General features: G+C 32.8%; 2 protein-coding genes and 1 long non-coding RNA gene across 3 annotated transcripts; all 3 read right to left on the bottom strand.

The window, feature by feature from the left end:
- Positions 1-14,225: 14,225 nt before the first annotated feature.
- On the bottom strand, positions 14,226-58,883 carry LOC127730294 (uncharacterized). The gene is made up of 4 exons (XM_052238618.1): positions 58,770-58,883; positions 46,269-46,397; positions 20,263-20,478; positions 14,226-18,447 (listed from the first exon to the last, which is right to left on the bottom strand). The coding sequence occupies exons 2-4, from the start codon at positions 46,378-46,380 to the stop codon at positions 16,511-16,513; spliced, it is 2,265 nt and encodes a 754-aa protein (XP_052094578.1). The 5' UTR covers positions 46,381-46,397; positions 58,770-58,883; the 3' UTR covers positions 14,226-16,510.
- Positions 58,884-69,178: 10,295 nt separating this feature from the next.
- LOC127730297 (uncharacterized) lies at positions 69,179-73,296 on the bottom strand. The gene is made up of 3 exons (XR_007995020.1): positions 73,024-73,296; positions 71,947-72,079; positions 69,179-69,414 (listed from the first exon to the last, which is right to left on the bottom strand). It is a non-coding gene; the product is annotated as an uncharacterized LOC127730297 (long non-coding RNA).
- Positions 73,297-74,425: 1,129 nt separating this feature from the next.
- Positions 74,426-108,401, bottom strand: LOC127727677 (nose resistant to fluoxetine protein 6-like). The gene is made up of 11 exons (XM_052234792.1): positions 107,990-108,401; positions 105,638-105,718; positions 99,561-99,728; positions 97,327-97,423; positions 96,531-96,623; positions 94,965-95,130; positions 83,371-83,450; positions 80,392-80,512; positions 77,894-78,080; positions 75,772-75,914; positions 74,426-74,569 (listed from the first exon to the last, which is right to left on the bottom strand). The coding sequence occupies exons 1-11, from the start codon at positions 108,399-108,401 to the stop codon at positions 74,447-74,449; spliced, it is 1,671 nt and encodes a 556-aa protein (XP_052090752.1). The 3' UTR covers positions 74,426-74,446.
- Positions 108,402-116,758: the final 8,357 nt, after the last annotated feature.

Below are 116,758 nucleotides of genomic sequence, written 5' to 3'. Positions count from 1 at the left end.
TGAATAAAGTGTTGATAAAATGAGATTATGAAAAGAAAAATATCTGGCGATAGTCAATCAACATCTTTCACATAATCCAATTAAGAAGCATTTGAATATTAACATAAATTGAAAAAAAATAAGGGCGAGAAATTACCAAATTACAGCAAACAAATAGAAATGAATAATAGAAGAAAAGAGACAGGAACAAGAAACAAAATATAAACAATTTCACTAGCCAAGATTGGAGACGTCTTCTGGCAAAGAGAACATTGCTAAATTTTAAGAAAAAGAAGAAACAAATAATACACAAAAAGTAAAAGAAAATTAAGAAAAAAAGACATCGCAGGTTATTAGTATCGACAGTCAATGTGATGTGTTGGAAGCACGCTCGTCTTAGAGCAAAGAGGTAGCCTCAGATTTTTCCTGCATTTGTTTCACTCATACATTGTAGTATAAAACTCAGTTTTAAAGTTTCAAAACATTTTAAATTTTGAAAATGAAAAACGCTAAATAATAAACAACACAGATTTTAAATCATGTTACAAGACATCAAATTGTTATTCCGATCTAAACATCACTGTTTGGGACAATTTTTACACAAAATTAAAAATGTTGCATGTGTTTCAAATATTGTTGTAATTCTTTGAAAATTTGAATATCAAAGTTTGCATTTATTAATGCCTACCCCGGCTTGAAAAAATTAAAATGTATAGTGAAGCAACTTCGAAAATCTCTGCAAAATGAATACTTTTTAGAAGAATGTAAATTCAACGGTCACTTTAAACAGCATTTTCACATATGTAAGTAAAAAGCTTGAAACGTTCTTTAGAACAACGTCAAAATCGTCGTTTTATTGGGAACGTCATGTAACGCCGAGTGGTACCAATACCGTGCGCAACGTCATCATCTAATCGTTTGCTTAAAAATCGTAAAAAAAAACAACATTGGTGGTAACTATGTTTATCTTTTTGGACAATTATGCCTCCCCCTTTCCTTAAACTCTGGATCTGTCTCTCCTTTTTTATATATGTATACAAAAGATCTCGTTTAATCCAAAGAGAACGTGTGAATAACGGTTTATTCGAACACACATTACACTCTGGGATTAACTTCACTGATTGCCGCACTAGAAAGGACGCATTACATATACCAGTTCTATTGCGCTTTGTATATTTCTATGCTTTATAGTCCCACACATTGTTATCATATATTAGTATGTATAACTTTTCATTCGATCACGTCTGTTAATATCATTGTATATGCAATAATCTGCAATAGGTTTTTATCATTTATTGTTTATGAGTTTGTGCCAAGAAAGGTATTTGATTCATGAATGAAACACTTACATGTACGTATCCCAAGTGAAATAACCATAGCCAAAATATGTAAATGGTATGGACACTTTGCCATACATAACTTTAGGTAGTAGGATCCAAATGTTCAAGTTGGATGCATTCACCCTATATGTGGCTACAACATTGTCAAGTCCGACCTGGGACGTCAAAGGCGGGGATTGACCACGTTGCGACCTGACGTCTCTTTTGAAAGTACATAATAATAATAATAATAATAATAATATCTTTATTTAGAGAGAGTAACTCATTTGGATTACATGTGACCTTTAAAATATTTAAACCGATAATCAAATCAGTTTAGAACTGAATAGTTTGCTTAAAAGTGACCTAGTGACCCGAGGCAATTTTTAATCGTGACCTTGTGATCTAAAGTGGTATTGGAGCACAGTCACTTTTCTCCTTTTATTCATACAATATTGTATGTTCGACTCGTCATGTTCTACTTTCTTTTTTAAACTTACGGTACCGAATATTGTGTTTTGTTATTCGCCATTTATCAGACGCGTGTTACTAGGTATAGTATCTACCACATTTTCAAAAGATAAGCTACGAAGTACATACAGCATCTCCATACAGTTGAAGTCGATGGTACCTGTTGTAAGTAGTTTAAAAGGTTAATATGAATTGAACTTGTATTAAACGAGATTATGTCTTGCCTGATTTGCAACAAAATGAAAGAAGAAGAATGTCATCATGGTCATGGACTGCCATAATAAAAAATCTTTGAAACTTAAAAACAAAGAAGAAACGAATACAAACTAGAATATGTTATAGTGACGAATTAGAAATGGACATATTGTGTAGACACCTATCTATTGTTGAAATTATACTATATGTTGCCTTCTAGATGTCCTTAGTTTGTTCTTGTCGTTTGGTTACTGTCTTATTGACGTGTAACCTACATTTCATACAGTTTTAGTTCCGTTGAGTGTACTTTGAATCGGTGCATGAAAAATTATAACTAAACTGGTTATTGTGTATAGATTAATTGTCTTTCTTTCCCTCAATAATTCTAGGAAGATGAACCAAAGAGAGATGTACACAGACACTTGTTTCTATCAGTATATAATACATATGAATAGTCGACCTTCCCATGCGGAGATGTACCTAAATTAAAAATATTAATATGTAAACAGAAAATAATGTTACACTTTTCAATCTTTAACATGTTTAACTTCCCCTCCCTCCATTTTTTTTTTACTGTATTAATTTTAAAGACATGTCGCTTCGAAACAAAATCTGATTGATCTGTAGCTTATCCCCCAAACCTGCTTTGATACAAACTTGAATATGTTCCTCATTAAATTCTATCCCAAAACTTAAAAGGCATACATATCTAAATAGTCGTAATTAATTCCATTGAGCACGAAACTATAATCCAAATCAGATTTTATTTATTTGGATATTCTAAAATACATTTCTTTTTCGGCAGAAATTACAAAAAAAAAATTATTATCTGGTTTAACTGGGAAACACTGATTTCAGATGTACATTGTACTCAAAAAATTATAAAATATTTTATGTCCCACCCTTTATGTGGAAAACATATGTTTTAGCATAAAATCGTGATGATTTAAATAAATTAGATGTTTTTGATGGTCTTTTGGATTCTGTTGACAGTTTTGACTTTTCTACTCTAATTAAATGGTCGTTTGGTGGATCTGAATGCGAATTTTCTACTCTTTACACTACACCTCCACACAATCTTACCAAACAAAAGTTTTCTTATTTAATTAAATGGTCGTTTGGTAAATCTGAATGCAAATATATTTGCTGCAATTCATTTAAAGCCTTCTTCTCTAATGTGAAAGGTAAATATACTAGATATACTTACCGGAGGTGGGATGAGATGATTGAAGCTGTTAATTTCCCCTTGATAATATTTATTTACGTTTTGGCAACAAAGTTTATCGACAGGTTGTATGTATTCCAATGGACACTAATTGCGCCCCTTTAATAGCAGACTTGTTTTTGTACTGTTATGAATCATAGTTTATGACCACACTAAGTAAAGACCCGTCAAAATTGCATTTAACTGATAAATTCAACAACACTTACCTTTATCTTGATGATATTTTTTCGTTAAAAAATCAAGAATTTTCTAAATATACTGCGATATGGGCTTTGCTTATTGTTGAATGCCGTACGGTGACCTATAGTTGTTAATTACTATGTCATTTGGTCACTTGTGGAGAGTTGCCTCATTGGCAATCATATCACATCTTCTTTTTTATATTCGCTACATGTACACTCGGTGATATTTTTTAAATTTTATATGGAATTACACTCCTTTCAAAATCGAGGGTCCGCCCCTAAAGGTAAGAGTACTTTTGAACTGTGCAGTATATCTGAGGTAGTAAATGCACACCTTTGCTGTGCATTATCCAGATTATAGCACAGTAAGAACAAAGAGATTTTACTCATGTCATGTGTTAAGTATCCATAGGACAGTATGACTCGCTTAAAATATCAAATTTTCATGTTCATTGAATCGCAAATTAAGGTTCAAATTCCTAATTTGGCATACATTTCAAAAAGAACATGTGTATAGTTTTAAGTTGACATGAACACAACTTCGTTGTAAATTAATCTATCTTAACAAACAGAATAAACCTAGTATTGGACGGACGGACTGACGGACGGCAGCACAGACCAGAAAAGATTATGCCCCACTACCGTAGGCGGTACATAAAAATCCTAGTCACAAAGGTAAGAATGGCCAATTTTGTCAGTTGAGGCTGATATTCAGACGATCCCCATTAACATCTATGGATTATGCATGCTGGGACATAATACAGTTCAAGTTCAAAAGCTTTATTTATAGACGACTATTTATATACAGAAAACATAAGCTCTATTGAGCTTTTATATCGTCTTATTACAAGCAAAACATTTAAACTGTGACAAGCATGTTTAAAATGAAGCAAGTATACAACAATGACACACAAGAGCTACACAAGTCAAAGAAAATAATAACATGAAGCATACATATACGAGTAGTATATAGCCATGGTTTATATACGCTACTTCAAATTCCTGGGAGCGGGAGAAAACTCAGGTAAATCAAAAACTTGTTAAAATTATCACAATAAGATTAAGATGTCGTAAAAGATTAACATGATTAAGTTGTAAAATGAAGATAATTTATAATTAAAAAAAAATTAATTAATAATAATAAATCAAAATACTGAAATTAATTAACAAAAAAACCCCGTTAAATTAAAGAAAGGCTATAGTTTAAAAATGGAAGTTGGAGAAGGAAAAAATTATCTAGTTGTTATTGTAAACAATATTGTATTGTATCAAACAACATATAAACAATACAAATTAGACAATATAGTAACAAAGGATTGGAAAGCCAGTGAGTTATCACTTCAACAAATTCCTTTCCTCGTAAATTATTTTTCTAAAAAGAGGGAGAAAAAAATAGTACAATTAATTGATAAAAAGTGAAAATTAAAAGAAAAGATAAAGTTAATAACTAAGGAGGAATGAAAAACCATGGACGGAAACGTGCAGTTTCCAAAGAACAAGAACAAATAACTGATATTTCTGGAGCGCAACGATTCAGTTGTAACGATTTGAAATACAAATCAAATGATACGAACAGTTATTTATTATCCACTTCAAACTCGGATGTATTTCAAAATTGTCTAAGGGAGTAAAAAGATTGAAGTCCGGGAATTAAAAGGATGAATGTGTTACTGACAAGAATGATGATAAGTCATAATTTGAAGAAAAAAAAACATGAGAAAATGAAAGAATAAACGAGTGTTCATATATTACGGTATTTAAATAGCATTAAGCATCCACTCACATCCGAATGAAGACTTGAAAGGTTAAAAAAACCCAAACAAATAAAAACAAACAAACAAACAAACAAACAAAGACACACACCACAGAGTTAACTAAACAATTCAAGATTACCAAAGGAGGTGAATTTTCAAAACAAGGAAAAACTAAATAAATTAAAACAAAACATATCCGCTGCATAGAATTGATGGATATCTCACCTATCACGGTCTAATGAGAAAACATCTAGAAGAATGCGGGAAGCAATACCTACATCGAAACGATGGATGAATTTTACCTATTCGTATCAAGCGAAGATCCTCTATCTCTTTTTGAAAATAACAACGGTGGTGCGTTTAGACTTCAGCTTGATAAACGCTATATAATGGATGGAGAATGGGAATGTGCACTGCTGGAGTTATGATGCGTACCACAATTTGAAACATCAACGAGACGGGTTTACTTTTGCTTGGACTTCGTAGACCACACGTACGTCAGGGGAACGACTCTGCCCATACTTCAATCGACAGGGGTCTTGAACGAAGACATCGCTGACTTCCCGTCGTCTTCAGGATGGAGTTATGGTTCGTACCACAATTTGAAGCAGATTTCAGGATGAAAATATGGCCATGAGGTTTCTGTCGTTAGCATCCAGGTTGTCCGATGAAAAGTCATTCAAAACATCTGCCACAGTTTTTTTTGTCTGTTTGTTTGTTTGTTTGTTTGTTTGTTTGTTTGTTTGTTTTTATTTGTTTGTTTTTTTTAACCTTTCAAGTCTTCTTTCGGATGTGAGTAGATGCTTAATGCTATTTAAATACCGTAATATATGAACACTCGATTATTCTATCATTATCTCATGTTTTTTTCTTCTTCAAATTATGACTTATCATCATTCTTGTCAGTAACATATTAATCCTCTTAATTCCCGGACTGCAATCTTTTTAATCCCCTAGACAATTTTGAAATACATCCGAGTTTGAAGTGGATAATAAATAACTGTTCGTATCATCAAATCGTTAAAACTGAATCGTTGCGCTCCAGAAATATCAGTTATTTGTTCTTGTTCTTTGGAAACTGCACGTTTCCGTCCATGGTTTTTTTCCTTCCTCCTTAGTTTTTAACTTTATCTTTTCTTTTAATTTTCACTTTTTATCAATTAATTGTACTATTTGTTTCTCTCTCTTTTTTAGAAAAATAATTCACAATTACTAGAGGAAAGGAATTTGTTGAAGTGATAACTCACTGGTTTTCCAATCCTTTGTTACTATATTGTCTAATTTGTATTGTTTATATGTTGTTTGATACAATAAAATATTGTTTACAATAACAACTAGATAATTTTTTCCTTCTCCAACTTTCATTTTTAAACTATAGCCTTTCTTTTAATTTTACGCTTTTTTTTTGTTAATAAATTTCAGTACTTTGATTTTTTTTTTTCAGTTACAAGTTGATCTTCATTTTACAACTTAATCGTTTACGACAACTTAATCTTATTGTGATAATTTTAACAAGTTTGTAATTACTCTGAGTTTTCTCCCGCTCCCAGGAATTGGAAGTAGCGTATATACCATGGCTATATACTACTTATACGATATAAAAGAAGTTAATTATGTTATACTATATAGAAATATTAAAAGTACAATAAGCAATCATTATTAAAAGCATATAAACAGTTTAAAACACATAGCACATTAAGCAGAAAAGCACTATAAATTAAAGTATTAATTATTTACAGGCCTTGCATTGGCATGAACTACTATTCCAGGTAACAATAAGTTAAGAAAGTTGGTTAAAATTATTTCTTCGCTCAAACTGGGGTAGTTTATTCCAAATGTTTGCAGCTGTGCAGCGAAAAGAATTGGTGCCATAGCTTGTTGTTCTTACCTGGGGCTGTTCAACTATATTTTTTTATTTGCAGGAATAGTTGTAATTTTTAATATTAATCAAATCATGTAAATATGATGGACTCTTAAAGGTTTCTATAGTAAGACTATTTGCATATGATTGCTTGCTGTATCGGCAAATAAAATCCCCGAAAGACCATCACATTTTACAAGAAAACCTATCAAATCTAGAAGTCTAGGCTAACAAATAGGACATGCAATTCAATGCCAAGAAATGCAATGTAATGAGTATAAAACAAAAGTCGAGCCATTTCTACCAACTGGACAATCATATTTTGGGAACAAGTAAAAACGAACCCATACTTGCGACCAACATCTCAGAAGATCTAAAATGGAACAGTCACATCAACAAAATAACCAGTAAAACAAGCTATGCCCTAGGTTTCATCAAAAGAAACTTCCGCAAAAGAGTACGAACAACTAGCATATATATTCATGGTTATATCAATCTTGGAATACGGAACTGAAATTTGATATCCGTACACTTCTAAAGAGATTGAAAAAATAGAATGAATTCAAAAACGTGCTGCCAGATTTATCAAACATGACTAGATCTCGAGAAGCAGGATGCCTCACAAACATGTTCTCACAACTTAAACTGCAACTTCTACAATACCGCAGGAAGCAACAACATCTAGTCATGGTCTACAAAGTGTTTGAGGGACTGGTTCCAGCCATACAACCAACCGATTACGTAAAACCAATCAGGAGCAATAAAAGACAGATAAAAAAAACAAAAAAAAAATGGAAACTTCATCAGCTCAAACTTTGTGGAAAGACTAGAAACAAAAAAACTCAAAGGCTTATCAAGTTATCCAGTACAACACCGACATAAAGAAATACTTGTTCTTTGCAAGAACCATGATAATTGATTGGAACCACATGGAAGATAGCACAACGTGCATAAAGACAGTAGAGGGTTTTAAAGACGCCCTCCAACAGCTGGACTAAGTCCCGCTGCTTTCCTTCCAGTACGATGAAAACCACAAACAGTTCCCGCACTGTGTAATAATACAGATACAGACAATGTAAAGATGATATCCCCGCTCAACCGATGGAACTATAGCAAAATCCGAGTTACCGTTGTAGTCAAAGTATGGAAGGGACCTGGATGAGGTTTACGGAATAGGGAATAAGGGCCAATAAGTGCAGAATAAAGGTAAAAAGTACAGAACAAAGAATAGAGAAAAAGGGTAAAAAAATTAAAGAATAAAATTTTTTTTTATCAAAACATGGGTATTTTTAGAAGAAACATAGTGGAGATTCGTTTAAAACCAATCAGTTCCATTTGTTTCACTGCTATAATTCAACACATTCTAAAAAAACTGATATATATGTCCCTTAAGGTGAAGCACACAATAGATGACACAAGAGACTTGTAAAGTAGAAATAAACGTTTGGTCGGTGGTATAGGCCACAATGGAGCTTGAAAGCCACTTTTCCAACAACAAAAAAATATCATTGAGCATCTTCGCTAGAAACAAAAATTCTTAACATCTTTATTATCAGTAATTAAAGTCGGACAAAAGGGAAACTACGATGTATCTAAACTAGGGGCTATGTGACTCAAATGTGGATACTGAAATATTCAAACATCTGTTAAGAAAGCACACATGTAAGTCTCTTTCCTCTCACAGTAGTATAACAACATTTTAATTCTCTACAATTTACACTTAGTCTTGTATTCCCCTTTCTAAACTTAAACAATTTGAAAGAATTGGTTCAACTTTGTGTCATTAAAATGAATGGCAAACGTATATACCAATATCTTAGCTTGTCTTAGAAAAAAAACAAAAAACAAACAAACCACACTGATTCTAACAAATAATACTCCGAGACTGATATCATCAAGATGCCTTATTTTTTTTTAATTGCTAACATACAATCGATATTCCTATTAAACAAACTGTGCTCCTCTTGTTTCTTTATTCATATGAGGCAGACTTCATCTTTGATAAGTTTTTTTTTCATTCGGAAACTAAGGAAGAATGAACAGCTAGCTCTATCGTTAAACATGACGTTCCGCCATATCGGTGATGTTCTCTCACTAAATGATTCAAAGTTTGGTCACTATGTTGAAACTATCTATCCCATCGAACTTAACAAAATAAAGGATAACGAAGGTACATTTCAACTGGGGCCAGTACCTGGGGCCAGTATCATGAAGCAATCTTGGTGCTTAAGATCATCTTATCTGCGAAGAGTGTATCTTGAAGTAATCTTAGAATGATTGACAGCCCTTAAAATCCACGTTGCACTCGCAGCCATAAGAGTGCTCTTTATCCTTCTTGGAACGCTCTCTTAGTGTTAATCTTATCGACTGGGTATCTCGAACGTCGATAATCAACTTACGACCGTCTTTGATTACTCTTAGCAAATTTTAAGTGTATCAGCATTTTTTTTATACTGAAAACTTAACAGAAAATTCTAATTGTGGTCAGGGGCACCCCTATCTCTCTCTTAACTGATAAAATGCCGCTTGAAATGATCTTATCTTGCATGTGCGTTCTAGAGAAAAACATAGGATATCAAAAAGGAACTTCAGAGATCGAACAAACCCATTGGATTTCCTAGACGACCGTATGATTATCCGCGATTACAGAATACTAGATAGGAAAGCTATTTTTGAAAGATACCAACTTGAATATCGGGCCCAATGCCCGTTTTGTTATGATAGCACTGAGGTATTAATCATCCGGAAGCTATTTGTCAGTCATTGGCGATGCACATGGGGTTTGTAAGATGTCTGCTCCACGGTGTCTACACCAACTATCAGCATAGTTCGCCGAAAATGCCCATCGGTTCAGAAAATTCCCAATGGGTCAAGAAGATCAGCTGTCAGTGAAAAAGGGATTTTTTTTAATATAAAACAATTACCACAGGTCTTGGGAGCCGTTGATTGTACATTAATACCAATCAAAGCTCAAAGTTTGATGAACGTGTTTACGTTTGCCGAAATGGTTATCATGCCCTGAATATCCAATGTGTTTGTGATGCAGAATATCGATTCCTTAATGAGGTAGCAAAATAGCATGTATCAACACACGATGCACAAATATGGAATACATGTTCCCTTTCAGATGCATTTGAAAGTAACATAAGAGAAAATGGCTGGCTCCTTGGCGATAGCGCGTATGGTTTAAAATCATGGCTGTTTACACCAAAACTTTTACAAGAAATAGATTCTGATAGAAAATACAACGTCAACAAGATCCGTTATTGAACACACATACGGCATCTACAAAAATGATTTTCAAATGGGTACAAAAATAAATGTGGATAGTGTTCACATGTGGACACAGATGATGCCCCCGCTTGCATATCATATAGTTATAAAGGGACATAACTGAAGAACGGTAAAAGTGACGCTACCCAAATTTGAACTTGATCTGAGTTTTGTGGTAAAAAGCATTGTGTGTAAGTCTCATATTTGGTTGAGGCTAACTTAAGTAGAGAACAGAAACTAAAAATTCAGCAATTATTCTATTTGTAAACACGCACAACTCTAGAACGGTTGTGGATAAGTTTTATAACATTTGGTTGAGACAAACTAAAAGTGTCACCACCAAATTTCGTACTTAATCTGTATTATGTAGTAATAAGCATTGTGTATAAGTTTCATAACATTTGGTTGAGGCAAACTAAAGTTAGAAAACGGAAACAAAAACAGTGTACTTGATCTTAGTTTTGTGGTAATGAATATTGTGTATAGGTTTTAGGATATTTGGTTGGGGCAAACTTAAGTTACAGAATGGAAACTAAAAATTTTGCAATCTTTCGATTTATAAAGGAACATAACTCAATAATGGTTAAAATGACACTACCCAAATTCAACTTGATCTGTGTTTTATCAGTGGAAGTCAAAATTAAACATTGCATTGTATAAAGCATTGATTGTAGTTGATTCAACTATAATCATGGACAAAGGAAGATAACTCCAATTTTAATAAATTGCTTCGCCGAGCGCAGCTGCATACGACCGCAGAGGTCCAACCCTGAACAGTTAGGGCAAAAATGGACGCAATATTCGCGCTTGATACAGATCTGAATTTGGATTGTAATTAAATATTTGACACATAAATGGTTTCTGACACAGAAAAAATGTAACTGTAGTCAAAGAACTTAGAATTGGTTATATGATTTGAATTTATATTTTGCCTATGTGCAATACACTTTGCTGTTGCGAATAGACCCCCCTCCCCTCACACAAAAAAAATAAAAAAATTACCCCCCTTTTTTTTTTGCTTTTGTGCAATACACTATGCTGTTGCCTATTAACCCCACCCTTTTCCCCCAAAAAAATTCTTTCCCTCAAGATATGGTCATAATCTAAATTCAAATTAAAAAAAAAAAGATGCAACATTTGCAGATATTTTTACTGGTCTTCCTTTATAAATATGCATTTCTTTAAACATAATTTGAAAGCAGTGTAAGGGAGGTAATCAAAGCGTTGTATTTGGATTATCTCCCTTACACTGCTTTTAAATTGTCTTAATTGTCCATTAACCATTACTTTATACATAATTTAAAAGCAGTGTAAGGGAGGTAATTCAAATGATGTATTTGAATTGCCTCCCTTACACTGCTTTAAATTATGTTTTGTACTGAAGTATTTGTCCATTAACCAGGACACCCTTGTTTTCCCCCTAATTCCTAAACGGTTTGAGCCATAACCCCCCCCCCCCCCAAGCAAATCCTAACCATCCCTTTGTGGTATGGAAACTTGTGGTATAATTTCAGAGAGATCCATACACCGTTCTATAAGTTATTGTCTGGAAACTAGAAAAATGCTTATTTTTGGCACCTTATTCCTTAACTGTTGGTACCATAACCCCAAAAATCAATCCCAACCTTCCTTTTGTGGTATTGAATCTTATGGTAAAATTTCATAGAGATCCATTCACTTTAACTAAAGTTATTGTGCGAAAACCAATGTGTCTTCGGACGACGAAGACGACGACGCCAACGTCATACCAATATACGACCGCAAAAATTTTTTTCGGTCGTAAAAAAATTACTTGATTTTAAGAAGAAAATAAAAAAATTGCAATTTTTCCATTTATAAAGGGGCATAACTCTGGAACAGTTAAAGTGACGCCACCAAAATTCAAACTTGATCTGTGTTTTGTGGTAATTAGCATTGTGTATAAGTTTCATAACATTTGGTTGAGGAAAACTTAAGTTAGAGAACTGAAACTAAAAAGGAGTAGGTCCGGTAGGGGCCGATTTTGGCCTCAAAATTCAGTTTCATCTGATGAAAGATTTTAAACACTTTTTAAACACTTGCGTGTCTACTTTAGTCGATTCAATTAGTGTATGTGCAAGATTTGAACTGATTTAGTAATTAAAGACACCCAAATTCAAGCTTAAATATGAAAAATTTATCAAATATGCCATAATGTCACTTTTCAGATGGTTTTTGTCAAAAATGAAAGTGGCAGGCATCCGTGTTCAGTCTCAACCTTTATATATGTTATGTATTATCACTAAATACAGCTCACATCTACATATTAAGAATGAACACAAATGCGGCCACTTCCATTTCAGACGGAAACCGTCTAAAAATTAACTCAAATGCTAAAATTGTGAAGTTTCAGTAATTAAGTATGACTTAATGATGCTTGTACCCGATACATGTGCATTCTATTGTCAAAAACAGCCCATCTTTATGTAACAGAAGTATTCTACTTTCAAATAAATAGCTAAAAGTTTACATTTTAATAATTTTTTAAAACTGCTATATTTTGGGGCCGAAAAGGGGTCTTACCGAGCCTACTCCTTTTGCAATTTTTCCATTTATAAAGGGACATAACTCTAGAACGGTTAAAGTGACGCCACCACAATTCAAACTTGATCTGTGTTGTGGTAATAAGCATTGTGTATAAGTTTCATAACATTTGTTTGAGGCAAACTCAAGTAAAAGAACGGAAACCAATTTTGGGACGTACGTACAGACGGACAAGGAAAAAACTTAATGCCCCACCGCTACGACGGGGGCATAAAAATGACTTTTACAACAGACTAAAATATCAATATCATACTTTCAACTGTTGTTCTCCATGACCGTTGTGTAGAAAGAAGAATTCCATTAGAAGATTCTCATTTGGACACTGAAGACTGTGACAATGAACTCAAAATGGATGAGGAATTATACGTTGACAGTGCAGATGGGCGTATTCAGAGAAACTATCTCATCGAAAATGTGTTTGTAGACATGTAAACTAGTTGTTTATTTACAAAATTAAATATTTAGTGCAATAGGTGTCAATATGATATCCACAGATAATTTTGCGAAAGATAAAAGTGTTTATTATAGTTTAAACATAAACGACTCAACATTCAAAGTTAGGTCTCTGATGTAAAAGATGGATGAATGGTTTTTAAAGTCCAGTGGAATGGTCAGATGTATATTCAGGACAAGAATATGATAATTAAAAATGAGACCCTGCTAGACAGACACGCTGAGCCGGACTAGCTCACAAGTTAACAGTTAGCAGGAAGAAATATCACCCTACCCGGACACATTATTCTTACTGTGGGGCCACAAGCTTTTGCTCTAACTCCTTAATGTTATGTGCTTAGCAGAGAAGCAGCAAAGGCCAATTTTCAAGTCTTTGGTCGCTGATGTAAAAAGGTCCCCATTTATATTATTATTTAGTTGTCAACCAAACTACAAATTTACAACATTTTGAACAAATCTACCAACCACAAATACCATGCGGTATGATTACCAATGAAACAACTCTCCGTCCAAGACCAAATAAGCAACTATATATAAAAAGGTTACAGTACAGCCTTTAATGCAGAGCCTTGGCTCAAACTGCAAAGCAAGCTATAACTTGCCCCAAAATGACCAGTGTAACAATTCAAACGATACAACCAACGGCCTGATTTATATACAAATGCAATAAATGAAAAACAAATATAAACTACAACAACAAACGACTACCACTGAATTACAGGCTTCGATGCTTATATACTGACAATTTCATGATGATTTGAAATTGAACTTATCTTCTTTTTTATATTTAAACATCTGAACAATCCTTGCATGGCAATAGTTGTACCGGCATGATAATTATCGTCAATGCCCTTGAATTCGAAAATCAATGTGGTTTCTCCTCTCACTATGGGATTCGTTAGAGCGGTTTTTGTTGAAAACTTTCTTTTGTATATTATAATGTTCAACATATTGGGATTTACTGTTATATTTTTATGTATTATCAAATTATAAAGCTACACTCGGGAGACATAATTCACTCCATTGGCTTATGTTGCAATAAATATTTAAATCTCAGAAATATATTTGATTACTTTTCTAAACATTGATTCATATGTTGGTATCAATTCTGAATGTATGTTTTTCAAACGTTCTATTAAACGCACAGAAAACTTTTACTATCGATTTTGCCGCGGATTTTAATATTCTCTTAAAAATCAAAGGCGGTTACTTCGGAAAAGTCGATAAGAGTGCTATATCTTAACTCATAGTCGTAAGTGTATACAAAGATAGCCATAATATTGTTAAAAGTAACCCACAAGGGGGTTGGCGATACGCTCTTAATTATAGCACCATCGTAACGTTCTCGTAAAGCGTTCGTTATTGAAACTTAAGATTATAGGTTTTCATGATACTGGCTCAAGTCTGCTACATATCTTGACTTACATCTAGAAATTTAAAATGAATATATATTACAAAAGGGGTGATGTCCTTTCAATGAATAATTCAAAGTTTGATGGCTATTTTGAACGCATCTATTCCATCGAATTTGAAATAAAGGATACCATATATACAGTTAAGTGTGCCTCATATCTAAAATTTACAATGACGTTTGTTTGAGAACAAAACTTTACGACAACAGGGGTGATTTCAGCTACCCAATTGTAACCATCCATTTCTATGTAGCAACATTCCAGCATCGCCTGCATATGGAGTAGACATCTCCCTTTTGATACGAGATTCCAGAGCGTACGTTTCCTATCATGATTTCCTTCAACGAAAGTTGCGTCTTTCAAGGAGGCTATGGAACAAAGGTTTCCAAGTGATATAAAGTCACCCCTTTGAAAAGTTTACGGACTCCATCACAATATGGTTCGTCGTTATGAAATATCTGTGTCACAGATGACCACGGATATGTCCATTGTCGCTACCAAAATCCCGTCCCCTTTTCCTCGATTGTGACATCGAATGTGTACTTACCATGAGCAATATGACGGGTACTGCTAAAGGAGCATCTAAGACAACCTCCGTTTTTGGTGAAGTTCGTGTTGCTCAATTTTACTTTATCTATCTTGTTTGTCTTTTCGTCGTCTTTAGTTGTTTTGACATGTCGTTGTCAGTTCCCCTTCAACTTATGAGTTTTGAATGTCCCTTTGTTATTTTCCGCTTGTTGTTTTATTTTTTAACTTCTTAACGGTGTTTGTTGAGCTCGTAAATATTGGTTACGATTCATATAAACTTATTGGTCTTAAAAAAGTTATTATCACTTGAAGTCCAACACCCTGTCAATTCTCACAATTTGGCATTGCATTGCACAATGGCATGCTTTTCTTAAACCGATTATGACGTATTTACACTTAATTCATACTAATTTATTATATTTTATTCTTGGAGAACATGGTTTATTATAGATCAGGCTTTGTTCTAGCTTTCAGTAGATGCGAGTACTCATAGATCGTTATGTTAAGCCTTTCGTCTTTTGTTATTTGTTTTTGTGCTAACTACGAACCTGACGAGTCAAGCCCTTTCCAACTGATTGTTACAGTTTGTTCATATGTTGTATTGTTACACCACTTTCCAAGGTTAGAGGGGGTAGAGCGCTTACAAATATTTTTTACCCCGCCACGTTCTTTAAGTGCGAATTCCTAAGACAATCCTGTTATCAAATGGAAGTCGTATGTTGCTGTCTACCATATTTTTGTTTCGTTTATTGGTGAAGTCGAAACCAGAGCGTCTGATTTCTCTTCTATATTGTTTCCCATTTTGTAACCCAGGATACTTTACCAGTTTACTACAAGAAGGGATTTGCTCATCGTTGAAGGTCGTACAGTGACATGCAATTGCTCACATCTTTATCCTTTAGTATAAATAGAAATTGGTTTCACACCTCCTTATTTTTATATTACTCTGTATAAGATGGTAAACGTAATGATAATAGTGTTGCATTGTTAGTTTCTCGCATTTCGTATTTTTTGTCTCCTGGCTTTTCCATAAACGCTTGCCATACACATAGAAATCAGAATTATACTTTTAAGTTCACCTGGCCTATACGTAGCGTACCTGGCTATAATCTTGAAAACCGAAATAATAAGAATGTATGCCTTGATGTGCTAAGCATACCCCCAATCGAAATTCAAAGTATCGGAACAAAGGAAGTAGGTTTCCGGCAAATTCTAAAACAGCTTACTCTTTTCACTAGTTATTCATCACTGGAGGATTCATATAACTGTATACAAAAAAGCAGTAATGCTATATATTTAGTTGTAAACAACACGTGTATTTTCAAGCCCAATTCGCAATTTTTTCGACACAAATATATCGGCACAGAGTTCTCTGTAAATATGGTATTGTTTCATATGATCATAAACAGATTTCATGGTAACACCAGCGTTTACTAGTTTATCACTTGTGACTAGTTCCTCCATTTCAACTGACCTTTTATCCTTGTAATAAAAAGTAGGATACCCTCTCAATACCATGAACACAACAACTGGTTCATATACAGCTGTGTTTGAAACAGATTTTTCTGAATCCGATGTTTCTTCATCAAGAGATGTTCGATGACATTTGAAGCGTATTTCTTCTGATTCTTCAGCGTGTTTAGTTTCAATCAACATAATTTGATTACCATCCAATGATAACTCTGATGATTCATATTCATTATCAACATGGCTTTCTTGATGGTTAGTCCCATTCAGTTTGAATGTGTTGTCGTCTTCAACTACTATTTGTTGAATAGACGATTCCTGAAGCATATCATTTTGCAGTTTTCTGTCCATTTCAACAGTTTTCTCGTCCCTAACCATTATCTCCGATGAATCTTTTTCAGAACACAGATATATTTCATTGCCACTACATCTTGCAACATTTTTACGCATGTTATCATCATCATCATCATCATCATCATCATCATCATCATCATTAAAATCCTTCCGTAAACAGTCGGGAAGGTTCAAGTTTTTACATGCACTTTCAGTTGCTGCGTTGTCATTATTCGTTGTAATGCTTTCAGTATCAGCTGATTTGTAATGGTTATCATTGTTACCTTGTCGTATATTTCTATGAACTGACTGCTCATTTACAGGGCTTTCATTTACGTCATTCAATCCATGGTCAGCGTGTGCATCATCAACTGATAATACTAACAAATATTCTTTATTCACATTGGGTTCTTCTCCGGGGGGTAGGAGTGAATTAACTTCACTGACCTGGTCCTTATTTTTACAATTATCCGTAACATTTTCTTGCTCTGTTAAAAATAGATTGAAACCATTCAAATTCGGTGATGTATCAACCGAAACTTCTTTTAACTGATTTAAATCGGTTGAAATGTCTTTTGATGTGTATCTATTAGATTCATCACTCAGGGGCATGTTTTGGTAAGTTATGTTTTTATTGATGCTACAACCTCTCTGATCATCATCAGATTTGCACTTTTCAGTATGATTGATATTTATGGAAAGCCTATCCAAATTGGATTTATAAACTGCCGCATTATTTCGATGGGCGACCATTTTTACGTATGTTATTTCATTGTCAGAGTCTGATTCGTTATTTTGTGTATTGACATTTAAGACTGAATCAGAAGGGTATTCATATTTGTCATATGGCGTTTCATTGAATGAAGGTGAAACTTGGTGCCTTTGAGATTCATGATCACGACGAATCTGTTGTAAACATTCATTTTGAGCTATTTGTAAATTAATTTGCCTTTTACTATTCTCGGGTGACAACCGTTTTTCCTGTAAGATAGGAACAATACCGGGAGAACCATCCATACCGAACTGATACTTACAGTAGCATAATTCAACATTAGGGTCATCTAAACCAATATATCCATTTTCATAAAACATATCTAAGCTCCAAGCTCGAGCCTTGTTGATAACATTCATGTCTTTCTGCAATATTTTTATGTTAAAATCGGTGACCTGGTTTGGGATGCTATACGATTGTCCAAGTACACTAAATAAAGAATCATAATTAGAGTCTACGCTACACGGTATCTTAGGAGGTAAGGATTTATTATCCCTCTCTGTAAGTTCCAATATTGCAACATCAAGTTCTTCATTTGCGTATTGCATTTGTCCACGAAAATGGAAAATAAGACTATCTTCCTTGAATTTATCTGCATAGTCAAAGCATATATAAACATCTTGGCTTTCAAGATTTGATTCTTTGAATATTCCACCAAAACCTAGAAAATATGGAAAAGTTTTGTACCTACTAATTATGTATTTGTAATAAACGATAAGTTCAATCATACTATATGCATGGTAGTTCACAATTTTTTTGTAGTTTGATATCAACTGATTTTGAAAACTGCTCTATGTGTGACAAATATCATTATGTCACTAAATTCGTCTTTCTACTTATTTACCTATAACATTTTATCTATGTATCTATGCATCTGTTTATTTAAACTCAATCTATTTAGTTTTTGTTACACTAGATTACATAAGTCAAAAGTTTGATATTTGGTCCATAAGATTGGTATGAACGAGGAGAAGTTTCAATCTAAAACTCCATCGGTCTTTAATAGAATAATTTCATATTACCGACTTTTGATTCCTGATTATATAATTTTTCGACAGGTTATCTAATCTATGGTTGGACATCCGAGTACTTCGTCAAGCAAGAGCAAGTAAAGAAGTAAAATCAAGCTTTCAATCGGTACAATTTTAGGGGGAAATTGTTTTATGTTTTCTATACACGAAAAAAATAATCGGAAAACAGTAAACTTTACCCCCAAATTGCAGATTATATTTTTGATTTTACTTCTTTTGGTTGCTCTTACTTGACAGAGTACCATGATGTCCAACCCCCATAGATAAGGTAACCGGTCGAAAAATTATATAATCCGGAGTCAAAAGTCGGTAATATGAAAAGAGTCTATTGTTTCTTGATCATGACATATATGATATATCAATAGTTATATGTGTACTTTATAACAATGACCAAACAAGCAAGCAAATGCATCGTCATACAAACCTGTGTATCAAAATGCTCTAAAAAAATACCTAATTTTTCCACACGGTTCATTTTTTTGTGCGTATAAATATGTAGACATGGGAAGTATTTTGAACGATATTTTAGGTTATGTACACGATGTGACAATTACGGATATTGTGGTGCTGAAGAAAACATTGGTTCCAATGTTTCCATAAATGACATATATTAAAGCTAAATTGTACCGACTTTACAAAATTATTCAACAAGATAAATATATCACTCAATTTGATCAATGTGATCTGTCAGCTACCTTGTATTTGTTTGTACCTTCATGTATCGTTACAATAAAAGAGCCTCATTATAGTGGGACTATCTGTTTACTGTTTCAATTCTTCAAGATAAACTTTTTGGCCTGTAGGCCTAATGCACGCATGTGTTAGAGAATTCTTTTTTTGAATGCATTATGGGTAACAAAAATAATTCCTAAACCTTGGTTAAATATTTAACGAGGTGTTAAAATTAACGATGGTGGTTGATGGCGGTTAAACCAAGTTGAACCAAGTTGAACAACACCATTTTAACCATGCGTTAAGTAACGACACGTTAGGGTATTTAACGACACTTTTTAAAAACGACAAGTTGAACAACCGGCCCCAGTAAGTTAAATTGTTAATGTATGGGCTGTAAGGATTCGAAGACCGTGTTTCCATCAGAGGTAGATTTAGGAGGGCCCAGGGGACCCGGGCCCCCCATTTTGTGAGGAAAATTAGGTTGATTATTAAGGGAATCACTGAAACAATACTGGAGCGGGCCCCCTCTTAGGCAGTCAGTGGGCCCCCACTTATGAAAATTTCTGGATCCGCCACTGTCCATCATAGATTCATATGTAAAACTTTATATGGCATTTGATCTCTGGTCGAGAATCGTCTCATTTGCAATCATACCACGTCTTTTTTTATTAACTTCCCCATTTGGTCTTGATTATATCAATAACTGTGTTATTAAAACTACACTATTGCGTATCAGTATGTCTTATAGTGTACACAATAAATGAACTTACTGCATATGTCTTTCACAAAATGTAGCGAGGTCATTACATATTTCTCTCCAACTCGGAATCCGGTACCATAGGTAAGGTACCCCATAATCAGACCAACAGATTTTGTTGTCTTTTCAGCAAGTTGTATTGAGATTCTGTCCGTGTCAGCAGCTGTTGTTGTATGCAATTCAATTTTTGAAACTGGTACATCATCATCTGGCTCTTTTAATAATGCACCTACAATAGTTTGATTTATGAACGGTTGGTATATTATATTTTTGTTTACCAGGCCTAAAAGTGCCTCTACCTCTCATCTGGTTTCCATGCACAGTACTGGAATTATCATTTACTTGTTTTAAGAAACGTAGAAATAAAGTAGTTATATTCTAACTATTAGAATATCAATACTATTGTTTTTCTGGGGAAAAAAGAAATATGGTTACTAATAAATGCTCAATAATCCATGTATGCTTGTTTACCTCTGACTGAAGGAGCACATTAGTCCTCGCCATTTTCGTTCATCTTAAGTTCTTTTTGGTTAATAAGGTCAGACTTATGTTATGCACGTTCAAGACGGGAATCTGCTAATGTGGTGTAATCAAAGTGCTGGATAGCACCTCTGGAAAGTTTGCAACTGTAGATGTGTATTATTTCAAATAGGTTATAGATATGTATTATTTCAAATAGGTTATAGACGTGTATTATTTCAAATATGTATTTAATCACAGCTTTAATGATCTTTAATGTTTTAACTTAACCTTTGTCTCGTCAGCAATTATCAAAAATCACTTTTTTTCATATGTTTGTCATAGAAAATTTTGATATTTTCTATTGCAACCTTAAACTGTAGATCTAAAATAATCAAATATACAGAAAACTCTGTTAACTTCTTTATGTGCCCATGCCATGTCAAGGGCCTGTGAATTTAATATTTTTCTATTGGTTTAGGTCCTTCATATTTGTTTTTAGTAAAATGTTTTGTTACTGATTAACCCGTAAGTTTTCTTGTTTGAATAATTCCACATGTTTCATATCAGGACCCTTTATAGCTTACTATATGGTACAAGTTTTTCTAGTTGTTGACGACCGTATGGTGGCCTATAGTTGTTAATATATCTTCCTCCTTTAAACTCTTTTTGATTGTGGTTCATTTGCAAAAAATACCACATTTTTTTAAAAAATAAAACAGTTAACTTAAATCAATACAACTGTTATGAAAGTGAATTTATATTGAAGGCTGTGATCAATAAATAGAGAATGTGTCCATGACACAAATGATGCCCCCGCTAGCATTACCGTTATTAAGGGTCACAACTCAAGAACTGTAAATGTGACGCTACCAAAATTTGTACTTGATCTGAGTTTTGGGGTAATAAGCATTGTGTATACATTCTTCACATTAAGTTGAGGCAAACTTAAGTTAAAGAACGGAATCGAAAAAATCAGCAATTTTTCCATTTGTAACGGGGCACAACCCTAGAGCAGTAACTAGATGATCTAAAAAGCCTGTGTCGCTCACCTTGGTCTATGTGCATATTAAACAAAGGACACACATGGATTCATGAAAAATTTGTGTTTTGGTGGTGGTGATGTGTTTGTAGATCTTACTTCACTAAACATTCTTGCTGCTTACAATTATCTCTATCTATAATGAAAGGAAAATATTTTGTAAAAATTTACAAAAATTGACAAAATTTATGAAAATTGTTAAAATTGACTATAAAGGGCAATAACTCCTTAAGGGGTCAATTGACCATTTTGGTCATGCAGACCTTTTTGTAGATCTTACTTTGCTGTACATTATTGCTGTTAACAGTTTATCTCTATCTAGAATAATATTCAAGATAATAACCAAAAACGGCAAAATGTCCTTAAAATTACCAATTCAGGGGCAGCAACCCAACAACGGGTTGTCTGATTCCTCTGAAAATTTCAGTGCAGATAGATCTTAACCTGATTAACATATTTACGCCATTTCAGATTGCTCTAAATGCTTTGGTTTCAGAGATATAAGCCAAAACTGCATTTTATCCCTATGTACTATTTTTAGCCATGTCGGCCATCTTGGTTTGTGGGCGGGGTCATCGGACACGTTTTTGAAATTATATACCCTAATGATCATTGTGGCCAAGTTTTGATCAATTTGTCTCAGCAGTTTCAGAGGAGAAGATTTTGTAAAAGATTACAAATTTTACGAAAAATTGTAAAAAAATTGACTATAAAGGACAATAACTCCTTAAGGGGTCAACTGACAATTTTGTTCTTGCTGACTTATTTGTAGATCTTACTTTGCTGAACATTATTGCTATTTACAGTTTATCTCTATCTATAATAATATTCAAGATACCAAAAACTGCAAAATTTCCTTAAAATAACCAATTCAGGGGTAGCAACCCACCAACGGGTTGTCCGTATCGTCTGAAAATTTCAGGGCAGATAGAAATTGACCTGATAAACAATTTAACCCCCTTGTCAGATTTGCTATAAATGCTTTGGTTTCAGAGATATAAGCCAAAAAACTGCTTCGCTGAGCGCAGCTGGATACGCCCGCAGAGGTCCAACCCTGAACAGTTGAGGCAAAAATGGACACAATATTCAAGCTTGATACAGGTCTGAATTTGGATTGTAATTAAATATTTGACATATTATAGGTTTCTGAATAAATGTAGTCAAAGAACTTGAAATTGGTTATATGAATTGAATTTATATTCAATTAAAGATTTCTTGCTGTTGTGCAATACACTATGCTGTTGCGCAATACTTAGTAAATCTGTTGTCAGACTATAAACAAATAAAATTTATAAAATTCTAAAGGGAGCTTACATCAATAGATATAAACAATTCACCAAAGTTTCATAAGAATTGCTGAAAGCATTTTTGAGTTATTGTCTGAAAACTGGAAAATCCCCCCTTTTTTATTAATGAATAAAACCCCATAACTCGGAAATGTAAAATTTAAAATTTATAAAATTCTAAAGGGAGCTTACATCAATAGATATCAACAATTCATAAAAGTTTCATGAGAATTGCTGAAAGCATTTTTGAGTTATTGTCCGAAAACGGGAAAATCCCCCCTTTTTTTAATGAATAAAACCCCATAATTTGGAAACGTAAAATCTAAAATTTATAAAAAACGAAAGGGAGCTCACGTCAATAGATATAAACAATTCACCAAAGTTTTATGCAAATTGGTTAAAGCGTTTTTGAGTTAATGTCCGACATGTTGACGACGGACGGACAGACGGACGGACAGACGGACAGAGGTATACCATAATACGTCCCGTAAACGGGCGTATAAAAACTGCATTTTACTGCTATGTTATATTTTTAGCCATTTCGGCCATCTTGGTTGGCGGACCGGGTCATCGGACAAATTTGTAAAACTAAATATCCTAGTGATGATTGTGGCCAAATTTGGTTAAATTTGGCTTAGTAGTTTCAGAGGAGAAGATTTTTGTAAAAGTTAACAGACGACGGACGCCAAATGATGAGAAAAGCCAGGTGATCTAAAAGTGACTCCACCTAAATTCAAACTTGATCTTGGTTTTATGGTTAAAAGTATTGTGTATAAGTTTCATAACATTTGGTTTAGCGAACGAAAGTTAGATAACGGAAACGAAAAAATTCAGCAATTTTTACATTTGTAAAGGGACATAACTCTAGAACGGTATAACTGACGCCACCAAAATTCAAATTTGATCAGTGTTTTGTGGTAATGAGCATTGTGTGTAAGTTTCATAACATTTAATTAAGACAAACTAAAGTTAGAGAACAGAAACTAAAAATTCCAGCAACTTTTCTATTTGTAAAGGAGCATATAACTCTAGGATGGTAAAAGTGACGCCACCAAACCTTCAAACTTGACTTGTGTTTTGTGGTATTAAGCATTGCGTATAAGTTTCATACAATTTGGTTCAGGAAAACTCAAGTAAGAGAACAGAAACCAATTTTGTGATTAACGGACGTACGTACAAGTAAGGGACGTACATACTTACAGAAGAACAAGGATAAAACTCAATACGGTGGGGGCATATTAATAGCATTATGACCACAGGAATAAAAAGTTTATATACACTAGATTCATAGAGGTGCTTATAACCCTGTAACACATTTTAGTTGCTGCTGTGAAATTTGGCATTTAGGCAATAACATTTGAGATTTTTGGTTTTAAGCCATTCATTTGATATACTAGTTATCATTGCCTCTGTGTTTGGATGACACATTGTTAATTATAGGTCAATCTTAAAGAATCATACTGCCCCAGGAATAAAGTGTAAGGATAAAAAGTTCTGGATCCGCCACTGCATTGTTAAGCACTAAGAAAGTCATTTTGCTAGTACATGGACGAATGTTATTTAATCATGTTAATAATTTCTACAACACTTGTCTTGATACACTGAGCTATAATATTCTAAGAAGTAGATGCTGACTCTGTTGCTTTTCATACAAGCCTTGTCCTTGTAACAATTTGTGTACAAATGTAGTTGTTAATCGTAACACTGATGAGGAGGCTATGATAGTTGATACGAATTGTCGTTGAGTCAATGTTTTTCTGCTGTCAGTTTGATCCACTTGAGTATGCTGAACGAGTGAAGGTCCTTATATCCACATTGGAATGTGAAACAGCTAGTATTTAAATAACGGAATTAAAAGTTTTCAAATGATTTTTGGCATCGAAACCTTCCGATCGATGTTTTGACAAAAACAATGCACTTTTCTATCAAAGCCGGTATTCACCTTTACTCATCCTTGGCGTGACACATCAGCCATATACTTATCGAGTATTTTTTATTCTATCACCTGTGTATTGTTCAATCAAACCATGATCACTTGTCAATTATCCGACGGTTTGGTCAAAATATCAACTTGTTCTCGCATTTCAGTCAATCATACCGGATTCTTTCGATACACTCGGGTATTTACTTATTATCGTACGTAGTAATAAAATGCTTCGCTGGGCGCAGCTTGATACGACCGCAGAGGTCGAACCCTGAACAGTTGGGGCAAGTATGGAAACAACATTCAAGCTTGATACAACTTTGAATTTGGATTGTGATTAAATATTTGACACAGCATAGGTTTCTGACACAGAAAGAATGTGGTCTAAGAACTTGATTTTTTTTAATTTACCTATTATGTTCCAATGTGCAAAATCAAAATACATGGTTAGATTCAGCATATCAAAGAGCCCCATATATTCAATTTTTGTTAAAATCAAACAAAGTTTAATTTTGGACCCCAACTTGGACAAACTTGAAAACTGGGCCCATAATCAAAAATATAAACACATGTTTAGATTCAGCATATCAAAGAACCCCAAGAATTCAATTTTTGTTGAAATCAAACTAAGTTTAATTTTGGACCCTTTGGACCTTAATGTAGACCAATTTAAATAAAATGCTCCGCAGGGCGCAGCTTGATACAACCGCAGAGGTCGAACCCTGAACAGTTGGGGCAAGTATGGACACAACATTCAAGCTTGATACAGCTCTGAATTTGGATTGTGATTAAATATTTGACACAGCATAGGTTTCTGACACAGAAAGAATGTGGTCTAAGAACTTAAAAATTTTAAATTGGACATTCACCTATTATGGTCCAATATCCAAAATCTAAATACATGGTTAGATTCAGCATATCAAAGAACCCCAAGAATTCAATTTTTGATGAAATCAAACAAAGTTTAATTTTGGACCCTTTTGACCTCAATGTGGACAAAGTTGATAACGGGGCCCAAAAATCAAAAATCTAAATACATGGTTAGATTCAGCATATCAAAGAACCCCATATATTCAATTTTTGTTGAAATCAAACAAAGTTTAATTTTGGACCCCGATTTGGACCAACTTGAAAACTGGGCCCATAATCAAAAATCTAAATACATGTTTAGATTCAGCATATCAAAGAACCCTAAAAATTCAATTTTTGTTAAAATCAAACTAAGTTTAATCTTGGACCCTTTGGACCTTAATGGAGATCAATTTGAAAACGGAACCAAAAATTAAGAATCTAAATACACTGTTAGATTCGGCATATCAAAGAACCCCAATAATTCAATTTTTGATGAAATCAAACAAAGTTAAATTTTGGACCCTTTTGACCTCAATGTGGACCAATTTAAAAACGGGGCCCAAAATCCAAAAACTTAATACACGGTTAGATTCAGCATATTAAAGACCCCAAGAATTCAAGAATAAAACCCCATTGAAATTGATCAAGAAATAAGCAATTTATACGAAGTATCTTCTTTTGCACAATACTGTGCAATTGAATATTTCTTGCTATTGCGCAATACTGTACAATTGACAATTTCTTGCTATTGCGCAATATTGTGCTATTGAATATTTCTTGCTATTGCGCAATACTGTGCAATTGAAGATTTCTTGCTATTGCGCAATACTGTGCAATTGAAGATTTCTTGCTATTGTGCAATACTGTGCAATTGAAAATTTCTTGCTATTGCACAATACTTATTATATAATAATTTACACATCCTGTTTGGTGTGTATCTCCTACCATATCATTATAATTTGCTTTTAAATATAAATCAGAAATAACCAACTTAAAATGGAAAATTTTAAAAGAAAAAAAAAATGAAAAAAAGAAAAAAAAAGAAAAAAAAAAATCCCCCCCCCCCAAATTCTTTGAACCCCCTTATGATTCATCACCCCCAAACTCAATCCCAGCCTTCCCTTTGTGGTATGGTACCTTGCAGTACAATTTCAGAAAGATCCATACACTTGAACACAAGTTATTGTCTGGAAACTAGAAAAATGCTTATTTTTGGCCCCTTTTTGGCCCCCAATTCCTAAACGTTTCAGGCAATTACCCCCAAACTCAATTCCAGCTTTCCCTTTGTGATATGGAACCTTGTAGTACAATTTCAGAAATATCCAAACACTTACACACAAGTTATTGTCATGAAACTAGAAAAATGCTTGTTTTTTGCCCCTTTTTTGGCCCCTAATTCCTACAATTTTGAGGCAATTACCCCCAAAATCAATTACAGCCTTCCCTTTGTGATATGGAACCTTGTGGTACAATGTCAGAGAGATCCATACACTTACACACAAGTTATTGTCTGGAAGTTACAAAAATGCTTATTTTTGGCCCCTTTTTGGCCCCTAATTCCTTAACTGTTGGTACCATAACCCCCAAAATCAATCCCAACCTTCCTTTCGTGATATTGAACCTTATGGTAAAATTTCATGGAGATCCATTCACTTAAACTAAAGTTAGAGTGCGAAAACCAATGTGTCTTCGGACGACGCCGGACGACGCCAGACGACGACGACGACGACGACGACGACGACGCCAACGTCATACCAATATACGACCAAAAAAATTTTAATTTTTGCTGTCGTATAAAAACGGGACCCAAAATTAAAAATCTAAATACACGGTTAGATTTGGCATATCAAAGAACCCCAATAATTCAATTTTTGATGAAATCAAACAAAAAGTTTAATTTTGTACCCTTTTGACCTCAATATGAACCAATTTGATAGCGGGGCCCACAAATAAAGAATCTACATACATGGTTAGATTCAGCATATCAAAGAACCTAAATAATTCAATTTTTGTTGAAATCAAAAAAAAGTTTAATTTTGGACCCCAACTTGGACCAACTTGAAAACTGGGCCCATAATCAAAAATCTAAACACATGTTTAGATTCAGCATATCAAATAACCCCAAGAATTCAATTTTTGTTAAAATCAAACTAAGTTTAACTTTGGACCCTTTGGACCTTAATGTAGACCAATTTAATAAACGGGACCCAAAATTAAAAATCTAAAAACACGGTTAGATTTGGCATATCAAAGAACCCCAATAATTCAATTTTTGATGAATTCAAACAAAGTTTAATTTTGGACCCTTTTGACCTCAATATGAACCAATTTGATAGCGGGGCCCACAAATAAAAAATCTAAATACATGCTTAGATTCAGCATATCAAAGAACCCCATATATTCAATTTTTGTTGAAATCAAACAAAGTTTAATTTTGGACCCCAACTTGGACCAACTTGAAAACTGGGCCAAAAATCTAAAATCTAAATACATGTTTAGATTCAGCATATCAAAGAACCCCATATATTCATTTTTTGTTGAAATCAAACAAAGTTTAATTTAAAGACCCCAACTTGGACCAACTTGAAAACTGGGCCCAAAATCAAAAATCTAAACACATATTTAGATTCAGCATATCAAAGAACCCCAAGAATTCAATTTTTGTTAAAATCAAACTAAGTTTAATTTCGGACCCTTTGGACCTTAATGTAGACCAATTTAAAAAAACAGGACCCAAAATTAAAAATCTAAATACACGGTTAGATTTGGCATATCAAAGAACCCCAATAATTCAATTTTTAATGAAATCAAACGAAGTTTAATTTTGGACCCTTTTGGCCTCAATATGAACCAATTTGATAGCGGGACCCACAAATAAAAAATCTAAATACATGGTTAGATTCAGCATATCAAAGAACCCCAAATATTCAATTTTTGTTGAAATCAAACAAAGTTTAATTTTGGACCCCAATTTGGACTAACTTGAAAACTGGGCCAAAAATCAAAAATCTAAATACATGTTTAGATTCAGCATATCAAAGAACCCCATATATTCAATTTTTGTTAAAATCAAACAAAGTTTAATTTTGGACCCTTTGGACCTTAATGTAGACCAATTTGAAAACTGGACCCCAAAATTAAAAATCTAAATACACGGTTAAATTTGGCATAACAAACAAATAAATGTGGTCAAAGATTTTACGAATCTAATGCGCCATATTGTGCAATTAAAGATTACTTCTTGAAATTTTTCAATATTTGAAATTTGAAAAAAAAATAATATTTGAAGAATAATTCTTTTTAATTTCTGAAATCTGAAATGAGAAAAAATTGACCCCCCACAATTTCTTTTTACCCCTTCCCCCCTTTTTTCCCCCAAAATATTCTTTCCCTCAAGATATGGTCATAATCTCAATTCAAATTTCCAATGGAGTTTGCAACCATAATTACCCATTTAAATTTACCATAGTGCTAACTTAATCTATTTTATAATAGAATTTAAAATATAGTGTCAAATCTTAGATTTTTTAGATTTTTTTGTAAAAAAAAAGATGCAACATTTGCAGATATTTTTACTGTTCTTCCTTTATAAATATGCATTTCTTTAAACATAATTTAAAAGCAGTGTAAGGGAAGTAACCAAAACGTTGTATTTGGATTACTCCCTTACACTGTTTTAAATTATCTTAATTGTTCATTAACCATTACTTTATACATAATTTAAAAGCAGTGTAAGGGAGGTAATTTCAATGATGTATTTGATTTATCTCCCTTACACTGCTTTAAATTATGTTTTGTACTACAGTATTTGTCCATTAACCAGGACAACCTTGTTTTTACCCCTTTTTTGCCCCAAATTCCTAAACGGTTTGAGCCATTACCCCCAAAGCAAATCCTAACCATCCCTTTGTGGTATGGAAACTTGTAGTATAATTTCGGAGAGATCCATACACCGTTCCACAGTTATTGTCTGGAAACTAGAAAATGCTTATTTTTGGCCCCTAATTCCTGAACTGTTGGTACCATAACCCCCAAAATCAATCCCAACCTTCCTTTTGTGGTATTTAACCTTATGGTAAAATTTCAAAGAGATCCATTTACTGAAACTAAAGTTAGAGTGCGAAAACCAATGTGTCTTCGGACGACGACGACGACGACGACGACGACGACGACGCCAACGTCATACCAATATACGACCGCAAAAATTTTTTGCAGTCGTATAAAAATAGCGCGGGAAAATGTTCATTCATGAAATATTCATGAATGAAACGCTGTCTTACGTAGATTTCTTTTGATTTTCTCTTCAGCGCATGGCAGATCCGCGAAGTAGTGTTTGTGATACTCATTTTCAAAATAAAGTTAAATTCATCTGAATTGTCGGTGAACATTCATTCCTGTTTTATTCAAGCTGTAATCTTTTCAAAAGAGTAGAAACTCAAAATTTCAAAAGCATCTTCCTAGAATCAGTATTCAAACACTAGTACTACATTATCTTGGAGCAGAACATTTGCGATAGTCTGTCACCGGAAGTTTGAGGCCGACGCCTTAGGAAAGTAGCTATAGCAAGCTATAGCAAACTTTCCAAAATCGAACTCTAGTAGCTCTGATTTTTAATTCTTGAGAAAAATGCAACTGAGTATCATTGGACAGACGGACGGACAGAGGTAAAACATATCGGGTATAATGAATAATTTGATTACTGCTATCTAGAAAAGCTTTTATCTTTTGACATATGTGAAAGTAAATATTAATTCCTTTCCCAAGCATCAAACTAGAAAATAAACATGTCAGGTAGGCCCCCGCTTGCACATTTTTGAGTGAGACACTTAAGTAAAAAATTAATACTAAAGCAAACAAAGCAACACATTTTACAATGTATCAATATTCAAAAGTTGTTCAAAATTTGTTTTTTTTTCAGCATAGCTATTACCATAAAACAGTAAAATGTTTTTAAGTTTCACAAAAATATTTATTTTTATAGGGAATCGAATTCGAAGGGGTGTTTTACGTACATTTCAATTTGCATTTAAAAAAAACCTAATAAATGTACAAAGTTTGTGATATTTTTCACAAAATCTTTTTCCGAACTTGATTGATCAATTTTCACAACAAAATAATATGCACATACACTCGTGATGGCGTCTGTAAACAAAAAACTTCACTGAATTAACCACTTGGAATCCATCTTAGCTTGTAAACATCAATCCTCTATCAAGGAAAGCATGATAAGAAACCCAAGATCTGGAATATCGTTTCAAATTGAAGATATATACTCCATATGCATGCGCTGTTGTAAAGTTGTTTCATGTACATGGAAATTGAAAGTTCACAATAAGAAGCTAAAATCATCTCTTTTCGTTGTCAAGATTTGTTTTCAACTAACACTCATTGTCAATTCCTAGACGTAAGTCAAGACATGAGGCAGACGTTACTGTATCTGTGGTATCCTTCATTTCAAGTTAGACGGGATACTAGTAGATGCATTCATCAGAGAAGGTCTAAAAACAGGACACATAAAATCAGGAGAGCTATAATTTTTGATACGTTTACATCTGTAACTTTTATTTAACTCAACATGTTGTCAAAATTCAAACTATACAAAAAAGAACAGTACATTTACTGTAATTTCAGTTACATTATTTGTAAAGTTTTCAAAAATTGGAAAATAATAAGTCAAACAAATCTGTCAAGACAGTTAAATTTTAAGAAATAAAAGGAGAATTTGTCCATGGGGCACAGATGATGCCTCCACTTGCATATAACGTTATAAAGGTACATAACTCAAGAACGATAAAAGTGACGCACTCCAAATTCGAACTTTATCCATGTTGATCTGTGTTTTGTGGTAATAAACATTGTGTATAAGTTTCATAACATGATTTGGTTAAGGCAAACTAAAGTAAGAGAACTGAAACTAATTTTGGGACATACAAGTACGTACGTAAGGACCGACGGACCTACAGACGCACAAGGGAAACACGCTATGACCCTTCCGCTGCGGCGGGCATAAACAAATGGCGGGAATTTTCGTGAAAAGTTTACTTATAATTGAAATAATTTCTGAAAAATAGCTGTCTGCCATAATATTTTTGTAAGATTGTAAATTTAAGAAGCAATCTTTCCAAAAATCCTTCAACAGTTTTCGTCTTTTTACCTATGGTCTAAACCTGTTAAGAAGTTCGTTCAAAATCGAAATATAAGGCTAAATATATTCTTAAAAATGATTGTCTGGCATTTAATTATTATTTCTTTTTTAAGTTTGCTGTATAAGCTTTTTGGAAAATAACTATGAAATTCAATTAATTTATAAATCATTATCGTAATAGAAATCTGCCGAAACAGTCGACTATTACATTGAACTTTTTAATTTAAATGACAGATATTTCCAAAGAATTTATATTCATAACTAAATGCTTTTTGTGATATATATGAAACTCCCAAGGGGGACCTAAGTCCCCTGCCCGCCAACTAAATCCATTTGATAATTATACATTGTATTAGTATTTCTAATTACATGCAACAGTAAACAGAGACATATACATGTCTCTGGTGTAAACAAGTATCAAGGAAAAATAACTTTACTAGGTTGACTGGGATAATGGGGATGAAAAACATGACATTTTGACTGCAACTGGAAGATGAGGACATATCAACCTAACATGGCTTTGTATTTGTACATCCTGTACAGCCAAACAGACACCCCCTGTTGGGTAGTTATAGCCCCAAACAGAGAAACTGAAACATATTTTATATTGCTATTTTCTAGTCAAATGTATGATCCAAATTTTCAGTTGCCTCCTTACAGAAGTTATTGCCCATCAAAATGTCAATGAGGATTTTTACCAATTTATTCTATAGCAAACAAAGAAAATTTTACATAGCAAAAATGATCAGTAGAATAAAATCTACAACTAATATTAAACAATAAATTGCTTCGCTGAGCGCAGCTGGATACAACCGCAGAGGTCCAACCCTGAACAGTTGGGGCAAAAATGGACACAATATTCGTGCTTGATACAGGTCTGAATTTGGATTGTAATTCAATATTTGACACATAATAGGTTTCTGACACAGAATAACTGTAGTCAAAGAACTTAGAATTGGTTATATGATTTGATTTTATATTCAATTTTTTGCTTTTGTGCAATACACTATGCTGTTGTAAATTGACCTCCCCCCTTTTTTCAAAAAAAAAATGTTTAAGGATTTTCTTTTTGATTTCTTAAATCTTGAGAAAAAATTAAAAAAATTGCCCCCCCCCCCCCCCCAATTTTTTTTTAACCTTCCCCCCTTTTTTCCCAAAAAAAATTCTTTCCCTCAGTCATGGTCATAATTTCAATCAAATTTCCAATGGAGTTGGCAACCATAATAACCCATTTAAATATATCATAAAAGTCTGAAAATAGAAAATGACATACATAATCATAGATAAAAATAATTTACCTTAATCAGCATTTTTAAAATTATTAAAATAGTAACTTCTAAAAATGAATTGACAGCTAATCACCTCAAGACAATACAAAAATTCTTTATACCTAATTTAAAAGCAGTGTAAGGGAGGTAATTCAAAGTTGTGTTTGAATAACCTCCCTTACACTGTAATTTTACTTAAGTAATTGTCCATTAACCTTGTTTTTTCTCACTTTTTTGCCCCTAATTCCTAAACGGTTTGAGCCATAACCCCCCAAAGCCCATCCTAACCATCCCTTTGCGGTATGGAAACTTGTGGTATGATTTCAGAGAGATCCATACATTGTTCCACAAGTTATTGTCATGAAACTAAAAAAATGCTTATTTGGGCCCTTTTTGGCCCCTAATTCCTAAACTGTTGGGACCATAACCCCCAAAATCAATCCCAACCTTCCTTTTGTGGTTATAAACCTTATGTTTAAATTTCTTTTTTTTTTTCTTTTTTTTATCTAAAATCTGATTTATTGCACTATTGCTGTTATAATGAATACCATGTCTACAGCATTTGACAGGGCACCCCTGTAGGATTAGTTTTACTGAACAAACAGGGAGATTGCTCAGTACATTAATAATAATAAATTGTTAGATTTACATTCTATGTATCAATACAACAGATTACTTCAGAAATTAATTTCTGGAAAAATTACAATCGTGGACCGCTTTGACTCTGTATATATGTTAGTTGACCTGGTCATGACCTGTTGATCAACGATCATACGATGGAGGCAAGCTAACTGTAGGTATACATACTTGGTTGCGAATTGATGTGTTTATATCAGTTTAGTTATTTGTGAATATGTGATTTAAAAAAAAAGGAAGGATGCTTTTAGGATAATTGGGGTTTAATGTTTTATCACTGATCATGATCATGACGAAGTCCACAACACGTTGTCTAAAGATTAAATAATGGTGAGACACATGTATTGCTGAATAAATATAGCATATAACATATATGCATAAAATAATAATTATATGTACAAGCTTATTTCTTTCAAAATGTTACCATGTTTAACTCCTGTTAGTGTCGAAATATTTAAATAGTTCAAAAAATCTTTTTTGAACAGGGCATATACATCAAGATTTGTAGTTTTATAATTTGAAATGTGAGTACACTTGTGGATGGAAAATGTAATGAGTGTTACCAAAAGATTTATGTCATAATAATTGATGTCACAGATTTTATATCCTACTATGAGATTTCTGTAGTTTAGGATATGATGACCAATTTTAACTTTATTCAATAGTATTTTGATCTTTTCCCAAAAAGCTTCAAAGTATTGACATTCCAGAAAAAAATGTTTATAATCTTCTGTTTCATTACATAAGTCACATTTACTGTCTTCTTTTATCTTCAATTGAAAGAGCAGTTGTTTACAAGGAAGGATATGATGCAACAATTTCCATTTAAATATTTTTAATCTGTTATCTTTTAAATAAGTAAATACAAAATTTAGCATTGATTTAATTGGGATTAAAGAATCTAAATTTAGTACACGTTTCCATTTTAAGAAACCTGGAGGTATGTCTTCATTTCTACTATTAATGTGTGTGTATATCTGTTTTGTTTCCATTGCTTGTAAATTTGTTATCTTATTTTTTCTTTTGTCTTAATGCAAAGGTTAAGTTTATTTTTTACTTTTGATTTTATTGATTGATCTGATTTAAGTGTCTTGAGCCATTCATTTGGTATAGCATATTTAATTTTTGAAATTTCAAACATTAAATTGGATTTTGAGGATATTTTATTAGATATTATATTTTGAGAGATGTTACCATTCTGGTCAATAATATCATTAACATACATAATGCCTTCTTTTATCCATTTTATGAAAACTAAACACTTTCCTTGAAACTTTATCATTTTATTTCCCCATAAGACTTGTTGTCTAATGTTTTTAAAATTCATCGTGAGTTTGGTGTTATTTAAATTTTGTACTTTGAACCAGGATTTTACAATTTCTAAGTAGAATTTTGGTAAAGTTTTATGAAGGTTTTGTATGGAGTAAATGTTATCTGGATTCATGTAAAATTTATTAAAGTAAAATGTCGGAATCACTTTCCAGTTAGCAAAATTATCTGCAGTTAGTCTTTTAATCCATGCTATTTGTAGTGCAGTTATATAATTGTCTATATCTGTCATCTTAAGACCTCCATCAGTAGTATCTTTGCTTAATATGGTTCGTTTTACTTTTTCTTGTTTACCATCCCATATAAAATTATAAATAAGGGTTTTAAACTGTTGAATAAATTCATGTGGTAGGTTTGTGACGGAAGCCAAATATGTAAGGTTTGGTATAAGAAGAGATTTTACAATTGTTATTTTACCTATCATTGTAAGATTTCTTTTTTTCCAATTACTTATTAATTTGTCACATTTTTGTATTATTTTTTCAGTATTAAGCTTATCACATTCAGCTCGATTTATTCCAAAATAAACTCCTAGACTTTTTATTGGTCCTTTATTCCATTTTATGTTTTCAAACTTATCTTTACAATGTTTTAATTTTCCTAACCAAATGCCCTCTGTTTTTGATCTGTTAAGTTTTAAACCTGATAGTGTTCCAAAGATTTCAATAATATTAAGAGTGTGACGTACTTCATTTTTTGATTTTAGAAAAAGTGTTGTGTCGTCAGCTAATTGTGAGATCTTTAAACTATGTGTTTTAGTATCTAGCTTAATTTGAAAACCTTTGATGTTGGTGTCTTGTCTTATTCTGCAGGACAAAATTTCTACGGCAATAACAATAAAATGCTCCGCAGGGCGCAGCTTGATACGACCGCAGAGGTCGAACCCTGAACAGTTGGGGCAAGTATGGACACAACATTCAAGCTTGATACAGCTCTGAATTTGGATTGTGATTAAATATTTGACACAGCATAGGTTTCTGACACAGAATGAATGTGGTCTAAGAACTTAAAAATTTTAAATTGGACATTCACCTATTATGGTCAAATATCCAAAATCTAAATACATGGTTAGATTCAGCATATCAAAGAACCCCAAGAATTCAATTTTTGATGAAATCAAACAAAGTTTAATTTTGGACCCTTTTGACCTCAATGTGGACAAAGTTGATAACGGGGCCCAAAAATCAAAAATCTAAATACATGGTTAAATTCAGCATATCAAAGAACCCCATATATTCAATTTTTGTTGAAATCAAACAAAGTTTAATTTTGGACCCCGATTTGGACCAACTTGAAAACTGGGCCCATAATCAAAAATCTAAATACATGTTTAGATTCAGCATATCAAAGAACCCTAAAAATTCAATTTTTGTTAAAATCAAACTAAGTTTAATTTTGGACCCTTTGGACCTTAATGTAGACCAATTTGAAAACGGAACCAAAAATTAAGAATCTAAATACAGGGTTAAATTCGGCATATCAAAGAACCCCAATAATTCAATTTTTGATGAAATCAAACAAAGTTAAATTTTGGACCCTTTGGAACTCAATGTGGACCAATTTAAAAACGGCGCCCAAAATCCAAAAACTTAATACACGGTTAGATTCAGCATATTAAAGAACCCCAAGAATTCAAGAATAAAACCCCATTGAAATTGATCAAGAAATAAGCAATTTATACGAAGTATCTTCTTTTGCACAATACTGTGCAATTGAAGATTTCTTTCTATTGCGCAATACTGTGCAATTGAAGATTTCTTGCTATTGTGCAATACTGTGCAATTGAAAATTTCTTGCTATTGCACAATACTTATTATATAATAATTTACACATCCTGTTTGGTGTGTATCTCCTACCATATCATTATTATTTGCTTTTAAATATTAATCAGAAATAACCAACTTAAAATGGAAAATTTTAAAAGAAGAAAAAAAAGAAAAAAAGAAAAAAAAAGTAAAAAAAAATCCCCCCCAAATTTTTTGAACCCCCTTATGATTCATCACCCCCAAACTCAATCCCAGCCTTCCCTTTTTGGTATGGTACCTTGCAGTACAATTTCAGAGAGATCCATACACTTGAACACAAGTTATTGTCTGGAAACTAGAAAAATGCTTATTTTTGGCCCCCAATTCCTAAACGTTTCGGGCAATTACCCCCAAACTCAATTCCAGCTTTCCCTTTGTGATATGGAACCTTGTAGTACAATTTCAGAAATATCCAAACACTTACACACAAGTTATTGTCATGAAACTAGAAAAATGCTTGTTTTTTGCCCCTTTTTTGGCCCCTAATTCCTAAAATTTTGAGGCAATTACCCCCAAAATCAATTACAGCCTTTCCTTTGTGATATGGAACCTTGTGGTACAATGTCAGAGAGATCCATACACTTACACACACTTTATTGTCTGGAAGTTACAAAAATGCTTATTTTTGGCCCCTTTTTGGCCCCTAATTCCTTAACTGTTGGTACCATAACCCCCAAAATCAATCCCAACCTTCCTTTCGTGGTATTGAACCTTATGGTAAAATTTCATGGAGATCCATACACTTAAACTGAAGTTAGAGTGCGAAAACCAATGTGTCTTCGGACAACGCCGGACGACGCCAGACGACGACGACGACGACGCCAACGTCATACCAATATACGACCAAAAAATTTTTAATTTTTGCAGTCGTATAAAAATCAGGGAACTTAACGGGCAGCCTTGCCTAATACCACGCTTAATGTTGTATGACGATGAGACCCACCCATTGTTTAACATACAACCTTTTATATCTTTATACAGAGTTTTAATCCATTTTATAAAAAGATTTGGAAGTCCAAATTTCTTTAGTGCTTCATACATAAATGGCCATTCCAATGAGTCAAAAGCTTTGGAAAAATCTATGAAGAGCAATGCTCCTTCAATATTATAGTATTCTGCATGGTCTATTATGTCTTGAATCTGACGAATGTTGAAACCTATATACCTATTTTTTATGTAACCATTTTGGTCACTATGGATAATTTTAGTTAGTATTGGCTTAAGACGTAATGCTAAAGAATATGCCATAAGTTTTGTGTCAACATTGAGTAAAGTAATTGGTCTATAGTTGTCCAAAAGAAGAGGGTTTCCTTTTTTATATAATAAAGAAACTACCCCTATTTTTTGTGGTGTGCTCATTTCTTCTTTTTGATAGCATATGTTAAATACTTTTACAACAATTTCTTTTAAATTTGTCCAGAAGGTTCGATAAAATTCTACACTGAGCCCGTCAATACCTGGTGATTTATTTAATATCATGGATTTAATAGCTTCTGTACATTCATTTATAGTAAGCTCCCCTTCTAGATTTTGAGTTTCCTCCTGAGAAAGAGTTTTATCTACTTTTGTTTCTTTTATTTATTTTTTTATTTCATTTTCATTAGGATCTGTACTTTTATATAAGTTTTTATAAAAGTTTTTTTCTAACTTTAGAATTTCAGATGAATCTGTTATAGTTTCTCCTTTTTCATTCAAAAGGGCAGAAATATTTTTACGAGTTTGTCTGGATTTTTCAAGGCCTATAAAAAAATTTATGTTTTTTTCTCCTTCTTCTGTCCATTTTACACGCGATCTAACTGAGCTCCCTTTGCTTCATTTATGTAAAGGTTTTCTAGTTTTTTCTCAACATTGTTTATTTTATTTTGAACATTATTATTCTGGAAGTTTTCTACATTTTCATTCAATTTTTTTAATGACAGTTCTAATTTAATTATTTCATTTTTATTTTCAGCTTGTTTTTGCCTGCAGTATTTTATGGTTATGTCCCTTACTTCAGCTTTAAAAACATCCCACTTAACTTGAGGATCTACAGCCTTTGTAAGTATTTTTTGTTTGTAAGTTTGAATCAAATTATTAATGAGATTTTGATATTGTATGTCGTTCAGTATTCTATTATTAATTTTAAAGAAACCTCTGCCTCTGCTTTGTGCTTTGTGTCGTAACTTTAACGAAATTGCTTGATGATCAGTGTAAGAAATAGCAGCTGGTCTAATATCTGCTGCTGTAATATGTGGTCTTATGTCGGAGCTGATAAGAAAATAATCTATCCTGCTTGCTGTGTTAAAGTTATTTTTCCTTCTCCAGGTAAACTGTCTTTTGTTTGGGTTAACTTCTCTCCATATATCAATTAACTTATGTTTCTTTATTAACTGTTTTAAACTATTTACAGGTTTATTAAATTTTTGTGTACTCGTACTTTTTCTGTCCTTTTCAGTCAGACTTTCGTTTATATCCCCTCCAAGTATTAAAATACCTAATCTGTTATTCTCAATTAAGTTGCTTTTTTTTTTAAAGAAAGAATTTCTATTTCTTTGTATATTTGGTGCATATACATTTACAAAAGTGAAGATGTTATTATCAAGTTCTACATTAATTAAAATAAACCTACCCTCTTCATCTTTAGTTTCATTTATTATTTTGTGATTTATAATATCTTTAATTAAAATTGAAACGCCTCTAGATTGGGAATTGCCAGAGCTTTTGTATATCTTACTTTTAGTTTCACTGTTTATTGTATTTATGTTTTTATCAATGAAATGGGACTCTTGAATATACAAGATGTCACATTTTTGATTTTCACACCAGATATGTAGTCTAACTCTTTTTTCTTTTTGTCCTAACCCTTGGCAGTTCAAGGAGCAAATATTTAAATTATTACTCATCTAAATTAGAAACTATTCATGTATTAGCAAAGATTTCTACATAGATATACATCGATATCTTAACTAACTGTTCTAAGTTGTTGTATACAATACAACTAAAAGTATAATAGTAGTCATACATAAGTGTATATAATATACGTGTGTCATAAAAATATTTGTTTTTACAATAATACAGTTCTACAGTTCTCTTTGACCTTACTTTGTGCTGTAAACTTGATAGATTTAAGTATGTTTTTACTTTTTTCAAAGGTGTAGAATGTACATGTATGTGTATAGGAGATTGATTTTCAGAAATAACTTTTTCTATTTTCAGATATTTGGATTGTTCAGTAAGGATTGTTAGAGCACTCAACGACATTATAACTATGAATATTCACTTAAAGCTGTGTGTGTCATGTGTTTTAAAACAATACTGATCTGTACCTGTAGTGAATATACTGCGTCAAAAGGATTAACATAGCTAGTTATGGAGTGTTTGTGTCTGGATAATATGGTGCAAAGATATATAAATGTATTTAGTTTCGTACTTCCCGTGTGTGATGCGGTATATGGTGGTGTACTAGTTGCGTACCATATGTGCAATTTCGTAGGAATATTTAGTAGTTGATAAACTTTCCATGTATCCTTGTTTAAATTGCAGAAAAAAGAAGATTCGTTTATACAATCATTGCATAAATACGCTTTGATGATGAGCTGAATGAAACTTACGCAGCATATTGAAGTGAACAGTAGAACTAATGATCGTTTGTTTACTAGTAAATAAAAATTTTCTCTTTTCATAGGTTTATTGCTTGTTTTATAATTAGCTGGTTCTTTCAGACAAATATTTTTGTTGATGTTTTGAGAATAAAATCTCTCATACCTAAAAGTTAAATTAAACATTACACTATTTTCTATTTCTATATCGTCAATTGAGAACATATGATCCAAGGTTGTATCATATTCCTCTCTTTGATTGGTTAATATACTATTCTTATCAACACAAATACAAAATATGGAAGATAAGCCATTTTCATTTTCAATATCATCATTCGAACACATATAATCTAATATTATATCATATTCTTTTTTTTTGTTTTTTTACATAATGAGTAAAAGCAATGAAAAAGCATAAAATGAAAACACTTTTTATGTTTACCATAACATCAATCGAACACATATAATCTTTTATTGCAAAATGCTCTTTTTTTTTCTTTTTTTTTACACTATAAATCAAAACACAGAAAAAAAGTAAATATATACAAATGTTCATGAAATTAGCTATATAATTATACTATTTAATGTATATAAAGTGTATGTACATTTAGTTGTGATTGCTGATAGTTAGGGTCCCTTAGGTTTCTGAATATTTGATGTGCGTTCATGAATTTGGTCAGTTGGTGTTGTTGCTGGGCGTTTGTCTTTACGACCATCTGGTGTTCCAACATTGTCGTTCCCTTGGAAATGAAAGAATAATGTTGGTTGAGTAGGATTCTCCTCGATTGTCTTTATTCAGTTGTTGTTGACCGTCTTTTTTGCCGGACTTTTTTTTAGCTTTAGCTTTTGCTTTTGCTTTTTTAATTTCATTGTTATGTTTAGCTGCTGAATTGCCTTGGTGTTCAGGCTCATTCATATCATGAGCTGCATCACTTTTATTTGAAGCATTATAGCTGAAACTTGCGCTTGTGAGATTGAAATCTTTTAAAAAAGACGGAGACTGATTAGTGGTTCCCATATTTGTAGTGTTTGTTTGTTTATGTTTAGTTATATTCTCGTCTTCACTTGTCAAATCTTCTGATTCTGGTTCATGTATGCCATTATTGTTGACATTGACTGGCTGGTCTTGGGCGTTGTCACTTGTGGTCCCGAAATTGGGACACTCAGCTTTTTTATGTCCGGGATTATTACATGATGTACATACCCATTGATTTGGACAGTCTCTGAGCATGTGCCCAGTTTGCAGACATTTGTTACATGTGAGCTGAGAAGAATCAGTTTTCTGCTCTTTGTGTAACAAAACAGCCATATATTTACCGATTCTTAGGGTTCTAGGCAAGACTTTTTCCATAGGTTCACAGTATAGTATCCTGTCACCTGTTTGGCAATTGGTGAGTAAACTGTCAACTCTGAGTCGCTCTCTGTCTAATGTGTGGACTATTCCTCCTAGATTTTCTACCGCCCTCGTAATCTGTCCATCCTCAGCAGAGCAGGGGATGTTCTTAACTCTAACACGCCAGTGATAAGGTTTGTCGTGATCATATACCTTTGAATTAGGATTGCGTGTATAAATTTTCAAAAGTTTTTTCCTTACTACCAATCCCTCTGTTATTAAAGTGTCTCTGTCAGGTTCAGAGTCGGGATAAATGCGCCACATCCCTTTTACCCTTTGCAAACCTTTTAGGTGACTAGAATTAACAACATGATTGATAGCTTTATAAAGTTCAACATGGTTTAGAAACTGATCTTTGTTTGTTTTAACATCACCAAACAGATCTTTCTCTAGCAGGAAAATGGGTTTAACAGCACCTAGAATATCATCTGGATTCATAGGGTTTTCAACCAGATTATCGGCTATCAGACCATTTTTCACTGCGTTTTTGTATGACTCGGGTAAGTTTTTAATATGGCTGACATCAGCACTGTTGATATCCAAACTTGCCATCATCAATATGGGTTTGTGTCCGTATATTTGCAAAAATATTAAAACTAGCTAGCTTTAATTCAACTATCTACCTAGTAGGCAACTATTTAGTATACTTATACTCTGGATAACGTCTTTGATACTACTATTTGACATGGATTTGTAGGAGCAAAAAAAAATTCCGTGGAATACCTTCGGCCCCTTACGTCCTCCTCGATGTTTAAATTTCATAGATTTCTATTTACTAATACTAAAGTTATTGTCCGGAAACCAAATGTCTTCGGACATTGACGACCACGACGTGTAATCAATATACGGCCACAAATTTTTTGCAGTCCTATAAAAAGATGTGGTATAATTGCTAATTAGACAACTCTCCACAAGAGACCAAATGACACAGAAATTAACAACTATAGGTCATCGTAAGTCAATATGACCTAAATTGACAATCCACTTATACATGTAATGGTCCGGGTACACAGTTATCGTCCTTTGATTTTCGTTGTCCACGAATATAGTCCCTAGTGTGGACAGTGTGTTACTTGTCGATTTTTTTTATACCCCTTCCAAATTTATTTCTCCATGTTTTATGACTCAAATAGTAAGTAGGGGGGTGAAATGACACTGTAAAAAAATTTGGGTCATGAATTTTAAAGTAAAGTAGTGATTTGGTCCAGCTGAAAAATGTTAAAAATTAGCACTTCGGAAGCTGTCAAAAGATTTGAAGACCCCCTTAACATGAAATTGTCCATATTTTGAGTTAGAGCCGATGAAGTTTTCTATAATTTTGATATAATTTGTCCCAAAAGTAGTACAACACACTGTAAAAATATTATTGAGAAAGCGCAGGTGGGATTTTTTTAATTTTCATTTATTGTCTAAAAGAAATGCACTACAAAATAACTGTGTACTCGGACCTAAGAGGTGAAATCGGGAAATATAGAATCTGTACTTTGGCAACTTCCCTGAATGATTTGATGGTGTCAATTTATCAAATAGCATAAAACTAAAGGATTTAAACTTTTATTTGATAGAATTTCTGCAAAAATGACCAATTTTGGCATTTTATGGTCAAAATAAGCATTTCATAGCTTTTTCAATTTTGATGCATAAGTGGCATTCTGACTTTCTATCTGACAGGTTTTTATGTGTCAATATTTGTGTTTCTATGCTTCAATCCAGTTGTATTACTCATTTGTGAACTCTGAATCTACAGAAAAGAAGATTATCTCGGACAATATGTGCAAAATGTGTTGTATATATGATCCTCGTCTAACGCCCTGTTTGGATCAAGTTAAATGTGAGGAGCTTGGAACATAAAAGTTGAAGTCCATTATAAAGACCTCACTAAATTTGTATAAAAAGCACTTAACAATGTCTTTTGTACCTGTTTTATGTCACATAATATCTTTCTTTTCTTCTGTAGGATAGCAAGTGGTTCAAATATAAGCCTGTTGAGACTAAAATTGCATGCATGTTTTTCACTAAAAAGTGAAAAATCTTTGTATCAGACCATACTGTCTGCAAAAAAAGTTGAATGCAAGAGTCTTTTTGTGCTCAGATTTATTGTATCATGTCACCTGAGTATAGAAATGATAGAAAAGACACAAAATTTTATTTCCTATAGCTTCAATATGCATTTTTAAATGTAAATATGTGATACGGCTTAAATTGACCCTAAATTATTTTCAGTCTTACTTGGCCTAAGACCCTTTTAAACTAATGTGATATGTTATTTGTAAGTTTTCTTTCCATTTAAAGTACATTAAATACATATGTAAGGATTATTTATAACCAAAAAGCTTTACAAATTTAAAATTGCTGGAAAATATTACATCTTCATGTAAGGCCCCCCTTCATTGGAAAACCTCCATTTTTAGCCACAGGCTCATATAAATTTGACTTTTTAATAATTATGATAAGTCTGATAAATCAAATGAGTACTCTTTTGCTTTTAATACATAATACATTATATATTAAGGCATTTCAAAAGTATTTTTTTGCAATATTTTAATTTTTTAAGCCCCAAATGTTGATAGTTGAAAATTTTCAATTTTAACGTCTAAATTTAACACGCAAAGTTGAATATAGAATTAGTCATATTGTTTATAATATAAATCCTATTGCCATGAAACTTTGTAAGCAGTCTTATAATTTATTAAGCTTTGGTCATACCAAGTTTCATGAAGATTGGTCAACTTTTTCTACCCTATTAGGTCCGGGTACACAGTTATCGTCCTTTGATTTTCGTTGTCCACGAATATAGTCCCTAGTGTGGACAGTGTGTTACTTGTCGATTTTTTTTATACCCCTTCCAAATTTATTTCTCCATGTTTTATGACTCAAATAGTAAGTAGGGGGGTGAAATGACACTGTAAAAAAATTTGGGTCATGAATTTTAAAGTAAAGTAGTGATTTGGTCCAGCTGAAAAATGTTAAAAATTAGCACTTCGGAAGCTGTCAAAAGATTTGAAGACCCCCTTAACATGAAATTGTCCATATTTTGAGTTAGAGCCGATGAAGTTTTCTATAATTTTGATATAATTTGTCCCAAAAGTAGTACAACACACTGTAAAAATATTATTGAGAAAGCGCAGGTGGGATTTTTTTAATTTTCATTTATTGTCTAAAAGAAATGCACTACAAAATAACTGTGTACTCGGACCTAATACTATTCAATGACAATATTCACCCATTTTGCATAATTTTACTATTTTCTTGAAAAATATATTTAGTTAGGGAAGAAATCATGTAAATGGCAAAATGATCGGCAAAGAAGTCAAATTTTATAGTTTCCTTTGCGGTATGGGTTTTGCTCATTGTTGAAGGGCATATTGTGACCTACATGTATAGTTTGTTAATTTCTAAATCATTTGGTATCTGATGGAGACTTGTCTCATTGGCAATCATACAACATCTTCTTAATTTAATAAATGAAAATGGCAATTTAAGTCCTTATATAAGCTATATCCCTGAAATTTAAGTTTTACCCTTTTTGTTTTGCTATTATCTTGAAAACTATTATCAGTGATACTAAATGGAGAAAAACTCCTCCAGCAAAAATTATAAGCAAGATAAGATCTTCGAATAAGTCAACATATTAAACTGAAATTCTAAATCAACTTTTTATAGGAGATATTTTTTTGCTGTTTGGCTATTATCTTAAAATCTATAATCATATACATAGAGAAACTGTGAACAGCTGAAATGATCACAAGATAAGATCTATAGTCAAATAGGTGAACATACATTTGTAATTGATTTAAGTTGTATTAAACCTGGTCACAATATTACATAGTGTGTGACAGATGGTTGTCACTGCTAATAATTTTGATGCTGTATAATATTTTACAGGCTGTGTGATTAAGGCTCCCTGGAAGTTTTGATTTATCTATTAATCGACGTTTGACAGCCCCCTCTCCAAGAAGTCTTTGCATTGGCCTTTGCATTATACATCCATCATAAGCCATCAGGCAACATGTCATTACAATTATTTTTTTAAAGATACTGCAATTAATGCATCCAAAGATTTCAGAATTTACATTACCTAAAAAGAAAAAAACAGATGAAGAAACAATGCAAAAATTAAATCAAGAAAGAAAGAATAGCAGTCATACAATCGAAGGCAGATAAAATGGGGCATACATATTCACTCTATAAGAGACCATTTTTTAAAACATTGTTAAATGTCCTCCTTTTCTCAAAACTTTGTTTGTGCCTTCCTAGATGGACAGAGAAAGAAAGAATTTTAGAGTTAATAAGGCAGTTCACCTTTTTGTTGTATATCCAACTCTGGTTCATCTGACGGATGATATACTTTTGTCTTAGGTCTGGTATTTTTTCGCCCACAGCCACATAGTAGTTTACTTCCTTGTTTCCCCATCAAGTGTATGTACTATGCTGTAATTAAAAAGTGTTCATTAAGAGATGTACACATGTCATACATGTAAATGTAATGATGTATCTACTTTAAAATTGAGAATGGAAATGGGGAATATGTCAAAGAGACAACAACCCGACCAAAGAGCAGACAACAGCCGGAGGCCACCAATGGGTCTCCAACGCAGCGAGAAAATCACACACCAGGAGGTGGTCCTCAGCTGGCCCTTAAATAAAATGTTGTACTAGTTCAGTGAAAATGGACATCACACTAAACTCCAAAACATATAAATGAACTAAAATTAAAAAACATACAAGACTAACAAAGGCCAGAGGCTCCTGACTTGGGACAGGCGCAAAAATGTGGCAGGGTTAAACATGTTTTGTGAGATCTCAAACCTCCCCCTATACCTCTAGCCAATGTAGAATAAAGAAACACCTAGCAATACACATAGTAAAACTCAGTTTAAAAGAAGTCTGAGTACGATGTCAGAATAGGTAACAAAAGAAACTAAGCAAAATGACAATGATACATAAATGAACAAAGGACTACTAACAGTTACTGACATGCCAGCTCCAGACCTCAATTAAACTGATTGAAAGATTATGTCTTCATCATATGAAAATCAAGTACAATCCCTCCCGTTAGGGGTTTAGTATCATACCATCATAAAATATATGAGAAGAACATAACCTGTATCATGCCAACAACTGGTTTTAGAATAAATGTGTTTATTTCCGATGCAAAGACCCTATGAGTGAATCAATATTAATACCAAAATATGCAATCCTTAATGACTTGACAACAGTATCGTAACTATATCCTTTCCGAATAAGTCTGTTTATAGGTTTGGTTAGCTTTTGAGGTGAATGCTGACATTTTTGTGCTTTGTAAAGAATATTACCATAAAATATTGGATGTGAAATACCTGAACGTATAAGATGTCTGCATGTTGATTTATATTTACGAATGATGCCCTTGTACCGATGATAAAATTTGGTAAATGTTTTGACTAGTTTGTGATATCGAAAACCCTGGTGTAATAATTTTACAGTAATACATAGATTTCTTTCGTTGAAATCAAATAAGTTGTTACATACACGAGCGAATTAAACAAGTTGAGATATATAAACACCATAAGATGGCGACAAAGGAATGCCATCATCTAAAAATGGATAATTAACAATAGGAAATTAGAAATCATCTCTTTTATCATAAATTTTGGTATTAAGCTTCCCGTTAAAGACAAAGATATCAAGATCCAGGAAAGGGCAGTGTTCATTGTTAGTATTAGCTTTATCTAAAGTCAGTTCTGCAGGATAAATCTCTTTAGTGTACATGTACATACTGAAGTCGTCATGTTTAAAAACAAGTTAACTACATGTATTGCTGTGTAAATTATGTAATTAAATCTTCATCATGTAACATGTACAATGTACACCATTTGATCTTTTTTGTGAATACTAAATGTTATTGATACAAATAAAAAATAAGTACATGTACATTGAAAATGGATGTCAAAATTTTATTTTGCCATTAATGGCACATAAGTATGTTTATATGGTAATTTTTCGTTGAATTGAAAATCTGTCACTTTTAAATTAACTTGTGTACATATGTTCATTTGAAAGATTATTTCACATTTGTACAAATGACATGATGCATAGTTGTACAAATGCATTATTTAACATGTTTAAAGGATCTAATTGGGTAGGTCACATGAATCCATGTAAATTTGTACTCAACCAACTAGTATCCTATTTTTGTTCACCTGTAATTGTACCTTTACCAACTTGTACCCAATTTAGATATTATTTAATATAAAAAAATGAACAGCAATTTGTAAATTACAATGATTACAGAACAATGATGAAGGTAGAATTTTCACGATTTTATTGATAGTAGTCTGAAGCAGTTGTAATTTTTTCGAAATCAAAAGCAATTAAAGGATGTTCTACTACTCATTAGTATTTCTAACATACATGTAGATGAAATTGCATGAACACCATAAGGAGACAGTGGGTGCATGGATGTAGGGTATAAATCAACTCTGGCTACATGTACATGTATACATACATCCTCCACCATGAGAATCCACACTCAGTCAAAGTGTCACATTTGGGAATAGGACACAATAAAATTGAGAATGGAAATGGTGAATGTGTCAAAGAGACAACAACCCGACCATAGAGCAGACAACAGCCGAATGCCACCAATGGGTCTTCAATGCAGCGAGAAACTCCAGCACCCGGAGGCATCCTTCAGCTGGCCCCTAAACAAATATGTATACTAGTTCAGTGATAATGGACGTCATACTAAACTCCAAGTTATACACAAGAAACTAAAATTAAAAATGATACAAGACTAACAAAGGCAAGAGGCTCCTGACTTGGGACAGGCGCAAAAATGCGGCGGGGTTAAACATGTTTTTTGAGATCTCAACCCTCACCCTATACCTCTAGCCAATGTAGAAAAAACAAACGTACAACAGTAAGCACAGTAAAACTCAGTTTAAGAGAAGTCTGAGTCCGATGTCAGAATAGGAAACAAAAGAAAATAAACAAAATGACAATAATACATAAATAACAACAGACTACTAGCAGTTACTGACATGCCAGCTCCAGACCTCAATTAAACTGATTGAAAGATTATGTCGTCATCATATGAATATCAGGCACAATCCCTCCTGTTAGGGGTTTAGTATTATACCGTCATAAAATATATGAGAAGAACATAACCTGTGTCATGCCAAAAACTGGTTTTAGAATAAATATGTTTAATTCCAATGCAAAGACCCTATAAGTGAATCAATATTAAAGCCAAAATATGCAATCTTTAATGACCTGACAACAGTATCGTAACTATATCCCTTCTTAATAAGTCTGTTTAAAGGTTTTGTTAGCTTTTGAGGTGAATACTGACATTTTTGTGCTTTGTAAAGAATATTACCATAAAAGATTGGATGTGAAATACCCGAATGTATAAGATGTCTGCATGTTGAGTTATAATGACTACATTTATAGATCAGACCACTATTCTGGTATCCAAAGTCAAAAGACCAAATAGAATTGATGCTAATGGGTTGAGATACAGTTAGTAAAAGTATGTCTGTGATAAAATAGGGTACTAATGGTGGAGTAGGATTTGGTAAATGTATCAGTTGTGGAATGTGCACCTTGGCTGTTCCAGTTGTATTCAAATCAAATTAAATCAGTTTATTTCCTAATTAAAGGAACCATATGGGCGTATCAATTACAAACAAGAAAATAATAAAATGACAAACATATATACATTCATTTTAGACAAAACATTCATTAAAGATTATTATATGATTTATATAACATGTACATAGATAAACAATTTGTGAGAGAGCCAGCTGGGTGAAAGAAAGATGACTCCAATCTATATAATGTCACTAAAACCTGCAGTTAGGTGTGTCAATTTGGTAAATTTATTTTCCAATTATTAGTTTCAAAACTTATGTTCAAGTATTTATATACAGATGTTATACAGCTTTTCTGGACATTTGACATGATCCTTCGAAGGCTAAGCGTACCTACATCCTGTTTTATAATAAAATGTCATCAGATCGGGAATGAAACATGAAATATACACGGAAATCTGTAATTTGCGTATTTTGTGAATTCAGTGAAGAGAATGGCAAATAATATTTTTTAATTTTTATTTATTAGTTAAAAATACATTATAATAAGCATTGCATAAACAGTACTTGTAAAAGAAAACATTATAAACAAGAATGTGTCCATAGTACCAGGATGCCCCACTCGCACTATCATTTTCTATGTTCAGTGGACCGTGAAATTGGGGTCAAAACTCTAATTTGGCATTAAAAGATCATATCATAGGGAACATGTGTACTAAGTTTCAAGTTGATTGGACTTCAACTTCATCAAAAACTACCTTGACCAAAAACTTTAACCTGAAGTGACCAAAAACTTTAACCTGAAGAGGACAGACAGACAAACGGACGGATGGACGAACGGACGCACAGACCGAAAAACATAATGCCCCTCTACTATCGTAGGTGGGGCATAAAAAATAGAAATTAAATGTAAATGCACATTAAAAGAATAAAATTATACTGAATTTGAAAAAAAGATTCATCTGTAAAAACTCGAGACTCAGTGTGAAAATAATTTTCAGGTAAAATGCGAAACAGAAACCAACATTTTAAATTATCTAAAACGACTTAAAAAAATACTAGAACGGTTGTGTATAAGTTTTATAACATTTGGTTGAGACAAACTAAAGTTAGAGAACGGAAACGAAAAATTCAGCAATTTTTATGTTTATAAAGGGACATAACTCAAGAATGGTAAAAGTGGCGCCACCAAATTTCGTACTTAATCTGTATTATGTAGTAATAAGCATTGTGTATAAGTTTCATAACATTTGGTTGAGGCAAACTAAAGTTAGAAAGTGGAAACAAAAAATTTGTACTTGATCTTAGTTTTGTGGTAATGAATATTGTGTATAGGTTTCATAATGTTTGGTTGGGGCAAACTTAAGTTACAGAATGGAAACTAAAAATTTTGCAATCTTTCAATTTATAAAGGGGCATAACTCAATAATAGTTAAAGTGACACTACCCAAATTCAACTTGATCTGTGTTTTATCAGTGGAAGTCAAAATTTAACATTGCATTGTATAAAGCATTGATTGTAGTTGATTCAACTATAATCATGGACAAAGGAAGATATAACTCCAATTTTATAAATTACTTGATATTTAGAAGAAAATAAAAATTTTGCAATTTTTCCATTTATAAAGGGGCATAACTCTAGAACGGTTAAAGTGACGCCACCAAAATTCAAACTTGATCTGTGTTTTGTGGTAATAAGCATTGTGTATACGTTTCATAACATTTGGTTGAGGCAAACTTAAGTAAGAGAACGGAATCTAAAAATTTTGCAATTTTTCCATTTCTAAAGGGCATAACTTTAGAACCGTTAAAGTGACGCCACCAAAATTCTACTTGATCTGTGTTTTGTGGTAATAAGCATTGTGTATAAGTTTGATAACATTTGGTTGAGGCAAACTCAAGTTAGAGAACGGAAACCAATTTTGGGACATACGTACAGAAGGACAAGGGTAAAACTTAATGCCCCCACCGCTATTACGGGGGCATAAAAATATTTCAGGTGTTCATATATAGGTTAAAATGAACAATGTTATGTATGATGAATAAATTAATTTGAATTAATTATGTGTTATATATAATGTATAGGTAATCTATTTTATTAATATATTTATTTTAAGAACTTAAACTGTTTTTATTTTGTTTTGTTTTTCCCACTTGTTTGTAATGCCTTTTAATTTGATTATCATTTAATTTTTTTTATCATAGATTCCATCATATCAATAATTATAGTTGATATTTAAAGGAAAAATATTTAAAAGCTAACTAGGGACGTTTCTCATCCCTGTGAGTAATCAATTTATTCACTAATTGCCATAATTTCCACATTTATTTCACGTTTTCTTCCTGATCCGATGACATTTAATTGTAAAACCGGAATAGGGTACGTGTAGCCTACGAATACCAATTTGGCTACTTGTCCCTGCATGTGGGATCGTGCAGAGACTGCCTTCTTGATGCTGTTTATGAAGAACATTCCAATACAAAATGGAGCTCGTCCTTAATCACTTTCAAATTGCAATAAGTCTTTCACATCTTGGAATATATTCCAATTTACCTGAAGAGTTGAACCTGCATTCATGACGGCCAGTTTCAATTCTTAATTTATGATTACTCAATCTCAATTTTGTAAGAATTTTCCAATCATTTGTATGTGTATAGGATAAATAGTTCTCACTAACAAGAGAATTTGAATATAAAATATATACTTAAAGACCAAACAGCCTATTGTTGATGCGCATCAAGTAACGCAACTTGGTAGTGACATAAAAGCTCTATGACGTTGTTTCTAGCCATGAAAAAACGTCAAATTATAACGTCCTATTTTGCGTTTTCACGGATTCCAACATGGTGTACGCTTTTAAAACTACGTCTTCCAAGAAAAGTGGAATTAAGCGTCGCACTGATACCTAGTGGAAATTAAACACAAATGGACACAAAAGATACTACACTATCTGTAACCTTCGTTCTAATAAAAATAATAACAAAAATATAAATTTTGAAATCGGCTTTTTGCATTTGAGCCGATCTGCATTTCACTTTTTTTCTTTTACTTGCGCCGATTTTTTCTTTCATTTGCGCCGATTGTGTACAGGTAAATTATAGGTGAAAGTTATTTTTTCATTTATCATATAAACCTCTTCCGTTAGCCAGTTGTACATATGTTATGAATTGTCAATTATAACATGTATATAACTGTTGTCCCCTGCTCACAAAGGGGAGGTGGGGGTAGAATTTTGAGCAGGATAAGTCAATTTAAAAAGATATTTGTGCACTCTGTTTACATCCACTAAAATCACGGAGTAAAATTCTATTTACAGCATTTCAAAGCACCACAATAAAATCCATTAAAATGTAATACTAGTACAATGAATTATTGCCGAGAATTTATATGCCACACATCTGATATATTCCTTTCTTGTCATTTTATCTTTTCTATACTTATTATACTTGCCAATAACGAAGTCCATCTTTTCTTTCTCGTGTCAAAACGAATTTCTCGAGCAATATGACCAAAACTATCTTAAACATAAGGGAACACTATTTATATCCATATATTACCATGCAATATACATTCTAGGTTTACTACATGTACATGTATTTACTCATATAGCAAATAAAGTATCGGGGCTAGTGATAAAAAATAAAAATAAAATAGGCGCTAATGAAAGAATCAAATCGGCGCAAATTAAAGATCAAATTTTTTTTAAATCGACGAAAATCTCGTACGCCTGTGTAACTTTACACTGGTAAATTTATATGACTTACGCTTAGAATTTTAACTTAATATGTGATTTTCAAAAATGAGTTTTCAGAAGGTTAGGCCGATAAACAATACTTCCTAGAAGTTTCGATATACTGGCAACATATACATGTTGAGATTAACTTATTTCTTTAAGATTCTCGTAAAATAATGGTGATCTTGCAATGAAGTTAAATTTTATCTATACTGCTTAATTGACAAAATCTTATAGTAAAAATAAAAATGATAAAGGATCATTGTCTTTTGTCATTTGTTTCATTTCAAATTGTCTCAAGGAGAAATGATAAAGATTTTGCCTGATCTCAAAGAAGCTTAAGGCAAAAAATATAAGAAATTAATATACTCAGTGAATGTGAATTAAAATAAAAATCAATTGCTTCAAGAATAAAATCAACATAAAATTTCTCACTTTCAAAAAGCTACAATGACCGGAAAGATTGAAAACAAATTTTGATTTTCAATGCCGGCAATCTATACATACAACCTTGTCGTTGTTTTAATTTCCAAAATGAGCTATTTAGATTCATAATATTTCATCCTGTTTTGAGAAATACTTTATAGTTTTCAACGGAAAATTATTTCTTAGATTCTAAACCAATTTTTGAATTAAAAACTTATTTGTATTTTATATTTACTGTCTCGTTTATTCAAAACACGTGAAGTAGTAAATCACTACAAGCCATGAAATTGTCGAATTCCGCTCTTAAATTACATTTAACTTAGATTTTGAGATTTTTGGAACATTCAAGTCTGTTATAGTTTTTGGGTTTTTAGAGATATCATCAAAATTGGCTGCTGGAAAAAAGTGGCTGCTATCTTGATTGGCTGCTAAAAGTGGCTGCCAGCTTGAGTCTAGTAGGTAGTAATAACGGGGATCGTATTTTAAGATAGGTTGAATGGATGTAAAACGTTTTAGAATCAAAAACTTTAATTCGTATATTATACCTATAATTTTAATTTTCTTATATTTTAAATATTCAGAAATAATGAATCCACAAACTAGATGGAATAATTTGTATACGCTCGTCTTAGTCGGGACACATAATGGTATAAAGAAGTCCGTCCGTTCTAATGTCTGTCCGTCTGTCAACAGTAGCGAAAGAGTGAGCTAGGGCAAAGTTCTGTTCAAAATTGACGTGACAAAAAAACCCACACATCTAGTCTAATATAGTCAAATAGTCTGTAAGTTAGCCAGTGTCATCTTTCATATCTCTTTTTATTTTCAATGATTTTGCTAATGAGAGGGAGAGGACAAAAACGAACTTTCCTTTCTAAAGCGTCGTAAAAGGTTATATCGAACAATTTTTCATTCCGACGGATGGTGTTTCTGAAGGTTAATTTTGTGCGGCAACAACATCATGAGATCTGATACTGATACATACATGTGATCTCTTGTATTACCGGATAATATTAAAGTAGGTGAATATAGTTGTTATTCTTGATTCTTGAAAATTTAAATGTGGGTTTCAAACGTCCAATTTGCATTTTTTTTCAAACAGTACGCCAGCAAGGAAAACTTTGTCTATGACGTCAGATTCAATGTTCTGAAGAAAGACAACTCTTTTCTTCAAAACGAACGAGAAAAAAACATGAAAATTAATCATAACTTTTTTGAAAGGTCGGTGACATATACATTTTTTTGCTTTATTTTGAAGAGTACACATGGATATTTCCTTCTTGAAATTTTTATGAAAAAATCGCTGGTAGATATTTTTTAATTCTTGAAACGTTTTTCATTCTTGCGTTTCATTTTTGGCGGGAATGAAATAAATCATATTTCTTAAGATCAAAACAATAAGAGCCTTAAACCCTTGAACCTGTATTTGATAGACACAAATCTACTGTTTAATATGAAACAAGAATTATGCTTGTAGGTTTGATATAATGGGATTTTTTTGAGAGTTTAAATAACAAGCAAATATCATGTTAATATTCGGGAAAACACGAAACTGGGGTTGCTATAGCAGAGACATATATATGTCTCTGGCTATAGTGACAAAACTAAGTCGGTGACCCCCGACTTTTTTTTATCATATTTTGTTCCTCAAATCATGAAATACCTTCACACAAAATTTTAAGGAAAAATCACTGGTAGAACTGAATAGGCTGTTCGGTCTTTAATTTGCATTTATCATATAAACATGATAAACGTGATAAATAAGAAGAAATAAATATTCATCTGACATGTCCATATTCTTCAAAATAACAACTTTGTAAAAGCAATGATTTATATAGTATATAAATCCTTGGTAAAAACAACATTTTATATTGATTAGGTCAATGACATATTACAATAAAAAGATCTATGAAGATTCTGATTGATACATAAAACTCAAAAAGGCATCAGAGCAAACATTAATCATGTATAAATACAACAAATAAATAAACTTTACTTAGAGTCGACATAGTATACAAAAAGTACATAAGTAAGCTCTATTGAGCTTTTATCTGCCATGTACACAATTAATGTAGCTTTAATACACCTTATCGCTATTTGTCAGCCATTACTGGACATCACAAAGGTTCCCGTAAAATTTTGACCTCATAATACAAAATATCTGACGCCACAATGGAAAAGTGATTGTTGTATGATGTCAATACAGTTGGAAAGCAGGTCACGGTTTGACCCCAAGTCTATCAGCAACAATAGAGTCACGTGACCGTGAAAATTCAGTAAAACTACGGATGAGACAAACCTCACTTTTACTCACTAAAATACCACTGTCATGGTAAAAACTTATTGATCAAAATAATCTTGAATATACATAGTTTTATATCGTCAAAACTTACACATCAACTCAAAGTCCTTTATTCTTTATTTTATCTTCAAACTTGAAGTTTGTGTGAAAATTGTCAAGGCTCCTGATCGAAAAATCTAAATATTTTCGAGGAAACTAAAAATGATGGGCTGAATTTAAATTTAATAAAGCATCTCATTAAGACAAACACTCGATATGAATATCTAGGCAATACAGTTTTGGATACGCAAACGTCAAGTTATGTTCAACACGAAGCGGTGGTTTTTTTGCTGATTTGTGCAAGTGGTTATCTCCCCTTGATATCACCAGTCAAAAATAAAAAACCACCAAAATGAATAAAAAGGAGTTTATTTTTACAAAAATCAAGAAGAAAATAAAAGAAAGTCGATTAACAACTATGTTATTATAATATTAAGAAGAGATACTTCCCTACTTTTCAGAGAAGGATTACAGGTAAAAATTAAAAGACAAAAAAAATGGTAAAAATTAGATCTAGAAACCTAGCTGTTAAACTGATACTGTATAAATTAGCTCTGGCTGGTGAAATTTACTTTCAGTTTGCAATTTTTATAATGGGATATGGGACCACTCCTAATGAATTTTTTTTAACTACTTCTAACAATGTTTAATGCAATAAAACATACTGTATACAATTTAAATAATCTTTCTGAAAAAAAAAATAGTACTGACCATTTATATTTTATATTTTAATAAAGTGGGACCAAGAGTCAAAATTTAGTTTCTTCAAAGTAAAAAAGCCTTTTAACTCAAGCCTATGTTTCTTAGTTGAACAGTACAGTACAGCCTAGAAAATATCCTACAGAAAAAGGAAAAGTTTACCAAAAAAATGACAAAAATTTCGTTAAAAAAAAATACTTAAAATTATAAGTGAAAGTGACATAATTTTGAATTTTAAAATCATTATTATTGTAAAATTCAACTATTAGATTAGCTAGCACAGTAGCCTTTGTCCAATTTCTCAGGGTATTTTATAGATTATGAAAGTAAACTCTTTGAAAAAAAATGGGGCTTCTTCTCTTCAGGTTGCTGTATCTCATAATCTGCTGCTTTACATATTTATAAACAAAGCATTGAATATTTATCTGAATAATTGGATATTAATCTCAGAAATGAAAGTTGGTATGACAAATCTTGTGCATTTTACTTTAATAATGATCAATGATGATTAAACTTGACAAGAATTTGCCATTTGAATAAATTCAATTTTGTAAGAACACATCTCTATGAATTAATTTCTTGTTTGACTTGAAAAGCTAGTGTTTGCTCTTATTAATGTAGCTTACTTAGTAAAGAGATAATTAATAAGCAAGGTTTTTAACTTATAAAATATAAATATAATTAACTGACCTTCATTTCCTTTTTTCATGTTTTTTCCTCCAGAAATTTTCTTTGCAATGCATTTTCTATTGCTATTTTTGTGCTTTTGTTTATCCATAGGCCATCATTAATTTGTCATGTTTGCTTCCAGTATAAATGAAATTTTCTTAGACCTATACTATAGTTTCAAACGCCATAAAGAAGAACTTTGTTTGTTGTTTCACTTGTCCAATGTGTAAATTTTTACTATGCACATGACCCTGACACATATTTTGTAAACGTTATATGACGTATGTTGAAAAAGAAAACAATGTCACCGTCAATTTGTGTAGGGGATCAAAAAGGGTTTTAATTACTTTAAAATGGAGGTATCGTATGAAATTGTGAAAAACAACAATTTTTAATCACAATTTCATTCATATCTATAATAAAAATCAGTATTTTAGAGTACTTTGGAAACAGGTACAATTAAAAGAAGTTGAACTTTACTGTTTTGAAGTAGAAACGCAGCCAGAACCAGGTACAAATTGACATGACTGGTGGTCACCAAAATTGATGTATAATAGTAAAAAATGATGGCTTCAAAATTGTGTAGAAATTTAAAATAGTTTACCCGGTTTCATTTAAGATAATTACCGTTCTCTTCCGTATTTGGATACGCAAACGTCAAGTTATGAAAAATCGATGTTTTTGACAAACAAAAAAGATGGCTGAAATTTTTTAGAACGTACAGGATAAAGAAATAGCAATAACAAGCTATTTTTGATAATGTTTGTATGACGTATTGAATCTATATTGGTCGCAAAACCTACAAATTTTAAAATTAAATTATAATAAAAGCATGACAAGAAAATAAATACTTTAAACGTCAATCTTTTAGCGGATTGATTTGGCGGACTTTTTGAAGTCACGGCCGACTGTAGCGCCACCTAATTAATTCCCCCTGCTATTGTTGCTGATAGAACATGACGACAACGGACGTTTCCAAGGACTTGCTTTCCAACTGAATAGTTCAAGCGGGGCAGATTCTCGGGTCAACCGGGACAGATTTCCAAATAGTGATAACATGGTGTATCCAATACGGACTACAGTTTCTACACGAGAGTTTTAAATGATTTAAATGTATAAAATTTTAATGATGAAGAAGATATTTATTTTCTATTAAATGGGCTTACCAGAATCAGACATTATTTTAACAGAGGCATATATTGTACACTATATATCATTGATCTACATGTATCTGTTAATATTTCCCCGATATTTTTACCATGTTTGCTTAACATTGTACTGTTTCATACCTATCAAAGTATTTTCTCTTATAATCAAAATAAAACCCAAAATGGATGTTATTTGAAGAAGCACTTTAACTTACCAGTTATGATTATTTAGAGGAAAAATAATGACGAGAAAATAACTTTCTGTTTACATTTTCAGGGGAATATAAGTCAGGGGGAGGGAAACCAATGATAATATGCTGGGAAGATCTTATTCGAATCTGTTGGAACTTTACCATATCAATTGAGTAAATATCAGAGGTTATTGAAAAATAAATCGTATCTTGCCATTGGTTTAAAAACATTTACGTCAAAATGACAATAAGTTATAACATGAATATTGATATATTTGAACTCTATTATTCTAAAATTAAAAGGTCAATACAGTTTTGTTTACTAACTAACGCGTATTAATAACAGCCATGCACATGTTTAAATAGGGATCATAGTAGGCATATATGATTATAAAATGGCAACATTTAAAAAAAAGACCTTAAATTTATATGTTCATCTGTTGTGCACATATTTTTGTACAATATTAACGAATTGATGACAGGTAATTTGCATTCTAACTGCAATGATCCTTTGAACGTGTCACCAGGTCGTTGTATTTCTACTGTTCGATAGTTCTTAACTTCTGTTACTCTTGAGTCAGTGATGATTACTTCATTTTTTTCGTCTTCATCTTTTATTGACTTTTCTTCTATTAATAAAAGGATGCACTATTTATCTATTTACAACAAAAGCGGCTTGTTAGTATGTGCTTATGACAGCACCTTAGACAACAGAATATTTTATTCCAGTTTTCTTTATTTTTAGGACCACTCTGTATTTGTCAATGTGAAATCATATAATATGTACATAAAAAAACATTATTGTGACTTTTATCATTAAAATATATTATAGTTTATAGGAAAAAATCATAAGGGTTCCGCGGAACCCAGTGTCTCGCCTACTTTTGTTGTAATAGTGTTATAGTAGCAGACTCAACAAAAATGGGGAAAAATATTGATTTTTTTCCTCTAGATACTATCTTTTTATTCTGTCCAACTGAAGTGTGGTTAAAATCCAGGATGGTTTGAATCTAATAAATGTTTTAAAAACTTTAACTGCAGACTGTATGTAATGTTAACTGGAAGAAAACTAAGTCCATGTATACATAAGTAATATACGGAAAAACAGAAAATAAATTTTTATAAAATTTCCTTCTAGATACTAGCTTTTGATTATAAACAAGCTTCTATCCAAGTTTTAAAAACTTTTAACACACAGTGAATGTAATGTTAACTGGCAGAAAAATTAAGTCCATTAATAAGTAAATACGGATAAACAGGATTTTTTTTACAAAAGTTTAATTACTTCTGGATACTATCTTATGATCATAAACAAGCTTCCTTCAAAGTTTGGTAGAAATCGATGATAGTTTTAGAAAGTTATTAAAATTTTAAAAACTGTAACCACAGAGTGAATATTTGTGGACGCCGCAATGTATGATCGCTATGTCTCGCTTTTGTGACAAAAGTCGCAGTCTTGACAAAAAGAAGATGTGGAATGATTGCCAATGAGACAACTCTCCACAAGAGACCAAATGACACAGAAATTAACAACTATAGGTCACCGTACGGCATTCAACAATGAGCAAAGCCGTAAATACATATATACTAGTAGTCAGCTATAAAAGGCCCCGAAATGACAAATGCAAAACGAGAAAACTAACGGTCTAATTTATGTACAAAATAATGAACGAAAAACAAATATGTAACACAGCAACCAACGAAAACCACTGAATTACAGGCTCCTGACTTGGGACAGGCTCATACAGAATGAGGGTTAAACATGTTAGCAGGGCTTTGGTAGAATATTCCAATATAAGAACAAACCATAAAAATCAGTTAAAAAAGGCCTCAACTCATCAGATGGAATCAAAAAGAAATACATCTAACAAAAAACAGACTGTACTATCTATTATCCTTTCATTTATTTAATAAACAGGATAGATCCACCCTTTGACCACAACCTGTGATATTTTAATTCCAGGCGAGGATCCAGTCATTTTGAAAGGGGATTCCGACTGCCTGGATCTGCCGATGATTTCACGGGTTTCATTGTGTTTAGGTGTTTTTTCAATTTGAGGAAATAGGCAGTAGAATTATTTGTAGGTTTTCTTAGCGTGGATTTATATATATAGATTATAACATGGCATTTTTCATATCAGACCCCTTATCAGCCCTAGGTCATGATATCAGCCCGAGAGCCTGACCATGTCAGCAGAGGACATACAGACAAGAACTATTTAAAACTTTGAAAAATGCATTTATTGTATTTTTTTGCATTTTTTAATAATATATTTTCCTGATTCCTAATATTTTTATGCGATAACGTTACAGAAAAGCATGCGATAATAGCAGTTGATATAAACCGGAAGCAGTTGATAACAAAAGTCATATCACACGGCTAAGACAATTCTTCAAATTTAATGAATAAACATATATACAAATTAGTTTTATCATGGGGTACAATAATACCATTATTGTCTATAAGTATATGATATATATGTATATATATATATATATTTCTAACACTAAAAGCATATATATGAAACATTAAGACAAGACTATAAAATAATAATTTATAAATATTTGAAGCCAAAAACTGATCAGTAATTGATGTAAAGTAAAACTATATTTTTTTTGTAATTACTGAAAAGTAAAAATGCTAGCTATTTATGCAGCATGAACGTGCATGAACATGTATCAAAATTACCTGCAAGCAGAGCAAAAGCAGTCCGATCCACTCCAGGATTTAACTAGACTCCTAAAATTTGTGAAGCTGTTTTCAGTCCTGAAGTGGTCTGGTCAACTATTCCATAAGAAGCAGCAGGGAAGCTAAAAGATTTGTTACCACATCCGGTAGTTCTAGACGGTGGTATTTCCAGGATATGTTACTGTATCTAAAAGAATATTTAGTCAGTGTGTTTAATTTCAAGCACTGTTTACTTTAATTTGCTGGGTTATGCCAGAAAGAAATAATTTTAACAAAGATACTGTATGTGGAGAAACGCCATATACTAATAAGTTATCCAATAAAACATCATGTGGTAAACAGTCGAAAGCTTTCGATAAATCCATGAGAACTTCAGCTGTATAAATAATTTTGTCTCAGTCTTTACGCCAGTCTTTTGTATTTTTAAATTTTGGTTCATTTGTTTGTTTCGGCGTATAGTGTGGCTTCCATTTCGCTGAACTAGTATACATTATTGTAAAGTTGCCAGCTGAAGCCCGCCTCCGGGTGCGGGATTTTCTCGCTGCGTTGAAGATCCTTTGTTGGCCTTGGGCTGCTTTTTGCTCTTTGGTCGGGTTATTGTCTCTTTGACACATTCCCCGTTTCCATTCTCTATTGTAACTGCATTTCAAATAACTTTTCGGATAACTTTGAAAAATAGGAAAAACACTGACTGGTCCGTAATTTGATTGAAGTTATGGATCGTTCTTTTTATATAAGGGTGTAACTTGGGCTTCTTTCTTTGGGATTTTTTAAATTCGCAGTTATTGTTCTTTAGAAATGCACTACAAATTAATTGTTTTATCGGACCATATCATGATATTTATAGGGATGTATGGCGCTAATAAATATAATGCATTCTAAACCTTTGCATTTGTTACATTGAAAATGACCATAAAAACCTTAGCTTTTAGTATTTTGCATTACCTTTTTTTACAAAAAAGTATTAAAACGAATAAATGTATTTCAAATATTCAAGTTAAATAATAAAATTGAGAATGGAAATGGGGAATATGTCAAAGAGACAACAACCCGACCAAAGAGCAGATTGATAACAGCCGAAGGCCACCAATGGGTCTTCAACGCAGCGAGAAAATCACGCACCCGGAGGTGGTCCTCAGCTGGCCCTTAAATAAAAATGTGTACTGGTTCAGTGAAAATGGACGTCACACTAAACTCCAAAACATACAAAGGAACTAAAATTTAAAAAACATACAAGACTAACAAAGGCCAGAGGCTCCTGACTTGGGACAGGCGCAAAAATGTGGCGGGGGTAAACATGTTTTGTGAGATCTCAACCCTCCCCCTATACCTCTAGCCAATGTAGAATAAAGAAACACATAGCAATACGTACAGTAAAACTCAGTTAAAAAGAAGTCCGAGTCCGATGTCAGAATAGGTAACAAAAGAAACTAATCAAAATGACAATGATACACAAATTAACAAAGGACAACTAGCAGTTACTGACATGCCAGCTCCAGACCTCAATTAAACTGATTGAAAGATTATGTCTTCATCATATGAAAATCAGGTATAATCCCTCCCGTTAGGGGTTTAGTATCATACCATCATAAAATATATGAGAAGAACATTACCCGTATCATGCCAACAACTGGTTTTAGAATAAATGTGTTTATTTCCGATGCAAAGACCCTATGAGTGAATCAATATTAATACCAAAATATGCAATCCTTAATGACCTGACAACAGTATCGTAACTATATCCCTTCCGAATAAGTCTGTTTAAAGGTTTGGCTAGCTTTTGAGGTGAATGCCGACATTTTTGTGCTTTGTAAAGAATATTACCATAAAATATTGGATGTGAAATACTTGAACGTATAAGATGTCTGCATGTTGATTTATATTTACGAATGATGTCCTTGTACCGATGATAAAATTTAGTAAATGTTTTGACTAGTTTGTGATATCGAAAACCCTGGTGTAATAATTTTTCAGTAATACAGAGATTTCTTTCGTTGAAATCAAATACGTTGTTACATACACGAGCGAATCGAACAAGTTGAGATATATAAACACCATAAGATGGTGACAAGGGAACGTCACCATCTAAAAATGGATAATTAACAATAGGAAAGGAAAAATCATCTCTTTTATCATTAATTTTGATATTAAGCTTCCTATTAAAGAAATAGATATCAAGATCCAGGAAAGGGCAGTGTTCATTGTTAGTATTAGCTTTATTTAAAGTCAGTTTGGCAGGATAAAAACTTGTTTATCAAATTTTAATAGACTCCGAAGAGCTTGACATAATTATATTGTTTATTGAACCTGTCCATTGTGGAAGACTATGTTGGCTTCTGGATATCTTGTGATTATGTTTTTCGTTGGGTTGCTGTTGTATTGACGTACAACTGACACTGTCTATTTTTCAAATTGATAATATTCTAACAATTACAATACTGCTAAATTATGCCATGACTGAACAATATGAGGTGTCCTGTGTAGGAGATAAATTTAAAGTGTGTCCATAATACATTCAATACATTTTGAATAGGTAACAAAAGAAACTAATCAAAATGACAATGATACACAAATTAACAAAGGACAACTAGCAGTTACTGACATGCCAGCTCCAGACCTCAATTAAACTGATTGAAAGATTATGTCTTCATCATATGAAAATCAGGTATAATCCCTCCCGTTAGGGGTTTAGTATCATACCATCATAAAATATATGAGAAGAACATTACCCGTATCATGCCAACAACTGGTTTTAGAATAAATGTGTTTATTTCCAATGCAAAGACCCTATGAGTGAATCAATATTAATACCAAAATATGCAATCCTTAATGACCTGACAACAGTATCGTAACTATATCCCTTCCGAATAAGTCTGTTTAAAGGTTTGGCTAGCTTTTGAGGTGAATGCCGACATTTTTGTGCTTTGTAAAGAATATTACCATAAAATATTGGATGTGAAATACTTGAACGTATAAGATGTCTGCATGTTGATTTATATTTACGAATGATGTCCTTGTACCGATGATAAAATTTAGTAAATGTTTTGACTAGTTTGTGATATCGAAAACCCTGGTGTAATAATTTTTCAGTAATACAGAGATTTCTTTCGTTGAAATCAAATACGTTGTTACATACACGAGCGAATCGAACAAGCTGAGATATATAAACACCATAAGATGGTGACAAGGGAACGTCACCATCTAAAAATGGATAATTAACAATAGGAAAGGAAAAATCATCTCTTTTATCATTAACTTTGGTATTAAGCTTCCCATTAAAGATATAGATATCAAGATCCAGGAAAGGGCAGTGTTCATTGTTAGTATTAGCTTTATTTAAAGTCAGTTTGGCAGGATAAAAACTTGTTTATCAAATTTTAATAGACCCCGGAGAGCTTGACATAATTATATTGTTTATTGAACCTGTCCATTGTGGAAGACTATGTTGGCTTCTGGATATCTTGTGATTATGTTTTTCGTTGGGTTGCTGTTGTATTGACGTACAACTGACACTGTCTATTTTTCAAATTGATAATATTCTAACAATTACAATACTGCTAAATTATGCCATGACTGAGCAATATGAGGTGTCCTGTGTAGGAGATAAATTTAAAGTGTGTCCATAATACATTCAAATATAAATATAAGAAGATGCGGTATTGTTGCCAATGAGACACCTATCCTCCCAAGTTCAAATGAAGTGGATGTTAGCAATTATAAGCAACCGCACGGCCTTCAGCAATGAGAAAAACCCATACCGTATAGTCGCGGCTACAAAAGACCCCGACATGAAAAATATGAAACAATTCAATTGAAAAAACTAACGGCCTAATTTATAACAAAACAATTTCCGAAAAACAAATATGACAGACACGAACCAACGACAACAACTGAACCACAGGCTCCTGACTTGGGACAGGCACACAAAGAACGTGTCGGGGTTAAACATGTTTGTGAGCGCTCAACCCTCCCCTAACCCGAGACAGTGGTGTTACAGCTCAACATAAGAACAAACTATAAAAATTAGTTGAAAATGGCTTAACTCATCAGATCTATACAAAGCAGAAAAACATCTAACAAAAACACAGACCGGAAGTGGCAGGGTATTTATACATCCCTAACAACAAAAGACACAACGTACAGATCTGGGAGTACTCGCAGTTACTGACAGCTATTTCAAAGCCTATAACAACTAATAAAAGAAATCATGTATCTAAGGCTAGTATATCAATCAGTACACATCCAATAGCCAATGGATTTAGTCAATTCAACATTGATAACTCATGTCTGGTTCCCTTTCTCATTGTACTAAATGTTGAGTATGGGTTAAATTCTAAAAGAAATTTGTAAGGTTTTGTTTTTCACTGACTTCGCTGATCATGACTTCTTCGAGAAACCACGTTATTGTGAGACAGATTAGTTCTACTTTCTTTAGAGCAAAACATAATAATATTTTCTATCTAACTATATCCCTGGAAATGATATAATGTTTTTTAAGTGATCTCTACAAATCTTTGATTGTCTGATTGCAACATGGATGTCTCCCACGCAGGCAATAGTGACAGCGCAACGTTTAGCTATTCAAAGCATTTTTGTATAAATAAATGCTACACCTAAATCCTATTCCAGAAAAATATATGGTGTTTATATAATGCTGTGAAACACATTATGCTAAATTCAGACCATTTCCAAATTCCTATACGAGATTCTTAAAATTTTTAGGCCATTTTCCATTTTCTCTATCCATATTCCACCCCTCCCCTTATTATCTTTTCTTTATATTTTAGCACCCGGCCTTTATTCTCTATTCCCTAAGTACACTTTTATTCTCTATTCTTTACTATTTTGTCATTTTTTTCTTTGAATAGTGCTTAAAATGAGGCATAATTATTATTCAGTAAAATTTTAGTAACAATCAAGGTCAATAAAAAAGAATAGTATTCGAATATCACCAAAGGTCTTACACAAATGATTTAATTTTTGTTATAAATTTTGACACTGAAGTCCCATACTAGTAATATAAGCATGTTTACCGGCTTTTTCTTCCATCCGAACGTTATTTGTATACATACATAATATCAGATGAAAATTGAAAAATAAAATTGTAATCGAAAAGTTAATAAGATATGTAGTAGGATGTGACGGAGCGAAAAAGGGAGAACTGATACCAAGGGTGTAATAACAGATCACAAGTCTAATAAAAACAGACAAAACCATTGCCAAAAATAAAAAAATAACTACTAAACACTACACAGAAAATAAACAATTGAGCAACAGGAACCCCACATAAAACCGGAGGTGATCTCTGGTGCTTCGGATTGGTAACTTCAGTTCATGCTCCACTAGTGGCACACAATTAAGAAATAAAAAATAAAGACAGAAAGAAAATAATTTAAATGAATTGATTAAATGAATAACTGATAAAGCTGTCCAAAATGTTCTAGAGATAGAACTGTGAGGACCTCTGCTATGGTAGAACTGTCAGAATCCGTTCTTGGGTAGAAATTTCAAAATCAGTTCTAAGGTTCCCCATTTCCATTCTCAATTTTAAGGTTGAACAGTCCAAAACTGTTCTATGGTTAACTGTCAAAATCAGTTCTACGGTAGAACTGTCAGAACCGGTTCTCGGGTAGAACTGTCAGAATCAGTTGTAGGGTAGAACTGTTTAAAACTGTTCTAGGGTAGAGGTGTCCAAAAGTTAGAACTTCCAAATCTGTTATAGATTAGAAATTCCAAAACTGCTAAAGGTTATAACTTCCAAATCTGTTATAAGTTAAAACTTCCAAATATGTATCAGGTTAGAACCGCTCCTGTTAGAGACTGTTCTAGGGGTGCCAATTTGTCCTGACAGTTCCTGACACATTTTTAAGACAGGTTAGAACTGATCCAAACTGAAGATGCAGTCAACATAGTCACCAAACTTTGAATTATTTAATTAAAGGACATTATCTCAATAACGGAAAGTGAAGTACTTTTAATGCCAACTTCTTTTTATATTTCTTGAGAAGACTCTGTACGAAGTCTGCCTCATAAAAATGAAGGAACCAGTCGGCAAACAGATGGGCACAGTTTTTTGTCACATGAATGCCGATTGTCTTTTGTAACAAAAACGTTCTCGAATCGTAACAAATATGTTGACAATAAACAAATCAAGCATCTTGGTGATTTCAGTTTTAGTGACCTTTTTGTTTGAAGAATCAGAGTGGTTTTTTAACGGTATAATAGTTGTGAATAAGCTAAACGGAAACTATCAAAGAGCTACAATCAACACAAAATTCTAGCGGAAAAAACACATAGAAATGTGACATAAAACAATCACTGCCGCAGCTCCAGACTTGGTACATGCACATGATATCGAGCACATTTTGACCCTACTTTCCAAATCATGTGCAAAATCTACATCCTTGTTCATGTTAGGACAATTTTTTATTTCTTTTGACAAAAAACAAGTCACGGGATCATGATTAAGTTTATCATTGCTTAAACATAAATCCGGATCGTGCCCGAAACAAAAATATTCAGGTCTTTATCTCATTAAATTTTGTTTTTTATTTTGTTTTTATGCATGTGTACTTTCACTTTTATGAATTAAATATAATTCTTTCAATAAGGCTTTCAATTGGAATGAGGAATAGATATACAAAGTATAAGCACACGAAATGTTTTGTTATACTATTAGAAAAGGAGATGAACTTAGATTTGATATACTCTACCAGTTCGAATCTTAGGAATTTGTTTATACCAAAATCTGAATCACATCCTTCCTAGTGTCGGTAGTTTCAAAGTTACTCTTTTCCCGGTTTCAATTGTTGATAAAATCGAAGTTAATTAATTGGGAGTAATTTGGAGCATCAGCAGTTATACGTTGTTTGTAAGGAATCTTATGTAATTTGGTTATCCAGAATGGTGAGGGAAGACGGAGGTCTACTATTATATAACATTCCAAAGGAAAATAAAAAGACATTAAAAAATATGATTGTTCAAGATTTCTTCTTTCGTAAGTGTCGTTGTAGTGTATGTTATGTTTCCAAGTAAATTGTCAATACATATCATTCCCATACCAAGCTTAAGTTTACGATTAGTATTATAATAAATAAGTTATATACGTTAGTGTTGTTAAAATCAACAATGAACATAGTATTGTGTGGAGATGATACAAGGAAATGCTGCTAAATATAGAATAATGGCGTCTTTGTTTTTGATACCGACTTTTTATTAGCAAGAATATCAAGCGAGCCCGCGAGGACGAGCTGATATTCGAGATGATAAAGTCGGTATCAAAAAATAAAATGTCATTATTCTCTTTATCAGCAATTTGTCTTTACTGTATGTTTTTTTTATTAAGAATAGGAAACAAAATGAAACAGTTAGTAAAACTATTTTTACGCGTACAAAACGTTGTGATAGTTGGTCGGTTGTATGAAAGAAGTCGCTTGCTTTTCATTGATAAATTGACGCTGATGGACATGAGCACGCGACGTTGCTGCACTGATTCATATTGCCTAATATTTTCGAGTATCAAGTCCTGTCCATGATCTAAAAAAAATTAGGCAGTAAGTCTTTTGATGGTTCCCGAATACCACCATTTTAGAAAATTTTTGGGCAAGAACATAAATTTCTCCTCTGTTTATTTGTTATAGGTAATTCACATTAAGGATTCATAATTTGAATACGGTGTATCGGAAGTAAAGGTTGCAGTCTTGTAATTGATTGCTCCATAGGCTTACATGCAAAACAGCTGATCTTCAAAAAAATTTTATTCAAAAATGCTACATAGAAAATTTTTTTTGTGTACAGATCATGCATTTAGTAATGTTAAACTATGATTTCATGCAAAAAAAAGGGCACCTTGCCACGAAGAATAAAAAGTTAATCAACCTCGAAGTCAAAACTTCCTTTTTCTACTTTCTGTTTGCTGTTTTCATCCGACCGCACCACTTCTAGTAAACATTAGATCCTTCCACCTTCCTAATTTAATTTCTGAAAAAAGATGCAATATTTTTGTTACATTTAAATAGTACTTTCAATTCATCACAAAGTTTTAATCAAACAGTTTATAGGCAGTGCAGAAAAAAATTCAGAAAAATTGGGACTATTTTATTTAACTCCATGTTTTGACATGCACCGGAAACTGAAATTGTAATACAAGACTGGTACCTACAACCAATTCAACATTGCTCGGAAAATTACGAAAAAATTATTTAAGAAAGAAGAACCATATTCTGACTTGTATGCCAAATTATTTTTGTTTTACCATTAAATTGCAGCTTAAATTACATTTTTTAGAGTTGTACCCTTTTTTGGGATATTTAAGATTTTTTTTTTTTTTTGTATATAGGGTCAACTCTAATTTTTGCTTGTAAATTTTTTCTATTGGAGATTTTTGGCCTAATGTGTGATATATTTGTACATAATACATTGAACTTTGCAATTATTAAAGAAAAAACTGTATATTTTAATATTATGTAATTTTTATGTATTTTTAATTACTGTATTGTAAAAAAATTGCTTTTTGTCAAATAAAAGTTAGATTGTTTTCTTAGTGTTTGTTTTAATTCTTGATAATTAGGAGCCACTGTGTAGCAGAATGTGTGTAGATTCTTTTGACTGCATGATGATTTTATGGTACTTCACACCTAGGTTAGAATTGGGTCTTTACTGTCATGTGGTGGAATTCTATTGAATTGTCATTATCATCAGTAAGGTTCTAAGAGGCTGCCATATCTGGCATTTGAATGCTGTCAGTTGCATTTTTTGGGTGTTTTGACTTTTGACACAGTTGATTGATGATGTTGGAAAAGTATAAATTCAGAAGTATTTTCAAAATAGGCATCAGAGTTCAAAGATGCCATATACAAGTAAGTCCAAAAGTGTTCAGTTTAAGAAAGGTGATGATGATAGGAGACAAATTCCTGTTGTTGAGTGGGATGAAAAGACTGAAATTAGGAAGAAATATGTTAGACCAGATGCTGCCAAGACCAAAGAAGAAAGTTTGAATGACAAAGCCTTGACAATTTTGAAGGAAAATGTAACCAAGGTAGATAACTCAAAAGTTATATCTGTACTGAGACCACAGCCTGGGGAACCCAGTGTATTTGAAAGGTATACAGACAACTTAATCAGAGGAGACAAGAACACATATAGGTTTTTACATGCAGATAGAACCTGTAAACTATTCACCAGAGCCTTTCATGAACATTTGGAGCAGTCACCAGGCTGTAAGGGGAACTTTCAATTTGACTATGATGCCGAAGAGCAGAGAACCATGTGTTGGAGAGAAAAAGTGGTTTGTACCATGTGTAAATATGAGTCCTTGATGTACCCCTTGTATGAAGAGATAGGGGAGGAAGGAAAAAAGGGCAGGAAAGCAGGTGCCCCCAACAGAAGGTTGCAAATTGGACTTGCGGATACAGGTATTTCAAATACTGCATGGTGCCAATTGATGCGGACCGTTAGCCATCCAGCTCCATCGAGGACCGACATGCAGAGACAGTCCAATGAATGCGGTGAGATGTTGGTCAATATGAACAGAGAAGATATGAAACAGCAGCGACAAATTGTAAGACAAGCATTAGAGCGCTCAGGGTTCCCAACCGACACACCGATACCTGCTGAGTGTGACACTCGATACAACAATCCGTTGTTTGGATCTCGAACAAGGACTCCCTTTCAACCTGGGACACAAGCAACAACCACTATTGTTGAAAATGTGACAGCTAGGAAGAAGATCATTGCTGTACATGATGCCAATAAGCTCTGCAAAACAGCCAGTTATCTAAGGTCAACTGGAGAGAACGCAATTTGTCCTGGACACCAAGGCCACTGTTCGGCAAACCTAAAACCATGGGACTCTATTGGTAATGAGGAATTGTATGGTGAATTACTGGCAGATCAGTTAGCAGAAGATGAACAGCCTCTAGTTATTGGACAGTTAACTACAGATGGGGACAGCCATGCCTACAGAGGATTCAGCAAGAAACATAGTGAAGTTGTTAACCTGACACCAGAAAACTTGCGCGATCCAAGACACTTGGCGTCAACCCAATTGCGTAGCATTGATAAGGCAGATTTTAGTGAATTTATGTTTCCCGGAAGGACAAAAGCAGACCGTGAGAAGATTCACAGGAGATTTTCCTTGGATTTAACCAACAGGTGCACTGTGGAATATAACTTTGCTATCAAGGAGGCTGCTGGGGAATTGAATAGACTTGTAAATAGACTAAGTTATGTAGCAGATTGTATAATTGACTGTTACACAGGACATTGTGGAGATACATGCCGCGCCTATTCCTATATTTGTAAAGGGACAGAAGGTGATTTCTGGGGAAAAGAATTCTTGCCTGAACATGCCAGATGCTTATACATGACAGAGGATGATGAAAACCTGGTACGCAACTGTATGAACATTAGATTTGGGAGAAAGAACTTAGAGAAAACGCGATTCGGTACAAGTACGCAAAAATGTGAAGCTACAAACAGAGGATATAATAAGTCTAATCCTAAAGATATTACCTTCCAGAGAAATTTTCCTGCTAGAATTCACTCCACTGCACATAGAATTAATCATAGACCTGGAGAATCAGCTGTTTTAAAATGTGAAGCTCTTGGTGTACCACTTTCTCCAAATTCTCGTCCGATTCATCAACTGAAAAGGGAAGACGAAATTTATGAATACCACCAGTTGCGTAAAAAAAATCCTGTTGTTAAACATGAACGAACTGTTTCGAAACTTGAAAGATTTGAACTTTACGATGAAAAATCTGTAGAAAAGGAGACATATCAGAAAGATCTTTTGGATTCAGAAAAAACTTTAAGAAGTAAACGGAGAACTCGTGCTGATCATTCTTATACAAAGTGACATTTCTGTATTTTACTTACATACTGCAACTAAATTATGCATTCTGGGTACATTCCATGTGTCTGACAGGTTTGTGGAACTAAATTTTTACATATTTGCCTGCTATTATTTATATTGGGAGGTTCTAGAGACAAATGTTCAGGATTAATACACAAACTATTGTGACATAGGTGTGAAACATGTAAATCCGCAGCTATCTCTGTTAGGTCATTTTGTAACATAAACATAAATCTGTGAGCCAGATAAAAATTTTTTCTTCCATTTGGCCACTTTACTTTTAGACGACCATATTTTGGACCACGAGTTAAACCCCTTTCTCTTTGATTGACTGCAAATACTGTCGACCAAATTTGGCAACCCTTGGAATTTTGGACATTTTGGTCAATTTTTGAAATTAAGCCTGCTAATTGCACAACTTTCCACTGAGGATCCATTTTAAAAATACCATGAGGTAGTATAGTACCCAGAATATGTAAATCAGTTGCAGCATCCTGGGAAATTTGCATTTTTAACATGAAAAAAAATTCCAAAAATCACTACCCAGGTTGCAGTCTTGTAATTGATTGCTCCATAGGCTTACATGCAAAACAGCTGATCTTCAAAAAAATTTTATTCAAAAATGCTACATAGAAAATTTTTTTTGTGTACAGATCATGCATTTAGTAATGTTAAACTATGATTTCATGCAAAAAAAAGGGCACCTTGCCACGAAGAATAAAAAGTTAATCAACCTCGAAGTCAAAACTTCCTTTTTCTACTTTCTGTTTGCTGTTTTCATCCGACCGCACCACTTCTAGTAAACATTAGATCCTTCCACCTTCCTAATTTAATTTCTGAAAAAAGATGCAATATTTTTGTTACATTTAAATAGTACTTTCAATTCATCACAAAGTTTTAATCAAACAGTTTATAGGCAGTGCAGAAAAAAATTCAGAAAAATTGGGACTATTTTATTTAACTCCATGTTTTGACATGCACCGGAAACTGAAATTGTAATACAAGACTGGTACCTAAATGAGTGGTCAAGATGACTGCAAGTGCATAATGATGAACATATGTCAAAAATATTTAAAAATAATAATAATTCTTAGAATCATTACAAGACAGGTAAACAAGTAGAGAAAACAGTGAAAAAAGAAGGAGCATTTGGATACTACTTGAGAAGTCAAATAAATGTCTTACAGAACCATGTTGTAGATGAAAAAAAATAACATTAAACGTATTCATATTAATCAAATACCCAAAACAATGGTACCTTCAAAGCGTAGCGGGTAAAAAGTAAAATAACAAAAATACTGAACTCCAAGGGAAATCCAAAACGGAAAGTCCTCTATAAAATGGCAATATCAAAAGCTCAAACTCATCTAACGAATGGAAAACAACTGTCATATTCCTGACTTGGTACAGGCATTTCCTTATGTAGAAAATGGTGGATTAAACCTGGTTTTATAGCTCGCTAAACCTCTCACTTGTATGACAGTCGCATAGAATTCCATTATATTGACAACAATGTGTGAGCAAAACAAACAGACATAATAGATAAAAAGACAAAGATCATCAATTTTGTTGTCTCAATGAAAATCATACCATATCTCCTAATTTTTATATTCATCATGTAGGTATACTCGAGACGAAAAGTTTTCAAAAGGAAAAATGTACGTCAAAAGCCACAAATTAACGATGTCATGATTGATTAAAGGTTTGTTATAAGTATGTTTAGGAATATTAATTTCGAAAAGTAGTACATGATAAGAAATTAGAACCAGTATTGCACTATTGAACGTTTCTTGAATACAATTTTCTTTTAACGTAGACGCCCAAGCTTAAAAACTTACCAAATTAATGTAGTAATAGGTTTTCGCCATTTGTAGCCATATTACAGTGTTTCTGTGGGTTTACTGAATAGAGAATATTGAGGGAAATATAAAACAAAACCCCGAAAAATTACCTTAAAATTGAATTGAGAATAATGGGGTGATCAAAATAAAAAAAAATGGAGAAAGATGACATAAAATTAAAGAATACTGAAATGAAAACCCACTTCCAATCCCGACTCCCTTGAAAAGTAAAATTAAAAAAAACATCAAACGTATACTGAAACTGATTCATATACATTTTATTAATAAGGTACTTTCATATTCATTTTCAAAGTTCTTATTTCTTCTTGTCTTTCCTAAACACCACTTTTTCCAATCCCATCATTGGTGATTCAAATACCAGTGAGGCCACAAATGCAACTGCATAAGCCATCCCAAGATGTGCAAAAAATTCGTATATCTAGAAATAAAAGAAAACCAAACATAATTGAATGTATCAAATATGTTAAGATTTATATATATAATTTACCTTTGAAATGCATCGTTTTTAGTTTTTGCGATGGCCGTGCACTCAAGTACCATAATTTTGCGTTTGTGCACTCTAACAACCGCATACGTGTTTGTGATATATCAATGGATTTTAAAACATTTGAGATATGCTACAACAGGGATAAAGATATCATAAGATTGTCAAAACTTTGTCTTAGTTTTAAAACACATATAGGGTTTTATTGTGGAAGTATGATTCCATTTTTAAGAATTTATTCAAATGTGGAATTTCGCACCAAGCTCTGATGAACGGTTGTAACACCCATATGTAAACAATTGACCTTCTATAATTGTTATGTTTGACTGAACAGATTAATGGATAAAGGTTATAAAAGTACTGAGGTTGTTGAATAATTGTGCTACGTATTGTTGAGATTAAATTTTAAATGCGACCATATAATTTGAATCCGTGAAGACAAAAACAATTATACGCGTTTCAAATATACATTAATTTTATGAGCAAATTCTTGCCATTGCACAAAAGAATGTCTTCCTGCACTTTTTAAGCTACTCCGACGAACAGCCAGTAATGATAAATTGCAGGACGGAATGATTTCGTATCGGCAGGGTAAGGTCTTTGTGCTTGATGTCAGTAGCTGAAATCATTCTTTGATACAATATTATGTGTCATTGCTTTGCTTGGTTCTTTGTTTTACTGCCTATTATACCGTTATAGATTTAAGTGTTTGTTCGGCTTGTTTGTATTGCACGTTCTCATATGTACCTTTAATCATCCCCGACATATGTTCATGTGCAAATACCGGTCCAAAGTAATGCCAGTAGTTGTATTTTAATAATTTTGTACTTTTTAGTTGATGGCAGATCTTTGATAATATCATTTTATTGATGACTTTCATATAATTATAATTGTATGGACACGTGGTTATTGTTAAAGGCCGTATTTTGACCTCTCTGTTGTCTCTTAGTTTTATGTCATTTTGTTTTTAAAACTCTTTAACATATATCCCGCATCTTTTTTAATTCATACTAATGACGGCATATCTTGAAAAGTGCTTTGAACATATAACAATAGTGTTGACTGTTAACGAAACTGATGATTCAGCAACAGATATTGTTCAAATTGAATATCCTGTTTGGAACTATCAGCCTTACCACTTCATGATCATCCCAAAACAACAACTGTTTTCGTGATTTGTAGTAACAATACATAACAAGTGGATGTATCAGGTAGGCACAGTATGTTAGTCTAGACAAAGGTACAAATCCTTTCCAAGACAAAATTGTATTTACGAAACCTGGAATAAAGAAATGCATTGATAACTTGTGTTTTACATTCTTAAGAAAGATTCTGAAAAATATGACTTAATAGAATATATTGTACAATTTGAAGTGTTTGGCTAGACATAACAATATCTTGAAAATTAAGTGTACTGTAAAATTCTAGTGTCGTGTTTTGTTTCCTTGTTCAAATTGTTTGAAGCTAAACTTTTCTTTATTTTTGGAAAAAAAGATTTTTTTCGAACCATCTTATGACCTTCTCTATCGACCAGATGTTTACTTCTTCTTTTTTCGACTCTAACGTCCACCATGTTGTTTGTTTGCATTAAGGAACAACTAAGTTTCTTAAGATTAATCTGAACAGCTATCCGGTATGTTTCTTTTCAAAATGGGAAACCCTCATGGTTTGAAAGCCTCTTTACATGTAGTAGCATCAGATTACGTCTACGGTTCATCATTGTTTTGGGACATCAATAACTTTCTCAAATTTTCATGGAATTTTCTAAAACATAGACGGTAGCTTTTTTTAAATCAAAAGACTGTATCAGTAGCAACATTTTCTAATTTGTTTATATTGTTTTTCATTTTTCCCTATTTCACTGATAAATGGACTTATTTGTTTTGCAATTAAAGAACCTTAGTGAGCTTAGAGTCACTGGAGAAATAAAATAACTGTAAGAAAAAATATTGTATAAGAAAACAAAATTGAATTTCCTGTCGATATGCACATCTACATAGTATGTCCTTATTATCTACAAAGTTTCATGAAATTCTGTTGTGTGGTTTCAGAGGAATTGCAATGACAAACTGTTGCAGAGGTATATTGAAGCAAATAAGTTCAAAGGGGCGTAACTCCTAGAAAAAAAATTGAATCATAATTTCCTGTCGATATGCACATCTACCTAGTATGTCCTTATTATCTACAAAGTTTCATGAAATTCTGTTGTGTGGTTTCAGAGGAGTTGCGATGACAAACTGTTGCAGAGGTATATTGAAGCAAATAAGTTCAAAGGGGCGTAACTCCTAGAAAAAAAATTGAATCGTAATTTCCTGTCGATATGCACATCTACGTAGTATGTCCTTATTATCTGAAAAGGTTTCATGAAATTCTATTGTGTGGTTTGAGAGGAGTTGCGATGACAAAAGGTTGCAGTAGTATATTGGGCAAATAAGTTCAAAGGGGCGTAACTCCTGGAAAAAAAATTGAATCGTAATTTCCTGTCGATATGCACATCTACGTAGTATGTCCTTATTATCTACAAAGTTTCATGAAATTTTGTTGTGTGGTTTCAGAGGAGTTGAGATGACAAACTGTTGCAGTAGTACATTAAAGTAAACAAGTTCAAAGGGGCGTAACTCCTAGAAAAAAAATTGAATCGTAATTTCCTGTCGATATGCACAACTACATAGTATGTCCTTATTATCTAAAAAGGTTTCGTGAAATTCTATTGTGTGGTTTGAGAGGAGTTGCGATGACAAGAAACAGGACTGACGGACTGACGGAGGGACGGACAGACAGACGGACGGGTCAAAAACATTATACCCTCCGCAACTCGTTACGTGGGGTATAATTAATGTTTACATACAAGAGTTTAAAGTTTTAACGTATTGATAAATTTGTCAAACCTTCATGGTACTTTACGAAAGTTGGACAGAAGCTTCTTGGTGATAAAAATTTAAGGTAGTATCCAGAGCAACATTTTGAAAATATTGAAAAGTTTTTTCCCTCATGTTTCCGTATTTTATTGATCTTGCTCACACTGCCAGAGTATCCACGCCTGTTGTAATAAATGTTATTTTGGTCATTTTATGGTTTCAGGTGATACGAATTAATTTGTTCTTGTCCGATTGATTTGTTTAGCGACAGACTATTAGAACATCTATATTTGTTTTATTTAAGGTTTTGAATAATCCCTTGACAATTCAAACTGCTCTAAATTATTTCTGTTTTAATCAGTGACACACTTATAGTGTTAACATATACTAAGCAATATACCTCCATTTCCAGTAGCACATGCAAATATCACCCAACAGACAGCAGCACCCCACACTGTTTTGTGTAGGACATTGTACAGTGCGGCAACACCCGTGGATAGTTGATCACCATTTATATCGTCATATATACCATAAAGTACAGCTAAAGCTGACGCAGCAAACACCGCCCATATAGTTATATTTACAAACTGAAACAAAGATTGCAGTATATATAAGTATAGAGCAGTTTAGTGCAGCTTTATATGATGGTAGATAAAACTCTGCGCATGGCCCTTTTCTGTAGGTTTTATGAAATAACATTGAATGGCACCAACTTTACTGCACTAGATGCCCAATTCGACAAGTAAAATATATTCAGTGATTGTTCAAACCGTAATGCAAACGTTGACGGGTCGATGTGTAATCATAGATCTTTTTGAAAAATATACTTTATCTTTAGATGAAAACTTAAGAAGTTTAATCACAATGTAATCCCTTTATTACAATAAAAACTTTATTCTCTAACAACTTGAATAAAAAAAGACCACGAAATCTGTCAAGATTAAAAAATATGCAAATATGTTTTCTGTTTATATAAAAAGGGCATTGACTACATTGTTTAATACTTTACCTGAGGGAGTTAGAGTGGTCCTTAATTGTGCATTCTTTCTTTTTATCCCTGTTTTTATAAATACGAATAGCAATATTGATGCCTCGAGCATCACTAAAGAGACATTAATTGTATCATTTACGGTACCAATTATCGTCAAAATGCGCGTCTGATGCAGTAAAACTAGTACTGTTAATGTTGTTTGAAACAAACGATATGTGTTGAAATGATTCCAAAACAGTAATATCCTTCACATAAATGTAAATAAAAGCTTATAACTAACCAACAAGTTAACTTCGGGTTTAATTGTGTAATGGTCTTGTTTATTCGTAGTAAACTTAAAAACATGAAGTAAACGTGACTTTACTGGATAAAAAAGAGGGATGAAAGATACCAAAGGGACAGTCAAACTCATAGATCGAAAACAAAGTGACAACGCCATTGCCAAAAATAAAAAGACAAACAGACAAATAATAGTACAGATGACACAACATAGAAAACTAAAGACTTAGCAACACAAACCCCGCCAAAAACTGGGGGTGATCTCAGGTGCTCCGGAAGGGTAAGCAGATCCTGCTCCACATGTGGCACCCGTCGTGTTGCTTATGTTATTACAAATCCGGTAAATAGTCTTATTCGGTAGGTCACATTCGTGAAAAGGGAAGGGTATTGTAGTTACGACATAAGGAACATATCCGATATCATCTGTGAAACGGTTATTCCATAACGGTCAACCAACTCGTGATGGCGTCCGTAAAATTTACGAAGGGATGATTTCAACTTCACCATTTGGAACTCTTGGTTTAATAGCTTCCTTGTGAGCAGCAATCCTCCATCAAGGAAATCATGATAGGAAATACAAGCCCGGGAATATCGTATCAATTGGGAGATATATACTCCGTATACAGGCGCTGCTGGAATGTTGCTACATAGAAATGGAAAGTTCACAATTGGGAAGCTGAAATCATCTCTTTTGTCGTAAAGTTTTGTTTTCAACCGACCCTCATTGTCAATTTCTAGATGTAAGTCAAGATTTGAGGCAGACTTAACTGTATCTGTAGTATCCTTTATCTCTAGTTCGATGGGATAGATTTGTTCAACATAGTCACCAAATGTTGTATTATTTAGTGAGAGAACATCATCTATATAGCGGAACGTAAAGTTAAAGGATATTGCTAACTTTTTATCTTTCTTCCTAAGAAGTTCCTGTATGAAGTCAGCCTCATAATAATAAAGAAACAAGTCGGCAAGAAGAGGGGCACAATTGGTTCGCATTGGAATTCCGACAGTCTGTTGAAAAACGCGTCCTCCAAACGTAACAAATATGTTGTCAATCAAGAAATCAAGCATCTTGATAATGTCAGTTTCAGAAAATTTTTTGTTTGAATCAGAGTGATTCTTTACAAAGTAGGATTTATCCCTCCCCAAGACAAGACATTACTAGCAACGAGTGTTTTGGTTTTATTTCAGTATAAGTTGGTTGTTCTTTGTACACAATTACGTACATAAATAACATTCAAAGTAGACATTGCACAAAATAAATCTAACTCTGATGTTGAGTGTAGGTTATGTAAGGCTTAGCCTATCTCAATCTGTACACGCAAAATCTAGGCGCTCGTAATTCACCGATGTTCAAGTATCGTAAATCGATTAGTAAGAGACAAATCAAGGCAACACACAAAATTGAAAAGGAGCGAGACCATTCTGTACACGGACTAATCTATATTATTACAACAAATCATAAGCATTTGTTTTGTGCCATGATATCATCACCAGGATTGTAATATTTTCATATAAGCATATTATGTTAATCCTTTTTTCATTCCCTAAAATATATGCTACCATGGAAGAAGTATTACTGTTGTGGTGTAAATGAAATGTTAATTGCCTACATTCTCAAAATGTCTTACCTTATTTATTTTACATTTGCATTTCGTTGTGTAAAGAATGTAGCCTGTGTACATTCCAACCAGGTATGGTCCAATTCGACAGTATGGCATTTGATAATAAGCATCAAAATAGTCACCTCCACTGATAAAGTATACATTAAATTGGTAAATTTAGATTGCTTATTTTATCACGACATATATTTATACAAATATAACAAGGAAGCTTTAAAACCAAGAGTTCCTATTGGTGAAGTTAAAATCATTCCTTTACAAAATGTTACGGAGGTCATCACGAGTTGGTTGACCGTTATGGAATATCTGTTTTACTGATGACGACGGATATGTTCCAATTGTCGTAACCACAAACCCGTCCTCTTTTTCTCGAATGTGACCTACCGAATTAGACATATCATTTGGTTTGTACTTACACGAGCTACACTACGGTTGCCACATGTGGATCAGAATCTGCTTGTCCTTCCTGAGCACCTATGATCACCCCCGTTTTTGTGAGACTCGTGTTGCTCAGTCTTTAGTGTTCCATGTTGTTTTTTGCGTACTGTTGTTTGTCTTTTCGTTGTTTCCCGTTTGTTGTAATGGCATTTTTGTTTTAGACTTGAGAGTTTGATAATCATTTTTGTTTCTTTGGCCTCTCTTTTACAGTGTTCATTAAATATACGCATTCGGAAATAGTAACGCATTATTGAAATGTTACACTAGTAAATGAATTTTAGTCTTTATCAGCCATTTTGATCTAAACATCATCAGCAAAATTTTGAACCTGAAACTTTGAGTCTCGTAAAGAGTTTGATAATTTTTCAGATATTTTCTTATTGTTAATTCAGTACTGTTTAAACATTTGGTTTGCAGTCAGTCTATTTCTGTTCTGTCGGTTTTCAAATAATCAATTATGTGGTCGAAACAGTACTGAATTAACTGTAGTGGATAAGTTTGAAAATTGAATGAGATAAAAATTGCAATTTAAGTTCAAAAGTGATGTACTGGTGTATATACTTTGGATGTCTTAATACCATTTTTGAGTATGCATGGATTGCGAAAAGTTCTTTTGACTGAATTATAACATTTGAACTGTAGATATATGGACCATGGAGGACCAATGCATTCAAAGTATACGTTAAAAGACGTACAAAAGTCATTTTTACATGAAGGAGTTTGAGCCTTAGATTTGTTTTGGAAACGTAAAAATTGTCAGTTATACGCTTCTGTGAGACACAATGAGCAACAAAAACGATTACTAAAAAACTTTCCTACAACGAAATGGTTGATTAAATCTGAATGTGATCTCAAATTCCTGTATATTAGAAATGTGTTTAACTATACCGCTAGCAGTCAAGTCAGTAGTTCTATTCGGTCATATTTTGGGGAAATTCAATGTGGATACTTTGTTTTCTCTAATAAACGGACTGTTTCCGTTTATAAAAGATGCATCATAAATTGAAAAAGGTCATTAGTTCTTTTAACACAAGCGAAAATAATTTTTTTCTTAATATTCACCTAAATGGATTTGCACGAAGGTCCTTCTGCACAGAAATAACTGCTGTTGTTATGGCTGTTCCTACCCATAATACGAGAGTAACAATAGTCCCAGCTATTTTAGAACTGAAAATAAAGAATAAATTTTCCAAACCTTTTTAGCAATTAGTTTGACTAAATTAAGTTAATTGATATAATAACAATATCTAGAAAATGTACATATTCCTAATGTTTATTGACTTTATTATCCTCATTTTTCCTTTGTTGTCATGTTTATAACTTTTGTGGGGCAAAGTTAACGCTATGTAGAAAGTAAGATCACTTTTGTTTGCATTTCAGGTATTACGAACTATATATGTTTTAATTGAAAAAAATAAGGAATTTTGTGGTTTGTAATTTTCAGTTGATTGACAATCATCTTTATGCTTAGAATGAGTTACTAGTACATAGTTAAGGAAGCAACACTCATTCAATCATACTAGCACATTTGTTTTGTTGTAGTTATTTTCATATTGTTTGTCGGAGACAAGCACTTATTGTCTGATGTATTTTTGGTTTTAAATGATATAATTGTGTTCTAGTATTTGCAATTCATATCGTATAAGTATTGTAAAATGCCCAAAGCGGGAATCTATTTCATAACCAGGTTGTGTTTACGTACTGAGGTAATTTTCTTTAGTTTTCGATCTTAAAAGCTATGTTTCCCAACAGAGGTATGAGAAGTACGAATTAACGAAGAATCAGTTTTACGGCCACCACAACGAATTTCCTGACCAATACAATGTGTAGGTGTCTTAACTCACTTGCCACATAGTTTCGCGGTCTTAGATATTTAGATACCACCATAGTCGTCTAATCTGTTATTTTACCGATTGTGTTCTATTTACGATTGTGAAATTTTGACTGAGTGTGGATTAACATGGAAGGTGATGCATACATAGCAGGAGTCGCTTATCCTGTCGACGGACCCGATCTCGCTCCTTTAGGAGTTCATGCCATTCCCTCAGTTTTTGTTTGTTACCTTGGTTTGTCTCTTCGTTATCGATTTACCAACTTTGAACATCAATAAACTACTGTCACCTTTATTTATGTATATTTGTTTTTAAGATTTGAGTACTTTTTTATACGAGAGGTGAACTTATCGAAAACTCAATGTCACATGCTACATACTTAAGGTAAATATTTGGTTGTGTCATTGGACTGTTGACGCTATGTTTTTGAAATGAAATGGAGATTTGGGATCCACAGGTGGTCTACGATTTGCAGTTTCAATTAGTTCCTATAAACATGTGGTATACCAATAAATCCTATAAGCCCACCGAAGATTAGAGACAAACAAGATACCAATGACAGTGGTTAGTACACGATAAAAAAAAATCCATGTAAAAATGCGCGGTGGGAACAATACAGGTATTAACAAAACCGAGGAAAGGTGCGTATGATTGGAAACTATTACAGACGTTGGAAAATAAGGAAAATTAGGTGTGATATCAAATAATATGTACTTACTGATGAAGAGCAAGCAAAATAGGTGGACTTATAACATAAAACTGCATATCATTTGCCAAATACCATGCATGGCCAAAACACTGAAATGTTGAATACAATACAAATGTTTCGTCTTAACTGCATTTGCATTTAAACTACTCATATTGTGCAGTATATAAAAATTTTATAATAAGATATATTTTCAATATCAAATATTTGTAAATATATTAAGATATGTCATAAAATGTGGTATGTTATTTTATTATTCCCGTTGTTATGTCTTAAATTAAGTATCAACATGTTATGGCAGTTTTATTCGCTGTTGCATAAAAAAAGTTCCATCAATTATTATCAACAATATAAAGAAAAGAAATATTCGTTTGACCATATAGGTCAAATTTTCGAAATTGTCCGTGTTCCCGATAAATTACTTCTATGACATGAGTTTTGAACGTGATAGAACATTCCAATTTGCACATTACACCCCTCAATTTGAGAATCGACTAAGCTCTCCATCAGGATATTAATATTTAATCATTAAATCTCCATCAGGGTATTTATATTAAAAACATACTTTAGATATTGATGGAAAGGTTTTAAATAGTGGCAATAGGTTTTCTCTCCCGTTCTGTAAAACGTATCATTTAATTTATTATATGATATTTGCATTTTTTCTAAATACCCTTTCACCATCGATTTGACTAGTCTGAATATTATGTGACAATCTGGCCGATCGAAGGTGTTAGAGGTCACACAGTGTAAAGCAATACGAAATGCATGTACCAATGGTTAATGGGCTGAACAAGGTGTGTATTACATATATATATATATATATATAATTTTTGCATCTCATGTTTGCGATATTCCATCTTTTTCGCAAGTTGTTTGTGGTCTGTTTGATTACATCTAGTGATCAATTTATTTGGCAATCGCCAATGGCAGTCAGCAGGGTTTAAGAACATCATTTGTTCGACCTGTTAGTCAAATGCGTTTTGTTAAAATATACTTTTCACTTTTTTGGTCTTTTGAACAATGTTGTTTGTGCTGTTATTTGACCCATATATGCACACGTATAAAAATTGCGGTTTTTATCCAACGCAATCATAGGTTTGAACGTTGTTTTCAATTTAGACTTGTATATAGATATAGATATATATATCTTCCTTTCTTTTTAATTTTTTTTATATTTTTTTTATTTACGTTCGATAATCTACATAACTTTTAGCTGTATTAATAGTGGTAATTAATAAATTATGGTCAGACATACGGCTTGGCTGTGGATGACAATGTCTTTGTTACTAAAGATTTCTTTTAGATTCTGTTGTACCTTTTTGATTCATTTTTTTTTATTTGGCATTTTTCCTTCATAAAAGTCGCAGTATGTTTTATGATGCATACAGATAAGATATAAAGATGAGTTATTAATTTTTTTCCAAATTAGATCCCCAGGGGACATATCACAGTGTACTGTACAATTATGATTACAAATACGAGGGGTGCAGGGGCATATCCAGCCATTTCTAAAAGGGGGGTTCCAACCATTTGTGCCATTCAAATGCATTGATCGTCCGAAAAGGGGGGGGGTTCAAATCCTCGTACACCCCCATCCCCATCCCCCATGATCCGCCATTGTGGTACTGGGGTGGACACGATTCTGGAATCAAAGCCTGGGAATGAGTGGGAGTTGGAGGTAATTGAAAGTCGGGCGGGAACCAAGTGTGACGAGGGTAGTAAAAAATGGAAAATTTATGCTTCACAAAAAAAAATAGTAAGGGAGAGGCAAGTGGGAATCACCCCATGTTCATTCCCTCAATTACAAGGGCGGAAACCAGGTGAAGAGGGTAGTAAAAAAGATATAATTTATGCTTCACCGAAAAAAAAATAGTAAGGGGGAGGGAAGTAGTAATCATTCCATGTTTACCCCCTCAATTACAGGGGTCAGTGTATTAAGTCACTAAATCAATTGAAGAATTCTTTTTTTTTTGTTTCCTACAATTACATTTTTGTACTTTACCCCAGTTTAACAGTTTAATTGAAAGTAGTACTTTTTAACTCTCAACCAAACATCAGACAAACTTCAAAAATTTAAATTAATAAATTAATTGAAGATTTCAGCTTTATCTATTTTTATACGCCTGTGTTTTAAGACGGGACTAATTATGGTATACTGTTGTCTGACCGTCTGTCTGTCGTCAAGACGTCGTACAAATACTACAACCTGCTTTCACCATTTCCCATGAAACTTTGGTAAATTGTTTATATCTATTGATGTAAGCTCCCTCTCGATTTTTAGAAATTTCAGATTTAACGTTTGAGATCATAAAGGAGGGGGGGGGGGGGGGGGGGGTAAGTGAGAGATTTTGCAGTTTTCAGACTATAGCTCAAAAACACTTTCACCAATTTCTATGAAACTTTGGTGAATAGTTTAAATCTATTGATGTAAGTTCCCTTCCAATTTTTATAAACTTCAGATTTTATGTTTGGATCATTTATGGGATTTTATTCATAAAAAAAGGGGGAATTTCCAAGTATTCTGCATATAGCTCGGATTCCCTTTAACTATACTAGAAAATGCCCGCAAAATCGCGTTACTATTGGGTAGGGAGTTTACACATAACAATGGGGAGGGGTCCGGATATTTTGTGCCTGTGTTTACACATAGAAAGGGGTGAGGATCACTTCGACAAGTTCAACGCCCATTTCATTTTTGGACCGTTCTGCACCGGAGTAAAAAGGGTGGATGTCGTTTTATTTAGCAAATGATGGACTTACAATACCATACAGGAGCCTTATAGACCTAACTATCCTATTTCTATCCTTCTTCTTACTTTCACTTGGAATTCGCGGGCAGTATGTCGACTGAAGGAAATTTGGATATTTTCTCAAAAATTGGCGTTTTCAAAGACAAATTTGGGGAGTACAAAACACTACGTCATGTAAACGTCATATTACAAATATTTCCGACTTTGTATGGTTTCAGAGGAGTTCAATGAAATCGGTCTCTTTCTTTAGTAGTATAGATCTCATGTTATATAAACACGTCTCGCTTATATGAACGCTTAGTCATGTCTATCGTTATTGAATAGTGATTTGAAAATTAATCACATGTTATTTTAAAATGTAAATCCAATTGATGTAATTACAGAAACCGTCCTTTTGTTTTGTTGTAAAAATGAAACAGTACTTCTCTAAAAGCCCAGAAACCACTTTTGCAGAAAGCCGTACCTGCAATACCCTGAATCCCTGGTACATTATTAAGATATATAGTCATCACTGTAGTATATTAGTTCAAAAGAATAATTTAATTTGTAAACAATGAATTTAACTGAAAAAATTTAACTAATTGCTATCTTTATATTTGCTCTTAAAATATGCATGAAATATTTGCGACTATATCAAGAAACCAACCACCAAGATTTAATGTTTGTGTTGCAAATTATTATGCTAATTTATAAAACATAAACAACTGACTTTGAACAAACCAATGCTATTAAATGACCACTTAATCAATAGTTGGAGCACTGAGAAATCTTGCACTAGTCTATTAAAAACTGGCAAGATAAAACTAAATATATAATATTTGTGAAATACTTTCATCTAAAATTTTAACTATAATAATCATATCGATGAAAAATAAATAAAGAGCTCTCGCAAGTGAAGATAATTTTCTATTGTGATATTCTTTTGTATGCCCTCGTCGTAAAGCAGGGGCATTAAGTTTTACCCTTGTCCGTCTGTACGTCCGTCCGTCCGACTGTACGTACGTCCCAAAATTGATTTCTGTTCTGTAACTTTAGTTTGCCTTAACCAAATGTTATGAAACTTAAACAAAATGCTTATTAATACAAAACACAGACAAGTTTGAATTTGGGTAGCGTCACTTTCACCATTGTAGAGTTATGCCCCTTTACAAATGGAAACATTGCCGAATTTTTCGTTTTTGTTCTCTAACTTAAGTTTGCCTAAAGCAAATATTTGAAACTAACACACAATGTTTATTACCACAAAACACAGATCAAGCACAAATTTGGGTAGTGTCACTTTTATCGTTCTTGAGTTATGTCCCTTTATAATCTTTTATGCAAGCGGGGGCATCATCTGTGTCCCTTGGACACATTCCCTATTTATCTTATCTGGTGTCTGTTTACCCATAACTGAATGTTGTAAACCTTTGTGCATAAATATTGAGGACATATTTGAGCTTAAAGTTTTTGTTAAGTGGACTTAAGTTTTTCGCCAATAACAATTGTTTGACATGTTAAGTTTGGGGGAGTAAAAATTCAGACTTATTTTGTTGAAGTAAATAATTAAACCATTTGTGAATGAAATTGGACATGTTTGGGCGATTTGTGGTTTTAAGGACAACTTTGGGCGAAATGAACACGTCTGTGAAAGTTAGATATATGAGAAATAAATGGTCACAAAATTTGTGTCATTATTTTTTTTACAGGTAAGTCACTGATCTGATTGCCATAGGTGGTTAAAGAAAAGAATCATTCAGTCAGCAGATATATCCATTTAAATAAATTTCACCCGACCTCACGTCGCAGTTGGTAACATTGCTGCACCTCATGACAAGTCTGAAGGTTGATGGAAATAAAATCCAGGGGGTCTTTTCACAAAAAGTTACAACAAAAATTGATTGTAAGTTAAACTGAAATAGTCATGACTTACAAGTATTTTTCCTCGTAAGATTTTTTGGGACCTTCCAATTTATATTTTTGGAGCATGCAACAGGAAACACACCTATTTTTAATTGGCCTTAAATGAAACTGCACGTAATTATATATATATCAAGAATTTAACAAAAAAAGTATTGTAAACAAAAATTCCTCCTTTTTACTAATAAATTGACTAATGTTTTGGCGGTCACCATTACACATTAACACTGACAGCTGCAATTGTAGGTGAGGAACCCTTTCCCAATAGACCACTTTAGAGTTATGTACATGTCCTTCACTGGAACATTTCGTCAATTAAACACGCCTTTATGACGTCATTTACCAGATAGAGGGGACCGCCTGTATCCCTGCACTATTTAAAGTTCATCAAATGTCATCGTGCTCGTCATTGTACAGATGAACTAGAAATAATGTTTGTTTCAAAAGGTACTTAATAGCATTTCTCTAATGATAGAAGTGCTGATTATCAATTATAAGAATTCAATTTGCATAATAATTCATGCAATATAGCATTATTTTTCTATCAACCAATCGCTCAACATTGGAACGGAAGTGACGATGTAAGAGATAAATTAGTCCTGATAAAATGGGTCCGGACGGACAAATATAACTAGTATAAAAAGTCCATGGTTACAGAATTTACTGGTATATTTAGTCCGATGTCAGTAATTTATGCCCCCAGACTAATTTTCCTAGGAACTCATGTCCATGTCATCAATATTCCTAGGTAAAAACGTCCATGTCCTTTATTTTACTAGGAAAATGTGTAATGAAAGAAATCATTTACATGTAAACAATGGAATTTTTAATTCTTATGTTTTAATGTTGTTTAACAGTTGTGTGCATTAATCTTTAAAATTCATGAGCCCAGACTTATTTTCCTAGGAATTCATGTCCAGTTCACTAATATTACCAGGTAAAAACGTCCAAGTCGTTTATTTTCATAGGTAAATTTGTAATGAAAGAAATGATTTATATGTAAACAATGGCATTTTTAATTGTTATATATTTTTTAAATTGTTTAACAGTTGTGCACTAATATTTCACTATTTTATTAAAATATGAGTGTTTTTTAATACTTAAACAGACTTTTTTCCTAGGAAAATTGATATCATAGACTTTATGATGTCCATAATTACAAATGTTCCTTTCTTAATTTCAATATTGATTAATTTAAAGAATGTCTTATGAAATGAAATTTTAAAGGGACTTTTTCCATAGAACAAAAATGTGAATACGGATATATAAAAAATTCCTAGGAAAATAAGTGCCATGCAGACATTTTTTACTAGCTATGGACTCATTTTCCTAGGAAAATTTATCCTGGGACTTAAATTCCTAGTAAAATTATGGTCACAGACTTGATTACCTAGGAAAAAAAATCTGGTGGACAAATTTTTCTACCGGACCGAATTTACTGTTACAACGACACCCCTAATCTATCTCACGAATGATGTTCACTAAAACCTAAAGTTGTCTATTTGTTTTGTCTTGCTGCAAAAAAGTCTCCAAAGCTTAATCCGAGACATATAATACAATGTATTATATGTCTCTGGCTTTACTAAGATACACAAAAATGTATGCTGTTTTTTTGCATAGCCAATGACGTTAACAATTTGTTAAAGATTATAATTTATGACTCAAATATAACTTTTATTGACTAGGATTGTCAGTCTTCCAACCGATGGTTGGTCGTTCTCTACGGCTTTCTCCACTTATGAAACCAAAGTACTGAAGTATTGAACATCGGATGACCACAAGTTCTGGTGGATGGTCACAAGCACTTGTCTCAGAAAAAAATCACATCTCTATACCTGAAAGTTAGGTTAAGGTACATAGGTATATTTTGTTCTGAGACAAGTTCGTGTGTGGATGATGAATAAATGACAGGGAATTCAACCTCACCGTAATAACTATTATATTGTAGTGATATAATCATTTGTTATCAGTATACTCTGGTTTGTTGTTGTATATTATATTAATATTTGTATAACAGTTATATATAATTTTCATCCATTTGTATATTATTCTATTCTACTATTCTAATGATAGTGCAGTGCAAGTGCATGGTGTATTCTGTAATAATTCGTTTTTCTAATAGATAATTGGATTCGAGTAGGCATTCATATTTTCCAGCGTATGTTGCAAAATGTTCTTGAGATATTCTTCCGCATGCATTAACACAAATTTTCAGTATTCTTGATTTGTTATTGATATATATATTTCTCACGACAAAACATTTTTATATCATTTATCTATATTCTTAAAAATTATTTTCATGAATATTTTTTGATGAAATTAATATATAACAAGCGATAAGGAATGTTATTTTGCACTAGATAATATCCGCGTAATTATACGAAATACGTTCGGTTATCAGCCTAAAACACAAGTCACGTGGGTAGAAATGTCTATGGCAACATAACACCGGAATGCCCTCACGGTCATCCGCTGTAATAAGACCATATTTCTGTTTGTGTACATGTAGGTTACACTAATTGAAAGTCAATGATACGTGGTATGTACGTGTACTATAATACAGTTGAAGGAGCATTTGAATATCTCACACTATTGATATTAAGAGGCCTGTCCCAAAAAATCATTGGTTAGTTTTTATGCTGAATCTGATTAGTTCATTTTTAGGGGAACCAGTAATGGTAAGTCAACAATATTTGGTGTGTTGTTGTTAGAATTACAACATCTCATCCATGGGGATGAGTTGTTCAACCCCCTTAGCCATGGTTGTCATGGTCCATTGAAATTAAATCTTGGGCATGTTACAGCTTAAAATTAAAAGGTCAAACCTCAGAAAATTACAATAAGACCATCATCAACATCATCTTAAAAATAACATGTATATGTACATGCCTATTAATATTTTGGTGAAAGAAGTTCATCCTCTCGATCTACTTTGTCATATTCTTTTCATATTCATTAAAATAAATGCCAAGTGGATATAAATACATGTCCAACAGTAAGAAAACAACCCAAATGCCAAAGACAATTGAAAGACGTCTAGAGGTCAACACACAATCTCAAACAATAGACAGAATAAAAACTAAAAGTACAGCCAATTGTTGAAATGTATTATTACATGTATTTGCAAGATTTATAAATATTTTATCTTTCACAACTTTTTAAGTATTAGGTTCAACCTAACATTTTATAAACATTTGATTACATTGTGGCTAGTCTGTAAAATAGACATCAATTAGAGAAGCCAATACTACTTGGACATTAATTTGAGAACAACACAAACGATGTCTATTTCAGGGATATATAATTGGTTATACATGTATAATTGGAATCTTTTTATTATGACATCAGATTTGGATGTCGACTTCCGGAATGGAAGTTTGTTTGAGACTGGACGTCAATCTGAGTCTTTAATAGTAGTTTGATAACAGTTTAAAGTTTTAATGTTTGTTCACCTGTTTACTATGATTAGGTGGAAGTATGTTCTTATTTCAAAAAGAGGGGCACTCAGCATATATTATCAATGTGTGCATGAAGTGACAACTACTTGCTAGAAACTGAATGTTTTTACCACAACTTTGTATGTTTTAATTAGGACACGTACATATAAAAATTACATATCATTTTCAGGACTTCTGATCCATGTAGTTTGGCATGTTTGTTAGATCATAGAGGTGGTTATGAAGGGTGAATGCTGTTAAGTATAAGGTTCAACCTAACATATTTTTAAAGCATTGATTACATTGTGCTAGTCTATAAAATAGACATCAATTAGAGATCCCAATACTATTGGGACATTAATTTGAGAACAACAAAAAAGATGTCTATTTCAGGGATATATAATTGGTCATACATGTATATTTGGAATCTTATTTGTTATGACATCAGATTCGGATGTTGACTTCCGGGATGAAAGTTTGTTTGAGACTGGACGTCAATCTGAGTCTTTAATCGTAGTCTGATAACAGTTTAAAGTTTTAAAGTTTGTTCACCTGTTTACTATGATTAGGTGGAAGTATGTTCTTATTTCAAAAAGAGGGACACTCAGCATATATTATTAATGTGTGCATGAAGTGACAACTAATTGCTAGAAACTGAATGTTGTACCACAACTTTGTATGTTTTCATTGGGATACGTACATATAAAAATTACATGTCATTTTCAGGACTTCTGATCCATGTAGTTTGGCATGTTTGTTAGATCATAGAGGTGGTTATGAAGGGTGAATGTTCATGATAGGCCTCTGTAACAAAGTATATGACTAGATTGAGCTTTTTGTCTAAGTGTATTATTTAATTGCTTTGATTTGAGCTCAGTTCAATGTTATGCAAATGCATTCTTTGTGAAATAAAGATTTGACACACAACTCACATCTGCACATGATCTGCTGTAAGGTAAGATGATTAAAACTGTCAGCACAAGGAGTTTGTGAAGTAGCATCCATTCAATGTTAGTATTTAAGGGGAGATTAAAGCATTTTATTTACACTTAAACCAAACATTTTTTGTCCAGAAGCCAAATAAAGAAGCACAAATTTACCAAACAATGCTACTCGTGCTACTAGCAATATGAAGCTAGGTGGTTTAGTAACACTTTTTTTAAACATCTGTGCTGTCTGCTGATGAGTTCTGAGTGTAAATGGTCATTCACTTATACATACTGGTAATGTTGGTAAGTATAATTTTTTTGATTCTTTTGTCCGTCAGTCCTGTTCATATTTAAAAGAATTTTTATCAGTTTTTAGGAGTAATGAGCATCTGTATTGGTATCTGCCATATCTCGTATATTGTTGTTACTTAAAACCATAATATATCTTCATAGAAACAATTTCGACATTTAAACACAATCTTTTACAAATGGGAAGATCCTGAACAAATTTACAGTTTTATGTGGACAACCCAAGTAAGAAATTAACACCTCAAAGGAACATAAATAGAACCATACAAATATAACGTGCTTGCAGGTTCTCGGATACCATCTCGCATATTAAAATCACATCATGCAGAAATGAACGTTATGTGGTCCTGTTCTTATTTTGAGTTTTTGCTGCTATCCAAAATAAAAATTGTGGAACATATTTTATCGGAATCATTTGGCAATACTTGCAATCTTCTGTTTCTTTATGTTAATCTCTCCAGCATTGGAGCACACTCAGCTAGCTGTGTTCCCTTAACGAATCATTTTTAAAAATGTTAATGTATTCAAATAGAAGTTATTCCAAAGTTAAAATGTTGAATGGAAATCCCCCAATGGAACTTGCACATGCACACAATTTAATTACAGGAATGTACTTTTATATACACGAAACACTCATAGTATGTTGGCCAATTTGTAGATTTGATATTTAAAGCAATGTCTAGCTAAATAAAAAAATCTATGAACGGTTGACACTGATTTAAATTAGTGTCTGCTCCATGACAGTCTTGGGACATTAAAACTAAATATTAAATAACAGACACTGCTATTTTTAGTGTTTGGTACAGGTTGGCTGTCACTGTACACCACAATTCAACATAGAACCGTATATAAAACCCAGAGAACTCTTTATGCCAGAAAAAAGTAAAATCACAAAAATACTGAACTCCGAGGAAAATTCAAAAAGGAAAGTCCCCAAACAAAAGGCAAAATTAAAAAAACAAACACATCAAACGAATGGATAACAACTGTCATATTCCTGACTTGGTACAGGCATTTTCTTATGTAGAAAATGGTGGATTGAACCTGGTTTTATAGCTAGCTAAACCTCTCACTTGTATGACAGTCGCATCAAATTCCATTATATTGACAACGATGCGTGAACAAAACAAACAGACACAATAGGTAAAATGTCAAAAATAGGGGTACAGCAGTCAACATTGTGTTATCATTTTAATCACTATAAAAACAAACAAATGTAACGAAGAAAACACTGTCAAACATCCAAACATACTATCCACACTGATCTGTGTCCACACTTGTATCTTTAACAATATATAGGTATATTTCTATCAAAAACTAGGAGTGTTTATTTCAATATATTTCAACTAGGCCTATTGAAGGTACGGTGTAAGATAAAATGGGTATTAATGGAGGATAAGTTTTTACAACACCAATATTTTAATATATTTGACAAATTGACAACATATAGCCCTCTTTAACACATTGAAGTTTTTAAGATGATGTACGTGATATTCTGGCCTGTCTATATGAGGGTAAGCTAAATAAATGGTAACAAATCGCCTTGAGTGACATTTTATTACACTCTTATAAGATCAGTGAATGAAATTGAGTTAACAAATTGATTATGCCTTTCGTTGTTTTAGACGATATATAAACGATTTTCTAGATTGACAAAAAAAATTATTCTTGGAGATTTGGTTCATAATATCAGAAGTTGACTTGAATTTTTAGATATGTTCTACTTTCTTATCATATGATCAGTTAGACCTAGGGGATAAGACCACATACGTTTTCTTGACTTGACTTTTCTTTGTTTTTTTTCTATTTTAATCTTTGTGATCATAATTTTGTTCATTTAAGTGATGATACACTGAACATTTATCATAGTTTGTCTTCGCAAGCGGAACATATGTTCTTGTGAGCGCTTGTAGTGAACACTACATCCTCACTCAAATATACTAGATGAAGTCTCGTAGTTTTCATGTAATACCGATTAGAAAAGAAAGCAAGACAATTCTTCCGTTGACGATGGTTTAATTGTATTCACAACGTTTCTAGACTGGGACGATTTATATAGTAAGAGCTTGACACATTGTATATACTGGTCTACTGTTGAAGACCGTATGTTGACCTCTAGAAGGAGGGGATAAGACCACATACGTTTTCTTGACTTGACCTCTTTTGATTTTTGTTTGTCTTTTGGTTGCGTGTTCGTAGACCTATACCACACATCTCCATTACTTTCGTTCAACCCTACCCCATTCCATCCCATCCCATCGCACAATTAAAAAAATTACCTCTTCTGCAGCAGTCTTGAAATTATTAATGTATAATAGATTCCACCACCACGTATCTTTACAGTACTTCTTTTCGAAGCCATTTGTTAACCACATGGGTCCGCTTCCCAGATATTTAGAGATACATATCTGCACCATCATAATTAACATATATGGAGGGGTTAACCTGTTATACGGTAAAAAAAAGAATTGCTCTCTTGTTGACAACATCAGTTGATCAAATGTATGTTTTAAAAAGATTCGAGTGTAGTACATACTATGTTATTGAATTAATATATTCCAACGGTACATCGCCACGATATAGCCTTTTAATGCTGACGCGGCGAAAAGCAGTCACCAATCAATCAATCAATCACCAACAGTACATTTACCAAAAAAACATAATAACCACAATAATAATGATGGCAATAACATGACTAAATATACATACATCGAAACTACGTTTTTCAAACGTGTACGGTCACCATTACAAATTGAGTTCTAATATTTTTTAATACCTGAACGGTCGTCAGATCTGTAAATTTACCGATTGTGTCCGTTTCCCGATTGTCACATTTTGGCCGATTGGCGGATAATGCACACATATCACCCATAGTACTTAAAGAGAGGAAACGATATTTGTATATATGCACAGGAATGCCTAAGCTGAAATAAGTTTTTGACCATGAATTTCAATGTACAAATTCAGTACTGTAAACCAACTAATTTTCGCGAGTGATTTATTTTCGCGACTTTCGCGAGAAGAAAAATAACGCGAATATAAATCGTCGCAAATATGTAAAACTTGGATCTTTCCTTATTTAACTAAGTCAAGTAAATTTGAAAATAGCGAAATGGACTAGAAAGGGCTAAACGCGAAATAAAAGTTCCGCAAAAATAAGTTGGTTTACAGTATCTTCCTGGTAAGAGAAAACCTTCTTGTAATGGTGATTAATCTATCAAATTTTAAAATCAAATTCCAAGGGCCTTTCAAGTTGGAAAACGATACGATTTATTTTTACATATGCACAACTTATAGTTTTTGACAATGACTTTCAATGTACAGATTTCTGCGAGACACGCCTTGCAGTACTGGACTGGTGAGTAATCCTGTCAATTTCCTTTCCTTTGATTTACTCAAAGAAGCTTTAATGGTAGAAAGCCAAAACTATGTGTAACGGAAAGAAGGATGAACAGACGGACGAATAGACACACTTTTTACTGTAGGTCTCCTTCGATTTAGAACAAAAATTAAAATTCATTATATTTAATTAAAAATTATACAGGGTACTATGAAAGGTCGCATTTGTGCATTCATTATCAACATTCGATCACAAATTATCATATACTTTGCAAATATATAATATTCAAAAAGGGCTTCGTTCATCATTCATTCATTCATGAAATTTAATTGTATTACCTTAAAAAAAAAACAATATATGTATGTCTATATATAACATTTAAGTTTAGTGCGAAATATTAGTTAATATGCTTGGCAAACAACAATATCAGTAAATGAGTATAAACTTCCAAATGATCACATGATTTTTGTAGTTGACGGAAAAAACATTTGATGTTATTTCTTACCTCCAAAACCGATGAAAATAAAACATAAACCAATTCAGTTTGCCTTTTTGCTTCTTCAGTTGATTTAGAACTACGTATGTTAGTAAGGTACCACTAAAATAATGTAAATGTACTAAATGTAATTACAGATAATTTTCAACTAAAATGGCACATCTAAGAAAATGAAACATTCAAATTGGAATAAATATCCAAAGCTTGTGTCATTTTTATTAATGACATTCATGTCTTTTTAAAGCATGTACTGTACACTTTTTTTTATTTCTTTTTAAAAATGTTTGCAATGATTCATTTGTCGATTTACACAGATGACGACGGATATGTTCTAGTTGTCGTAACCACAATTCCGTCCTCTTTTCCTCCAATGAGACCTACCGAATTAGATTTATTACCGGGTTTGTACTTACATGAGTACACGCCGGGTGCCACTAGTGGAACAGGATCTGCTTACCCTTCCGAACACCTGAGATCACTTTCGGTTTTTGGTGGGGCTCGTGTTGCTTAGTCCTTAGTTTTCTATGTTGTATTTTGTTTACTGTTGTTTGTCCTTTGGTCGTTTTTCGTTATTTGCAATGGCATTTTCAGTTTGTTTGCGACTTATGAGATTGACTATCCCTTTGATATCTTTCGCCTCTCTTTTACATCTGGTTTGAATGATTATTAACAAACAATGTCACTTAGGTATTCAAATATTCATATTATTTTATCGGTTTGTTGTTGAAATATTTTGCTCTGTTATTGTTTCCCCATCTTATCTTATTAGTTATTTCTACATTCATTTTGGAATACCTTTTCATACCTTAAAGCGAAGAAGGTATCTACTGATACCTCAGCATTGCCAATTGCCATGAATGTTTTTCTCTTTAGCAGTGCTCCATAAAGCGTACCAATATTACCTGTAGTTGCCAAGCAATCAAAATACATCAGTATTATTACAATTAGATAAAGATGGGTAATATGATATAAATATATCATTCAAATACGAAAAGTAATAACTTCAGGATAATTTGAATTTTTTTTTATATGAAATATATAGCAGCGTTATTTTCGTGGTGTCAAACACTTTTGATCTCTGACTCTATTGTAACATTTATCACATCGGTGGTAAATTGGACGATTCCCGTGTAATTTATCTGATTTAATATACACTTGTGTAAATCTCAACAACAAAACCAAGTGGCTTTTTTTCGGTTTTAGCAAAAAGCAAAAGCGTCAATCATATGAAATATATACGTGAAGCAACTATGTTAGGCTAAAACAATTAAGATTACAACTATGATAATAATATGTATTTGCTAATTAAAACTTCTTCGTTTATGATGAGGTACATAACAAGGGAAAAAATATAACTGAAGACTATAATGGGAAATAAATATAAATAAATGGAACAACAATTTTATTTTCATCTTGAAAGTTGTTTGAAGGTCTTCAACGTTGGATTATCATTTCAAATGTCAATAAAAAGGAAAAACAGACCGTTTGTGTATTATGTTAGACGCTTTTATATGTATATATATATGCACACGTATAAAAATTGCGGTTTTTATCCAACGCAATCATAGGTTTGAACGTTGATTTCAATTTAGACTTGTATATATATATAAACAAGTCTTAACTGAAATCAACGTTCAAACCTATGATTGCGTTGTATGAAAATCGCAATTTTTATACGTATGCATGCAAAACAAATTTCTTGGTAAAGGGGTCTGAATACAGCACAGCCAACATTTTCCAAAAGACCAAAAAAGTGATAAAGTATATTTTAACAAAACGCATTTGACTAGCAGGTCGATTAAAGGATGTTCTTAAACCCTGCTGATTGCCATTGGCGATTGCCAAATAAACGGATCACAAGATGTAACAAAATAAATCTTATTATTAATTTATTACCAAACAGAAAACAATAAACTTGTGGATAAGATAGTATACCGCAAACATGAGGTGCAGAAATTTGTACACCATATCCGGATTTCGACAATTAATGTCTCTTCAGTGATGTAAGAATCGAAACGGTATTTGGAAGGCCATATAATTTACCTCAATTTAGGATATACTCTTGAATTTTGAAAGAGTCAAAATAGAATGAACGGATCATATAAACCCGAAGGCAAATATAATACAAGCCCAAACGAAAAAATATCAACAAGTCTAAATTAAAAACAACGTTCAAACATATGATTGTGTTGGATAAAAACCGCAATTTTTATACGTGTGCATGCAAAACAAATGTTTTGGTAGAGGGGTCTCAATACAGCACAAACAACAATTTTCCAAAAGACCAAATGAGTGAAAAAGTATATTTTAACAAAACGCATTTGACTAGCAGGTCGAACAACGGATGTTCTTAAACCCTGCTGACTGCCATTGGCGATTGCCAAATAAACGGATCACAAGATGTAACAAAATAGATCTTATTATTAATTTATTACCAAAAAGAAAACAATAAACTTGGGGATAAGATAGTATACCGCAAACATGAGGTGCAAAAATTTGTACACCATATCCGGAATTCAACAATTAATGTCTCTTCAGTGATGTTAGGAATCGAAACGGTATTTGGAAGGATATATAATTTACCTCAATCAAGGATAGACTCTTGAATTTTGAAAGAGTCAAAATAGGATGAACGGATCATATAAACCCGAAGGCAAATATAATACAAGCCCAAACGAAAAAATATAAACAAGTCTAAATTGAAAACAACGTTCAAACCTATGATTGCGTTGGATAAAAACCGCAATTTTTATACGTGTGCATGCAAAACAAATGTTTTGGTAGAGGGGTCTAAATACAGCACAAACAACAATTTCCAAAAGACCAAATGAGTGAAAAAGTATATTTTAACAAAACGCATTTTATTTATATATATATATACACGTCTAAACATGTGACAACTTTATGACAAACATTCTGCATCGGATAACACGTGGTTATACAGGGCTAACACCATAATATATATATATTACTCGTCTGAAATTTAGCCCAACAATGTTAGATCTTCAAATATATATATATATTCAACTAGAAACTTACCTACTGAGTACAGGCCAAATGCGTATGTGTGTCCTAGAATAACCCAACTCATGCTGATAAACCGTATACCGTTGACAGCGGTTAGCGTGCCAGAACCGTGGTTTGTACTCAATATCTTAGCTCCATTTGTGTAAACAGAAAATGACAGAAGTAACTTTCCAAGAAATCCTGAAACACAACAATGCTGAATTTATATATTTTTGTGTAAGGACGCCATAGAGCGTTGGAATCGCTAAAATGCCATTGTTGTAAGCTTAAGAATGATGGTATGCTCTAAGGTGTTTGTAATGATGTTTTAATATCATAAAGGATGATTTTTACGCTTTCTACTGGTAATAAAACGTGCAATGGTTCAGCGCTCAAACTTCCGTTGGTCTGTAACAAAAAGTCAGTCCAACGTAACTATATAATGGCGTTGACTTGCGTCCGTTTCAACTAAAAGAACGAAACCTTTTGTACTGATAACAGTTTCTAATTAAATTGAGAGTTAAGGAAAAACAAATTTCTCCAGTTCAATTTGATTCTCTATGGATGAATGATGTGATTCAGAAGTCCTTTTGTATGCTGAAGTTCGTTCTCAGCAACTCAGGTGTCAAACGAATAATATTATAATTGAATTTACTGTTTCTGTTGATGATTATCCAAACGGACGACACAGCAAATTAGAAGAAACCTACAAGACTTTCAAATTTGTACGCATCGAAATTTTGTTTAAAAATATATATCTTCGTGCAGCAAACCAGCAGAAAATAGATATTGTCCTTGCTAACAGTCCACTGGCAAAAATAACGTTTCTATTAATTTATTCATAAAGGGGAAGTTTCGTGAAGGGTGTTGTGACGGATTATGTGAAGTTGTGCGTCAGGTAGAGGTAATTATGCCACATATCCGTTTCTTATACTAAGCACTTTTTATGTGCATTGTGGTATATTATTGTTTTTGGTATAATATTGGTTTTGATGGTTATTTAGCGCTTACACGGAAAAAGGAATTAATGAAAAAAAATATTAAGATGTCAAGAAGGAAGTAATTTTCTTTTTTACACTATTCAAAAGATAATCAAACCAAAATAATGAAAAGTAGATATAACAAACTACACTGTGCATGGTTGCTTTTGGACAACAGTCATTCTGTAATATTTTATCCGTTTGTTGGGGTGAGCGAAACACAAATCAGGTCTACCAAATAAGTATAGATGACATCATTGTTACTTTTAGCGATCTTTAATAGATAGGTTGTGTATTTATATAAATTGACCGAAATGAAGTAAAAAAAAATAGTTCGTTACCATTGAAAATTAGGCTGAAATTAATTGTAACATTGAGTTTCAGTGAATTTCTTGTTCCTGTAAGTTATTGAAAAAAAAATGCGTTTTTTTTTTATTAAAATCGGGAGCAAAACTGTTTCTTTCCGAGAAAAAAACCCCTCAAAAGATGAATAGTCGGTACCTAAAGATATTATACCTGGTTTGTACTGAGTTGTGGACGGATCTTCAACTGACATGGACCTATCCGGCTCTTTAAATTGATATTTATGCTCCTGGCCAGATAAATCGCTGATTGGTCTATTTTTTTCGCCTTCGTATCCGTTATTAACATGCCCATTACCAGCTGAATCATATGTCGTGGCATGTCCATCGAAAAGATCCCAACTGTTTTTCTTTGGTTGTAGCATGTGTTGAATTATAACATCGTACATGGTTGCTATGATCACAAGTCCAACTAGTACACTTATTATAATACTATAAATGAATTGTTTCCATATTAACTTAATCATAACAAATTATTTGTATTCAATTCCTTAATGCCTACTTATAATACCAATACTTTGTCTGCAACACGTGATTGTTGAATAACCTTGGAAAGCAAAATATGTTAAACGATTGAGAGTACAACAAAAAAGATTTTATTAGAAATTCAAAAAGCTTCTCTTGTCAACTGTGTCTGAGCGAATTTGCAACTATATTTCAGTACTATATATAATACTAAACTCGTTAACTGAAAATTTACACACATTTAAATCCACTATTTTAACATGCGAATTCCAAAGACAGGTGACCACTAGGTTGCTTGTACGTACAATTGGAGACTGATAGTCCGAAAGCAGCATGAACCACTGAACTACAGGCTCTTGACTCGAGACAGGCAAATAAAGAATGTGGCGGGGTGTAAAAGATGTGTTTATGAAATATTCAGTAATACGTACGTTCACGACAAAAAGTGAAAGCCCTTGAGAGCATAAAAATCCAAAAGCCGAAACAGAACATCTTTGTCTCAGGAAATGTAAACCTTAGTTTCAACACAATTACAAAATTTAGGAGCTAGAAATCAACATTCCACATATATTAGATATCAAACATGCTTATAACAGAACACTGGCTTATGTGCTAATATCGAAGTCGATCGTCAGCGGAACTAGACTAGGTGATGGGGAATCCGGTATCGTACAAATTTCTTTGCGCACAACACGAATTTCTCAAAAGCAAAAGATATAAATCGAAACCAAATGTTTATAATTTAAAGAAAGCTCTTAGATGCTTAGTACTTAAATCCACCTCAAAGGGATTATCATTAACCTTAGTCTTATGCTTCCTCTATATTTCATAAGTTTAGTATTGTACTAAAAAATGATTTTAGTATCTTCTGTTTTTTGTTTTTGTTTTTTTTGTGCCGATTTGATGAGTCTCGCTCTTTTTGACAAAGGAGAAGGTCCGGTAAGGGCTAGTTTAGACCTAAAATTCGAAGTACATCTGATGAAAGATTTTTGACATTTTTTAAACACTTAAGCGTCTATTTCAGTCGATTCAATTAGTTCATGTAAAAGATTTAAACTGATTTGGTCATTAAAGACGCTCAAATTCAAGCTTCAATATGAAAAATCTATCAAATATGCCATAAAACGTCAATTTTTATATGGTTTTTGTCTAAAATGTGAGTAGCTGCATTCGTGTTCAGCCTCAACCTTTATATATGTTATGTATTATCATCAAATACAGCATATATTTGAATATTATGACTGAACACAAATGTGGCTACTGCCATTTTAGACAAAAACCGTCTTAAAATTTGCACAAATGCTAAAATTGTGAAGTTTTCAGTAATTTTGCATGAATTTGTGATGCTAGTACCTGATGCTGTGCATTGTATTGTGAATAACATCCCATATTTATATGACTAAAGTATTCTACTTTCTAATAAATAGCTAAAAGTTTATATTTCAACAATTTTGTAAAAATGCTATATTTTGAGGCCAAAAAGGGGCCTTACTGGGCCTTCTCCTTTCTGATTTGTTCTTATCTTATGCTGTTACATGTACACCATTGTCCCAGGTAATGGGATGGTTACGCGCTCTGAAACGGTATGGGTTTTTCTCATTGTTAAAGGCCGTTAGTGACTATACTTGTAAACATCCAGGTCATTTAGTATCGGTGATAAGTTGTCTGATAGGCAATCATACATCAGCTCCTTATTTCGCGGAAAGCACAAATTGTAATTATTATTTCAAAACAGAAAAATCTAATTAAGCATTTTAGACGTGTTGAAACTGCTGATATATTGATTTCAAAAAATATAAAAAAAAACTGAGTTAAAATGTGTAAAATTAAACTTTGAGATGTTTATGTACTTCTAAAACATACACATTTCCAAAAAAGACAAAACGTTTTGAAAAATTGCAAATACCTACAAAGCTATTCTTGCTCTAAAATCAATAGGTTGGTCAGGTTTCTTGCAATCTCCGCCAGTTGCAAATACTGTGTTATTTGACAGCCTAGGTAACACTGAAAACAAATACAAAAACTGTCCAGTGTTATTGTAAATGTATGATATTTCATTTTAGAGTGTTATTGATTATTGCTAAAACTTATAAGTATGTAAAGGACATCATTTTCTCGGAGAATCAATGTCTTCAACTAGCGGAACAATATTTCTGTTAACCGTTTCATATCGACAACCCCGTTGATGCCGCCGTAACGTAATCTTCATGCATGTGTACGGGAGGAAACATATCTGCGACACTTTTCACAAAAAATCTTACGATTAAAATTGATCGTAAGTTATACTGAAATGTTCATGACTTACGAGTATTTTTACTCGTAAGATTTTTTGTGAAAAGAGCCCCTGACTCCCGGCCAGGTCCAACCAAAGTCTTAAAAATACGTATCTAATACCAAAATGCATGTGATATTTAGGAGTAAGCAAAGTCTAGTAGGGTTGAAGTGTGAATAATATGTCGGGGTTTGGTGACATGTCTTCATGCGTACTATTACCCAGTGAACTAGCTCGTTAAAATTCGACTCAAAGTGTCGGTCTTGCACAAAGCATTTTTATAATCATATCACATGTTCACGTCTTGATGTGCATGATTTATTTGCCACTGGACGTAAAACATCAATCCACCCATCCATCCTTTCTACAGCTATTGTGTTCACCCATGTTTATATCAGGTTTATATCAGGTTTAGTGCCGCTCGTATTTTAGTTTTTTATTCTTCTTCGATGTATCTGTCTGCATGCCTCATTGCTATCTTCTTTCACTTTTATATAAAAAAAAAACAAGATGGCGGAAACGTAAGGGTAAATGCTTCGGTCAAAAACACGGGTTAATCCTCTCCCTTTTTTCATTAACGATATATAGTTATGAAAATTTGTACATATTAAAACAAACCGCATGTATGCATGCAATTCATCGATTTTTTATTCCTCATTTGCTCAATCTTTAGAAAGAAAGAATAGTTGTCTCCTGACATAAAAAAAATATATACCTACCGGAGTTTAAAAGATTTTGTATATCTGAAATGGAGCAAGTATTCGGCACACACATCCCAACTCTAAGTTCCATTCCTTTTGCTTTCGTTAACTGAAATACAATCATTTACAGTAAAGAAATGTACTGCTATGTATTATTTTCAAAAATTAGAAAAAAGAGAAATTCGTAACAGGAAGAACTTCTCCCTCTATTGTTGTGAATCTTTTAAACACATGTGCTCTATCTATGGTATGTCATCCTCTCAATTACTTCCATTTAATTTTAATACAAACTGATTGTTTGAAGGTACAATGTTTTAATATTGAAGCTGAACTGAAATTCAGTTGTCTACTAGACAAAGATGTTGCCTCCGCTTTTTGCATGATTTTAGTTCCACAAACATTCAATTTGGATTTAGGAAACATTGATGTTGAAATACAACTTGAACTGGATAAGTCTTAAAGACACATTTGAGGCCCGCCAAAAAAGGTAAAATATTCTGTCATTTATGGAAATTGAAAGTCAATCAAAATAATGAAAATATGCAGAATCTTAATATATGTTATATGCCCAGCATAATATAAAAGTGCTAGCTTGATAACTATAAAGTCAGCCGGACACACCACGTATCCTGCATAAATAATTTCACTACAAATGACAAAGTTTAACATTCTGTCATTTGTGGGAAGTTAGAAGAAAACCAAAATCCTGTGAATATGCATACCTTTTATATACGTTCATACATCTACCATAATATTTTATTTTGTAACAGTATAAAGTTCAATAAACTTATTTTAAAGAAAAACAAATGCTAGTTTGAAAACTGTAAGAGTAAATAGCCGGACAAAGCATGCGCCATGCATGCTTAACTTGCCCCAAAAAATGACAAAGTTCAACATTCTTTTGGAAATTTTAAAGAAATCAAAATCCTGATAATGATATGCACACCATTAGTATATGTACTAACAACTTACTAAATATAAAGTATACCAACTGTGCATGTATACTGACAGTTCAAACCATGCAACCCATATAGGACAGACAGATAGACGGACAGCGGTTAAAAGAAACTGTTTACAGCAAAAAACTCTTGTTGTTATTTCAAACATCAACAACGTACGCCACGTGTTTTGTATGTAATAATGAACTGTTATTCTCAGTAATCTCTTTATGTATTATAAAAAGCTGCATAACTTTGGAAAATGTAAGAATGAAAGTTAAAGTGTTTTATAATATTCTAAATATAAAAATAATTATTTACTGGATTGGAAATAGAAGAAACATAAAACTTGGCTGCACAGAATTCTCCGTGGAATTCATCAGCTGTTACACCAATGCATTCGTCATAATCACCAAGCCAGGCAAATTGTCCACCAAGTAAACCTGCAGGAGGCTTTCCCAAAGCATCCAACACTGAAAACAAACACTGTACCAAGTATATTCATATTAAATATGTATACATCAGTTTACCTCTCTTGCTAATCGTTACAGACATTTCAGGTCTGTGAACAGGTACATTTTCATATCACCTGTAACGTAATATATCATCTGTACGAACAAGTCTTTGTGCAAGTAAGTTACATATTTATAAAAACAAAACATGTGAAGAGTGATCATTTGATACATGTGGAATAATACATGCACTTGATATAAATTTTTTCTTATTATTTTTCTATTCATTTTAATATACGAGGGTTGGATTGTGTTAACAGAATAGACAAAAATGGGCAATGAAAAAACAAATAAAAATGAATGTTTTTTTTTTAACATAAAAAATAGAAAATAATGTGCGAACAAAATTGAGAAATCTACATATTTATTTTTTAATCAGAAAACAAAAACCCCAAATCCCCCACAATTTCAGACCCTTTTGCATGAAAGATAAAGTTTCAGGGTCAGACATGTCTTGTCACATATATGTCAACCGACGAATACAAATTACTAAATAATCCATATTGTATCAAAAAGGAAGGGACTTATAAAATTACGGAATTATGACTCCGACAGATGGAACATATTCCCGTGAAGCAAGTGTTCCGTAACAGTCACCCAATCTGAATGAAAGAAGATGTGGGTTGTAGGCCAATGAGCTGATAACGCAACGACACAAATACTGAAATACGTCTACAGGACAACCGATAATGTTTTGATAATACGCAAGTGTCTATGTTATTTGTCAAAATATAACGTTTCTCAGTGTGTCACTCTAGAAAAGTTGTGTAGAATATTAATAGATCAGAGATCTGCCACCAAAACCAAATGTCCTACATGAAAAACATACATATAATAAAGAACAACCATTTACCATGCTCCTAAAATATGACACAAATGACAATGTGGTGGTTAAACTATTTTATTTTAGATCTCAACTCTTCCCCGTTAATATCGATCTGTGGAACATGCAATTAATTTTAAAAGTTCATACAGGAAAAAGCACAGTAATCAACGCGTACAGTGATAAACACCTCGTACCAAGTTACTTAGATACCACTCAAAGTACTTTAGCTGCTGATCAGATAGTGTACCGTCCTTCACTTTCATATTGATGGCTGTACAATGGAAAATTTAATACAGAAAGGTGTGTTTCTTATCGTGAATCGTCAAGATATAAAAAAAAATCCATTTTACTATTTAGTAACCCGTGGTGCATTGGTAACCGTTTTAAATGCACATCTGTATCAAATCATGATAGGAAACAAAACTCAAATGATGTTAAAATTTGGTATCAACTGAACTTTTGTCTATCATTATTGGTCATGGTGTTTTCTATTTTCCCTCGAAGTGAGGATTTCGATTGCCCCTCTTTTCAATCTAGATTTATTTAAAGGTATTCAGATGATAAAAGTAAATTTCACATTTGACAAGTTATAATCAAGTTTGTGTGATTTGTAAAATGTCTTGTTTTTCCTTGTCTTGTATCGACATATATTAAGTATTGTAAATTTGGGCTGGAAAAGTATGTACACATCCATGAAAAATCTTTGTTTTGGTGAAATTACGTAAAAAGCTAAAAGAAAACTTTTCTTATTTAATTTTTAGTTTCTTGGCTGTGCAGGATGTTTCCACAAAGGAAATCAAAAAATATAACACAAATGCTTATTTAACTTATTATGAAGACATTTATCATGCAGATGTAATAACATTGAAAATCTTGTCTTATTTATTTTCATCTCTTGATTTAATGCATTTTCCCATATCATGTGCAACTTTAAAGTATTTCTAAAGCAAATCGTTTTCTTGGACCAAAATCGGCCCTTAATATCGGACTACGCGAACAAACGTATTTATTCTGGGTGATACATGTATGAAACATTTCTCATTTTAGTTCTGAGTAAAATAACATGTTTGACCTGAAGCTAAGGCTAATAAAACAAAGCCATGCTTCACATTTAAGGTATGGGTTATACAACATGTTTCAAAATTAGTTATGGATCATCAAACATGTTTCACATTTAAGTTGTGGATCATATAACATGTTTCACATTTAAGTTATGGATCATATAACATGTTTCACATTTAAGTTATGAGTTATTACACCAGACATAAATCTCAACCGTTGGCAAAAATCACTCAAAAATAAATTAATGGTCTAGCAAAACATGACTTAAGATTAAAGAAATGGTATATTTCGCCGGGATAAATTACTTCTATTGTCCATTGCGCTGGCATTCTACATGTACTTACTTTGCATAGCCCATTTTTTTCCTCCAAATAATCCCCCAAGAATACTTTGTGTATGGTTCAAGCAGAGTGCATTCACCTTAAGTAAGGGTGGGGTTGAACTGGTTATCACTGGAGAATTAGAAGGAGTCACTGTTACGGGTAGAACTGTTGTTGCCATTGACTCTGTGGTTACGGGAACAGTTGGTGTTTCCTTTGCAAGTGTGGAATCACTTTGTGTAGGAGTTGCATAAACCGTTGTAGGCAAAGAATTAATATCTGTGTTCTGGTTTAAAGTCGAAGTGACATTAAAACCATAAACATTAGTGGTATTTCCAATTATAACACTATCAGATAGTTCTGAAAACTTGTACAACTCATCTGAAAATGTCTGAAGATTGTCTAATATGTTCCGTACATTCAGTGCTTTATTCATTGCATTAATATCTTGAAGTAAAGCCGTCTGGTTTACATGCCGTGAATATCCTTTCAATGTTTGATAACTGTTTTGTATTATGTTATAATAATTTTCCTCTGAAGCAACTGAACATTTGAGTAGTAGTAATAGGAAACAATAGACATTCACCTGTGCCATTGTGTTGTACAGCTCGATGAAATCAACTGGGACTTTTTCAATCAATTCCAAGATAATATACCCTGCAACTCGAGATTTTCGCAATATATTGGTAGAAAAACACGTCCCATATTTTCACTGGACTAGGTAAATACCAAATTTGTCATCGCCAATGTTATCTCCTTTTATATAAGATATTACAAAGTGTACTTTGAATCTTAATTTATATCCATGCAACGGGGACATTTTATGTTCAAGCCTTGTTTATGTATAAGTTAAAAAAATAATCATACTCACTTATTCTTTAGAAATATCTTAGGTCGAAGCAAAATCTAAAATATTATTATGTTTGAAGTATTAATTTAAAAACTTTAGACAATAAAACAGAAGTTCAAATAAATGCTTTTGTAAGGAAAAATAACCAAAAAAATTTCGATATTAATGATTGAACATGCATGCGTATTTACACTGATGTGTTTTAAGATTGATTGATTGATACTTGCTGAACGTCCAGTGGCAAAATGTTTCAGGCACATTTATAAGGCATGAGAGAAATGTGGTCATTGGTCAAAAGAACGACACAAAAACATACACACTCTTAATAAATAGAGATAGCTACTATATCTGTATATTAATAAACTGAGACGTGGACTCATTCGAAAAGGACAACAACTGGACGAAGTTGTTTGAATTTAAGTTAAAAAAAATGTTGTGAATGCATTAAACAGAGGCTTTCATCAAAGATCAACGTCCTGAACATGCATGAAATATTTGCCACTTGACGTTGAGCAACATACAATCAATCATAAAAGATCTGCCATTAATATAAAATTCCGTTAAAAGACGAAACACATTGCAATATAATTGAGGTCAACCATGGACAAGGTTCATTGCTAAGGACATGGACATAAGGCGGGTCTAGATTTTTGTAGCACCTCTTCTATATCTCACCAGTCATTGTGAAATATAAAAACGCACATAAACATTTCGTTGGTATTTGTTTCGTTGGGTTGCTATCGATTTGACTTTTCTCTAGTAACATCTCCTTTTATTCATATGATTGAACATACAATAAAAGTAGTTTAGAAAAAGCACCTTACAATATAATATCGGTATAATAGACTTTGAAGCACTTGTACATGTAACATACTACTGAGCTGATGATTAGCCACGGGGATTAGCTGTCCACCAGCAGCGGTATCGACCAATTGTAAGAAAAAGAAAATAACACTATTTATATTGGTGCGTCTGAAGCTAGTTAACGTTAAAATGTGGTATACCACGAACCGCAGTACCAATACAGATTTCCAAATATGGTTTATCTACATTTATTAAAGATTGTTGTCTGAGTAAATAAATAATAATGATACATCGGAGATTACAAATGACCTCAACACTGGACATCATCACTGTCATAAGTTTGATAAGTGAATAACATAATTTACACAAAGAAAAAAATACACACTGACAACGCATTTAGATATACCATTGAAAGTTTATTATTTTGGTTGTACTTCTTTACCCGTTACCAGGGTAAGATTGATTGGTCCGTTACCCCAAAATGCGAGCACGAATTCACGTACGCATTGGTCTATCACTCAGCCAACAGTCAATTACAGACAATATGTTATACTCATTCAATCATACCGTAATGGTTGTCTGCTTTATTAACCTTTAGCTATGTAAAATACTTTTAATGGGGTTTATTTTAAACACGATGTATACATATAAAATATATTCCAATATGGAGGTTGATAAGAACAACAATCCATCTCATTGACATATTTAGTCATTAAATGTATTATTGAAAGAATGAAAGAAAAGCGACTGTTATACAAATTTGAAGGAATCTAAATATTTAGAATTCAAATGTTTAGTACAAAACACCAAGTGTGTAAACATATAAAACTGTTAACTTAGGAAATAAAATGAAAACTAATAAATGCACTTATCATTTGGCATTGCTTGATATAAAAATTAAGTCGCTTAATTAAAAAAATAATAAAGGTAAAAAATCTCTCACGGGTGATGAACTATACAGTAATGGTAATATTATAATATAGAGCAAACAAGTATTCTTAATAACTATCCAGCAAAATGTATATTACATATTTGTGGTCGCTATGTATAAAGGCATGTATTATAATACTGTGGTCGCTATGTAAAAAGGCATGTATTACAGTATTGTGGACAATATGTAAAAAGGCTTGCATTACAGTACTGTTGTCGATATGTAAGATGACATGTATTACAGTACTGTGACCAATATGTAAGAAGGCATGTAGTACAGTACTGTGGCCGATATGTAAGAAGATGTGTATTGCAGTATTGTGGCCGATATGAAAGAAGGCATATATTACAGTGCTGCGGCCGATATATAAGAAGGCATCTATTTCAGTACTGTGGCCAATATGTTTAATTGCAACCTCTAATTGTCGTTGTCTGGACCATGTGGACAGTGCATTACTTGCAATTTTTTCATACCCCTTCCCAATTTATTTCTTCATGTTTAATGCATTAAATAGTATGTAGGTGGATGAAAATACACTGTTAAAAAATCATGAATGTTTCGATAAAGTGGTGATTTTGTCCAAGTTAGATATCCCTTTTTCATAAGAAATCTACTCTACTCGCGTAGTGGTATTAACCATATGTGGATTCTAAAATACTCTAAAGAACTTCTGGATAATTTTATATCTCGATCTTTCTCTGAAATTAATTCTATCAAAACTTTTGATTTTTCAACCCTGTATACCACCATTCCCCATGTGAAATTGAAAAATCGTCTAAAAGAAATAATCCACAATGCTTTTCAATATAAAAATGATAGCATACGCTCTAAACTTATTACTTTGGGATACCATACGGCATATTTTGTCAATAGTGAACAAAAAGGTAAAACATTCTACACAGAGGAACAAGTGATCAGTATGCTAAAGTTTCTTATTGACAACATATTTATTGAATTTGGAGGTAGACTTTTTCAACAAATTGTCGGCATTCCTACGGGAACGAACTGTGTGCCTCTCCTTGCCGACCTCTTCTTATTTCCATATGAGTCGGAGTTCCTTCAAACACTTGTCAAAAACAAGAAGATCAAAGAAGCCAGATCAATTGAATTCACATTCAGATATATTGATGATGTTCTTTCCATTTGCAATCAAGACTTTTCTGATTGGGTTCCATTACTATATCCTCCAGAATTAGAAATTAAAGAAACAACAGACACGCCTCAGTTTTAGACTTATACCTCGAATTTGACATAAGCGGTCATCTCAGTACCAGAATCTATGACAAACGAGACGATTATTAATTTTGAAATTATCAATTTCCCACACCTTAGTAGCAATATACCAACTTCACCTGCATATGGGATATTCATTTCCCAACTCATTCGGTATTCAAGAGCTTGCAGTTGCTACTCAGATTTTATAAAACGTCAGCAGTGTCTGAGCAGAAAATTGATGAACCAGGGTTATGTCAAAGAACGTCTAGTACTTTTTCGAAAAAAGTTCATCGGAAGATACCAAGACCTTGTTGATAAATATCCGTATCAACTTCACAAATAATACATGATGGTCTTGAAGTATAGATGCAAGGTACTACTGACGTTGTTTGTCATCTTAATTACGTGTTATAGTGTTCTTTTATTTGTCTTTGTAAATTATTAACCTTTACTGTTTAGTCCATTTTTTGTAATATCCTTTTAGCGTGGCTCGGTACTTATACATCCCACCATTGTGTTATTGTGAAATGGTCATTTTTTGTATTCTTATCTTTCCTTTTTGTTTATATGCTTTGTCTATATGCCTTTTTGTTTTTCTTTGTTGACATATTTGTTTTTTATAGTGATTAAGATTATAACACAATGTTGACTGCTGTGCCCCTATTTTTTGAAATTTATACCTTTTATGTCTGTTTATTTTGTTCACACATTGTTGTCAATATAATGGAATTTTATGCGACTGTCATACAAGTAAGAAGTTTAGCTAGCTATAAAACCAGGTTTAATCTACCATTTTCTACATGAGGACCTGTACCAAGTCAGTAATATGACAGTTGTTTTCCATTCGTTTGATGTGTTTGAGCTTTTAATTTTGCCATTTGAAAAGGGACTTTCCGTTTTGAATTTTCTTTGGAATTCGGTATTTTTGTACTTTCTACAGTTACAGCCAAACTTACTAACTAAATCTTTGCATCTATGAAAGAATTTGGTAAAGGTTTTAACTAATGTTGGTAACGAAATCACTGACTAAATAATTTACCAGTTATACATAAATTACGTTTATTGAAATATAAATGCGACTACAGACATGAGCATAGCGAACCTACAACGACACCGACAGATACATGTACCTTTCAGTTTTTTTAAATTTACCAATTTGATGTCCAACTAAATTCTGTATTCAGTGACAATACGATTCAATTTGTCGCTTCTAGTTTTCAGGCATTACCGTTGATCAGAGTTCCCGTAAAAGTGACGAAAGATAACAAAGGGACATTCAAATGATGTTACCAAAAAGATGGCGATTTGAGTAATTATATTTTATCTCCCAGGAAACACAGTCTTCTCGGGAATGTAGCGGACCTTCTCTACAAATTTGCTGCATCAATGTATATTGTTTGGGCATCAGTCTGATCAACGGTCAACAAGTTCGTAATGGCTACCATATAACTTATGAAGGGATTACCTCAATCTTGGACAACAAACCTCTGTTTGAGTCAACAGTTTGGCTCTACAGAAAAATACGCTGTAATGGCATCAAGCAATACTTAAAGATAAACATACATGTAATAAGTATTATAAGAGGGAGAAAGAGAGAAGTGGGGGTCTACTAGCCCCAGAAAAAAAGAAATTTGCAAATTTTCTGATGACATCTTTAAGTTGTATTCTTGAATGGTCCTTCTTGGATAAAAAATAACATTAAGATTTTACATTGTCTTTCGTCTGTTGCTTTGCTGCAATGTTTGGTAATACACGTACCATCATATGGATAACTGGTTCAACATAGATAACAGTGAAGGAACCTTTTCCTATTGTACTAGATGTTGAGATATGTGGTAAATTCCAAAAGAAATTCGTAAGGTTATATTTTTTACTGACTTCTTCGAGAGACCACGTTATTATGAGGCAGATGAGTTCTGTTTTCTTTAGAGCATAACATATTTTCTATCTAGCTATATCTCGAGAAATCATATAAAATTTTATGTGATCTCTTCAAATCTCTGATTGTACTATTGCCCCATTGGTGTCTCCTACACAGGCAATAGTGACAGCGCAACTTTTAACACTGTAGTGTTTACTGGCTATTCAAAGCAATTTTATCTGATGCTACACCTAAATTCTATTTCAGAACAATGAACAGTTGTGTATAATTCTGTGAAACACATGCTAAATGCAAACCATTTCCATATTTCTATACGATGGTCTGGATTGGGGTTCTGTATTCTTACAATTGTTAGACCACTTTTTCCATTCTTTATTTTTTTGCCCATTATTCTCTATTCTTTATAATTAATCACCCCTTTATTCTCCATTTTATACTTTAGAATCCCCTTATTTTCTATTCTTTAAATTTTGTCCTTTTTTTTCTCTTTTTCATTTTTTTGGGGTCCTTTATTCTCTATTTTTTCTCTAAAACCCGTATATACTCCCCTACATGTATAAACTTTTACATCATTTTATTGTTCATTTATTTGTAAGAAACTATTATCCATCAACAATCGCCTATTATATTTTAGCTTTAAGTTTTGTGCAGAAATCTTATGTTTTTAATCATACTTGTTGAGTCTCCATCGTGTGTTAATGTTAATATAGACTAACAAATACACATAGAGCTATGTTTGTGTTAGCTTTTTATAACTCTTTTGCGAGTAGTTGAGATAATGGCTAAAAGTGGTTCTGGTCAAAATAAGGTGCTACCGGTTGGTGACATCATTTATTTGATCATGACAAAGCTACTAAGAGAGGTATTTCTTTAACAGTCACAAATCATAAACACAGTGATCTGCATCGAACATTTTTTTATAATACCCCTTATAGTGCTGAAAATGAGGCCAATCCAGTTAAATATTTATAACTATCATGGTCACTGAAAATGAAGGTACTCGAATATCATCAAAGGTCTTGCACAAATGTTTTAGTCTAGTTATAAATTTTAAAATAGAATTCCCACACTAGTAATATACGCATGTTTACCGACATTTTCTTCCATCCAAACGTTATTGTATGCAATCAGAGGAACACATTTTAAATTATTGTTTTGTAAAAATCAAAAACTTAATAAGACAAGTAGTAGGATCGGACGGAGCGAGAAAGAAAGAATTGATACCATGAGGATAATAACAACTCACAAGTCAAATCAAAACAGACTAAACTAGTCGAACACAAATAAAAAAAGATAAAGAAAGAAAATTAGTAAAAATTATTATTAACAATCAAAACCGACTCTAGCGACGATGCGAATCAGATTTGAGTACTAAAAATTCGAAAGATCTGGTAGAGTATTTAAATCTGAGTTCATCTCCTCATGCAACAGTATTACAAAACATTTCATGTGCTTATACTTTGAATGTATAATTCTCTGTACCTTCCAATAATGTAGCAATAGTTTATTTAGGGGCCAGCTGAGGACCACCTCCGGGTGCGGGATTTTCTCGCTACATTGAAGACCCATTGGTGACCTTCGGCTGTTGTCTGCTCTTTGGTCGGGTTGTTGTCTCTTTGACATATTCCCCATTTCCATTCTTAATTTTATTCGCCATATGTAGCATGTAGCCATATTACAGTGTCTGAATGGGGTTTACTGAATAAAGAATAGGGGGGATAAAGAAATAAGAAAAATAACTTTACAATTAAATAGTGAATAATGGGGGGCTGAAATGGAGAGAAATGGCATAGAATTAAAGAATTCAGAATTGAAAACCCCTTTCCAATCCAGACTCCCTTGAAAAGTAAAATTGATAAAACATATAACATATACTGACACTAACTCATATACATTTTATTAATAAGGTACTTTCATATTCATTTTCAAAGTTCTTATTTCTTCTTGTTTTTCCTAAACACCACTTTTTTCAATCCCATCATTGGTGATTCAAATACCAGTGAGGCCACAAATGCAACTGCATAAGCCATCCGAAGATGTGCAAAAAATTTGTATATCTATAAGAGAAGAGAACAAAACAAAATAAATGAATTTATCAAATATATTAACATTTAATTAACCTTAAAGATGCATCGTTCTTAGTTTTTGCGTTGTCCGTGAACTCAAATACCATTATTATGTGTTTGTGCACTGTAACAACTGCATACGAGTTTGTGATATATCAATGGATTTTAAAACATTTGAGATATATATGATACAACCGGGATAAAGATATCATAAGATTGTCAAAACGTTGTCTTAGTTTTAAAAACACATATTGGGTTTTATTGTGGAAGTATGATTCCATTTTTAAGAATTTAATCAAATGTGTTATTTCGCACCAAGCTCTGAACGGTTGTAACACCCATATGTAAACAATTGTCCTTCTATAATTGTAATGTTTGACTGAATAGATTAATTGATAAAGGTTGTAAATGTACTGACGTTGTTCAATAATTGTGCATCGTATTGTTGGGATTAACTTCTAAATGTGACCATATACTAGTAGTTTGAATCCGTGAAGACAAAAAAAACAATCATACATGTTTCAAATATACATTGATTTTATGACCAAATTCTGACCATTGCACAAGATAATGTCTTCCTGCACTTTTTATGTTACTGTATAATATCTACTCCGACGAACAGCCAGTAATGATAAAGTGCAGGACGGCATGATTTCGTATCGGCAGGGTAAGGTCTTTGAGCTTGATGTCAGTAGCTGAAATCATTCTTTGATACAGTATTATGTGTCATTGATTTGCTTGGTTCTGTGTTTTACTGCCTATTATACCGTAATAGAGTTAAGTGTTTGCTCGGCTTATTTGTATTGCACGTTCTCATATGTACCTTTAGTCATCCCCGACATATGTTCATGTGCAAATACCGGTCCAATGTAATGAAACTCACCAGCAGCTGTATATATTATTGTTTTAATAATTTTGTCCTTTTGATTGAGTTGCTGGCGTGACTTTGATAATATCAATTTATTGAGTTGATGGCGTGTCTTGATAATATCAATTTAGTGCTTTGATAGCAGATCTTTGAATAATATCAATTTATTGAGGACTT

Source organism: Mytilus californianus, unplaced genomic scaffold, assembly GCF_021869535.1.
Source record: "Mytilus californianus isolate M0D057914Y unplaced genomic scaffold, xbMytCali1.0.p SCAF_2, whole genome shotgun sequence".
In the NCBI taxonomy this organism is placed as follows: domain Eukaryota; kingdom Metazoa; phylum Mollusca; class Bivalvia; order Mytilida; family Mytilidae; genus Mytilus; species Mytilus californianus.
Note: the sequence above shows the minus strand (reverse complement) of the source record. Positions and strands in the feature narration are given on the sequence as shown.

What these genes read in the sequence shown, in the direction of transcription:
- LOC127730294 (XM_052238618.1), bottom strand. Translation starts at nt 46,380, where the DNA reads ATGGGGAAACAAGGAAGTAAACTACTATGTGGCTGTGGGCGAAAAAAT. An exon ending in GTTGGATATACAACAAAAAG is followed by an intron (nt 20,479 to 46,268) that starts GTGAACTGCCTT and finishes AAACTATTGTAG; the next exon opens with GTGCATTATTAAAAGAGCCA. An exon ending in TTTTGTGAAAGACATATGCA is followed by an intron (nt 18,448 to 20,262) that starts GTAAGTTCATTT and finishes CATATTTTCTAG; the next exon opens with GTTTTGGTGGAATATTCAAA.
- LOC127727677 (XM_052234792.1), bottom strand. Translation starts at nt 108,401, where the DNA reads ATGAATAAAGCACTGAATGTACGGAACATATTAGACAATCTTCAGACA. An exon ending in GATACCTTCTTCGCTTTAAG is followed by an intron (nt 96,624 to 97,326) that starts GTATGAAAAGGT and finishes ACATTATTTTAG; the next exon opens with TGGTACCTTACTAACATACG. An exon ending in ATGTGCTACTGGAAATGGAG is followed by an intron (nt 75,915 to 77,893) that starts GTATATTGCTTA and finishes TCTTTATTCCAG; the next exon opens with GTTTCGTAAATACAATTTTG.